Source organism: Ceratotherium simum, chromosome X (assembly GCF_057802395.1).
Source record: "Ceratotherium simum simum isolate JZ-2026a chromosome X, ASM5780239v1, whole genome shotgun sequence".
NCBI classification, from domain to species: Eukaryota; Metazoa; Chordata; class Mammalia; order Perissodactyla; family Rhinocerotidae; genus Ceratotherium; species Ceratotherium simum.
Window position 1 is genome coordinate 2,275,836 of NC_141940.1, and position 135,834 is coordinate 2,411,669.

Below are 135,834 nucleotides of genomic sequence, written 5' to 3' on the forward strand. Positions count from 1 at the left end.
GCCGTGGACGCCTCAGCGTGAACTCTCAGAAGCGCCCCTCGCCCAGGGCTTGGCAAACGCCACCAGCTCTTCCCGTCCTAAACCACACTGGGCCACCAGTCCAGAGCGACACCTTAGCGGCACCACAGGGACTTGTAGCTCAGGTGCCTGGGGGTGCCCTCGTGCCCCGGCCCCAAGCCCGTGACCGCGCTGCGCCCTCGCGGAGTAGCCCCGCCAGTTGCGCTGCCGGAGGGCAAGGCGCGCAACTCCCTAGGGTGCGGCGTGTGGCCTTCGGGGACCCGGCAGAAGACTCCCGGGGGCGGGGCTTTAGGTCCCCGAGGGCGGGGCATCCGGCGTCCCAGGTGGGGCGGGCTGTGTCCGGGGAGAATGCCGGAGGCGTCCAGGGGCGGGGCGGGCGCACGCAGACCGCCAGGCAAGTACGGCCTCTGCGCCTGCGCCTGTGCGCTGGGCTAGGCCCGCCTAGTGGGCGCAGCCGCGCGATCACCCGGGGGAGGGGAGGCGGAGGGGAGGGGGAGGGAAGGGAGGGGGAGGGGCGGGGTCAGCCGGGGCCTGGGGGCCTGGGGGCGGGGCCAGCGGGGCGGGGCAGGGCGGCCGCGCCCGCCGCGAGGACCCCCGGAGCCAGCAGCCGTGCTCTGGGGGCGCTTCTCTTTCGGGCGCAGGGCGCCCGGGCCGGGGAGCCGTCCTCATGGAGGCCTTTGGCTCGGGGAGCTGCGGAGGAGGGGACGCGGCTCCGGGCGCCGAGGGGCGGCCGGCCCCCGAGGCGAGGGTGCACTTCCGAGTGACGAGGTTCATCATGGAGGCAGGTAACTGCGGTCGGGGAGAGTCGGGCCCTGCGCGGACGGGACTGGGTGGACGGGGCCGCCAAGCTGCCCTTTCCCCGAGCCCGCCCTGGGAGGGCCGAGCCGGCGGGCCGGGGCCGGCGTGGAAGGGACCCGCTTCCCGGAGGAGGGGACCCGCCGGACGCGGCGCGGGCGCGGCTGGGCGGAGGGAAGACGCCGGCTGGCCCAAGCGGAGGCCTGGAGGGAGGCCCGGCTTGGGGTCCGGGCCTCGGCCTCGCCGCCGCGCCCTGCGTCCTGGGCTGTGAGCTACGGGCCGACGCGGTCGTTACCATGGGCCGGGCGGGTGCGCAGGCCCCGAGAGAAGGCTGTAAAAGGACCGGCCCCAGCTGCAAGGCGGCCGGCTCCGGGAGCCCGGCGCCTTCCACCACATCTGTCTCCCAGACTGCGGGGACACTGTGTGGCGCTCGGGCTCACGGAACCTTTCAGTGCCCGCTGTTGGTGCGGCTCGTGACCAGTCTTGCTGAAGACCGAGGACTCGGGGTACGGCTCGCGTTTTGAACCCCCGGCTATCGTGTCCACAGTGGTGTCGGGCGCTCCCCTCCTCGGGCGAGGCGATGACGCCAAGCGGATTCCTGTAGAAACACTTTTTCTCTGTCAATAGTATCTTGCTCGGCAGGCAGCCGGTTATTTCCGATCTTTGTTACTTTGTTGCTCTGAGGCAGAGGGATTGGGTGAGTCTGCTTTCAAGTCAAGGTGGGCAGAGTCTGGGGAAATGGTGCAGCACCATTAATTCCAGCGATTTGTACATTTAATTTTCGACAAGAGTTGTAAAGTGTATAAGGAAGGATTGCAGAGTCCTCTCATATGCTGCCACCCATCTGCTTGGAGTGTCCATGTAAACCAGAGAAGCATGCTGTCCTTTGAGGGTTTGCTACGTAAAACAAGACTTGGAGGATCACGTGCAGCTATACCACCTTATCTTACATCTCTGAACGTGAGGGCCCCCGTGTAGGAACTGTCTATGTAACTGAAGTTTAAACCTTGAAACGCTAAAAGCTCTTTAGCTTTCACTTTCGAAAGACTTCTTTACACAAGGTGTTGCAGGGCCGGCCCCGTGGCCTAGCGGTTAAGTTCAGCACGCTCCGCTTTGGCAGCCCGGGTTCGCCGGTTTGGTTCCAGAGGCGGACCTACGCCGCTTGTTGGCGGCCATGCTGTGGCAGTGACCCACATGCAAAAAAGAGGAAGATTGGCACAGATGTTAGCTCAGGGTGAATCTTCCTCAAGCAAAAAGAGGAAGGTTGGCAACAGATGTTAGCTCAGGGTGAACATTCCTCAGCTAAAAACCCCACAAAAAACCCCAAAACATATTACATATACCCTCGCTCTCTATCTGAAGCTAATACTGGTCCTCCAAAGATGTCCCCATCATAATCCCTGGGACCTGTGACTGTTACCTCATATAGCATAGGAGATTTTGCATAAGGGATTAAGCAACTTGACATGGGGGAACTATCCTTGTGGGCCCAATATAATTACACCATCCTTAAGAGAGAGGCAGGAAGAGTGACAGGCAGAGGAGAAGGCTGTGTGATGACAGAAGCAGAGTTAGAACATGCTGCGCTGCTGGCTTTAAGATGAAGGGAGGAGCTATGAGCCAAAGACTGCAGGCACCTCTAGAAGCGGGAAAAGGCAAGGGAACAGATTCTCCCTTGGAGCCTCCAGAAGAACCAGCCCTGCCAACACCTTGAGCTTAGCCCCCTAAGACTCATTTTGGACTTTTTTTTTCTTTTTTTGGTGAGAAAGACTAGCCCTGAGATAACATCCGTTGCCAGTCTTCGTCTCTTTGCTCAGGAAGATGAACCCTGAGCTAACATCTGTGCCAATCTTCCTCTATTTGGTACGTGGGTTGCTGCCACAGGATGGCTTGATGAGTGGTGCATAGGTCTGCACCCAGGATCCGAACCTGCGAATCCCGGGCTGCTGAAGTGGAGCTTGCAGACTTAACCTTAACCACTACGCCACCGGGCTGGCCCCTCATTTTGGACTTGTGACCACCAGGATTATAAGTGAAAAAAAATGTTGTTTTAAGCCACTGAGTTTGTGGCAATTTGTTCCTGAAGCCCTAGGGAAGTAATATACCTTCTTAAGTCAAGGATGTTGAATGTAATCTTAATGATTGATCGGTGGTTGTTCTCCGCCGTCTTCTTTCAGCCTATTGGATGTCATTTAACTTCTCTTGCTAACCTGGTCATTGTGAATTTGTTTTGGTTCTGTGACCCAATGCAATGATTTCCTTAGGAGCTGTTTGGGGGTGGGATGGGTGATGGGCTTCAACCCCTAAATCAGGCCACCGTGCTCTGGTTTTCTGAGTTCTAGTACTTTTTCAGTGTGTTGGGCTTTCTCCCTGGTGCCTGGCTGTGGCCATAGATATTGCTTTTCTCCTGCTCTGCCCAGGGTTGCCTTTGGAGGTCACCCTGCTTGCTTTTCTTGCCTTTTCCAATCTGCAGACTAGGAAACTATTGCTGAGTATAATCTTTAACTGTAACATCGGGACTTGGGGCATCTGTTTGATGCTCGGAGGCCTTTGTTCCCTCCTGTTCACTTGGTAGGATTTTGGTAGGTGAGCTGCGGGGCCAGGGGCAACCTCTAGTTAAATGCTTGCTAAGGTGGAAACAGACATACAGCAGTGTGTGGTCCTTTCCAAGATGTTGTGCACAAGCTGATAGGCCAGGTGCTAACTGAGTAGTAGTCTGAGCTTTGCTTCTCCTAGTGTGGTCTGCACATCCGTAGCTTGAGCATGACCTGGGGGCTTGGTAGAACTGCAGGATCTGCAGAACTACTGAAGGGGGCGCTGCACTTGAGCACCACCCCCAGGGGCTTGTTAGCCCCTACAGTCTGAGAAGCCTGCCTCCAAACCCCTCAGTAGGGGACTTGGTGAAAGACCCAGCAGCCACTGCCAACTAGGCTCCAAACTCTTGGTCCTGTCTGAGCAGGGATGTGCACCCTTAGGGCCCGACCCAGTGGCTCCCCTCACCCTTTTGCAGGGGCTGAGCACTGGATTGAAGTACTCTCCTGCCTGCTCCCTCTCGGTAGGTGTCAAGCTGGGGATGCAGTCCATTCCCATCGCCACTGCTTGTACCATTTACCATAAGTTCTTCTGCGAGATCAACCTGGACGCCTATGACCCCTACTTGGTTGCCATGTCTTCCCTTTACTTGGCTGGCAAAGTGGAGGAGCAGCACCTGCGTACTCGTGACATCATCAACGTGTCCAACAGGTAACGGCTTCTGGGAATCTACCCGAATGGGAGGGCAGAGAAGGGTCCCGCTGTGCCTGCCCTCCAGACTGGCAGCAGGCAAGCTCAGAAGGAAGCACTAGCAGCAAAGGCGAGAATGAGCCTGGTGTCAGAAGCCCAGGGGGTCGGTGGGAGAGAAGCTTGGGCCAGATGGAGTGTGGAGGGGGGTGGGTAAGAGAGAGTCTCTGGCATCATTGGCAGGGGTGGCATAGCTGCAGCAGAGGGGGCTTGGACAGGTGTATCAAAGATTCCTTTGGAATCTTGGACAAGATGTATTGAATCAGTCGGGTTTGTGGGCCCCACAGGTCGGCCTGCCATGCAGGGGAGGGCATGGACCCAGCTGGGCAATCATTTTATTTAAATGGTGTGAGGAACCGAATCAGAGTTGGTGAGGAGTGTCTCTTGCCCTGGTGTGGGCACAGTTCTCCGTGTGCGACACCCCTAGGCCTGAGCAGCCACATTCCTGTTGGGGAAGGACATGGGGGTTCAGCCAGCTGGGCAGGCTGTGCTGAGGCCTGGGGCCCCAGGAGAAAGTGATTTATGGAAAGTTACTGACTCAAGGTGTGTCGTAGACTTTCTAGGAGCTCTAATCATTGGGAAAGAAAACTATTTTGTGCTGCTTCTCTTTTAATAAACAGGTAACAGAAAAAGCACTCGCCACCCCCTAAGCATATCAGGGTCACGGTGTACCGTGAAAGACTAAGAGAAAAACAGGAGAGAGACCTAAGGGAGGGCGGCTGGAGTTCTCCGTAACTGCCAGGGCTCCAACAGGCAAGGCGGAAGAAGGGGAGATTGTGTGAATTGCTAATGAGACGTGGGCACCTGGCTGGGGTTCTGGGGGAAATTGGAAAACGAGTGAGGAGCTAGGAAAGCTGAGTCATTGCAGGGAATTTTGATCACTTGAGTATAAATCTTGTTCTCGTACATCTTAGTGATCTTGTGTAGGTGGGAGGGTTGTGGACATATACAGTGTAAATAAGGACAGAAGGATCTGGAACGAAGGAAAGACAATCTGGGAAACATAAAACTGAAATACGTTTGCGCTTTTGAATACATCATCCCCATGATATGTTTAAATTTTTTTTCTTTATTTTTTCCCCCAAAGCCCCAGTAGATAGTTGTATGTCATAGCTGCACATCCTTCTAGTTGCTGTATGTGGGACGCAGCCTCAGCATGGCCGGAGAAGCGGTGCGTCGGTGCGCGCCCGGGATCCGAACCCCGGGCCGCCAGCAGCGGAGCGCGCACACTTAACTGCTAAGCCACAAGGCCAGTCCCCCATGATATGTTTAAATACCTTCCTTGAGCCCAGAGTGAGAGCCCTGGGCGTTGCCACCCTGGGTGCTGAAGACTGTCCTTTTTTTTTTTTTTTGTGAGGAAGACCAGCCCTGAGCTAACATCCATGCCAATCCTCCTCTTTTTGCTGAGGAAGAGTGGCCCTGAGCTAACATCTGTGCCCACCTTCCTCTACTTTATATGGGACGCCGCCTCAGCATGGCTTGACAAGCGGTGTGTTGGTGCATGCCCAGGATCCAAACCTGCGAACCCAGGGCCGCCCCAGTGGAGTGCGCGCACTTAACCGCTTGCGCCTCTGGGCCAGCTCCTGAAGACTGTCCTTGATGCCAGGCTGCATGTAATAGGAAGCACAACCAACTCAGTGTGCTAGAGCTTCTGGTTCCTCTGGAGTCATTGCAAAGAGCCCATCTTTACACTTGCCATCTTGCTGAGTAATACGGGACAGCCTATCAGGGCTGGAACTAGAAACTGGCTTCTTTCTTCTGTTGGTTATTGCTTTTATCCTGTATGCTAGACATGTAGATGAAGAGTGATTTATACAGCCATAGGGAGAAGAGCCCCATGTTAGGCTATGGCAGAGGGACACTGGGGTTTGTCTGTGGGTGTCATGTGACTTACGGGCTCCTCCACAGGGCACCTCCCTGGCCGCTGTAAGCATGGCCATTTCTCCGCAGGTACTTCCACCCAGGCAGTGAGCCCTTGGAGCTGGACTCTCGTTTCTGGGCGCTTCGGGACAGCATCGTACAGTGTGAGCTCCTCGTGCTGCGAGTTCTTCGTTTCCAAGTCTCCTTCCAGCACCCACATAAGGTACATGCTGGGCAATTGGCAACTGTGTCTTCAGGCATGAGCCTCTGTTCTTTATCCTGAAAGTGCACCCCTCTAACCATCGGGAGCACGTGGGGCTCCTGACTGCACCCTGTGCTGGGCTCAGGCGCCCTCTCCTGTCCTGCTCTGGGGTTCCCTCTGGCAGTTCTAATGTCAGCGTCTGTCTTTCCGTCCGGCGGGCTGTGGCCACAAGCTGGGGTCCGGGCGACCCTCTGAAGCAGATCCCGTGACTGGTATACATTGTGTGCTCGGTGAGCCACAGGGAAACAGGGCTGGTTTCGTGACCTGCCAGAGTCCCTGTCACCAAGAGTTGCTGCTCTACCTCGGAGCTCGCATGCAGCTCAACTGTGCTTAGAAACCCTGTGAAAGCCATCACTCGAGTCCGGTAGCACACTTGAACTGTGGGGACACAAGGTCCGGCAGAAGAACTGTTTTCAGCAGCAGCCAAGGGACATGTGAAACCCTTAGAGCACTTGGATGTCATCCTTTGGGGGCCGCGGGCCCATGTGCAGGCAGCCTGGAAGGGTGGCCTGCAGAGAGCAGGGTGTGTGTTTGTGTGTGTGTGTGTGACATCGGGCTCTGTGCCAGGATTTTGTTTCTTTTTAGTTGAATTTTTTATTGAGGTAATTGTAGATTTACAAGCAGTCGGAGGAAATAACACAGAGATCCCATTTGCGATGGAGACTTTGCCCAGTCTCCCTAAAAGGAAACGCTTTGCAAAACTCGAATACAATGTAACCGGCAGGGTGTGGGCATGGATGCGGTTTCCCTGGTCTGGGTGGTTACTTGGTTGTGTGCTGTACTCCGGCAGTGCTATGCAGTTGTATCACGTGTGTATCCTTATGTATCCACCACCACAGTGAAGATACAGAATGACTCCGTCGCCGCAGCTGTGCTTCATGTTGCCCGTTTTACAGTCTCACTCCCCTTCTTCTAACGCCTCCCTAATCCCGGAACCCCCTGGTGGAGAGTTGTGTTTTCGGTCAGCAGGATGATTGACAAAACACCCAAGGGGAAAGGCAGAGGTCACCCTGGCTCTGCTGGGGGCAGTCACAGCACCAAGTCTGGGGAGGAACAGCTCCCAGCTGGCCTCGGGGACTGTCAGGTTGGAGAGCGGGGCTCGGCGTGGCTGTGAGCCTGACGGCCTTCCCTGTGTACTAGGTTAGGATGGTCTGGAAAGCAGCCAAGAGCCACCACCTCTGTGGCGGGCTAGAGTCCCCTGCACGTGTGGTTGGGTCTGTTGAGTGGGCTCAGCAGTGTGTTCAGTAGAGCGTGAGGTTCAGGCCAAGCAGCTGTCTCCGCAGAGCGGGAGCTGGCAGGCTGCTGAGCGGGAAGGTCCTTCCGAGTGTACAGCCGAGGACGGCACTACTGGGAAACACGGTCACCAGTCTCTAGTCCTGAAAGCAGGCGTCCTGTCAGGCCGGGCACACGGGCTCAGTGTTCTGTTCTGCAAATAAGGCTGCTGTTTCTGGTGCTTTTGTTTGAGTCAGGCAAGGGGATGAGCAGAATGATTTCCGACGACGGCTAGAGCAGGGCCATGTGATGGAGAGGGATTGAGGTGGGGGTGGCCATCAGGAGTGACCCAGGCGGGTTTTAGGAGCTGGGCCTGGAGGATGAGAGTGGGCAGGCACATGGGGACCAGGGCGGGGATGGGATGATTTCAGGTGGAGGGAGCAGCGAGTGCCAAGGCCCTGAGGTGGAGCTTGCCTGGCGCCGTCAAACAGCGAGAGGGTGAGGCGAGGGCGAGGCAGCGCCTGGAGGCCAGTGGAAGGCACTGGGGCTTTTTTCTAAGTGATGCAGGGAGCCATTGGAGGGTTTGAACAGGGAAGTGACTCGATCTGATCTGTGTTTTATACACCTCGAGACAGCTTAGGGGAGAGTGGCTGGTGGGCGGAGGGGCCACAGTGCCTCACAGTGAGGAGGCAGGCGACTAGGGGGCCCGAGCCCCGAAGGCCAACTGGCTGACTGGCATGTCTTTGCAGTACCTGCTCCACTACCTGATTTCCCTCAAGAACTGGCTGAATCGTTACAGCTGGCAGCGGACCCCCATCTCCGTCACTGCCTGGGCCCTGCTGCGGGACAGCTACCACGGGGGGCTGTGCCTCCGGTTCCGGGCTCAGCACATAGCCGTGGCAGTGCTCCACCTGGCCCTGCAGGCCTATGGGGTCGAGGTGCCCGCCGAGGCTGAGGCCGAGAAGCCATGGTGGCAGGTGAGGTGACTGCTCAGTGCACTGGCGTGTGTCCCCCTTTCCTTTGCCTAAGCACTTTCGGAAGTCCCTGTACCTGGTGTTCATGTTTCTTTGTAGTAATTATCTGTGAAGAAAGATGTGGGCTACTTGGGGATGCTGAAGCTTGAAAATGCCCTGTCATAATAGTCTAAGGCAGCAGTTCTCCCCCTCGGCACTGGGGCCATGTGGGGCTGGCTCATTCTCTGTGGTGGGGCCGTCCTGGGCACTATAGGATATTGAGCAGTGTCCCCACCAGTCATGACAACCAAAAATGCCTCCAGACATTGCCAAGTGTCCTGGAGTGGGGTTGCTCAGTTAAGAACCACTGAGCTCAGCCAAGCACTTTCATTGAATTGAGTGGGAGCTCATCATACATCAAAGGTTAATAAACCTGGCTTCATGTCAGGAGTACAGTCATGCACTACATCACAATGTGTCGGTCAATGACGGACCGCATAGACGATGGTGGTTCCATAAGATGAGTACCATAGAGCCTAGGTGTGTAGTAGGCTGTACCACCTAGGTTTGTATAAGTACACTCTATGATGTTCCCACAATGATGAAATCGGCCAATGACACCTCAGAACATGTCCCCGTCGTTAAACGATGCAGGACTATATAGGGGATGCTCTCAAAAGATGGATGGATGATAGGTAGATAGACAATAGCTGTAGATAGATGATGGATGGGTGGATGGATGGATAGATGGATAGATAGAGAGAGATGAGACTGATGATTGATAGATTCCCTGGCCTACCCCAGACCTACTGAATCCAAAGTGTAGTTTGTAGAGAGTGAGTTGAAATCTGTCCGTCAGAAGGGCTGTGCTCAAGGACTTCTGCAGTCCTGTCTGATCTTCCCTGAGTAGGCCCACAGTTTCTCAAAATGGAATTTTGAGATCATTTTATGTTTTTTCCTTTCCCATACTTAAAGTTTGCTGTTCCTTTCTCATGACACCTCCGTTGTCTGGCCTTGTCCTAGAATGAGGTTCTATGTAAGCTGAGTTTGAGATAACTGAAGGTTTCTCCTTTTGGTGCCCTAGCCCTCTCCTGCAAACCCACAGTGGCCAGAAATCTTCTAAAATGTGTCATCTGTTTCCTGAACTGTGGGTACCCCCTGGGTGCCTTCCTGGGCCCACGCCTGCCTTCTCCTCCCCTCCTACAGCTCTTGCTCCAAATGGTGCCTCACCCTTTCCTGACGCTCCCTCCCCCTGGCCTGCTTGCCCTCCCTGGGAGACCACAGCTTTTCCTGCTCTTTGCTTTGTTGTCCTTGATTGTCTGTCTGATCCCCCCTCACAGCAAACTGAGTGCCCAGAGATCGGGGATCTTGTCTGCTTTATCACCTGCCCCAGCCCAGTGCCTAGACCAGACACACAGTCGGGGCTCACGTGTCTTGGAACAAACGCATCCGCAGCCCCGGTCTCTGGCCAGATGCACCCCCAGCAGCAGCGTGGGGGTAAAAGTGCGTCTGTGTGGACAGAAAGGATTGCTCCATGCTGGGGTTTCTCGGGGATTCTGGATCACGTGACTGTGGTGTCCCTGCTCTGTTGGAGTCAGGTGGTGGCAGAAGGGGCTGCCACTTCCTGGCCCTGCACTCAGGGCATCTGGTGGGCACGGCAGCCCCTGTTCCTCAGCTGCTTGCATCTGTGATGTCGTGACTTGTTTCCCATTGTCCGTTCCGACTTTCCTCCGTGTGTCTTCCTTTCTGCTCTCCTTTCTCTTCACTGGCTCCTGATCTTCACTGGGTGTCACTGCTCCGCCTCTGCTTCCTGCTCTCGGCCTCACAAGAGCAGAGCGCCGGGAAGCAGCTCTGCCATGGGCCTGTTTTCTGGGCAACACAGACTTACCCGGTAATTGCTAAAACTGGGAAGAAGTGGCCCCTTTTGGGGTGGCACACTCATATTCACTCAGCTCTTCACCTTTTCTGGAAGGCTACGGGCTGCATGCACTGGGAGCATCCAGAATCTGGGCGCCCTTTGGGCTCGGGAGGTGCGCTGGCCAGTTGCCTTGTGGTGAGCGGCTCCCGATGGCGTCCCCTCACACCCAGCCCTGGGACGCTTATGTCTGATTTGTGAAACCTTTTTCCTCCTTGCATGCTCTCGGCCACCACTTCTTACAGAAACTGCCTCTCTGTTGTCACTTGTCTGCTGTGGGCTGGGGCTTTGCCATGCTGGTCAGCAGACTTGGCAGAGCTTGTCATGCTTCCCTGCCAGAAGCCTGTCTGCACTCGAGTGCACTAGTGGCAGGGCTGGCCTTGGCCAAGGTGGGTCAGGCCCTGGGTGGATGAGGCGCCGACTCGAAAGCAGTAGCATGTGTCAGAATTTCCGTCCTTTCTAAGACTGAATACTATTCCATGGTATGGATGAACCACATGGTGTTTGTCCATTTCTCCATAAATGGACACCTGGGTTGCTTCCACCTTTTGGCCCTGGACTACCCTTTATTTTTGATGGTCATTTATCGGCTTGAGGTCTCCAGGAGCACACAGGTAGTGGACCCTAATGAGCAAACCCTTATTTCTGAAGTATTTGTTTTCCACCCAGAGTCCAGGGTGAGACAGCCAATCTTCCTGAGCCAGGGCTCAGGGGGTTTCCAGGTCACTGTCTCACACCTGAGGTGGTAGCCAGTGGAGGGTCCTAGCTTTCTTTGGGGGATGTGGCCATGGAGGGGATGGACTCAAGTCCACTTTTTGCCCTGGCTTGGCCCAAGGCCTTGACCTTTGTGACACCTTGGTTCCCCAGGGGAGCCACAGCATCCAACCAAGAGCTCCCTTGTTTTGCTTTTTACTTCCCATGTGGTCACAGGTCCCCAAGAGCACCCTCAGGCTCGATGCTTCACTAGGAGGACTCCCAGAACTCAGAAAAGCTGTTATCCTTGTGGTTCTGGTGGTTCTGGTTAATTACAGTGACAGGATACAGGTTGAAATCAGCAAAGATAAAAGGAGCGTCCGTAGGGCGGGTCCGGGAGAGACAAGGCAGGAGCTTCCAGGTCCCCTGCCAGTGGAGTCGTGCGGCAGCACAATTTCTCCCAGCAGCAATGTGTGACAGCACACATGGAGTACTGCCACCAGGGGAGCTCCCCTGGAGCCGCGGTGTCCAGGGTCTTTACTGGGGGTGGGTCCTGCGGGCCTGGAGTGCCCGCATGCCTGACCTTAGTTACTCAGTCTCAGCCCCCCGGAGCTCAGGCTGATGTGTGCGGCCCAAGGCCCCACTACAAATCACGCTGTCAGCATGCCTGGCAGGGCCCTCGTCCCCAGGCAAACCAAGACCTTCTTATCAGGCAGGACGTGCCAGGGGCGTAGAGGTCCCCTCCCAGGAGCCCAGGGGTCAAAGCCAGGCCTTCCTTGAGAATGTGCAGGGTTAGCCCTGTGCCCCTTGGGACTTGCCTTACAATTTTAAAGCTCTCTGATATGGTCAAGAGATCTAGTCCAGGCTGTAGAGCAGGTCCAGGTGTTCCCAAGGGGCCAGCCTATGCTAGGGTGGGGTCCAGGTGATCTAGCCTGCCTATTTCTGGAAATGGACCCCCACTCTCTCCTCTCCCAAGATCCCCAGAGATCCTGGACCTGAGAGAGTCCTTGGGGAGGCAGGAGCCTGTGCTCTAGGCCCAGCTCTGTCACCAGTTCCCTGTGTAACCTAGGACAAGTCCTCTTGTATCTGGATTGGATGATCACCAAGCCCTCTTCCATCTGGAAGGTTCCCTGCTTTGTGATCAGCCTTGGAAGGCTGGAACTGAACGGGCTTTGCAGGGAGCCACCATCGTTTCCGATAGCCTGGTGCCCGTGCTCCCCCTACAATGTGGTTCTGTGCTTAGTGGGAGGGTCCTTGCTTAATGCAGAGGGAGTCTAATCAGAGCCTGTTTTCCTTCTCCTTTCTAGGTGTTTAGTGACGACCTTACCAAGCCAATCATTGATAACATTGTGTCTGATCTCATTCAGATTTATAGCATGGACACAGAGATCCCCTAAGGCCCTGGTCCAGGCCTGCCCAAAGAGAAGCCCGGACGCCTGGCTGCCTGGGGACGGCGCCACCACATCACCGTGACGCCCAGTCCCCAGAAGACCAGCTGGGAGGACGGGTTTTGTGCTGCTGGAGACGGGCTGGTGAAGGCGATGACATGCTGCCGCTTTGATTCTCATGCTTTGACTGTCCCTGGCAGCAGTGGTCCAGACGGTGCCGGGGGCTGCGACTCCAGCGGGCAGGCCAGGAGTGCGCCATGGGGGGTGGCCCCCAGGCATCCACGTCCGCTTTTGTCCTTTGAGAGGATACCGACTACAGTTGAGGTGTGATGTCGTTGGAAGAAAAATCAAAGAACAGATGGACTGCACTCCTGGGGAGTTTTTAAAAGCCAGATTTATAGAAAGTATGAATGTGCAACATAGACAGAATTTTATTTTGTGTAATAAAAGATGATACCAATCAACGGAGACACCCGGTTTTTTCTCTGTGGCCTTTGCTGCCCTGGGGTGTTTATAAGTGCCGCCCAGACTCCATCTCCCCTGAAATGCTCTCCAGGAGCATCAGCCCTTGCGCTCTTGAGGTGCTCCTGAAGGTGTGCTGGCACAGTGTGTACCCACGTCATGGCAGTATCCCCTAAAGGAGCCCATGTGTCCTCACTCCTCCTCTGCTGGGACATTTGCAGGGCTTGGCAATTGTCCTGCTTGATGAGTGAGCATAAACTTTGGAAAGAGGAGTTAGGGAGTATCATTTGGGTTCAAAAAACCCAGATCTGACCAACATATAACTAGGAAGTAATAGACGGGATTGTTTTAATGTCAAGACAGTGAGTCTAGATGGGGCGTCTAGAGAATCTTAGAGCCATGGTACCCCACTGCCTCCCACTCAAAAGGCACTTCTTCAGGAGCGACTGCTCTTGGGTGTGTTAGAGAAACAGACCAGCTGGGTTGTTCTCCCTGGGAACCCCCATTGGGCTTGATGCATGCTGGTGGGACTGTTCTTCAACACACGATGGTGTGGGAGCTGGAGGGCTGTCCAGGTGCATCCCCGCATTTGGGAGGTTGTTCCCAGGGGATCGTGGGCTCAGGACACTGCTGCCATGCCCTCCAGCACCCACAGGTGTGGAGGCTGGCTGGAATGCCTGGGGGTCAACCAGGGTGCTTCGGAGTGCTCATCCCTGGTTGGGGGCAGAGGGAGGCGTCACACACTGGTGACAAGTCAGTCACCAGTGTGTGAATTGCTTGAGTTTATGAAGTGATTGTGTTATTTGTCTTCAGGGTGAGGGATCTGAGTAAATGTTCCCTTTTCCACTGTGTCCTTTCCACATCTGTCCACGCAGCTCAACTGGGAGCCCTTTGAGGACAGGGTTGGCACCCAGGCTCAGGGCCGGCGCTGGGGCTCTGAGCATGAAGGGTGGAGGGTGAGGGGCCCAGCTGGCAGGCCTCTGAGGGCAGCTTCAGCTCTCTTGCTGGGCCTTTCTGCCTTCTGTTTAAAAAGCACCTTGCTGCTGTCGTGCCCTTCCTCCCCGCAGGCCGGGCCCAGGTGCCCCTGCTGGCCCCCGGCCTTGCCTGCCCTGCATTGACTGGGCACTGCCTTTGGCCAGCACTTATTGTGGATTTGAATGGAACTAAGAGACGGTTGTTTTGCTTTTGGATTCTCTGTCTTCTCTGCCCCAACAAGATTATAGCTCTTATAGAAGCTTCCATTTCTTTGGATCCCCTCAGGTTCAGCCTCCAGTGAGGCAGCTGGCCTCACACACTTGATGTGAGGTGGTTTTCTCAGCTCTCAGAAAGCAGAACCCCTGCTCTGGATGGGAGGGCTGGGTAGAGCGTGTGGTAGAACTCTCCAGAGAGCTCTCTCCCACGCGCCTGTTCCCTCCCCCACCCCAGGACTTAGCTGAAAGAAGCAGGGATAGTTGGACAAAGCTCCCTAGGGATTCTGTGAGCATCCCATCCTCAGCTAGAGCCACTGTGCAGAACCAGGGCAGTCTCTCGGGAGAGCTTGTGGGTCAACATTTCCTTTCATGATGACCGAATATTAGGCAAGTTCCTTTCTCTCTGTGGGTCTCAGTTTCCCACTTTGTAAACTGAGCAGGTTAGAACAAATAATCTCGGACTGTGATTATTGATTGTGTGCCTGTCACCCTGCCCTGAGGGCTCACTGGGCCTGTCATCTGAGCACTTGCCACTCAGGGCTCACTGTGTGTCTTCCTAATGTGGCCCAGGCTGAAGCTCCATCTTCGGTGTGTGTTGTCATTGGAACAGAGATGAAGAAAATGTATTGGGACATACGTGACACTGTTGGGGCATATGTGACACGGTCAGCCCTGCTTTGTAAGGACACTTCAGCCATGGAATATAAATTAGTCAGTGGTACTAATGGTTTTGTTTGTTTCTCTGTTTTGGCTTCCTGTTACTGAGGCTCTTGTAGAAAATAATGGAGATTAAAGATATATAACCTTCTATCTCCTTTATTTCATGTTCAAAGAGGTCAGCAATGAAAGATTGAGATAAGGTTTTCTAGAACCTGAAGCTTCCAGGAGCATTTTAGTTCAGAGCACATCTTAATTACTGTAAAGTGATAAATGGCTGAGCCTTGCTTGGCCTGTCAACGAGTGGAAGGAGGAGGGCAAACCAGATCCTACGAGGGACTAGGCCCATCTCTTCCTTTCCAGCTGTGATGGAGTGAATGGTGTCCCCCAAAAGATGTGTCCATGTCCTCACCCCTGGAACCTTATTTGGAAGTAGAGTCTTTGCAGATGTCAAGGTAAGATGAGATCCTACAGGAGTAGGGTGGGCCCTAATCCAATATGACTGGTATCCTTTCAAGAAGAGGGGAAGAGACACAGAGACAGACGCAGAGGGAGAATGCCATGTGAAGACACAGATGCACAGAGAAAAGCCATGTGTTGAAGGAGGCAGAGACTGGAGTGATGCGTCTACACGCCAGGGAACATCAGGGACTGCTGGTGACACCAGAGGCTGGGACAGACAAGAAAGGATCCTCCCCTCGAGCCTTCAGAGGGACCATGACCCTGCCAACACCTTGATTTTAGACTTCTGGCCTCCGGAACTGGGAGAGAAGAAATGTGTGTTGTTTTAAGACTGCCTGCATGCACCCTTGCTCCAGGGTTCTGCTGGGTGGTGAAGATGGCAGCCAGCTCTGTGGAGGGATGGCTGTTGTAGTCCTTCTTGGCTCCAAGCCATTTAGCTAAGTATCAGTTTTTTCCCATGGGAACCTGTGTCATATTTGATAGTGGAAGTCAGTGGAAAAGAGAATCCACAGACACAAATTAATGAGTCTTTTGGGGGAGCACAATATCTCTTTATAAGGTTCCAGCTATCTTGATATAGCGTTTGGCCTGATCTAGACTTACTTAGCCTTATGGCTCAAGATGGATTTGCACATCAACGAATAAGGGCTCTGCTATTTGTTTGTCAGCTGCTTTCTGCTACTTCTCTTTTTGCCTTTTTCAGTAGTACAGGCTCTAGTAGTTAGGAGGGAACTTAGAAGCCATTTTTCTCCTTTCTTGGCAGCTTCCCTGGAAAATGTGTCCTCTGGCACTGCCAAGTCTAAAAGGGTAATGTGTGGAGTGGAGAAATAGAAATATGAGGAAACGAGATGTGGAGTCTTTGTGCCATTTCCACAGTAGTTATTTGCAAGTCTCGGGCCAGAGCTGCCTTCATGCCTCTGCTGGCAGAGCAGAGGCGGCGGGCCACAGAGCACAGATGTCCCCATGCACAGGTGTTCAAAGACACCTGATGAGTGAAGGAATGAATTGGAGAATGATCCATGGAAGAAGTGAATGAGTGAAATAATGGATTTTCTTTCCATGACTTTGGGTTAAAGAGGAAGTTCATGACTGGAACCCTTGTGCACTGCTGGTGGGAATGTAAGATGGTGCAGCCACTGTGGGAAACAGTTTGCCAGGTCCTCAAAAAATTAAACATAGGATTACCATATGATCCAGCAATTCCACTTCTGGGTATATACCTAAAAGAAATGAAAGGGGCTCAAAGAGATATTTGTACACCCATGTTCACAGCAGCATGATTCACAGTAGCTGGAAGCAACCCAAGTGCCCATCGACAGATGAGCAGATAAACAAAATGTGGTCCATTCATACACTGGAATGTTATTCCGCCTTAAAAAGGAAGGACATTCTGACACGTGCTACAACATGGATGAACCTTGAGGACATTATGCTAAGTGAGCTAAGCCAGTCACAAAAGGACAGATGCTGTAATGATTCCACCAGTATGAGGTCCTAGAGGAGTCAACTTCACCGAGACAGAAAGTAGGATGGTGGGTGCCAGGGGCTGGGGGAGGAGCAGGGGGGGTTAGTGTTTCATGGGGTCAGAGTTTCCGTTTGGGAAGATGAAAAGTTCTGGGGGTGGATGGTGGGGATGGCTGCACAACAGTGTGAACGTACTTGATGCCCTGAACTGTAATCTTAAAAGTGGTTAAAATGGTAAATTTTATGTTGTGCATATTTTGCCACAGTTAAAAAGAGAGGGAGTCTGTGTGTGTGTCACGGTTCTGGCGTTTGCTGACATTGAATTGTCATAATCGATCGTCTTGGGTCCACCGCACCTACCCTCCTCTGAGGACACCAGCCGGGACATTCACCCCAGGCCCTTCCAGGTCAAGATAGTTAGAGGACCATCGTGCAAACCTCCGCTAGGAGCGCCTCTGACCCCTCAGGGCAGGCGAGACTTTTCCTCCTTCCATAAGGTTTAGAAAGGCGGCCACACACCCAGGGGAACTCTGCCACTGTTGGTTCAGTGAAGCGGATGAAGACACCTCTCTTTTGTTCCAGACGAAAATTCACCAAATAATAAATCACACACCACTACCCAGACCAGGATTGTAGGAGCCTTTCATTTTTTTTATACACAGAAATTTTGGTCTATTCTTTAGATTAGGAAATTCAACTACAGACTTGAAATTATTATGCATCTGTGGTCTTCCTCATTAAGATATTTTTTGTTCATCTTTATAATAGGCAGATAAAAATGTAGAACATATTTAATAACTGAACACAGTTGACCAAGCCATTCCATGTAAGATGATGCTTTATAGAGAGGGGCTTCCTGAGGAGACAGGTCCCTTGGCCTGAAGACTGCGGGGAAACCAGAACTGCACGCCCTGCAGAAAGGCAACCTAGGGACTAACAACCGACACGTACAGGAGGCCACTTTGTACAGCAGCAGTGAGGGGGTTTAATATATATTGACCATTTGTTCTATCGATGTGTCTACAACAGAGAATGAGAAGAAGCCCGTGAGTGGAGCATTATGCAGCTTATCTTCTTCAATTTAAACATTTCCAATTTTATTTCTTGTTTAAGAACACAGAGACCCTCAACAAATTAAGTTGCCCTTTTTTGTTGTTGATTAAACAAGGACATTAGGGAACAATTTACAAATGGGTGACATTCTCAATGTGCCCTTTGGAAAAAAGGGATGGCTTTAGTTATCTGTAGCTGGCATTCTAAGTGGGATTTTCTTTTCTAACTGAAATTCCTTTGCCCGAGATTTGACTACTCCTGCTCAGGGTTGACATGGCATTAACGTTAACATGGGGACCGAGTGAGTTTGGACGCCGGTCCGGATGCTCACAGATGCAGGTGGAGGTGAGACAAGCCCCCTGCTGGTGGGTGCGGGACAGGGGATGTGATGGGCGAACCAGCCTTGCTACTAGTCCAGCTGCTCAGCTGCTGAGCGTGCCCAGCCACACCCGCAGTTTCCATGCTGACCCTGCATCCCTCAGCTCCCAGCTGTCCCCCAGTGACTCAGCCCCATGCCCAAGAGACAGGCACATGTATGAGCCGTGGTCAGACCCCAACAGCCTCCCTGCAAAATGTGAGACAGATGCATTCAGAACACAAAAGAACCTCTGCTGTTTCTACATTTCCCTCTCTGGTTAGCAGGCATTTGGGGGAAACTGAGGCTTGGCACACTGGGTGCCCACACTGCAAGGAGAGGCTCCCGAGGGAACCATCTGGAGAGCCTAGGCCCAGCTCTCCCCACCTGTAGACCAGGTGCTCTGGCAACGTGGCGAAGCTGACCTCCTCAGCCTTCCGACGAGGCGCCATCACTTCCAGGGGCTTTGCTTCTGCCTCTGCTTCCCCAATGTCACTTGGGTGACTGTAGACACGAACCCATGCCTTTGTGGCTCCTAGTTGTCCTTAAGTGAGAAGACCAGGGTCGGAAGAGCGCTTAGGCAGGTGGTGACTGAGAACTTTTCACAGGCCCTTTACAGGCGCCTAAGTGACAACTTCTTGGCATTTGCCAAAACAAAGAGTGGGAATGCAGGTGGGAGGGCTGAGGGGGTTGGTGTCTGCACTGCGGCCGCATCAGCTCCTCTTGGGTTTTGGTGGTACCTCTTCGTCTGCCACTTTCTGTCTGACTCTTGAAGTTGGGGTGGGGACAAAGAAAGCCCACCAGCCAGAATTCACTACTTGGAATTGGAGTTGAAACCAAAGGAAACTGAAAACAAAACTCCCCCTTCGACCTATTGGAGGGGATTGTTCTCATCAATACTTTGGTATTTTCCTTTTAAATAAAAAATTCCATTGAAAGGTTTTTTCCTCTATAGTCTCAAAGTGCAAATGTTCGTATTGTAACGCTCCAATCTCGAGCCTCCCTCCACCGACCTTCTCCTCCGGAATCTCCCCCAACATTCTCAGGAAGTGTGCCAGGATAATGGATAGGGGAGGGGAGCAGCAGGCGGGGGGTGGGGGGTGCTGTTCCTGAGCAACCAAAAAGATATTCTTGCTGCCTAGTTCCCTGAAAAAATGTGCCACAATAAATAATGAAATTTCAGAATGAAAACACTTGATAAGAGGAATGGAAGTATCATGCCAATAAATAGTTCCTTATTCTGTAAATCTGCATCTGGTCATACATGTACGTATATGTCTATACGCATACACACATCTGCGCACACACGCACACACATACGCGCTGCACATGTGTCCTGGGGATGGTGTGCTTGGCAGGGCAGGGACGTTTGCAGGCGGCAACTACCTCGGGTGGGCTGTCTGGGTGGGGGCATCCTTCCCGGCCCTGCAAAGTGGCACTTGCCTTTTTCCTTTTTGTGTGAATCTATCAACACGATTGCTCACCAGTGGGTGCAACGAAGCTCCCAGTAAACCAAAACCAGCCCCCTGTCCCACTGCATAGCCCCAACGGTGAACATCGGGGGAATTGGAGTGTTCGTTAAAAAATAGCTTTCATAGAAAAAAAAGGGGAAACACAGCTCTTCTGGCTCTCTAGTTTCTCCTTCGTCATCCTCCTCCTCCTGCTCCTCCTCCATGTCCTCGGTCCGGGTAAGAAGCCTTGAATGGATTGGCTTCCTGCAAGTCTCTTGGCTGATCCCTCCTTGCAGGCCTGTGCTGCCCGCCCGAGTGCGTGTGTGTGTGCAGGTGTGTGCGTGCCGAGATCAGTTCTGCTTAGAGGGACGTCTCCACGCTGTGCAGCGGGCTCCCGGGTCTGGAAGAAAACACTGACGAGGTAGCTGACTTGGTGCCGTGCGTGGTCAGGTAGATGCCGCTGTCTATGGCGTTGTTGTTCTGGTTGGGGGACGGGGGTGGGGGGGCCCGCAGACGGTCCTCGTTCTCGTCCACGTCCGTGTCATCAATGAGCGGGATGTTGTGGGTGTAGTCATTGATCAGAAACTCGGGCGCTGCCATGAAGTTGTGGATGGAGGTCTTGGATTCCGGTTTCTCCAGGCCTTCATAGAGTGAGCTACGGAAGGCTTTCACCACCCGGATCTGGAGCCGGAGGTGGAGGGAGAGGGGCCAGAGGTGGGAGGAGGGAGGGAGGGAGAGGGGGGAGGAAGGAAGGGGAAGGAAGGAAGGAAGGAAGGAGACAATCAATGGCTGGCTGGTGCTGGCGAGCTCCACCCATATCAATGGCAGGGGGTGCTGCATGAAAAATGTTCATCCACTGGAACAGAACATTTGGGGTGGCTCTGCCTGGCTGTGTTAAGGGTTTTCAGGTTTGGGTTTCAGTCTTGTCAACTGATCCACAAGCAGGACAAGCGGCAGTGGCTCTCTCTAGGCTGACCTGGGCAGATATTCTGGTACTCAAGAGCAACAGACACCCCGGACTCTTGGCTGCTACTTCCCCTTTCCCTGCACTGGGGGAGGACCGGCTTAGGTGGCCCCTGGGCTCTCTGAATGCCAGATCCAAATTCCAATTTGGTAGAACACACAGCTGACTGGAAAAGGGACAATGCTGGAGAGAGAAAGTATGAAGAACTTGCTGGTAAGAGAAAGTCCCAAGCCAATGGGCAAATTGCTGGCCTTTCTCAAGTGGGTCTCCCTCCCTGGCTTCTCTAGGGATCTCTCCTCTGTCCGCCTAGGTCTTGTGGCCGCAGCCCACACCCGCCATGCCTAGACCCATCGGGCTGTCAGTCTCCCTGCTGCTAAGCCCAGCAGCCACTTCTGTGTCTCCATCTTATTTGATCCCTCAGGGACACTCTCCACAGCAGACTGCCCCTCTTTCTGGAAACTCCTCCTGGCTTCCCTGACATTGCCCCTGCCTGGGCCTCCTCCTACCTTACTGGCTGCTCTGGCCCAGTCTCCTGCACTGCTCTTTCCTCTCTCCCAGGGTGCCCCAGAGCCCTGACCTGGCCCTGTCCCTCCTCCTGTCTGTCCACACCCCCAGGCCCACATCTTAGCCCTGGCCATGGCTCTGGGGCTCATCTGGCTATAATCACGGACTGTGGCCCACGCCTCTCCTCAGAGCTCCAGGCCCGAGAGCCCACCAGTCCCCCATCTGGAGGCATCCAAGACTGAAAATGGCCCCACTTTTGATTTGCACCCACCGAGCCTGTCTTGCTCAGATGCCCTGATCCACTGTGGTGGTTCCTCATGTCTCCTTCCAGCCCCCTGGCCAATGGCTGGGTGCATCTGGTTAGGTTGTCACTGCCCTTTGCAGAGCCTTCCTGCCCCCAGAGGCCTTTTGCAATCCGGTGCTACCTGCCGCACCAACCTTTATCACCCTGCACTCTCCTTCTCCTCTTCACCCTCCAAGCCAGACAATTTCTTTCAGTCCCTGAAATATGCCAGGCTTTTCTACACCTTGTTCCCTGGTTGCCCCACTGGCACCTGCAGACCTCAGATCCGCCTAACTCCACACAGGGAAGAGCTTCCCACAATGCTCTGTTTCCCAGTTGCTGCGGCCTTCGGCCCCAGCTGAGCTCAGGCATCCTCTGGCTCCTGCACCTCCTGCAGGCACCTGCTCCCAGAATTAGCCCCTCAGTCTCTTTAAGCCCTCCCTCCGCTGGCTGCTCTCCCCTCACTTACACATGTGCCCAAGTCTCATAGGGTTTACAAGCCACAGAGCTGCTGCCTCTCTTTGCTCCCTCCTTGGTCCCCCAGCCTCGGCTCCCTCTTGCTTCTAGAAGCCAGAGTCGATTGGAAGGCCTCTGCTGGGCCCACACGAGCCAGCTGGCCTTGTGCTGAGATGGGGAAGCCAGCCCCTCCCTATGTGAGTGGGTGGACACAACACGAGTTCTAAAGTCCTTTCCAGGTCCAAGGTTCTAGGATTTGGTTTGCTTGGTTTAGACAAAGTGTTGGCAAACTGTGGCCCAAGGGCTAACTCTAGCCCCTAGCCTGGATTTGTGAATAAAGTTTGATTGGCATGCAGCCACACTTATCTGTTCACGCACTAAGGTTGTCTTCGAGATCCACGGGCAGAATTGTGTAGTTGTGATAGAGACCTGGCCTGCCAAGCCGAAAATACTTACTCTCTGGCTTAGAGGAGAAGTTCACTGCCCCCTGGTTTAGACCATGAATCGCACTGTTGACAATGAGTCCCTTTCAACGCTCCAGCACCTGGACCCTGGGGCCCGCTTTGCTCCGCCAAGCATAGTGCTCCTAGATCAGTTTGAGCCAGGTGAACGTCGCAGTCTTTCGAGTGCAAAAGAGGCAGTCAAAGAGCTCCATAAAATGGGAATTTTCGAGCTTCATATCTTAAATCTAGTTAGGATTTTCTCTGAATTTGGTGAAGCCACATCTTCCTGATTGCAGATGGCCAACTATCTGCACTCAGTTCCTTAATTCCCCCAGACTGGCTTCTGAGATAGGGGTAACACAGAAATTGAAAATCGTTTGATGTTTCTAATGTAAAGAAACAGAATTTACTTTTTGTAGCCATTGCAGATGTGGCCTCATTATTTGGGACTTTTCTGGTGCCAGAATTGTGGGGAAGCCACAGCGGTGGTGGAGTACCTATTCCAGCTGTTGGCCACACTTCTCCAGTCACAGAAACAAAAGCAAGCTGCCCGTGACCCTGGGGCCTTTGTGGTAAGTTTGCCAGCAATGATCCGGTGACCCTGGCTACAACCTTTCTGCTCACTGAGCTGGTCCCCTCACTTGGGCCTGTGCCACATGCTCAGGCCAGACCCCTGCTCAAACCCATCCTCATGTCTCCTTGCACCTGGCTAAACTCCAAGGTCTTTGCCCCAAAAAGGGCAGCCAGCCCTTCCCTCCACAGCTTCTGCTGCTCTGGCCTGGCTGTAATCAAAGACTCACTTTAATGGCAGTTTCATCACCGGCCTCAAGGGGAAGGGTTGCCTCTGCCCTGTTTGCTGCCTATCACCAGAACCTGGAACAAAGCAGTCACTCAGTCACCGATAGAGGGTGCCAGGGCCGCTGGCACAAACCTTCTGCTGTTCGGGGCTCTGAGCTTGGCCCATCATCATCTCCTCCAGCTGATGGTGAGTCAGCTTTCCCTCAGGTCCCATTTCCCTGCATTCAAATCTTGGGCTAGGAACAGATGGCTTTGTATTGGTCCTATAATGGGGTGTGTTCAGGCCACCCAATGCTGAAGGGCACAGTGAGCTCCTGGGATGCTGGTTTGGTGAGAACCAGCAAGTGTTTCTAAGAGAGGAAGGCCTGAGCCCTGGAGGCCTGAGCTCACACACGGGGGGCCCGAGGACAGGCCCACAGTGGAGTTTAGTGTGTCCCAGCGAAAGCACGATCAAGGTCGAGCGGAGCCAGCACCCTTACTGCCTCCTCAGGCTCCTCACCCAGCCTGGGACCGTCCCAGGGGCCCAGGGCGGGGTCCTCGGGCCATCTCTCCATTACTACCACTCCCAAAGGGACCTGCTGCCCTCAAGGCCATCAGTGCCGCGTGCAGCCCACAGACCACCTTGATACCATAAACACCCTCTGCACCACCTCCCCTTGTGTCTGCAGCCAGGGCCCGCCCATTCCCGGCATGCCAGACTTATGCATCTGCTGCTCCTTCACCTCCCTTCGGATCATTTAAAAGTAAAAGAAAGACCTGAAAAGCACCCACCAGTAAAGACGACTCCTAGGGTTATGGCCTAGATGGCTGGGAAGGCCAAAGAGGATCAGGTCGGGCCGGGGCTGGGGGCTCTCCTGTACCTTCCATCTCACCCAACGTGAGGCCCGACACGTCCCCCCACCTCCTGGCATCTGAGACGTGGCCCTGCTTCCTCCTTAACTACCCAGGCACCCCATCCCAGTCCCTGCACCCACTCAAGGATGTCACCCAGCCATCTCCCTCTCCCTTGTCTAGGTTACTCATCTGTCCTGTCTTAAAAGAGACCCTCTCCTGGTGCCGCAGTCCCCTCCAGCTGCTGGCCACAGTTGGTGAGGGTTGTTGATACTCACAGCCTCCACTTTATTTCACCCTGTTCTCTCCTGTCCCCACTCCCCAGGGACCTCCCCGGCTGGGCACTCAGTGCTGTGCACACCATACCCCTGCTTCCCCGCAGGACATAGTCTCCAGGTCTTCCTCCTTCCTATCCCCATCATCTCACACTCCAGGGCCCCAGAGCTCGTCTTTGGACCTTTTCTCATCTTTGTCTACATCCACGCATCTCCTATCCACCCCGGCCTTACATCCCATCTGGCTTCTCACAAGTCCCACACCTCTATCTCCAGACTCTGAGCTCTGCCTGCCTCTTCAACTTCACCCCCCTCCCCACCACGCCTCCGGCCTGGTCTCCCTGCTGTTGCCCTTGACCTCCACAGTCTATTCCCAGCATGGCAGCCAGAGCAATCCTTTCAAATGAAAGCCAGAGCATGTCACCCTCTCCACTGGTCCAAACTCTTCAGTAGCTGTGTCTTCCTCAAAGGAAAACTGGAAGTCCTGCTGGGCCTGCCATTTTCTTCCTCTTCCTCCTTTACTCTCTCCAGCATCGGCCTCCCAGCTCTTCCCCAAGCACGCCAGGCACACTCTTGCCTCAGGGCCTTTGCACTGGCTGTTCCCTCTGCCAGGAAGGCTCCTCCCCAGGGAGGGAGCCTCACCTCCTTCTCTGTTTACAGTCACAACTCTGTATCCCCCAGCACCACTGCACCGCTTCTGCTTCATTTTCTCCCCAGCACAGCTCACCTTCAAACACCCTACACATCCCATTATTCTCGGCTCTGTCTCCTTTCCGCAAAACATGAGGCCCGAGGGCAGGGGTCTGTCTGTCTGGTTCACTAATGTCCCCAGCACCCATCATGGCACCTGCACCCAGCAGGGGCTCAGTGGGTGGGTGCTGAAAGTAGAGGGCCCACGAGACCTGACATGTGTCTCCCATGATGGCTTCACCCAACGGCGGCTCTCCACCCACTTCGTTCTAACCAACTAGCTTGAGTCTCCTTCAGGGCTGTGACACCTACCCTTTCCCCTGCCTAGACTGTTTTTCCACCAGATGGGCCCATGCTGGCCTTTTCTCCTTGTTTTGAAGTCAGCTCACATATCCAGCCTCCGAGAGGCTGTCCTGGACCACTTTATGCAAAATAGCGCCCCTAACATTTCTCCTGCTCTGCTTTCTTCTCTGCCGAGGCTTGTGACCATCTGCCCTTAGCCTAAGCTTACTTCTCTGTTCCTTGATTGCTGCCTGCCCCTCCCCTTGGGGGGGGCATGGAAGCCCTGGCCTGCCTTCACCTGAACCATGAGCTCTGTTAGTGGGGACAGGGCGGGTGCATTCCAGACCCACAGAACCACCCCAGCCACACTGAGCCGAAGCAGAAGGGATGCTTGTGTCAGACTGCGAGGTGACCATGCTACTTATGGAGGCTTGGGGCGTGAGCAGAGGGGGTGAAGATCATGGCTGAAAGTGGATGTGCCCCGCTTTGGTTTTGGCTTTCAATTGCTCGAGCTTGCAAGGCAGGTGGGGGTGGGTGGAGAAGGGATATGAAAGCAGGGAGGCAAGCGAAGGGCTGCGGGACCCACCCCATTAAAGGAGTGCAAAAAGGGAACAAAAACAAAAGAAGAGAAGAGAAAACTAAAAAGAAAGTCTCCTGAATGATGACAACAGTAACAACAGAAACTGCCTGACACCTTCTGGCCCTTTCCCCCTTGGGCGGTGGGAGAAGTGGGCCCCGGGGGTCATCACGCTTTCTGCCCTCACTGCTGAGGCTCACAGAACTCAGAAGCCTTCCGTCTGACTGCCGCTTGATGGACATGCCTGGCACTGTACCAACCACTAATCCAGAACCTTCTGCGAGAGGAAGGGATCTGTCAGCTCCCCTGGCATCCAGGCTTTGGATTTAGAGCCATGGGAACTGCCTGCTGGGAACTCTGGGGTTTCCAGGTCCCAAACCCTCCCTGTAGATGTGAGGGTGAATCAGGACTTGAAAGAAACACAAAGAGGCGTGGGCCACCATGCCCACAGTGAGGGGGCAGTGAGGGGAAGGCCCCCTTTCCTCACCATGGAATCAGGAAACATTGACATTGACATGCAAATTCCAGAGTTGGCCCTTTCAGTGAGGGATTGAACCCCAAACCAAACTAAAGACATGGCTTTGTGTACATTGGCAATGTACACATACAGTGTGTACGTTGGCAAGCCAAAAATGCTAATGGCTGGTGAGTTTTGTGAAGATTACCTCCCATCCTGTGTGCATGCATGTGTCCAGGACGGGGAAAGCCTAGGGCATCACACTGAGCTGCCCCAGGTACAGTGAGTGTCCAGCTGCAGGGCCTCAAGTCTGTCCCCTGAGCTCCCTGGGACCTGGCTCCCAGCCCTGGGAGTCAGCCTGGAAGCATGTACTGGGGAGGGCTCAGAGCAGGGGTTCCGGGGTTTGCCCTAGGCTGCAAGCTGGCACATGCTTTAGGCATTGTCTGGAAGATCTTTTTCTGTGGAAGGGCCCGTGGTTGCAGGAATGCTCAGGCAGGACAGGGCTGATACTCTTCCTAGTGTGGAGACAGTGTGCACACTGTCAAATAGCAGAGAGAAAATGCCAATACACTATTCCCAGAAACCCAAGTGGGAAGACTTGGCTCAAAGTCAACGAACTTCCTGAGACAGGAGCAAACTCCAACAAACAAGACTGCCTTCACTTTACAGGGCTCCTTCCTCCATGGGGCTGCCTTAATTATGGGAGCTGCATGTCTCCCTGGGCTCCAGAAGGGCGTGTCCAAGGAAATCGTGGGGGCTCACCTGGCCTGGCTTTGCCAAGTTGGATGGAAGGTTTTCATGTTGCAAAAGCCAATTAAAATAAAGCAACTGCCATGATCTGTTTCCAGCATGGTTAATCAGAACTAACTGGCCCAGAGGCAGCCCTTCTGGCCACAATTGACCAAACTCACTGCCCACCCCCGCCTCTTTTGCCAGGCTGGGTCAGGAGCCCTCTCATGAACCACTGTGACAGTAAATGTTCGAGTATAGAGGCCCAGCATTGCTGCCGAGGGCCAGGCTCAGCTGCTGGTTGGAGTGGGAGGGCCGTCGGGGCAAGCTGCTGGGGAACAGGCTTTGGGTGTGTGGCTGGGGAGGGGCTGGGGTATGACTGTGTGTCCCCGCTCACACCTGAAGGCAGCCATCCACGCCCTAGGCTTGCTACTAGTTAGGATACCCAAGTGAAGAGAACAGCCCATCTCTTGCCACACCTTGGGGACCCTGACAGCCAGCTGTGGGAGTGATGCTGAGCTTCTGGCAGCATTAGTGTGTGAGAGAGTGTGATTGGGGCAGGAATGGGGGTGACTGACATGCCAACAGGGGATCGGCTGAAAGTGGTTATTAAATAATGCTCTTTCCTGAGCCACTCACATGGGCTGGCCTCAAGGCCATGACTGAGATCCCATGAAATGAGGTGGCGGCCTTGAAGGGGAAGGCGCTACACCCCAGGCCGAGAATGAAATGTCCGGGATGTAGGGTGGCCACCAGGCCAGGCGGAGAGGAGAAATGGCTGAGTGAATGAGGAGGAGGCAGCCAAGGCCATCCTGGAGCTGGGAGGTCACTGTGTGCAACTGAGGGAGTGGGGACTGTGTTGGGACTCAAATCCAGAAGCAGCAAAGACGCGAGCGCATGCGGGAGTGGGAAGCCTGGGGGGTCAGGGGTCGGCTAGAAAGGGTGGGCGGGTGTGAACGTTAGTGCAGTGAGCCCCAAGGATCGCTGCATCTCTAGCCTCCCAGTCACCCCTCGGGGGGAGCTCTCCTCTCCCTCTGGCTCTGAGGACATTCTCCGACCACTTCTTGCACTGGCATTACGTGCCAGGGCCCGTGTTGGTGAGCAACGTCACCGATCACTCTTGCCCTCAGGCTCCTTGTCCACAGCCTGCACTGGGCCTTCCATTTGGAGAGCCTGAGCTTCTTGGTGGAAGCGTTGGTGGACAGAGGCCCTGGTGTGCTGGAGGACTTGCCCTGGCACAGGGGATAAGGGGCAGGCTGGCTGGGCAGTGGGCAAGGACAGGAACCTTCCCATAAGAGTGGGGTTTTCTTTAGGAAACCTTGTGACCTACGACCACTGAACCTCCTACAAGGCTGCCTCTTGGCGAGGCTGGGAGCTCTGGCATGACCTGCCCCCTGCCTTCCTTCTGACAAGTTCCAAGAGAGGGAGACGGCCTGGGACTAGCCCCTACTCTGCTAGGCCTTCCCCTGATTTGTACGATGAGAGTGCTGGCTTGGTGATTTCTTGGGGTCTTCGCAGCTCAGACTGGGGGCTGGTTCAGAGTTCCAAACCAATCTGGTGAGGATGGCAGAAAGCGATTTTGGTCAGCAGCTTCCGAAAGCAGGCGTGTCCCCCGGTGTTGCCCGATCCTCCAACCAGCATCTTCCTCCACAGTGGGGCCCTTGCTGTCATACCAGTGCCCTCCTCAGACAGAAGGTCCTCAGCTCTCACCAGGCCCTGCCACCTGCTCCTTGCCCAGCAGCACATGGTGAGGAAAGGGACAGTGGCCCTTCCTCTGGCCAGGCACTAGTTTGGGAGGAGTAGCATCTCTCCCACTGCTCTTACCAGGCACTGCTGGGCTCCCAGAAGTGGGAAGAGGGTGAGGGACACATGGCTGCAGAAGGAAGGAAGGTGCTAGAAGCCAAGGAAGAGAGGACAGAGAGAGGCTGCCTCCAGGGAGGAAGCCCAACGAATCCAGAGGGAGCCAAGAGAGGGCAGGCCTCACCCAGGAGCGTGGAGGGGAGGCCCAGGTTGGCCCTGGAGTGGAACAAGGCCAGAGCTGTGGAGAAGGCCTGAGGGGCATGCAGGATGAAGGCCTTGTCGGCTGCCTTCCTCCCAAGTCAACAGACAGGCAGATGGACAGACAGACAGACAGAAAGAGCAGAGAGAGATGGTAAAGAAACATGTGAAGGAAGTCAAGAGGGAGGGAGGGACAGGAGCAAGTCAGCGCGTGCCCCTTGAGCAGACCCATGTCCCCTCTTGTCCCTTTGTTCCCAGGAAGCAAGGTGCTGCTGCCCAGCTGGGCCTTGGCCAAGGCACACCTGGGAGGCCACACACCAATTCTGTCCTTGACTGCAGGTGGCCGAGCCTCCTGCAGACCTTTCTGGGTGGAGTCGTGGCAAGGCCCCTCTGGCACGAGGTCAGAGCTTCCCAGCCCACCTGTGATGGCTGTTGGCCAAGATCCGTGGCCCGGGTGGATGGCCCAGTGAGTGTGTGAGGGAGCTGGAGGTGCTGTTTGGAGGAGGTTTGTGTGTGTGTCTGTGTGTGTGTGTGTGCGCACGCGCGTGCGTGCACACATGCTGTTTCCAAAGGGGACAAGGTGGCCTGGTGGGGACCCAGTGCAGCCTACATCCCTTCCTTAAAGGGCAGAGTGGCCTGAAGTGACAGCTTAAGCAAGAGGAGGGACGCCCCCCACGGGGGACCTCTCACCAGTTCCTAAAGAAAAAAAAAAAAAAAGAAAAGACAAAGAAGAAAAGACAAGACAAAAAAAGGAAAAGAGAAGAAATCGAGCAAAAGCCAAATCCCAGAATTGGAGGGGAAAGGTGCAGTTAGCGTCCCGTCTGCAGGGACGGCTGTGCTCCCGGAGGTGAGAGCTGCTGTCTCACTGGAAGGAAAGGAAGGAGGTGGCATCAAATCGCCCCGGCAGGGGCTCTGGGCTCACCCTCAAAAGTTTACTGTTCGGTTTTAGAAATCTCGAATCTGTGACGAGAAGCAGGTGGCCCTGGGGGGAGCAGGGGGCTCACACGGTTCGCTGCGTTCTCTCTCACTGGGGAGCTGTGGGGTGGCGGGTTCAATGGTCTAGTGGCTTTCCCTTTGTCTTTGTAAAAAGATGTGAGCAATTATGGAAGTTTCTCCTTCTTCAGGACAGGCTCTTTAAAATGTGACTGACATGGCGGGAACTTTTCATTGGAACTTAAAGAAGGGTCGATTTCTCCCAGCTTCTCGGAGGAAGGAGGAGAAAGAGTGGTGACCAGACGGGGTTAAGACCTTCCAATCCCGAGGCCTGTTTGGAAAGAGCAAAGGTGCTTTGGGAACAAATGGAAATGGAGCAGAGTGCAAGCTGGGGGCGTGAGGAGGGCTCCTGGTCGGGGGACACCTCGGACACCTCTAACAGCCGGTGGCTCAGGGCAAGGGCCTACAGGGCAGGCAGCACCTGAGCAGGAGCAGCTGGCCACCACTGAGCCCACCTGGGGACACATGACAGCAGCCTCGCGAAGCTCACATCAGGTCTACTGCCTTTGGAAACCACTTCAAGGAGAGTTCTGGAAGCTGCCACTTTAGTCCCAAGTAGTTGGGCTGGATTCTTCTGCTGCAAATGAGGCCAAAAAGGTACTTGCCTGCCGCTCCAGCCCCGGAAGGTGGCCCTGCGCCTGTGTGCCTCCCTTTCATGGCCCCACAGGACACCGACCAAGGCCCCACTTTGACACCAGACAACCCCAGAAGCGGCCTGAGTTCATGAAGAACCATCAGCAAAGGCAGACAAGTTCAAGAAAAGAAAACCAATGACAGAAGGAGCACTAAATGAAAACCAAAAACTCAAACAAAGAAAAGAACAGAAGGTCCAGCAGTGCCATGGATTCAATACATTTCATAAGAGAGTATGGCTTTGGAGAGACACCGTCTGGGCAGGAAGGACTGGACAGGGCGTAAAGAAAGAACGGAAAAGCCATGGTGAGCGGAGGATGCAAGACTGGAAAAAAGAGAAGGAAGACGTGGGGAGGCTTTTTCTCCCCCAGAGATGCCATTTATGAGAGAAAAGGGGACTCAAGACTCACTCCCAGCGGCACTGGCGGGATTGGCAGCAGAGAGAATTAGGTGAGTAGGGGTAGAAAGATTGGTTACGTCATGGAGCTGGCTGAGGACTGAAGACCGCCGGCGCACAGCACCCTGAAATGAACCGCTTCTCTTGAAGGTACTCACTACCTCCATCTGTGGGAGAGAAAATGAGATAAAGTTTGGCTTGCACTGTTGTCCCGGCTACCGCACGGGGGTGGGGCTGGGTGAGGACAGGGGCCACACTGGGCACATATCGTGACAGCAAAGCCTCATCTAGGTCACCCCGCTCCCTGGTAGCTGACGGTGCTTCTGGCGTGGCTGAGGCCAGCCTTTGCGTCATCCACCAAGAGAGGGTTTGCTGAGCAAATGATTAGCACTCAGAAGACTGGGAGGGCAGGGTCAACAATCAGGGCACACTGCAAACGTTTTAGAAAGAGTCATTTGCATTCACGATATGCTCATTGCAAGCCACTCGTCAATAAATACCTGTGTCTGGCAATACTTTGTTATCCTAGGTCAGTACTTCTCAACCTTTTTTTCCGCCCCAACACACCTGAGGGATATGACATGCTCCCATTAGAAAAGAGGCTCCCTGGGGCAGCGCTCCTTGATGGCATGGGGACAGGGGCCCTTCCCTGAGCCCATCCTTCCCTCCATTTACATTGCTCTAAGCAGGGGACATCTCTTGCTCTTCACTACGCCAGCCTGCCCTGGCCTGCTGGGAGGTGCGACCATCACTGTCCTCTGCGGCTCCGCCACTCAGTGAGCGAGGGACGCCTGAGGGAAGCCTCAGCGGAAGAATGGATCTAAAAAGAGGGGAGGGGGTTTTCCGAAAGCACTTGCTTCGTCATATCAGAACTCCTTCCCACAGAGCCACAGGCATGGCCGGAGGGAGAGCAGAGAGCCTGGAGGGTCCAGGGAGCAAAGATGGCTTTTGCTTTGTTCCCTACCCTTTTAGCTTCCTAGGAGTCAGAAAGGAAACGAGAACCACCTGGGTGAACTCACTGGACTTCCTGACCCTGCCTCTGACTGGCATGTGGGTCTGGGAGCAGATCAGACCCGGGTGTGAGGGAACTGCAGCCTAGCGGCCACAGTAAATGTCCCCCCATCTGGAGACCATGTGCCTGGATTCTGGGAGCCCAGCCCAGCGTGGTGCACTTTTGGCCGCCTCTTTGGGAATGCCCTCAGTGGGAGGGGGGAAATCTTTGGCTTTAGAAGGTGGATCTGATTTCCGGAAAGTGCCATACAGTTCACCGGATGATGCGAGCAGCAAAGCAAGGATGCATTTCTGGAGCCTGGAGCGCACTGGCTAGCTGCTCTGGGCCCAAGGCAAGGGACCCCGCCTCACCCTGAAGCCCTGCAGTGGCTATGTGGTGGCCACCAGGTTCACTGGGGTGTCTGACATGGGGCCAGGCTTCTTGATAGAAGGCAGCTTGAGTGCTCGGACTCCCCCGACCCCAACCAAAATGAAGATGTCAGTATTTCAACCCTTGGACGCACTGTGGAAAAGACATCATGTGTACTTGGCCGCCGGCCCCCCTTCTCCCAGCATATCCCGCTTGTGAGCAGGGGAAGCTCCCGGCCAGGACTGAGCACAGTGAGGAAGGCACAGCGAGCGCCCTTGGGGGCTGCCACAGTGCCGGGTGTGCCCCACCGCACTGAAGGAAGATGACACATGCCATGATGCTGCCATCTCTTTGGGGGGCGTTGCCTCCCTAGATTGCTTCCAAGGCTATGGAGACAGGTCTGTCTCAAGAGGGGACTCTTACTGTGGCAAAGGCGACGACGGAAGGGAAAGATGCCTTTCCTGCCTCTGCTTTGTTCTCTCCATGTGGTGTCCCGATGGGATGATGGCATCACTCAAAATACCACAAAACTGTCATCTCCCCCCCACCCCACGCCCCAGAAGCCCAGTTGCTGCTGAAGCTTCTTATTGGTTTATAATGGAATGAGAAATAGACCGCACCATGAATGTTTTGAAAAGCTCCATGTTCTGGGTTTCCAGGACTCACTTTTATTCTGGAATGACACCCTAACTGTCTGGTGCACTAATATGTTAGTACGGAATGATGGTGAGAGCAGGTAGCAGGTTATGAAATGCCTTCACTTAGCAACATAACAAGCTGTGCTGGCCTCTGAAATCTGGGGAGCAATTTTGTGGTTCACAAAATCCAGAAATCTAGGGCCAGCTGCCTACAGAATGTTTCTCTTGGCTTGAGGTGGACATACTACCTGGGGGGCTTTATTTCTCCTGGGCTTTATTTCTGTTTTTCAAGCAGGTATTCTGAATCAAAAAGAAAGATGCTCTTAAAAAGTGAGCTAAAGTGACTGACTGGTTCAGCTTTCTAGAGGAGTGTGGTGAATCTGACGTCATAAAGTCAAGACCCTGTGGAGGGATGACTGTCTCTACGGAGAGGACAAGGAGTGCACTAGGGGATGCGGGAGGGAGACTTGGGCCCTGGCCGGCCCACGTTCTCACTGGGTGATCTTGGGCAAGTCCCTTCCCTCTGGGCCCCTGACCCGCCAGTGTCTACATGGGCACTGACGGTCAGAACGGCCCAGAACTCCAAGACTGACTGAGGGGACTGCCGCTCTACTAGCCAGGCAGCAGTGGCAGGCCCAAGAGCCCACAGGCACACAGATGCCACACACACAGGTGGCTGAGGCAACACTGACCTCCCCCCAGATGCCGCAGATGGGGGCAGGGCTGCTGTCTCAGCTGCTAGAAAAGCCAACATGGTTAGCAGCCAATACTGCCTTAGCCTCATGGATGGAAGTGAAATGGGCTGAGCAGAGGAGCAAGTGCAGCCGCATTCCCCTGGGCTCGAGCCGGCTCCAGGCTCTGCAGTGGAGCCAGGCACGATGGACGAGAGCCCGTCACGGCCTGGACAGGGTGGGTGTGGCTCACAGTTGAGCGGCCGGGAGGCAATGGGGGCGACCTGGACATCTGCCTACAAAGGCTACTCCTGCTCTTCTACCGGGGGGCGCTCAGCGTTTGGGCCAGACAGCACATTCTTCTCTGGCCAAGCTGGCTTAGGGGCTTGGGACACCAAGAGGAATGAGCCCAACCTGGCCTACTCATTCTCTACTGGAGAAGCCCCTTGGACCCTAGGGGAGATCCTTAATCTTGGAGTTCTTTGGTGCCACTTTACCCAGCCCTACAGGATCCCGAGCTCTGGGGGCAGCCCAGGACTTGGCAGCTTTGGAAAGTTCCCCAGGGCATTCTGCTCCTCACTGGTCCCAGCACCCTGCACTGGGAGCACAGACAGCCGTGTGGAAAAATAACTGCCATAAGTGTGTGCTGTGGGCACATGAGGGCCCACAGTGATGGGAGGGAGTGGACTCTGAGGAGGCTTCACAAGGTAGTGGCCATTGAGGGGGCTGCTGCAGGATGAGGAGGGGCCCCGAGGGGACACAGCAGGAGCTGGGGAGGCCCAGAGCCCAGAGACAGTGGCCAGTATGGAGACACAGTGACGCAGGGGAGCAGAGTGCATGTCTGGAAAGGCAGCAGGGATTACAGGGGTACAGGGCATGTGGTCTCCTCAAGCCCAAGAGACCAGGACTTGAAGGTCATCGTCAGGACCCTGGACTTCACCCTTAGGACAGGGAGAGAGGCTACATGGCCATGGTGTGGAGGGTAAAGTTAGAGGGGACAAGCTGAGCAAAGGCTGGTGGGGCAGGAGGGAGGCTGGGGCCTGGGGAGGCGAGGAGGGGTGCTCTGAGTCTGGGCCCCATGAGTTCCCCAGGGGCTGTGTGGGAGCAGCTGGCAAGCCGTGCGCATCGAGAAGGAGCATCGGACCTGGGACGGGGCAGGCAGAGGCTGCTGAGGGTGCTTTGGGTGCATTGCATGGAAGATTCTTTGGGACAAGCCCATGGCTATGTGTGACAGGCTGGAGGCAAACACTGGGGAGAGATGTGGTCTCAGGGTCTGCCCCAGGCCAAGGGGCCCACAGCAGGAAGCTGCTTAAAGAGACTCCACAGAAGGGCCTGGCCAGGTCATGGTGGTGTCCCTTCCTCTGGTGGGGCCCCAGGAGGAGAAGCGATTGGAGCTGGGTCAGGGACAGTGAGGCTGCGGGTCCTGGACAGAGCATGGAGAAAGGCCAGAGGCAGGACAGTGGGAAGCCCAGGAGGGGCAGGGAGTGATAGGTGTCACCACGGGGCTATGCTGAGAGAAGGCTGCAGGGGGCCAGGGTGGCAGCAGGGAGCCTTGATCCAGGCAGAGACACTGGTAGCTGGGCCTAGAGAATGGGGGTAGGGGTGGCTGTATTGGGGACATACATTTCAGGGGGCAGAGCCAAGCCAATGGGCCATGCCCACGCACCACGTGTGGAAGAGACAAGAAGAGGGTCCGGGATGGCTCTGGGGCTCTGGCTTGGGCAGTGGAGGTGATGGAGCCATTGGTCAGGGGCTGGGGGGCTGGGAGTAGGTGGGTTTAGGGCAGCGGGGCCTGTGGTCTGGGCCAAGCCCAATGTGGGTGTTGTGGGACATCTTGATGCTGGTGTGGCACGCTGGGGTTTCTGGCGGGGAACGGATGAGGAGGCGGTGAGTGGATGAGGAGGTGGTGAGTGAGGGTCACTAGGTCGCCATCTGGAGGCTGCGAGGGGAGGGGCAGGCCGTGAGCAATAGGACAAGAAGAGACGGGTGTCTACAGGGCCTAGTGGGGGAGGTGGGCAAGGGCTGAAGGAGAAGCTCCTGGGTCTGTGGGATTTTCAGCATGTAAGAGCCACAGCAGGGCCGACCAAAGTCTCAGCGGGAGGCGGGGGTGCCAGGCAAGTGAAGACAAGGGGCAGACAGCAAGATGGAAAGGGGACAGCAAGCCACCAGGGGGAGCAGGGCCAACTAGACTTCCAGAAGGGTGCTGGGAAGGAGCCTTGAAGCAGGAAGGACAGAGGGACAGCCTGAACCCCAGAGCCGGGAGGAGGCCTCGAAGACCTTGGCAAGAACTGCCTCTGGGAGGTTGAGGGCAGAGGCCAGGCCACGATGAGATCACGAGTGAGTGCAAAGGAAGAACATGGAGAGATAGCAAGTATGGAACATTCTGGCAAGAAGGCCGGCCGGGAAGGGTTGGGGGCAGATCGGGGGTGGCTCTGGCAGGCTGGCTCTCGTGGGCGCTCATTGCAGCTGCCTGTCTTTATGGCAGACTGCAGCCGACGGCCTCGGCCTTCACCAGCCTGATATTTGGAGATTGGGGTGAACAGAGTCTGCTTCCTGAATGAAATCTTCCACAGGATTTACCAGATAACCCAGTGAGTGGTGAGCTTGCCAAAGGCTATTTGAAATGGGAATCTACCTCATCCCAAGAATATCACTTCCCGGTGCCCAGGGCCAGTTCCAGCAGCTACACGGACAGCGGGTAGTCCGTGCCCTGTGAGAGACAGCCACTGGTCACAGCACACACCTTTAGCTGACACCTGTGCCCACTAGGGACGGAGGGCCACCTGAGCTCTGAGGGAAGTGTTGGGGACAGGCCATCTCAGCACCACAACCACCAGTGGGCACTTGTGGGGATGGCATAGGGACACCAGCAACTGCCCTTGTGATCACGGCATCAAGACCCAAAGGTCTCCCTGTTAGTCTCCGGCTCTTCTCACCCCTTCTCTGCTTCTTGCTTGCTTGCACGGCAGCTTACCTGCGTCTGGATCCGGTTGAGGCCCCGGAACCAGAGGATCTGGCCTCTGCGGAGCTCCCGCTCGGCGTGGTCGATCTCTTCCTCCCCCTCGGCCAGCTCCTCGTCAGCCATCTCATCCTTCCCAGGCCCATGCCCTGCTTCCTTCAGGCACTTGAGCTGGCTGGTGGGGATGGTGGCGATGACCTGGGGGTCACAGGCGAGGGACAGCCGGCAGAGGTGGCCATCAGAGCAGGGCTGGGCCTTTCAGAGTAGGAGGTCTTCTGGGGCTGGGAAGGGACCCAGACTGCCCCCCTTCCTCTGACACAGGCTTAGGCTGGTGTCTGTGCCCCCCACCCCCCAGCGTCATGTACTGTTTCCTAAATGCCTCTTCCTTGTGGGCGGACCCGGGGAATGGACGTCCCTTTCTGGTCTCTGAGGCTGCAGGCCTGGGCCACCTTTGCTTGGTGCCAAGTCCTGCTCTCCAGAGGGAGACACCAGCCTCTTTCCTTTCGAGGGTGTTGTTTTCAGTGTTTCAGCAGAGAGCAGACCAAGAGCAGTCCATGGGGAGCTGGGGGCTGAGCCACGTTTCCCAGTGAGGGGGCAGTGATGTGCACTCTTGTGGCTCCTTCTCCAGAGACTCCCAGCCAGCCAGAGGGCCGGACAGCAGCCAATGCAACCTTCCTGCATAGGGTGTGCCGTAGGAGATTCGCCTGGCCAGGGAGGGGTCTGGCCTTGACCCCTGGCTCCTGGGAGGGCACCTCTACGCCCCTGGCACGTCCTGCCTGATGAGAAGGTCTTGGTTTGCCTGGGGACGAGGGCCCTGCCAGGCATGCTGACAGCGTGATTTGTAGTGGGGCCTTGGGCCGCACACATCAGCCTGAGCTCCGGGGGGCCGAGACTGAGTAACTAAGGTCAGGCATGCGGGCGCTCCAGGCCCGCAGGACCCACCCCCAGTAAAGACCTGGACACCGCGGCTCCAGGGGAGCTCCCCTGGTGGCAGTACTACGTGCGTGCTGTCACACATCGCTGCTGGGAGAAACTGTGCTGCCGCACGACTCCACTGGCAGGGGACCTGGAAGCTCCTGCCTCGTTTCTCCAGGACCCGCCCTACGGACGCCTGATCCTGGACTCCCAGCCTCCAGAGCTGTGTGAGAACAACACGTGCAGTCGAAGCCGCTCAGTCTGTGGTATTTCATTGTGGGGGCCTGAGCTGACTGAGACACAGGGCAAAGTGGATCCTGGATCCAGCCTCCTACACCAATGTTCTAGAATTCTGGAGAAATGCTTTCAGAGGCCTGCTGTGCACCTGTGGCTTGGGCTGCCCCTCCTGTGCCCTTACCAGCCCCAGCACCCAGGCTCTTTCTTGCTAATGTAGTCACTGGGCACTCTGCACTGCCCTCTGCACTCGGCTTTAACTGCAGCGCATAGAGCTTGGGGTGTCCAACTTTCACTTTCCATCAGCTCAGAGTAGTTCCTCATTTCCCTCGACACTTTTTCCTTGCTCCTCAGAGGACTTAGCAAGATGCTGTTTAGTTCTAAATATGTGGGAATTTTCCCAGCCACCCAGTTTTAAGAGATGACTTTCAGCTCCTATCATGGAAAGGGGAGTGGAGGGTGGCTTTGCCAGGGCAAAGCTGTGTCACATGGCTGTGACATCCCAGCCATGGCCCTTTGTGTTCTCTCTGCTGATGCTGTCACTTGTGGTCTTGCACCTGGGTTGTGCCATGTCCCAGGCCTGAGCCCTGCTATGTGGTGCTGCCCACCTGAACACGCCCACCGCATGCTTTCCTAGGCGCAGGCTCTGAGGCTCCTGATCAGGGAGCCGGGCAGGGGGCCCTGGGCCACGCACACTTCCCCGGCATCGTGCCCATCACGGGTGCTGTGGCAGAGCAGATGGGAAAGGGGGGCTGGGAAAACTGACAAGGCAGACACTCACCTGTCCCCAGACCAGCTCCCCAACGCCAACAAACAGGCACCAGAGCCACTGCTCCGTGGACAGGGGGGAGCAGCTGAAGGGCTTCCCACCAAACTGGACGATGACAATCTGCAGGAGACAGGTGTGAGGGAGGTGTGTCCAGCGGTGAGCCCAGCTCATCACAGCTACTGAGGCTTCCCTCCTCCTCTAGCCCTCGGGGGCCACCCTGCCCTCCAGGCCAGCCCAGCCCCCTGCAGGTCTGGCTTCCCGGTCAGAAAATCAGATGGTCTGTTGGTTCCCCCGGCTGTGGATTAGCCACATTTCCAGCTTCTGTAAACTCAATGCTTTAACATTTGCCCTGCATGCAAATGCTAGCCATGCCTCGTTCTGGACACCCTGATGACAGGGTCACCAAGTTACCTTGCCTAGGCCTCCTGCTCCCTCATCATCCCTCCCTCCTGGGGTTAAGCTTTTGAAATACAGACCAACCAATCCAGTGCCCACAGCACAACCACTTCCGTTCCTGGGCTCTCGCCCTCCAGGGCACTGTCCTCCACACTCATCACCCAGGGCCATGGCCCAGACAACCAGGGACAGCTCTACACCCCAGTGCCCTGAAATTGTTCCCACTAGAGAGTCCTCAGCCTGCTCACCCCACTGCACAATTTCTCCCCCAGAAGCCGCAATAAAGGCTCTTTCTTACCCACAATTCCCCACTCTCCCCTCTGCCTCCTGACCAACCCAGGTCTTCCCCAGTTGGTCCCCAATGGCGTGGCAGGTCCCCTCCTCTGAGAACCATGAGGAACAAACTATCCCGGCCTGTTGGCCTCACTATACCTCACGTTTTCTATTAGGACACCCTATTTTTGAATGCTCAGCCCCTCCTGGAGAGCTGATAGACCAGCCTGTCCACAACACTGTGGCAGGCAGAGGCCAGTGTTTCAGCACTGGGGACAGAGGGCATCTCCAAAGGAAGCTTCTGGAGTTGTAGTGGCTTCCCACCAAGGAATCAAGAAATGGGAGTGGCAGACCTGTGGGAAAGTCCGTTCTGAGGAAGGCCCACCAAACACCTCTGGAACCCGGAGGGTTAACTCAGGGCAAGGCTGGGATGTTCTAAAGATGAAGAAGTCCTGCTCTGATGTGCACAGAGGGCGTGGGGTCACAGGGAATGCCTGGAGGGGCAGGACTGTTCCTGTGAAGGGGGATGAGAAAGCTTCCTGCCTTTCCAAGAGTGAAGCCACCCCTCCTACCTGAATTGCAAAGGTGCCCAGGACGATGGCACAGAAGATGGGATTGCTGAAGATGCCGTGGAACACGTTGCGCTCGCCATGGATCTTGCGGGCGTTGATCTCATTGAAGAGCTGCATCATGACGAAGGTGTTGAAGATGATGGTGTAGTGCTCTGAGGGCGGTGAGTGCAGGGGCGCATTCCTCCCGCTGTCAATGTCGAAGAAGAGCTCCCCTGCAAGCCGAGGGGCATGTGAGGGAAGCAGAGCCCTGAGCAGGACACAGCCCCGGCCGGTGTCCCCCGAGCAGCGCTGGAGGCCGCGTGCAGCCCTGACCTCACAGGGTTGCAAACGCAAGCTCACAGCCAAGGCCAGGGGCAGGAATGAAGAAGTTAAGACGGAATGTTGTGCACGGGCTTCCTCAGACCCAGAGCACCTCTCTTATCATTTACGTGCTGGTTGAGTTGCGTGGGGTGGGCTGGGGAGGAATCGGAGGCTGCAGGGCTCAGGGCGGGCCGGCCCTCCTCTGCCCTGTCCCTAGCATGGGACAGTGGGGCTAGGCCCTCGGGTGGGAGAGGAGAGGCTTCTGCTCCCAAGAGACAAGAGAAAGGCCCCCCGCAAGAGGCCCCCAGATACTGACATTTGTGGGCCCCCACACCGTGATTCCTGCCCTTCAGCAAATGCCGTCCCTGCACACTGAGCTTTGAATCTGCTCCCAGGAACCGGGGCTGAAAGCTGAGCCTCACCAGGACCTGGAGGACAGTGACGGTGACCTGGGCCACCACGTGATCAAGGGTTGCCAGACACATGGAGAGCGCCCTGACATAAGGGAGAGAGGCCACAAACAGACAAAGCAACAATCCAGACAAACAAAGGAGCTGATGCAGGGCACAGAAGAACACGCCGAGGATAGCCGCCACTGGCGAGGCTTCCAAGAAGGAGCCCGGGCTCTGAGGGCTCGGTTCTCCGTATCTGGGCCGTGGCATGCAGCCACCACGGCTGGGGGCCCTGCGGTTTTCTCCCTGCCCTCGCTTGGCCCAGCCTCCCCCACCGTCCTTCCCTCAGCTGTCGGGTCTCTGGCCTCTGCCTTCCCTCCCCTGCCCTCACCCCTTCTTGCTTCCTGGCCATCTTAACCCCCCATCCTCCACCTTTCTCCTCTTTCCCTTCCCTCCTCCATCCCTTCCTTTCCCTCCTCCTCCTCTTCCCCCTTCTGCTCTCCCTCCTCTTTCTTGCCCTCTTCTCCCTCCTCCTCCCTCCCCTTCTCCCTCCTCCCCTCCATCCTCCCTTCTCTGCCCCACCTTCTTCTACCCCCTCTCTCTCTCCTCCTCCTCCCCCCTTCCTCCCTCTCCTCTCCCTCCTCCTCTCCCCTTTCTCTCCTGGTCTTCCTTCTCCCACAACTTCCAGCAGAGCTCTCTGGTCATTGTCTCCTGGAGAAATAGTCGTGGGGTGAATGGACGGATGAATGAGTGATCGGGGTCTGGGTGGAGGACGAGACATTCTGCCTGCTCTACGGAGCAGTGGAGTTTCTCAACTGCTCAGGGGCCTGTGACACCTCAGTGGGGCATACACAGAGAGGGACAGCAGGGAGGTGAGGACCAAGGGGTCCTCACTGAAAATCAGGTCCCTGGGTGCTCGGCTGTCCCTTCCACCAACAGACAGGGTAGGAGCCTGTGTGTCTGGCAACAGTGCACTGTGCCCCGGGGCAACCTACCCACAAAGAGCAGTGTGAAGATGATGGAGAGCTGGTAGACTGCATGGCCTAGTATGTTCTTCATCATGGTGCGGGAGATCAGGGGCTTGTCCCTGCCGTATGGCTTCCGCAGCAGCAGTGACTCGGTGGGCGGCTCTGTTGCCAGGGCCAGAGAGGCAAACGTGTCCATGATCAAGTTCACCCACAACATCTGTACGGCTTTGAGAGGAGAGTCCTGTGGAGAGAAGGCAGTCACTCCAAAGTGGGGCTGAAAACCCCATTCCCCCACTCTTGGGAAGAAACTCAGCTGGAGGTCAATGTCACTGGAATGTCATTCAACTGAAAATGCAACAAATCTGACCTCCCCATACAATCATGACCTCCCCACCTTCTTTTTTCTGAAGGTTAGGAGAGAACTTGCTCTGGTCTTTCTGATTCCTGCTCTTAAAATGTTCCCAGTCTCCCTTCTTCTCTCCCCTGGTGGCAGTGATCTAGAAGATGTGGTCCAAATGGTTAACAGGAGGCTGACAACCCCCGTCAGTTGCCCCACACCGTGAAAGAGCCTGACTGATGGGTGCCCTCCTGGTCTCCCACACCCAAGGGGCAGCGAGAGGCAGAAACTCTGCCCTGGACCTTCCTTCTCCTCATCGCCTCAGAGTTGCTGGGTAAAAATCAGCATCACAGAAGCCAGATACAAAGGACAACATAGGAATGGTATGATTCCATTCCTATGAAACTTCCAGAACTGACAGATCCACAGAGACAGACAGCCAATGAGTGGGTGCCAGGGGTTGGGGGAGTGGACAGTGGGGAGTGGCTGCTTAGTGGGTACAGGGGTGATGAAAAACTTCTGGAATTAGATAGAGGTGATGGTTGCACAACATTGTGAGTGTACTAAAAACCACTTAAGATGGTTAAAATGGCTATTATGGTGCAGTTTATGTTATGTAACTGTTATTTCAATTAAAAAAAAAAACTTTCGGGGCCGGCCCGGTGGCACAGGAGTTAAGTTCGTGTGCTCTGCTTCGGCAGCCTGGGGTTTGTGGGTTCAGATCCCGGGTACGGACCTATGCACCGCTTATCAAGCCATGCTATGGCAGGCGTCCCACATATAAAGTAGAGGAAGATGGGCACGGGTGTTACCCCAGGGCCAATCTTCGTCAGCAGAAAGAGGAGGATTGGCAACAGATGTTAGCTCAGGGCTAATCTTCCTCACCAAAAAACAAACAAACAAACAAACAAAAAAACCTTTGAAAGGGAGACAAATAAATTCTGGATGCTCACTAATGGTGAGAACTGGAGTATTGAAAAAGGGGCAGAGGCTCCTCAGAGGTGAAATCCAGAGTTCCTCTTCACCCCAGCCCTTCCACTCCCGGGTCCAAACCCACGAGCAGTGGGAGCACAGGTCCACACAGAACCTTGTCCACGTGTGCTCACAGCAGCACTGTGCCCAAGTGAGCATTGCTGGAGGAATGGAGAAACAACATGTGCTCCATCTGTGCAATGGAAACTTATTCTACCATCGAAAGGAATGAAGTACTGATACGTGCTACAACACGGAAGGACCTCGAGAACATTGTGCTAAGTGAAAGGAGCCAGACACAAACCACCACCTATTATTTGATTCCATTTATCTGAAATGTCCAGAATAGGTAAGTCCGTAGAGAGAGAAAGTAGATGGCTTGGTGTCAGGGGCTGGGGGAGAGGGGACTGGGGAGTGACTGGTAATGGCAACAGGGTTTCCTTTTGGGGTAATGGAAATGTTCTGGAATTAGATAGAGGTGATGATTGCACAACATTGTGAATGTACTAAAAAATCCCCACTGAATTGTACACTTTCAAAAGGGGAATTTTTTGGTATGTGAATTTTATCTCAATAAAACAAATCTGCAGAAAAGAAAAACCCTGGGTCTCACAACCGGGCCCTCAGGCGGGAGCTCTTCAGCCCACACCCTCCTGGGAGGGGGCCCTGGGCTTGCCCTCTGCACTGAGGTCCAGGTGTACAAGGCGGGAGGGGCCCCATGGGTTGTGGGAGGGAGAGACCAGAGTTCTCCTTGGGCACAATGGCCCCCAGCGCCCACCTGAGTAATGCAGGCGCCCGTGAAAGCCACGATCACGGCCACCACATTGACTGTCAGCTGGAACTGCAGGAACTTTGAGATGCTGTCGTACACGTTGCGGCCCCACATGACTGCCTTGACGATGCTGGTGAAGTTGTCATCAGTCAGGATGATGTCCGAGGCCTCCTTGGCCACGTCAGTCCCTGCAATGCCCTGGGGGGCACACACACAGTGTCCATGGGCCCCTTTCCCAGCCCCTCTGGACCACCCAGCCCGCCAGGGCTGGATCCCCACCTTCCCTTCCAAACGAAGCTCCCCACCAGCTGGGAACAGCTCTCGTTTCATCCAACATGTCCTAGCACTATGAATGGCAGGCTGTCTCCCAGCATGGTGAGGGGCTCTGCTCATAAACAAAGAGGGTGCCACCACCGGGACTACCAATGTGGCCTCACGCACAAGACCCAGCTGCCACCGTCTGGCCACCAACAGGTCTTCTGTCCGGTCTTAGCGAACTAGAGCAGCTTGCTACATAAGGAGCCCCTGAGAGTGCTGGACGGGGACACCTTTGGCAGAGTTAGCACAGGTCCTCCTGGCCCACACGTGGGTGTCTGGAGGAGGACCCCCATCCTTGCTGCTCGAAGCCTCAGATGCAGGGACAGCACACCCTGTCTGGCCCTGAGGCCAGGCCCCGTGCAGCTCAGCTTAGTTCTCAAAGACCCAGGGTGCTGGGGCTTGTTCTCTTGGGGTCCCGGGTTCTGGGAAGGCCTGGCCCATGCCCCACGGTGCCTGCACACAGTAGGCTGTACCGAATGTGGCAGAGTAAAGGGCAATCCTTCTTGGTAGGGTGGGGAGAGGGGCTCGCTGGGTTTCTGCCTTTGGTGGCTGAGCACAGCTCCCCGTAGAAGGCCATGGGGACAGGGCCGGCCACCTGGCCACCCTGCTCAGCGAGGTCAGAGTTGTACACAGAGAACCAGCTCCATATAAACAACAGGAGAGAAGCACAGAGGAAAAGCTTGTTTGGGGACTCTGCTCATCACACTTGGGACCAACGTCCACTTAGACTGGACTGGGAGTGGGTGAGGCAGGTGCACAATTGACAAGGCCCCTGCCTCACAGAAATGTGGCCGGGCCCCACTGTCACCTCGGGCATCATCACACTAAATACCTTTAAACAAATCACACGTGTGTCCCCTGACCAGCAGAGCCTGAGGAGGCCCAAGTGGCCAGAACGTGAGAGAAAGAAACTTCTGGCACTCTGCAACTTGCCTCAACACTAGCTCCCACCTTCCTGCAAAAAGCTAATGTCCTTGAGACACAAGGCCCAGCCTGGGGTGGGGAGCCAGGCTGGCACCAGGTGGCTTACCATGGCGAAGCCCACATCCGCCTTCTTGAGGGCTGGCCCATCGTTGGTGCCGTCCCCTGTCACAGCCACCACCTGTCGCTGCTCGCCAGTGGTGCTGTCGATAATCCCTGAAACACAGAGTAGCGCCATTTGTGGCCCTGTGTGACAGCCCCGGGGGCTGTGGGGGCTGGTTGGCTCTGGAAACCCTTTGGGATTGTGACTGTGTCTACCGCCCCCAATCCTCCATGCTCCCTGTCACCTTTGGGATCAAGTCCCTATACCTTGACTGGCAGCCACATCCCCCTTGTCCCGCCCTGGCCCATCACCCAGTGAGGTGATACAGGGCCATGTGATTTGGTAGAAGGCAGGGGCCCAGCAGTGTGTGACTTGGAGAAATGTCTCCCTCTCCTGGGCCTCAGTTTCCCCAGCTGTTATGACAAGAGGCCAGCCTCTATCGGTGTCTTTCATTCATGTTGTTAGCTCAGAGAAGCGGAGGGGTGAGCTCTGGCGTGTCAGCCCTTTGACGGGGTCTCTGTTATTATCCCCATTTTCCTGATGAGGAAACTGAGGCTATGGAGAGCCAGGGACTTGCTCTGAGACACAAAGCAAGTCTCCAGTGGCAACAGGTCTAGAGCTGAGAACCCTGCTTCCTAAGCAGGCCCTGGAGACCCATTTGGGAGCTTGGCTTGGGGTGTCTGGGAGCAGAGAACACGTGGAGGTGACGGCTGCACCCAACCAGTGCCATGCCACCTCGGGAAGGGACGGGGCAGGGGTGAGCAGGGGTGAGCTAGCTCCATTACCTTTGACCAGAGTGTGCTTGTCGGTGGGAGACGATCGGGCGAGGACCCTCAGCTTGGGCCACACCTTGTCCAGGCGCTCCTGTTCTATCTGGGAGGGGGAAGCAGACAGACGCTGCAGAGCAGAGGTGGGGTGGGGAGAAAGAGCCAGAACTGTGGACAGCCCCACTGCGGGAGGGCAGAGGGGCTGGACCTACCTCGCCTTTCTCATTGCGGATCCGCCGGTTGAATTCCTTCCCCTCCAGGCACAGGAAGTCCTCCCCTGGCTGGATGATGCCACACTTGGCCGCAATGGCCCGGGCCGTGTTGATGTTGTCCCCGGTCACCATGCGGACTGTAATGCCAGCACGCTGGCATTTGCGGATAGCTTCAGGGACCTGGAAGAGACAAGAGAGGTGGGTGGGGTCATCTAGGCAAGGCACATTTATGTCCAGGCCATATCCTTTCCACCATCCAGATCTGCAGACCCACAGCCTTCCCTGTGGTCTCGGGGAAGGGCCTCTGCGGAGGGGCACCCAGAGAAGGCAAGGAGAATGGCCTGTCTGCTCTGCCGCCACTGCCAGCCTAGCCCGAAGAGGGTAGGGAGCCTCCCTCAGTCCCTCAGCATCCCTCCCTCCCCAAGGTGCCTCCTTCACTGTGCCAGGCTCCGGGGACCAGCAATGACTCAGACCCAGTCCCTGACACCATAAGCAAGGCTGGGAGAAGCCACTGGAAGCTTTTACACTGTCGACGAGCACCATCGGAGTAGTGTCTGGAAAGGTGACCATACAATGCCCCAGCTCTGTCAACCTCCTTTTCTACTGCAGGATGGAGACCCAGAGCTGCTGAGCCAGGATGGGCCCGGCTCCCACGCTGGCTGGCAGGGTTGCTGTGTTAGTTGGCTCTGGAAGAATGAGAAAGGCACCTCTGGCCCCAGCCAATGTGCCAGATGGCAGGGCCACTGCCGGCTCGTCCCTCTGGGGCCCTGACTCAGGGCAGGCTCCCGCCGTCAGCTGGCTTGTGGCCAAGGTCTGGGCACCACGCTCACTTGTCTCCCCATTTTTCACAGCAACATAAACCCGAAAACCTCTGCAGCCGTAGGTTTTACGTGCAGACGGTGGTGCCTGAGGGGCCAGGGAAGGGAGAGGAGGAGGAGGAGAAATGGGCTCAGAGCTCAGGGAACTGGATAAGGTCAGGCCCAGGCCTGTGAGATGCTTGGAAGCAGCCCCTGCAAGGGGTGCAGCCTGGGGAGACCGGCTCCCTGCTCTGTCTGATGGGCCCAGTGCGCCAGCCTGCAGGCTCCCAGTGAGCACCGTGGGGCTGAGACAGAAGCCCCGGGGACAGTCTGAGCTTGAGGAGAGAGAGGGAGAGAGCACTCGGTGTCCCGGGTGTACCCCAGCGGCCAGGCCTAGGAGCCCGAGGACAGGGGGTGAGCTGGGCCGCACAGACGTGGTGGCCTGAGGAGCAGGAGCCAGGCAGTGGGGGTGGGGCGGGGCAGCTGGGAGATCCCAGGGGAGGTGGGCGGCAGGTGGGGCCGGGTGGGCGTGTAGGGAGTTCTGACCTGGGAGTTCCCGGCATGCTGATGGTACCCAAGGCCCCCAAGGCGGGGCCGGGGGAGGGGGGTGTAGAGTGGCTGTGATCTCAGCCAAGGAGAGAGTGGGTGTGAGAAGAGGGGAGGCACAAGGCCCATCCAGAGGGGCCTCCACTTCAGGGTTGTGACCCTATGATCCCCGTGACCAATACTGCCAAGTGGTCCAGAAGGCCGAGACCCAGGAGGGGCCTTGCATCCCGTACCTCCAATAACGTGTCTCCTTGCTCTCAGCCTCAGGGATACTTTTTGCTCTTTGGGGATCTTGGGGTGCTGGATGATGAGCTACAGGGAGACACTGCCCTTCGAGCGAGCTCCCTTCTGTCCTTTAAGTGTCTGGAAGCCACCCCTCTGCTGCCACCAAGTGGCCGTGAGGAGCCTGAGACCCTCCTTTGAGTGGGCGCAGCCCAGGCCTGGCTCACTGTCTGCGGAAAGGCCCTGGGCCTCCCAGCCAGGTGGCGGGAAGCCTTCCTCCCTTGGCGGGTGCTCTCTCCCTCATGGGGTGACTGTCCTTCCTCACCTGCCTCCCTGTAGTTCCAGTCTAGCCCCAGCCCAGCCGTGATGCCAGCCTGCTCACAAAGGCCTCACAGCATGGCAGCCAGCCTCATGTCTGGAGGAGCCCCTGCCCCCTCCAGCATTAATACAGCCCACTTCCAGGGTCCGTGCGGCCCCCCAGGGCACAGATCCCCCGGCCCCACACCTCCAAGCACCTTGGCAGGTTTCACGGAGCCCCGTCCACCCTCCTGCTGTTGGCACCCGGGACTCCACTGGGCTACCACCTGGCAGGCCAGTCTCTGTGGCGGTCTGCCTGGCATCCCCAGCCTGGCCCTGTCGGTGCCATCTGCTGCCCAGACTCTCACTCTGCCACTCTCAAGCCAGAGAGGAGCTGTCCTGTTCCCTGGACCCTTCTGCCAAGGCTGTTTCTTGATCTTAACCAAGCAGCCCATTGCTCGGCCTCGGGGCCTCTCCGCAGCGGCAGCCACCGTGGGGGCTCCTCACTGTATCTGTCTCAGGACTTTGCCTGTGTTCCACATTTTCTACGATGAAAACTTACAACAATAATATCCTACTCTGAGAAGAGTACTGACCAGGAGAAGGCTGGGCCTTGCCCCACCCATGTGCAGCCGTTCCAGACAGTTCCATCTGACCATCCCCCCTGCCCCAGTCTAGCCTCATTGATGCCTCTGTAAAGGAGCCGACTTGGACCAGAAGATGGCCGCTGCAGTTCTGTTTATATCTATGACTCAAGCTTCGATTCGTTCAACAAATATTTATGCCAGAGATTAGGAGAAGCTTGCAGGGCTCCTTGGCCTGGGGAATCAGGCAAGAAGGGCTCCCTGCACTATACGGCTGTGAGCTGCTTCACACTTTACACCCCTCCATCCAGGCACGTGGCTGAGGTGGAAGGGGAGGGCAGGCTGGTTATGATGGTGCGGAAATGGCCTTGGCCAGGCCCTGGGAGGCCGAGAACACCACCATCCTGTGTCTGTGAGACACTCCAACAGGAGCTCTGGCCTTCCGGCAGCTTCACACAGCCCCAGCAAGCTGGGCAGAAGAGGTTAGAGCTGCTACTGTTGACACCTCCCAGGAAGTAAGGAGGGGACACCCATCACCCTGGGAGCAGCATAGAACACTAGCCAGGGGTGTGCAGCCATGTAGGGGTGTTGGGGGTGGTGGTGAATGGCTCCATTCCGAAGGGGAAGGCCATCAGGTCTATACAAGGACAACATGGCTTTGTGATTTGGTTTTGCTGTGTGGACACAGCCCTCCTCCACTCTGTGCCTCAGTTTTCCCCTGGTCTGATGAAGGGGAAGGCCCGGGCCCTGTGTCCCTGATGGTGGTCCTGCCACCCTCAGCAGTGCTCTCTCCCCCTGCTCTCCCAGACTGCTCCACCCACCGCCCACCTTTGCTGGGCCTGTTTCCCTGGCAGGAAGTCTCTCCTCTCCCCTCTGCCGCCATCCATTTCCTCCCAGGCCAGCCTCCATGTGTCCCCTCTCTGCACATGGTGGTCCCTATCTCCTTGGAACGCGAGGATGTGCCGTCGCTGACAACGCATGGCTGGTGTTCAGATATGGAAAGCATTGACTTGTGAATCAAGGGTTTGGTACTTGGTCTAGTGTATGAGTGCCTGTCTCCTGAAAGAGAGCCTGGAAGCTTCTCCTCCCTTGTCTCAGCACCTCCCAGGGCAGCTTGTACACATACATGTGTTCAGGCTAATTGGCAGGATTAAAGTGGCCCTGATCCTGACGCAAGGGGGCGGGGTGCCACTGGAGAGGCCCTGGGAGCAGAGAGAGAGGGGCCCTCCAGGCCCCTGGCAACCTGCACCTCCTGTACCTTGCACACTCCCTCTGGGACCTGGTGTCCTACATCCCTGACAAGCTTGCCCTCCCTCGAGGGTCTCTCACCTTTAAGGAGCAACAACTCTCTCCATTGCTCCTTCACTCTACACTCTGTCCAGCTTCTGCCATTTCTCTGTTCCCTCTTTAGAAAAGCTCTCAGTAAAGTTGTCCACATGTGCTGGCTCCCTGCCTCACCAGCCCACGGAACCTGTTCAGGTCAAGGTCTCCAGTGACCTCCCAATGTCAAGGGCCCACCTTGGCCATGATCGGGCTAAACTACCTTCTTGCTTCAGCCACATGGCCCTCTCAGTTGCCCCTCCCTGCCTAGTCCATTCCTTCAAGTTTCCTTCGCAGGCTCCTCCTGCCTCTGCTCAGGCTGCATGCCCACTCCAAGACATTACTCATGTAAAGATGCTTCTGGAATCTCTCTCCTGCCAGGACCTTTGCTCTGAGCTCTCCACACTTACAGCTACCTGCCCACTTGACATCTCCATGGGGATGTCCTGAACCTCACTCAGCCCAAGCAAACCTCGACCAAGAACTTCCCAGCCCAGTGACAGCACTGCCATCTGCCACTTCGCCAAACCAGAGCCTGGGAGTCGTGCCCAGCTCCTCCCTCTCCCTCACCACCTGCTCCAGTCTATCAGTCCTGTGGGTGTCAAGGTTTTAACTGCCACTGCCTCCCACCTGGTGGAGGCAGAGCCTGAGCCAGGGCTGGAGGCTAAGCAGCAGGGGGCCTTCCAGCGGGCAGGACAGAGACTCCATGTGGGTGCAAGAGCGAGAGGATGAGGGGGGTCAGGCGCACGGGGGAGGGTCTGGTCTGGGGTGCTGTGGCCACGCTCACCTTTCCAGACTCCAGCAGGTGGCAGTTCACTCCACCTCTAACTCTGGCAGGAAGTGGTGTGACAGGCAGGGAGGCGGGAGAAAGGGGTGGTTCTCCCCTTGCATTGACAGCCCCTCCAACGATCCCCACAACCCAGGCTGCTCACAGAGAAGCAGGTGGCTACCTCAGGTCGCACAGGGTCCTCGATGCCCACGACGGCTATGCAGGTGAGGTCGCCCACGACCTCGTTCTCATTGTCCCAGTCAGGCTCCTGGGCAGCAGAGAAGTCCCGGTAGGCGATGCAGATGGTGCGGAGACCATCGCAAGCCATGGGCTCGATGATCTTCTTTACCATGTCGTCCCGGTCCCGAGGGCGAAAGCTGCACAGTTCTCCATTGCTGTTTAAGATGTTGGTGCACCTGGGGTGGGGACACAGAAGAGGAGCCGGGCATCAGCCTGAGCCCTCCATTTGACAAGGCAGAGATGCTTCTCCAAGGAGGAGGCACTCTGCTTGCGTGGGGCCTAATAATGTACCCCCCAAATTCATGTTCCTCCCAGAACCTCAGAATGTGACCTTATTTGGAAATACGGTTGTTGCAAAGATAAGACGAGGTCATACTGGATGAGCATGGGTCCTCAATCCAATAACTGGTGTCCTTGTAAAAAGAGAAGAGTTCACACAGAGACACACAGATGCACGAGGACAAAGCCATGGGACGATGGAGGCAGAGATGGAGTGAGGCAGCTACACGCCAAGGAAAGCCATTGCTGGAAGCTGGGAGAGACAAGGAAGGACCCTCCCCTGGAGGCTTTGGAGGGAGCGTGGCCCTGCTCACACCTTGATCTGAGACTTCTGGCCTCCAGAACTGGGAGAGAACAGCTTTCTGTTGTTTTAAGCCATCAGGTTTACAGTACTTTGTTCTGGCAGCTCCAGGAGCTGGAAACTCCTAGACTGGCGTAGGAGAGCCGGGCAGGAGGCTGGAGCGAAGCTCCACGGGGACTTGATGAGACTCGATGGGATTTGGGGCAAATCACTCTTGCCCCACTGGGCTTCAGGGCAACAGTGTGGAACATCAGCATAAACTGAGTGCCATGGAGTGGGTCCGTGACAAGGCAGCAACTGCAGCACGGGCCCTGATGATCCTGGAAGCTTCTCAGAAGGGCCAGGGTGGGAGGGCTGCAGGATTCAGGTGTGAAGAGGAAAGAGCAAAGGAACCAAGGACCCCAGAGGCAGGCGAAGTGGAAGGGCGAGTGGAGGTCCCGAACAGACTAGTGAAGAAGGAGAGAAGGAGCTGGCTATGGAGGCCAGGGTGGGAAGTCATGAGCACAGCAAAAGCTGGCACGGACCCTGGTCTTTCTGTGGATTCACTTGTGTAATTCTCACAACACTCCCAGGAGGTAAGTATTCCTGCTACCGCCATGATACAGGGGGAAACTGAGGCCCGGGGCGAGGGAGTAACTTGATCATGTTCCCACAGTCAGCAAAGAGCAGAGGTGGGGTTGGAGCCCAGTGCCCGACTCCAGAGGAGAAGCACAGGAAGAGGGTGGGGCCTCCAAGTCCAGCGCTGCACTGCTGGGACCCAGCAGGACGGCCTCAGGGAGGAGGTGGTTTTTGCACCGGGCTGGGGAGGCTGTGCTTGCCTGGACAGAGTTTCAGAGGAGAGCATTTTGGGTGGGGCAGCGGTCGGTAGAGACCAGGACACAGCCAGGTGGGGGCGTACTTGGTCGTCCTGGGAGCCAGGGAGCCTGGGATGTCCCGCAGAGGACTCTGTCGTGAATGCCCTGGAAGGCCGGCTATGAGCTCAGAGGCACAATCAGGTTGCGTCTTAGAAGGTGGCTCTGGAGTACGTGAGGAGCCAGGTGGGCGGGGGAGGGTGGGGGAGAGCTGCTACAAAACTGAGGAAGAGAGAGGCCAAGGCCAAGGGGAGGTGCAGAAGCTGAGTGGGCTTGGGGGGCGGGGCACTTGGAGGCGGGGCTGCATGCTCCCCCTCAGTTTTTCTCACAGCTTTATTGAAATATAATTCACACACCACACAATTCACTCATTTAAAATGTACAATTCAATGGCTTTTAGTATATTCACAGAGCTGTGCGACCATTCCCACAGTCAGCTTTAGAACATTTTCATCATCTCTAAAAGAAACCCTGCACAAACAATAAAAGAAAAAATCATTTGTGCACCCAAGGACGAATCAAGAGAGTGAAAAGACAGCTCACAGGATGGGAGAAAATCCTTACAAATCAGGTACGTGTTAAAGATCTAGTCTCCAGAATATACAGAGAACTCTCATGGCCCAACAATAAACAGACGCCTGAAATCAAAGAACTCGAATAGACCTCTCTCCAAAGAAGACACACAAATGGCCAAGGATCACAGGAAAGGCGCCAACATCACTAGTCATCAGGAAACGCACATCAAACCACCACAAGATCCCACTTCACATCCACTAGGATGGCTGGAATAATAATAACAAGAAGAAAAACCAGAAAATAACACGTTGGTGAGGATGAGGAGAAGCTGGGCCCCTCATGCACTGCTGGTGGGAATGTCAAATGGTGCAGCCCCACGGAAAACAGTTTGGCGGTTCCCCTAAAAGTTAAACATGGAGTTCCCATTTGACCCAGCAATTCCACTCCTAGGAATAGACCCAAGAGAATTGAAAACAGTGTTCAAACAAAAACCTGTACATGAATGATCAACAGCAGCATGCTTCACAGTAGCTCAAAGGTGGAAACCACCCAAGTGTCCATCCGCAGGAGACTGGATAAACAAAGTGTGATGTATCCATCCAATGGAATGTTATTCAGCCATCAAAAGGGATGATGTTCTGACACATGCTACAACGTGGATGGACCTTGAAAACATGCTGAGAGAAAGGAGCCCAACAAAAAAGGCCATAGATTGCAGGATTCCATTTCTGTGAAAGGCCAGAAGAGGCAAATCCATAGAGACAGAAAGGAGATGAGTGGGTGCCAGGGGCTGAGAGGAAGGGGATCTGTGGGAGTGACTGCTTAATGGGAGTGGGGTTTCCTCTGGGTGATAAAGTGTTCTGCAACTGGATAGTGGTGATGGTGCACAACATTGTGAATGCACTTAACGCCACTGACATGTACACTTTAAGGTGATTAAAATGGCTAATTTTATATTATGTCTATTTTACCACAAAAATATGACCAGAAACCCCGTCCCCTTCAGGTAGCCACCAGCGCCTGGCCCCTACTCACTTTTTCAGTAGGATCTCCGAGGCGCCCTTGCTGAAGAGGCGGAAGCCGCCGTTGGGTAGGCGGATGACCGTGCTCATGGACTTGCGGACCGAGTTGAAGGTGTACACTTTGTAAAGCTTGTCTTCCGGAATCTGCTCCCGTACAGGCTGGAAGTCCCGCTTCAGGTCCAGGACGAAGCCCAGCAGGGCACACTCTGTCTTGTTGCCCACTTGACGTGGGAGAGCGCCTTCCTTCTCTGGAGGCTGTGAGGCGAGGGGAATCAGCATGGAGTGGGAGCCAAGTCCACCCTCCTTGCTGCTCCCCTGGGGATCCAGCCTGGCTGCAGCCACCACATCTTTAGGGTATGGTGGCAGGGAGCTGAGGAGGGCCTCCACTATAGACTAGACAGGCAGGTTTTCCACCATTCATTGGGCTTGGAAGGGGCTTCCAGAACCCGTGGGCCCTGACCAGCAGCCAGGGCAGGAGTACTGGGTTCAGGGATGAGGCAGAGGGTGATCAGCACCCCAGAGACCATTGTAGTTCTGGTCAAATGTTCTTCAGAGAGCCTAGTGAGTCCCTGGTGACAGCTCACACTGTACCCCCGGCGGGGCCCCCTGCCCTTGGCCCACCCCCACTTGGCCGAGCCTGCTGCCCCTTCTCAGCTCACTAGTATTTTGGTGGTGTAGGCACTGTTGATGGAGATGGCGTGGACCAGGAGGTCAAGGATCTTGGGGGTCAGGGCGCTGGGGGCCGGAATCTCCTTGTAGTGGCTGTCCCCGAGGTAGGACTGGACCACGGTCATACGGTTGGTGGTGAGCGTGCCCGTCTTGTCCGAGCAGATGGCCGTGGCATTGCCCATGGTCTCGCAGGCATCCAGGTGGCGGACCAGGTTGTTGTCCCTCATCATTTTCTGTAAAGGGCACAGGCAGGGGCTTGGGTAGCCAGTTGTCCTTGGGGAGGTTGGCCCATGGGGTAAGGGAGCAAGAGGTGGTCAACACAACGTCATGTGTGACTCTGCTTTGCCCGACCAGCTTTCCATGTGGCACTAACAGCCCGGGGGGCATCAGTCAGCAGGCACACCTTCACCACCGGGCTGACAGCAGTGCCCAAAGGCACAGCTCAGTGTGGCTGCAGAGTGGCTGTGAAGCCTAGGCAGTGGGCCTGTAAGATGTAAGGACTCTCATCAGACACGCCGAGTGGTCGACTCTGGGTGGCCGCTCTCCCCAGAGCTCACCCAGGGCCTCCCTGCTGCCCAGACAACTCCCCTGCTCATAGCCCCCTCTCAGGTCACCCGCTGGCCCTGCTGCTCCCCCACTCCCCCTCTTCCCCCCATCTCTGCCATGCTCTACCCACTGTCTCCAGTGTCCTCGGTCCTCTCCTGAATGCCCTTCCTCCCTGCCCCTGCCTCTGCAAACAGCACCAGCACCCTGAACTCCCTGGCCCCTCTGTGTTCCCTGCCTTCATCCTGCAGATGCCAGGTCCATCCCACCACCTGCCTGGTTTCCAGCTCATCTCACTGTGGCCAGAAAGCCGGGTGGGGAAGGATGTCCGAGTTCAGCTCTGGGTCCCTGCTCTTCCCCTGAGTGATCTCAAACTCTCTCCAGTCCCCACTGCATCCAAGTTGCTTAACGGCTTCACACCCCAGTTTCTGGGTCTGTGTCCTGGTATCAAGGGATTCTTATTCTTCTTGTATTTATTATTATTACCTTGACAGAGTAAGCTAAGGAGATGGTGACAGCAAGAGGGAGGCCCTCCGGGACAGCCACAACCAGCACCGTGACACCGATGATGAAGAACTTCACGAAGTACTGCACGTAGACTGGTGTGCACTCTGCCAGCCATACCCGGCCATCAACAACGAAGGTCTCGATCACAAAGTAGAGGACCAGGATGATGACAGTGATGGCGGACATCACCAGCCCTGCCCAACCACAACAGAGGCCACAGAGGGTGGGGGCGGGAAGTGAGGTCAGCAGGGGCGAGGGAGGGAGAGAGCAGGAGGGAAGAGGAGGTAAGGGATGCTGCAGCCCGCACCAACTAAAGCCTGTGTTGGGGGAGGCCTCCCGGAGGGCTGGGAATCTATGCTCGCCAGAGGGGGGCTGGAACAGGCCCTGATGGCCATGGTCTGCCCTTGGCCTGTCCCCTTGCTGCCTGGCACATCCCTTTCCCACTTGCTCTTCACAGCCTGGTCTTCTGTCCAGGACCCCAGTGTCCTCCACGCCCATCGGTGGCCCCTGGGCTGCCCCATTCTCGGCTCCCACCTGCTTTCCCGATCTGCACAGCCAGTTTGGTGAGCTTGCCCTGAAGGACAGACTTCTCTTTCTTGGGCACGTTGGCTTTCTTCTTCTCCCGCTCCTCCATCTCCCCGCCCTCTGCGCTCTTCAGGGGCTGCATTTCCATGGCAACCGCCCCATCCTGCTTCTTAGCTGCACACAGAAGAACCCCATGGCCAAGGTTAGGGCCCAGTGGCTGGGGTGACAGCTACAAGGGGCTTTCACAGGGAAAGACATGTCACACCATACAAGAGGACACGGGGTTTGGGAGTTTCTCTGATTTCCGAGTGTCACATGGCACGGGGGCTAGCTTGTCTCCCTCCTCTCTCCTTGTCAGCCCAGGCCCTCCTGAGGTGGGCGGGCGGCTCCAGCGCTGTCCTGGGAGGGACAGAGATGGTTCTCTTGGGGCCTCACAGGGGAAGGAAGGACAGACACAAGCACGAGTAACTCTGGCACACAGACAGGGCGGCCAGCCCCAAATCTCAATACCTGAGAGCAGAGGCCTAGGGCCCAAGGAACGTTCCAGACCCTGAGCTGACTCATCGGCCCACTGGTGTCCAAGGCACCTCTCTGCTCCCCTCAGGGAGGCCCAAGAGCCCCCGCACTCTCCTCCCCTGTTCCCTACTCAGGCTGTGTCTTCTCCCACCAGCCCCTTGGGGGACCCCTTGACTTCCATCGGGGCCCTAGGTCCCCTCAGTCTGCTCCCTGGCTGCCAGTGACTGTTGCTGGAAAGGGCTGCTGTGGGCAAGCTTCGCATGTCTCTCCTTGTGGAGACTTCCTGCCTCCTCTCTGGAACAGGTGGCCTCCCGCTCTCCTCATGCTGCTCCTGACAGGGTGGTGGTGGGTCCCCCATCCTGCCCTTGTCACCTCCGTCACCTCACACACTCTGCGGCCTGCAGTGCCTTCCCCTGCACTGCCCCGTGTAATCCGGTCCATTCTCCACCCTGCCACTCAGCCTCCTCCCTCACCACTCTCAGCTCCACCCAATGGGGTTCTTGGTGCTCCTGACACCACCTCTGCACACCTGCCACCTCGCTGTGTCATCTGCTTCCTCTTGCTTCCAGTCTTCCCACCTGTCCCTTGTCCCTTTGACTGCCTGAGACCACTCACTGATGGCTTCTTCTTTCCAGGGGCCTCAGGCAAGAGCCCTTGGCCTCAGTGACACTTAAGGCCCCACCTGGCTGGGCCACTCTAGCTTCATGCCCCACCAACTGCCACTCCCTGCCCCAGCCCAGGGCCCTAGCCACTGGGCTGTCCCCTGCCCCAAATGCCCCCCCCCCGACTGCAGCTGTCCTTGACCTCTGGTTTGCTCGTCTGATCCTGTCTTGGTGCTTGGGTCCCTGGGATCCATGTTGCACTTGAGCTTTGCCCCTAGGTCCGCATCTCTGGACCATGACCTCCCTGAGGGCCGGGACCCTGCTTTATCTGCCTTCGGATTCTCAGCGCCGACGACTGCCTGCGGATAGCACTTCATCCCGGCCACAGGCATTCGGGCTGAGAGGAGAGTGGGCCTCGGCCCCTCGGATGGCCGCCCAGCCACCTTGCCTCAAAGGCCCAGCAGAAAGGCAGCTGAATTGGGAAACCCACAGGCCTGATAGGTCTCGGGCGAGTCACCCTCTCTGAGCCTGTTTCTTCACCAGGATGCTTGCTTCCAGGTGATCTTGGCACATTTCCGGCGGGATCTGCAGATGGGCCGCCCCACCCCACTCACCTGGTCTCTAGGTGCTGCTCCTGCAATTGAGGTGGGCGGCCCCCCACCCCGTGTCACGCCCTCCACCACCCCACCCTGAGTGCAGGGCTCTCATTACCTTTGGTCTGGCTACTCTCCATCGCCCCATCCTGCTGCTTGCCTACAATGGAAGAGGAACGACAGACACGGAGACTTGAGAACATCCACGTGGCCCTGGCACACGCACATGCACACAGGACAGCGGGGCACAGACAGTGCGGCCAGCGAGCAGAGGAAAGGGGGAGGAGGGCCCTGTACTCTCCAGGCCCACACTGACGCCCACTCACCACGCCCCAACACGTGCACACCTTGACCTCAGCCCTCCAATGAAGCCCCAAAGCCGGCCCTGAATGGACCCTGGGTCACGTGTGGGCGGCAGTGGGGGTTTCCAGAAGGGATGCCACCATGGGGAGTTAGAGCTGCCAGGTGTGTGGTCCCAGCTGGGTCACCTTGAGAAGGGTCCCCCAGTCAGGATGTGTGTCCGCCCCCCAGAACCAGCGTGGGAGGTTTACCTAGATGGTTCCTAACCTCCGGTGGCCTAGAGATTCGCTTTCTCTGCAGTGCAGCCAGCAGTGAGCCCTGTGTGTGCTCTAGAGGAATCTGCTGGGCACCTCGCAGCACTAGAGGAACAGGCAGGGGCATGGGACTGGCCTGGCCCCATGTGGCCCTGTGCAGGGGCTCATTCATGAACGTGCTCTGCAGCCACAAGGCCCACAGCTGCCTGGCTTCCTAAGGCCATGGGAAACAGTGCTGTTCCCAAGGTAAGGAAGGCCTACCACTGTGGGAGGGCCTAGGAGACCTGCCAGGCGAGGGGCCTGCAGCAGCGCGCCTGGCACTGTGCTCAGGCTCTGGCTCTGCACCCGAGCCCCTCCTGCCTCACCTGTTCCAGGGTGTCATTGCTGGGGCATCAGTGTGAGGAGCTTTCCTGGGGGCCACACATGTGCTGGCCCCGAACCCAGAGACCTGGGGCAGGTTGGGCTTGTGGGCTGACCTGTCAGCCACCACCCAATAGCTCATGCACTGGGGATCCAAGAACACAAACGGGGTGCCAGATGGCTACCAGGCAGTGGGGTCTGGTCTGGGAGTCCCAGGGTGGAGGGAGAGGCCCCCTGCAGGGCGAAGTGGGGTGTGGGTCAGGCCCTCTCTGCCCAGGGCCCCTGTGGAGATGCAGCGGGATGTTCAGAGGTGAAGGGGACTTCTGGGGGGAGGGGAGACACCCATAGACACAGGGTGACAATACAGCACGATGAGGGGGTGTCGCTGGAAGCCCTGTGGCCATGGAAGCCCAGGGGACCCAGGCTGCAGACAGGACCGGGGAGGCCTCTGGAGGATGGAGGGAGGTTTGGGATGAGCACTACAGGAAGAGGAGGGACAGGAGCCGAGGGAGGGAGGAGGAGGGGAAGGAGGACATTCCAAGGAGAAAGGTGACTAGGAGTCAAGGCCAAAAGGCAAGAAACAGGTGGGGGGCAGCAGGTGGACAGGGAGTGTTGGGCCCACAGACGAGGTCGGGAGGCAGCAAGGGTGAGGGCCAGGGGGAGGCCCCAGGTGTGGCCACCTTCCCGTCTCCACAGTGGCCAGGGCCTTGGGCTGAAACCTCGGTGAGGGGTCGTGGGTCCTGCTGTCCCCTCCCTGGAGCCTGGCCAGCTCTGCTCCCCCTCCAGAGCCCCCTCAGGGTTCCCCTCCTCCAGGAAGCTGGCTGGTGGAGGTGACCCCGCTGACTCCTAAGTAGCACAGCCTGGGGGTGCTGAAGAAGATGAGAGGGAAGAGGAGCTGGGGCAGGGGAGGGACCTGTGGGGGCTGGCGGGGCTCTGTCAAGGTTGAAGAGGAGGGGTCTAGGACCAAGTCCTGAAGGATACGGACACTTAAGGGATGAAGAGAGAGGGGAGGAGCCTGGGAAGGAGTGTGGAAGGGGCATCCTGCCAACCAGCCATCAGGGAGTCGATGGAAGGCCACCAGGCAATGTCAGCTGGGCTTCCCAGGAGAGAGGCACGGGGACTCCAACCCAGACGAGGCCCAGGGCCCACCCACCTGCTTGCCCACCTGTGGACCCCGGGGCACTTACTGTGGAGGGACCTGAGCCGAGCGCTGCAGGGAAAGGGGGCTGGGTGTGGCAAAGGTGGCTGTGAGGGGTGAGCCTGGCCATCCAGGAGCAGGGAGGTGTCCATGCAGAGAGGCCGGGCTCAGGCTGCCAGGAGACAGGGCCCACAGAAGCTTCTAGGCAATAGCGGCTCATCCACCTCCTCCCTCACGGCCTCCAGGAGCAGGGTGGCCCAGGGCTGGGACACTAGCACATCCTTCCTTAATGCTGACCTGTCCCCGTGTTGCCTGCTCTCTGGGCCCAGTGGACTTGACTGACTGAGGTGGGGCAGGTGACTGGCCCTCCTCTGTCCCCTGCCCAGCTCACCAGCCCCAGCGTCTCATTGCCCCCAAGGGCCCCGGCTGCAGGCTTCCAGCCCACGTTCTCCCCACACATGTGCAGTTTCTTTGTACTTCTTTCTAGTGGGCCCAGGTGGATTCTCTCAGAGGTGAGGCGTACATCTAGAAAACTCTGCTCCCCACCTGGTTTGACTGCAGAAGTGGCCTGAAGGGAGACCCAGGTCAGAGCAAGGTGAGTCGTGAGCAGGTGCAGGCCTGAGTCACAGAAGGGAATGGGCTCCTGACCCTCGGGACTGAGACAGTGTGAGGGGACGCTGAGGGCAGCTCCATAGCCTTGTAAACCCTGTTCTGAGGACTGGAGGGGACACTGGCCATGCCTGGGGCTCAGAACAGTGGCAAGAAGAGGCAGCAGAGGGGCCATGTGCCAGGGTGGCTATAGAGCTGGGCTCGCAGAAGACATCTGTCCCTCGGCATTGCTTTCCCTTGGGTGAGGGCCCCCGCTCCATCCCAGCTTACTCTGGCCCCTGGCTCCATGTTGGCATGGTACCCTCAGCACCTCACCATGGGGGTTGAGCACTCCTGAGGGTGGGCATGAGGCCCCTTGTACACACAGCCCAAACCCTTCAGGGACTAGCCATCCGAGGGAAGCTGCCCTTAAACAGAACTGGAGGGCCCAACCTGCTGGCTTTGGGGCAAAGACCCCAGAATAGGGGTCCCCAAAGGGACTCAGACGAGAGACTCAGAAGAGAGGGTATGGCCTTCCATCCCCAGAGCTGGAGCTGGATCTGCATGGAAGGAGGAGCAGTCCTCCATCGGCACTGGGACTGGAGGTCAGGTCACCTTACCTTTCTTATCCTTCTTCTCCTCCTCCTCTCCGCCAGCTCCAAGCAAGGTAAAGATGATGCCTGTCTGGGAGTTCACACCAACAGCCGTCACCACCATTCTTCCAGAACCTTCCATGACATGAGTGCCTGGCATAGCAACACAGAGAGACCAAGAGAGAGATTCGCACCGCCAGGTGGGAGGCAGGCTCAGCACCTGCAGCTTCTCTCCCAGGAATCCCAGAAGCAGGGACTCAGTGTCTGGAGGCCCCTGGAGGCTGTGTTGACCCTAAGCCTCATGCCCCGCCTGGAGGGGACCCGGAAGCCTGCACAGGAGCAGCTACATGCCCAGAGGCAGCGGGTGAGCTGTTCACAGGGTCCACCCGGGGCCTCCAGTCTCTATATTGTGTCACACTACGTTTGCCACTGGGATAAACATTGGGCTAAACCAGAACCTTCTAGAAAGGGAACACGCCCCCAATGGGTCTTCTTCAGGGTCTGGATTGGGGAGGAGCACAGCACTATGCTGACCCAGAGCCAGCCCCCACTGCAAGGGGTTTCCCTCAGGACACCAGTGGCCCTCTGGGGCTGAGAGGACCCATTTCCTTCCCCAGCAGCTGGAGCTGCCCCCAGCATGCCTCCCACGGCTGCTCTGGCCTTGTGGAGGGCAAAGTCTGCAGATTCTCTAACTGGAAGGGCTACTCAGGGGGGCCTTGGTTGACGGGGTTGCCAGGTCAAATGGCTTCCAAGGCTCCTCAGTGCTGGGCTGGTCTAGAGGGTGGCTGCCGGCGGCCGCATCCCAGCATCCCCTTGGGCACGGCCAGGGTCCTCGAAGCCTCACCTGAGAGCAGCATGGGGTCTTTGTCGGCTGACTTTCGCACGTGGTCTGACTCGCCAGTCAGGGAGCTCTCGTCGATCTTGAGGTCGTTGCCCTGGATGAGCACGCCGTCGGCAGGCAGCAGGTCTCCTGAGGGCGGCCAGGCAGCCAGAACCAGAGGCCATGGGTCCAGGCAGCCTTTCTTTCCGCCGCCTCCCGCCTCCCCCAGGGGAGGGCCCACTGGAGGTGGGGCCCTCTTCCTTCGGTCTCCTCCTTCCTGGGGGGATCCACCCACCCCTCGCCCTGTCATCCAGCTCCCAGGGAAGGGGGACAATGGAAGCATGCTGCAGTGCTGGGGAAGCCCTCAACAGGCCAGCCGTGGGGACAGCCTACTTCCTGGGGCTCTAAAGCCTCTGAAACTCTCCCTCTTCACTCTGCCTCCTGCCCACGCTGCCCCCTTCCAGCCTCCCACAGGTGAGGGCACACGAGCTGCTGGCGAGAAGGCCCACTCTCTCCCTGAAACGGGAGCCGAGCTTCCTTCGTGGGGTGGGTGATGATGGGCGCACTCACCATACTTGACCTGGGCGATGTCCCCCACCACCAGCGCAGCCACAGGGACCTGGAGGAGCTGCCCATTGCGGATGACTGTGAACTTCTGCTCCTGCTCGATGCGGCTCTGCAGGCCCCGGAACTGCTTCTCCTTGCTCCAGTCATTGAAGGCCGTGACGAGCACCACGCAGACTACAGACAGCAAAATGGCGGCCCCCTCGATCCAGCCGGCCTCAGCCTCCCCTTCGTCTTCTGTCCCGGCCGACACATTCCCGCACGCTGAGCCGGGGACAGAAGGGAAGGACAGAGGTGGCAGAGGAGTCACTCTAGCTGGCTCCTTCCTGCCGCCGGGTTGGGACATCCTGTGACCTTCCCTTGTCTCAGGTTCCATCCCTCCCCTCCTGCCAGCTCCTCCCTCACCTTCGCTCTCCTCTCCTGGTGGCGCATAGAACGAGAGGCCCAGGGAGATGATGGCAGCCACCTCCAGGATGATGAGGGTCACGTCCTGCAGGGCCTCCCACACCAGCTGCAGGAAGGTCTTGGGCTGCTTGGGAGGAATGAAGTTCTGCCCGTAGATCTGCCTGCGCTTCTCCAAGTCATTGGCGTTGTCGGCCAGGCCTGCATGGTGCAGGGATGGAGCGCAGAGGCACAGAAGGAGAGGATGGGAAAGGCTGGCCCCTCGCCCCGGCCCCACATGACCCTGCTCCATCCTCCCCTTCCTGCCCTGCGTGCCTGTCTCTCCCTCTAGACTGAAAGCTCCTGGAAGGTGGGAACTGCCCTGGCCTGGTGCCCAGAGCCTTTACGCAAACCCTGGGGGCATGTATGCAGGAGTGCGTGTGTGGCCCCGCCAGCTGCCCGGACAGTGCGGGCATGTGGCCATGTGCCAGCACGGAGCCCCTAGCATGAGGAAGGGCTAGACCATCCTCCTGATATGCCTGGGGAAGTCTAGGGACTATGGTGGGTCCCTCTGCAGGGGGGACGTAAAGGAAAGTGGTAACAGTCAACATGGAGGGAGGGCAGAGGGAATCCAGCTGGGCCAGGGATGGCCAAGTGTCATCCGTCCGGAGATAGAAGCAGAAGAGACCAGCCAAGGCTTTCCCAGGGAGTGCAGGGCCTGGTATGAGACCGGGATGGAGGGCACGGGGAAGCATCCCTCTCTCAGCTGAGCCCCAGGTAGTTGACGCCCCATGGGCCATGAAGGGGCAGGAGGTGTTTGTCAGATCCCACCAGGATCCAGATGAGGAAACTGAGGCCAGGAGGGAAAGGACCCTGTCCTTGAGTTGGGGCTCTTGACTGCAGCCCAGGACCCCTCTGCTGCCCCGTCCACCTGACCCCAGGTCAGGCTGGTGGGAACCTCACAGATGCTGAGCCACAAAGACGCGGCCATAGTCAAACTGGGTACGCAGGACACAGAGTCTTGACTGTCCCACAGGACCTGGGAGAGGGTTGGCCCCCACAGCCCAGAGGCCTTGTCCGTCTTGCTCACCCTGTTGAGCATGGGCCTGGCACCCATGGTGTCTGGGAGATGCACAGGGACTACCCCCAGCCCTGTATTCTCATGGCCTGTCCTTCGGAGACAGCTGCCTCCTTCCTAATGTCTTGCGAGCCCCCGCTGCAGTGCCAACCTAGAGCCCTGAGCTGGGGTCGTGGTGAAGGACAGGCACGGGCCGTGGGCTCCTCTCCCCATCCACAGGCCCCCCACTGCCCCCTCATACTTGGCAGTTGCTGAATGTCTATAAGGCTAATGGGATTGTCAATGTTTCATGCTGTTGCCATGGTGTCCCCAGGCTGCGGGGCAGAGGACAAGGAGGGTAAAGGGTGGGGAACCCAGTCCCAGTGGGGGACCCCCTGTGGCCTGAGCAGATGAGGCACTGTGACGCAGGGCTGAGGGGCTGAGAAGGGCCTGACCAATGGTTCTGGGGTCCTGGGAGGCCCCCTCCATCTCCCAGACAAGCTGCTGGGTGGGGGATTAGAGAGGGTGGGCCTGGTCGACGCAGGGGCTCAGAATCAATACCCACAAAGTGGCCAGCCATGGCATCTGGAAGCTGGGCTATTACTTCTCATTCTTGGGATAACCCGCTTCCTACCTAGGCCTGCACCGAGGCCTCTGGGTCTCTGCCTCTAGAGCATGAATCTCCTCAGGCCCATGCCTGGCGGTACCAGAAGCTTCCATGCGGGACTGGCACCCAGGCCACGGCCTCCCAAGGCCAGACACTGACTTGGTCACCTTCCCCAGAGGCAGGCAGATGGGACGACACAATTCCCTAGCCCTTCCCCCAGCCCTCAGGATTCTGTTTCCTTCCAGGCCCATCCACGGTGCTCCCCTGCCACCCCTCCCCCACGCTGCCACACCCCCCCAGCCTTTCCCGCTTCTCTGCCCCCAGTGTCCAGCCCCACACTGACACCTAGTGGATGGATGGCAGCTTGCAGTTCCCAGCCCTGAGTAGCTGTGACTCTTGCCGCCTCATGTGGGGGCAGGGGCAACCAGAAGAGCCGGGGTCCCAGCCCATGGGCTGCTCCCAGCCAGCTTGGGAAGGCACACAAGACTGGGCCCAGACGACTCAAGAACAAGACAGTGCTAAGTGTGGTGCAGGAGTCCAGAGGCAGGAGATTGGGTGTGCACTGGGGCAGGGAAAGATGGCTTCTGGGGAGGGGCAGGGTGGACCCGTCCGAGGTAGAAGGAATGACGAGCAAAAGCCCACAGTCGGCACAGCCTTGACAGGTCCCCCGAGCTAGGCGATGACCACACGCTGTCCTCCCTATCCAGCAGAGCCGCAGCTGTCCCTGCCCCTCTCCCCCTGGCCTCATCATGCCCGGCCCGGTGGCAGCTCAAGTTTCTGGAGCCGCAGCTTCCCAGTTGGGCGTCTGGGAGAAGCTCAGGACCTCAGCTCCTAGAGGCGGGGGCCCAGCTAGGGTGCGTGCCCTGCTCCTGACTGGGGCCTGTGCCCTTGAGCTACAGGAGCTATGGAAGGCGGGGTCAGTACCAGGGAGGCACTCAAACCCTGGGTCTCCCAGACACCCAGGGTCTCCACTACCCCTGCCCTGGGAAAGGGCACTGATCTGCAGCCCCGAGAGGGACAAAGGCCCACCTCACCCTCTAGAGAGCCCACAGTCCCCATGGCACCCTGCCTGCCCATCCCATATACCCGGCTTGTATCCAAGGGTAGCTGGGCCCTCAGGGTCCCTTCTCCAGGAACTCACTCGCTCCCTCCCTCCCTCCCTCTGTCAGCCTGTCCTTTGGCCTTGGTTTGCCCTTGATGCTACAGCAATGCTTCTCTCTCCCTTGCCCTAGACCAGCCCGAGGCCTTGGCCTTCCTTGGGGCTCAGGGTCCCGATGGCTGCCGCCACTAAAGCCCTCACTGGGGGAGTGAAAGGCAGCTGCAGCCCCTCTGGTTCAGGGCACGCACTGGCCCAGCAAGCCCCTGAGGGCAGCCCAGGTCCAGGGTGCGGGGGCAGGGGCCGGCTGGTTGGCATGGACACAGATGGGCACCCTGCCCAGAGCAGAGGCCAGATGCCATCGGAATTGGATTAGGACCACATCGTGCGGCTCCCGGCTAATCTGCCCCCTCCTTTCCATGACTGCCAGTGGATGCCAGACAGGGGAAGGGCCAGGGCCCTGCCAGTGGGCCTACCACTGAGCTTGGCCTACGACCCAGGTTCCCTGGCTTCTGGAATCCTCTTGGATCACTACAAAGGCTGAGCCCGTTGATGTACTTATTGCCAGGAGAACACAAAGTCCCCTCCCCCAATACACCATGCACCTTCTTGGCCTCACTACACTCCACAAAGCACCACTCTGCTGGCACCCCCGAGTCTGCCCACCTGGCCAGGGGGTTGGTATGAGGCCTAGGGTGCAGCTAAGCTGGCCCCTCCCACAAGCTCAGGCAACTGTGTCTGAGAAGGAGTGGGAGGGTCTGATGAGAACTCCAGGGCCAAGTCAGCAGACATGCAAAGACCCCACACTTGCTGGGGGGCCAGGGAGGGGAGGGAGGTCCTCGCAGAGCTCACTCTTAGGCACGCAGACCAGGCCTAGCTGGTTCCCTCTGTTGGGGCCGGGCCACCCGCCTGGGCACCTGCCCTTCTCCATGCCTGCCCCTCCACAGGCACCGGGTGAGCTCCCGAGCTGCTGTGGCAGAATCGGGCAGGTTCCCAGGGGCCTTGACATTTTAAATATTTAACAAGGCCTGACAGGCAGGGGAAAGACTGCTGCCAGCTGAAGTCCATCTGCTTCCTTTTATCTGGGAGAGGCCAGAGCCCTTGTGGCTAAATGGCCCTCCACACCAGCCTCCTCATGACCCCCAATCCTGGGGTGGCATGGGCAAGGAGGAGGGAAGGAGAGAGATCCTCTGGCCAAGCCATCTGTCCCAAGGACATGCCGTACCAGGCTGGGTCCCTTTAGAGCACAAAGCAAGAGAGACCCAGACGGCGCCGGAGTTCCTGACCTGGCCGGGTGGGTACCCCTCACCTGGCCCTCAGGCCCACTGCCTCCTGGGTGGGCCGTCTCCATTGCCCGCTCCAGCCCATGCACCACCCGCAGACAGACGGGGCCAGGGAACAGGAGACAAGCTTGACAGCCAGGGCCCTGGGTGGATTTAGGTGTGACGGCCGAGACAGGAGCTGATGAGGTCAATCAGCGCTGGCTGGGAACAGGCCTGGCACCGAGCTGGGACAGCCCCAGCCCCTGCCAGGGAGGGGTCAGCTGGGCCAGAAAATGCTCCAGCTCCTGGAATCTGGAGCCAAGCCTGGCTCCTGGTGGTCCCGGGCTCCCAGCAGACCCAGCAGGCAGGACTGAGGAAGTCTGGTGCAGGGCAGGGCAGAGTTTTGCAGCCAGGGCAGGGGAAAAGGGCTACAGGGCAGAGGCGGAGACCCAAGATGGCAGCTAGGCCTCCACCCCTAGAACCTTCTAAGAGGACACGCCCCAGGCTCCCTAGAGGCTCCCTGCAGCAGATCGCATATCTACACCGCCACAGGCTTATGCCTCTTTGTGACAGCCTGTGGGCAGTGCCACCTTCACTCGGCACTCTGGGCGCCCCTCAGGCCCCCCCATCCCCGGGTTACTCCCTCCCTTCCAGGGAGAGGCCCCTGCAACACAAGACCTCAGAGGTCTCGCACCCTGCACCCCTTCTTCCTCTTCCCATCCCCCTTAACTGGACACAGGGCTGAGCACACAGGGACCCTGGAATGTGCAGACAGGGGCTGTGCCTTCCTCTTCCTCTGTCCACGGGGTGGGGTTGGGGGGCGCCCCACACCATTTGTCAGAAGAGCCTATGGGGTATCAGTTTGGGGCCCATCCCATCTGCATGCGCTGATGCGGGGCTGTCTCCTCCCTTCCCCTTCTCTGTCGCTCGATTTCTATTTAATCCAAAGAAGAGACAAGAGCGGGGAGCTGCTGATTATGGAAGTGTGGGTGTGGGGGTCAGGCCACAGCTCCTTGAGGACTCCAGGTTGCCCAGAGGGTGACCTCCTCACCCCACGTAGAGCATCTCCCACTCAAGGGGAAATGGCTGCCCAGGGAGGGCAATGTCAGGGTCAAGAGTGCCTCCAGGAAGCTGCTGCAGCAGCGCCACCCGGCCCTTGACTGGGCCTGCCCTGGGGGTAGGGGATGTCTTCAGGAGTCCCTGGAAGGCCAGGTGGCACATGGCCCTGAGTCCCTGGTGCACACGTGGCCCAAGCTGATGCTCTGCTGGCAGACTTACCCTCTGTGGGTGAGGTCTTCAGCCTCTTGCAGAGCCCGCTGACATCCCCATAGGCTTCCTGGACCTTCTGCAGCGCCTCGGCCCCTCGGAGCTCCATGAGGGAGCGCAGCTCAGCCAGCGTGCACCCAAAGCCACCTGCTTGGGGGGCCTCCCGTTGCTGTTGGGGCTTGGGATGGAACTCAATGGAACTGTTGGCCATGTCGCCCATTCTGCTTGTCGCACTGGGAGGAGAGGGTGCTGGGCCTTCTCGCAGCTGCAGCCTCAGCTAGGGGCAGGTGGCTACCTGAGGTCCCAGTGCCTGGGTGAGGCGCAGCAGAGGTGATGGGGAAGTGGCTAAGCAGAGATACCTGGGGAAAAGGAGGGAAGAAGAAGCCAGGGAAGCAGTTGAGACAAAACTGAAGTCTGCTCTTCTAGAACATCCTCTGCAAATCTGCACTTAGTCTGAGCCATGACTCACCGAGTACAAAATTCACCTCCCAGGCTAGGCCAGTGGCCCTCACGCCCTGCCAGGCCCACCTGCCAGGCAACCCCCTAGTCCTGCCCACCGTGAGCACCCAAGCCAGGAGGGCTCGCCTAGGTGGGGAAGGAGGAAGCGTTCATGCCTCTTGGCGGGGACCTGCTGCCACCAGCACAGCCCAGCTGGGATATGGAGGCTCCAACTGACCCCCCAAATCCATCTGGGAACCCACACTGAAGCAGGGGCAACGTGTTGGGATTGATTAGTGGCCGGTCTGGCCCTGGCACGGGTGAGCGATCTGTGCCGCTCTTCTCCCAGGTGGGCCCACCTCAAGCTTCTCGCTCATCTGCTCCATCACGCTCCCCGCTCTTGCCTGATTAAGACTTGCCCTGTGCAGCGGGCATGCTATCAATCCCCAGCAGCGGTGGCAGCAGCGGTCTTCTGGCGCCACCTCTGCAGCTCACGGTTTCAGGCCCGGGGCTGCGTAGGGGTCCAGGGAGCAGGCCCAGCCATGGACAGGGCCAGCTGGGTGCCAGGTCAAGGCTTAGTGCACAGGGTGTCTCTGCTGCCCTGAGGGTACCTGGGGGGCAGGGGCAAGGAAGGGAGGAGGCCCAGAGGGAGGGGGAAAGGAGGGAAACAGGAGGGGGAGGGGAGGCAAGGAAGGAGTGGGAGGCGAGAGGGAAGGAGGGGAGAAAGGGAGTGGAAGAGGAGGGGTGGAGGAGAAAGTGGAAAGCAGCCACAGGTCACTGGTGACCTCTCCATCTCCCTGCCCCACAGCATGGTGCCACCCACTCCCCCGCACACCCTTCTGCCCTTCGGACGACAAAGTAAGGAGCCAGGGTCCCCCCACAATGAGAGCAGCCAGCCAACTCCCGGGCCACACCACCTTACCCCCTCTGCAGAAAATCATGAAGCTGTTAGCCCTCTCACTGTCCCCACATCCTGCTGCCACTGCCCCCACCTGCCCAAGTAATCTTCACATGGTCTGGTGGTGCAGACCACGGGGCCTGCTGGGCCTCCCTGTCCTGGGCCCCTAGCTTCCCCTGCGCATGAGTGGAAATATCCCCCAAGGCCATGTGCTTAATTCCAGGACTGAACTAGCCTCAGTGCACTGTGGCCTTGGCCCTCACACCAGCAAAGGGGCACCCCGGCAACACGGCTCAGTTGGGCCTAATCCTTCACCTTTGGGGAGGCTCCTGGCTCGGAAGGATCCTCTTGGAAGCATAACTTGGCCACTAATCCAGGTTTCTGATCTAGAAACACCCACAGAAACACAATAGTCCAGAGCCTTGTGGCCTCTGCAATCAGGAGAGCCCCCACCTCCCACTCAGAGCCCAGCGCCACAGCCCTCAGGAGATGATACCAGGGTTTCTGGGAAACAAGGGCCATTCCCCAGGCCCACAGCTCTGAGGGGGATGGAACACGGTGGAGGCCTCAGTTCCTCCAGATGCTGGCCCTGTGCTTCCAAGAAAAAGCACGTGTACTTAGAGCCTCAGAAGATGGCCATCCAAAGTGATCCACATTTTACAAGTTTGGGCACCTAAGTGTTAACCCTCTAGACACTTTCCACAAGGAGCAGCCTTCGCTGCAGGAAGACGTGGGAACAGGATGGCGGACCCGCGAACACGCTGTCCTCTCCCACTCCCACGCATCTCCCCATCGCCCTTCTTTCCAGTTGCCATCTGAGAAATTTACTGAGCATTTACTACATCCGTGCTGGGGACAGAGGGGGGACAGGATGGAACGGATTCCTGTGATCTCAGGCCTTGCTGGTGAGAGAGTGCTGGGGGCACGGTTTCAGTTGGGGGTGGGGGTCAGGAAAGGTCTCTCAGAAGAACACATTTGAGAAAAGGCCAGAACAAGGTGGAGGAGTGAGCCATTCTTCTGGAGGGAAGAGTGTTCTGACACCAGGCAGAAGGCAGGTAATAGGTGACGGGACAGGTGGGTGGGGCGGAAGCCAGGAAACGAGGGAGGGGCTGCACTCGGTGTTCTGTCTGATGGGGTGAGCCCTGAGCTCAGGGAGTGAGGGGCAGCAGAATGCCTGGGACTGGAGGGAAGCCAAGCTTTCCCAGTGCCTGAGGCAGGGCGGGCTCCTTCTGGCATGCTATGTGAACGTACCCCATCCACCCAGGTGAGTGCGGCAAGAATCACTCTCCCATTTGCCAGCACAGGAAATCAAGGCTTGGCCAGGCGAAGTGGCAGAGCCATGACGACACGCAAGTCTCCCAACTCTGACGGCAGACCTTGGTGAGCCATTTCAGGAACCGCTGGAGGCAGTGATGGCAGCTTCCGACTGGCACTGGCACTCCTTGGTCTTCTCCACCCCATGCCTTTGTCCCTCCCAGGTTCCTTCCCCGATCTGGACCCTGGCTTAGGATGGTGCCCCTGCCAGGCGCACCTTCTCCGCTCCTTTCTCTGACCCTGAGCTCTGTGCTCTGTGCCTCTTCATTCCCAGGAACTTGGTGGTACTGGTAGGAGTGGGCTCCATCTCCCCAGCCCCCTAGCCTATTGGCTGCTGGAGGAGAAGGACAGGATTTGTCTGTGTAGACATCGGCTTCGGCCAGCCTCAGGCCCACCGAAAGGCACAACCCTCCCTGTGAGTGGGCTTCCTGGGCTCAGGCCGTCTTCCAGGCCCCAGGCGGGCAGGGCTGCTGACAGAGGACCAACCAATGGGCCGTGTGTGTGTGTGTTGGGGGGGGGACATCCAGCAGAAACATGACTCGATTGTCTCTGAGCACAGTTCCCAGTCCACACCAGCCCTGGCAGGAGGCCCCTTCTCAGGCTGAGGGGAGTGGCCTGTGCTTACCCCAGGCTCTGATGCCCTTGTTGGGCTGGCCACGGGCCTACATGCTGAGACTTTCCACATGCGGTCCTGGGGCCCAGGGGCCAGCTACGTGCTTGCATGGCCCCCACTGAGCCGCCCAGGGACTCCGCAGGGTTTCTTTCTAAAGGGGAAGCCAGATGAACAACTTTGTTCCTTTGGAACCCTTTTGTGATTTCAGCCTCTACGCACACTTGGAGAAGATTCGGTTGGAAGGTGCTCAGCCCCGCCCACATGGCACGGGGGGCTCCAGGGAGTAACAGAGCGAATGGCCCATAGTTGGGTGGGCTCATCCTGGCTGAGGTCATACCCTCACACAGCAGCACGCTCTGCATGGCCCGACAGAAATGCCCATTCCTCGGGGAAAGGGCACCCTGCAGGCCAGTGGCACAGCCCCTCCTACTCAGCCAGGGCTCACTCAGGATCAGCTCTGTTCTCCCTGGCCCACTCCCTTCCCCTGTCCCCAGTGTGGCCCTGCCCTTGCAATAATGGCGGCCCAGACAGAGCCATGCTGGGTCCTTGAGCTGCTCCTAACTGGTGCTTGGTCATCACTGTGGCCAACTGGGCCCTCAGTGACTCACAGTAAGGGACTGGGCAGGGAGGTGAGGCCTGGCTTTCTGCTGGGCCACAAAGCACTCCTGCCCCTCACCACGGCCCCTCGGCTGGCCCTGCTGGCCCTCTCTGCCTCAATATCCCTTGGCACCCTGCCTGCAGCTGTAGCTTGCTCCTTCTTCTCCTCCCCCACCAAGCAGGCCCCACGTTCTGTCTGCCACCTCATAGGTCTCCATCCCGTCAGACAGTTTGTCTCCCACCCTGCTCTGGGTCACCACCTTCCCTGGGTCAAGTGCTGTCCCTCTCTGCCTCCAAGCCGCACTGGCCTCCAGAAAGCCACGCCCCCTGTTTCAATCCCTACCCCTTCATCAAGCCAAAGGCCACATTCCTTCAAAGGACCTTCCAGCTCCTCTCCTGCCCTGGCCCTTTCAGCCGGGCCCCACACTGGTCTACCCATGGCATGACGGGCCCTGCCCTGCACACCTTTCTGTCCCCTCTCTTCCTGATGACCTCTGATGAATTCGAGCGGCAATTCAAGTGGAACATTTTCCAGAAAGTCTCTGCCAAAATTGATTGCTGCTGAGTGTAGAATCCCACGTCTGTTCCTATCCCACCCTCCTTGCCATTGCAATGACCTGGGAGCACGTCCTTCCCACTCTTGGGGTCGGAAGCTCTCTGAGACACATGATTATTGAGTTGGTGGGAAGTCCACTGTGGGGTCAGCCCTGGGTGGGGACGGGGGCCTGGAGGAGTGAGTGAGTGGGGGCCTAGCGGGCCAAGGAGGAGTGGGGGGCTTTGAGAGGGGGGAATCCTCGTCCCGGAGAGCACCAGCTCGGGCACAGGGATGACAGGCAGGATTGTCCACAACTCCCAGCAGGCCACTCTCAGCATCCCAGGGGCTCTGCCCAAGCTCCAGGGGCCCCTTAAGTCAAAGACTGTGCTTGTGCTAACCTTCCTCGTCTTCATGAACTTCACAGGCCATAGGGCAGACAGGAGCTATCAGTAAAACCAAGGTCTATCTTGAGTGACTGCTGGCCACTGTAGAGACCAAACGGCATACACTCTTGTTTGCCTGGGTTCTCGGTAAGCCTGGGCAATGGCCTCCTTCAGTATGAATAAGGACAGCAGCCATCACTGAAATGGCCAAGAAGAGAAGAGAGCGGGCCTATCAGTTCTGCAGGCCTGACCGAGACTTTCCGGCCGGGCTGGCTGCTGAGAATGGTTTGTAGGCACCCAAAGGGCAGGGAATGTACCATTTCTGTACTCTTTCATCTGTCAGACCTTAATTGGCTTAACTGAATTGAAAACCTCCACAGAGGGGGACTCGGACCTTCTGGCATTTGCTCCATCCTGGCACAAATTGGCCAGCATGATGGGGTGGCCAGAGCAGAGACCTGCGATGGGTTCCCTGGCCACCTCACCATTGCTCTGTGACTTTCAATGGGCTGCTATCTCAGGGGGTTGCTGGAGCACTGCAGGAGATCGCCTAAGTTCAGGCCTGTCACCCAACTGCCCTTTGGACCCTTCCCTCTGGCAGGGCCTGGACACTCTGATGCCTCCTGCCCCCAGGCCCAGGGACTCATGTCCATCTAACGAGAAACCCAGGAATCCTCTTCCCCCTGTGCTGGCCCTCCTTCGCCACCTCTAATTGGACTTTGGGGGCTCTCTCAGCACTTCTGACTTAATCCGCCTGGATCCCCCACTCTACCTCCTTGACCCCCTCCCCCCAGGCCCTGGGCAGCCCACTGCCCCTCAGGACGCTAGGAACTTTCTGAATGAGGTGGGGGCACCTCTGTTCCCAGGCTCCCTTCTCTCAGGACCCCACTCCAGACGCTTCCCTCATTGTACCCTCACAAACACCCTGTGAAGGCAAGGAGACGTCCTCTCTCCATTTCACAGATAGGGAAACTGAGGCTCAGGGAGGGTCAATGATCCCAGACTTCCCTGCCTCGCCTTCCACGTTCCTGAGGAGAGTCATGACACCCCAAGCACCTCAGCCCCTTCCCAGGAGAGACAACCTTTCTGCTTCCCCGGCGGGCCACATCCCACGCTCCGCCCCACCACCTGCTCAGTGTGGGGCCGCCAAGCCTCGCCTTTACAGAAGGGACAAGAGATGGAGGCCGAAATCCCACAGCGGCCCCCCAAACCAGAGGTCACAATGCATTAGAATTCACCCTGTTCTCAACTGTGGAAACACAGTCCCACTGCAGCCACTAGCCGCCACCACGCTGATGAGGGGGCATCTGCTGCCTGGCACCGCTGCCTCCCCGGGGCGGATGGAGCCCGGCCGGCAGCACCAGCTAGAAGCCAGGAAGGCCCAGCTCCTGGTCTCACTCCCAAGTCACTGGGCCCTCAGCCCTCCTGTCAGTAAACTGGTGACAAGAACATTACCCTGGGTGAGTCCAATGGGCCGATGCCCAAGGGAAAGGGCTGGGTCCTGCCACCCTGGGGGCTTCCACAGCCCCAGGATGCCACGCTATGTGGCAAGAAGGGAGCAGCACCCGGTACAGCCGAGTCCCGAGTCCCGTCGGAGGCAGGATCAGAGGGCAAGAGATGCAGGCCTGAGGGCCCACTGTGCACATGCCCTCCACCACTGCCCTCCTTGAGGCACACTGCCCATCGGCATCTCCCAACAGACCCACCAATCAGGGGCTCGTCTTCCAGAAGGGCCCAGGGCTCAGCAACCTGACTCACTGTGGGGATTCCTTGAAACAACAGCCCCTCTTTGCTCCACCTCCAGGCACCTGGAGCCTGGACCAGGCCCCACAGAAGTGAGAGAGGAAAAGCAGGAGGCCCCATAGGCTTCTGAGCACCTGCAGACGCCAGGTGGGGCTCAGACAGCAGGGTGGCCAGCTCAGCTGGGAGCAGGTGGGAGCGGGCAGGAGAGCGGGTGCAGGGGCCCTCTGGGAGGCCGGCACGCTGCCCCCTCCTGGGCCTGGTTTGATCCGGGCCAGTGAAGACGGTGGCCCTGGCACCCCATTAACCCTTGACTTCCCACGCTGCCCCCTCCCCCACCAGGCCCTCTCCCTTCTGCCCAGCCCCTGCCCCCTCCCCTCTGTTTGACGCACCTTGGCGACCACGACCACCCGGTAGGGTAAAGGAGGGCTCCAAGGATGAGGCCTGCATTCAGCCAGGGAGGGAGAGAGGGAGCCCGGGAGGGGGAAGGAGCTGAGGCGGAGAACAGCCTCATTAATATTTCAGAGGCACCGTCACTGCAGCTCCTGGGCCCTCACAGCTCCGCCACTTGTGCTAGTGGAGGGAGGAGGATGGGAAAAAAGAAGGAAATAAAACAGAGAAAACAGATTTAAAGGGACAGGCCCCCCCTTGCTCGGTTCCTTCCTCCCCGTTGTTCCTGGTACAATCTGTGCACATGCCAAGTGGCTCTCGCAGGGAACAGCTTTGGGCAAAAACAATAACAGCAGAAAAGGGTCAGCCACCGCCATGGCACCCTCTCCCAAACACACGCACACATCCACCCGCTCGCACCTCCGCCCCTGCAGGGCTGCCCCTAGGGAGGGCCTGTCGGGCTGCGACCAGGGCACCAGAGCCACCTCAGGGAACCACTGCGGATTGCCAACAAGGCCAAAGGATGCTTCCCATCCAGCGCCCGGTCCATACTCCAAGGATCATCTGAGGCCAACAGAAAGACAGATGCACAGACTCTAGGCATTGGAAGTCCCCACTAATTAGAGCCCAGCCAAGGAGGATTCTGGAACCCAGAGAAACACAACAAGTCTAGATTCCTGGAGGTGGCAGGGACCTGGGTTTTACCCAATTCAGCCACTGCCTTCGGATGGATGAACTTCTACTGTATTCCTCACTAAGATGGCCCAGTGCTTTAGTCTAATCCAGAGTGGCAGACGCCAGACCTGGAGGGGCCCCCTCTCCACCAGAGGGACTTTAAAAATGCACGATCCAGAGCTTTGCAGTAAGAAGGGAGCTGGCACCGGCACTCTGTAAAGGCCCTCCAGGGGAGCCGGAGGCCTAGCAGGTTTGATACCACACATTTGCCTGCCTTCAGAGGCTCCAGAGGGGGCCCAGAATGCTCCAGTTAAAACAGGACCCAACACAGAATGGAAGATGGTGCAGTGGCTGCTCAAAAAGGTAAACATACAATTACCATAGGACCCAGCAATCCCACACCTGGGGGTCTACCCAAAAGGATTGGAAGTAAGGTCTCCAAGATTTGCACACCCATGTTCACAGAAGCATGATTCACAGTAGCCAAAAGCTGGAAGCAACCCAAGTACCCATCAATGGATGAGTAGATAAACAAAACGTGGTCCATCCACACACTGGAATGTTATTTTGCCTTAAAAAGGAAGGACATTCTGACACGTGCTACAACATGGATGAACCTCGAAGACATGCTAAGTGGAAGAAGCCAGTCACAAAAGGACAGATGCTGTAATGATTCCACCAGTATGAGGTCCTAGAGGAGTCAACTTCACAGAGACAAAAAGTAGGATGGTAGGTGTCAGGGGCTGAGGGGTGGGGGCGGTTAGTGTTTCATGGGGACAGAGTTTCCGTTTGGGAAGATGAAAAGTTCTGGGGGTGGATAGTGGGGATGGCTGCACAACAATGTGAAAGTACTTGATGCCCCTGAACTGTAATCTTAAAAATAGTTAAGACGGTAAATTTGACGTTATGTTATCTTACTACAATTAAAAAACCAAAGAGGTCCCACCAGCCCTTTTGCTCTGTGTCCAGAGTAGCCTCCCATGATGCCCCAGGGCACACATTGATCACAGGAGTCCCACCCCCTTGACCAGTGACAGCCGACGATTCTGCCCACGTGGATTTGAACTTTCAGAAGCATCCCCTACTTTAAATGGAAACCTAAGCAGACCCTTCCACACGTGCCCTACCCCCACCCTTCAGCCTTGGCTGGCTGGTTGCCCTATTAAGTGGCAGAGAAGTGGATGAGCTGCGAGGCCAGGCTTGTGGCAGCCACAGCCATTGCTTTTGCCCTCCTACTTGGCAGAAGTGTGGGCGCCGAGTGCCCCCTCTGTTGTTGCTGCTGGTATGCATTTCCTCAGAGGCGCTGACCCCATCCCCTCCTCAGTAGGGACCAGAAGGGATGACCAGAGCACTTGGAGAAGGCCTGGCAGGTTCTGTTTATACAATATGGCTTTAGGAGGCGCTAATGGACCCCCAGGAGGTTGTGGCAGAGACTTGCTAGACAGTCTCTCATTTCTAGTCCCCTCTTCCCGCGTCACAGTCGAATTTTTAGCTAGGTGTCTTGTCATCCAGCTAATGACTATGTTCCCCCAACTCCAGCGCGGCTACGTATGACCTTGTGACTATATTCTGGGACTCCAGCAAAAGGGACAGGGAGATGCCTTAGGCTTGGACAGCACTGGGGGAACGAAGGGATAGGGCCAGCTTCAGCGTTGTGTCCTTAAAGGGAAAGAATGTGTTCTCTCCTGCCTCCCTCCTCTTTCCTGCCAGCTGGGATGCTGATGTGAAGACAAGAGTGGGAGCAGCTATCTTGCTCCATCTTGCACGTGGAATCTGCATCTTGATGATGGCAACACCATCAAAGAAGCTTGGATCCCTGATGGCCAAGTAGCTGTCATACCAGCCCTTGGTTGCCTACCTAGACTTTTATGTGTGAAAGAAATCAACTTCTCTCTTGTCTATGCCTCCGTTAAGCTGGGTCTCTGTTAAAGGGGTCAAGTCCATCTTCTAGGTAATTCAGGTGTGCAGGGAGGAACCCAGCCTCAGTCCCCGGGTACGATGGCTGCCTTCCCTCGGCACCCAAAGCCAGCCCTGGTTTTGGAGAGCCAGGAGACCTCCTCCAAGTCTCTGGGACCTACCGACCCCCACTTCCATGGGCTCCCTGGGACATGCGATGACCCGGAGCTGGGCTCCCTCTCACCTGTGTCATTTGACATTGTCCTAGAAGTTCTCGCCAAAGCAGAAGAACACAGAACCATGAAACTATTAATGAGAGAGACAGAACGACCACCTGGTCACAGGCTCCATGGAGCTTTGGTGGAATTACACATTCCCTCTGTGCTATAAGCCTCTAAGGCCAGGATAGTGATTGTCCCCACTTTACAGCTGAAGCCACTGAGGCAAAGAGAGGTTAAAGAGCTCACTCAAAGTCACACAGTGAACTCAGGTGGTCTGGCTCTGGAGAATTCTGCATTGTTCCTCTGCCACGTGATTGCCCAGAAAACCCCAGAAAAGCAATGAACACATGATTAAAACCAATTTAAAAAGTTCAACAAAGTGACCAGACAGGAAATCTGTCCCCGTAAACCTCAGGGCTTGAGAGTGCAGGCGCTGGAGCCAGGCCTGGCTGTGTGAGCTGGTACAAGTCACTCAGCCTCTCTGGGTCTCCACTTTTCAATCTGGGAAATGGGTCCTTGTTCCTTCAATAGCTGGGTTGGTGTGAGCTCCAAGGACAGGGCACTACCACGCACACATACCTAGGAAGGTCCCCAGGGGCTCATTTCCCTGGACGGTTTCTCCGCATCTATCAGACCTTCTCCAGGAAGATGAGCGATGAGAATGCTCCTCATTGAGCCAGTCCGTCAGCCATGCCTGCCCTCCCTCCACCTGTCCTGAAGCCCTGAGCTCTCTCTGAGCCCGTGCAGACCCCAGAATTCACAGGTCAGGACCAGGCTCCACCACTGAGGCCAGAATATTCCGCTGGCCAAGGGCTGACCCCACGCACCTCTCGGACGTTATCCCATTTCTGGGGCCATCCTCAAGCCAGCTCAGGCTCCGCATTCTTCCTGGAGAGGGCTAGGCACTGCAGGAACAGCCAGCTCCACAGGATGCTTCTGGAGGGAAGTCCACACTCCTACACGGGTGGCCCTCACAGTGCCAGGTGCCCCTGCATCCCAGAAGGAAGTCAGAAGCCCCTTTGTGGCTGGGGCCTTGAAGTGTCCTTATGGGGGTCACGACTCTACCCTGGGGGAGCAGTCATTCGTTTCCTGCCAGAGAAGGCAAGACTAGAGAAGGAGAGCGCGAGAGAGCAGGAGAGAGAGAAGCCGATGGGCAGGAAGCATAATGACACTAATTATCCAATTACAGTGAGCGGTGCACCGAGAGCTGCATTGCAGCATGGAGCCAGAGCCAGCGCCCCTCCCCCGCACTCGCAGGCTGGCTGGCTCTGGCCCACGCCCCTTCTGCTGCATCCACGGAGCAGGCGGTGGGCAGCGAGGGCCGGGCCTGCCCCGCAGAGCGTAGCCTGGCCTGAGGGCCCAGGAGTGGCAGGGGGAACCCAGAAACAGCATGGCAAAGGGGCACAGAACACACATCTGGGGTCCGGGAGGTAGCAGGGCCCTGTCCTTCAGGCCTTCATAGGCAGAGAACATATGGACAACCCTCCCCCAAGTCTCCCCAGCTCTGTCCGCAGTACCACTCTGCCCGCCCCTGCCAGCTTCCAATCCCTAGAGCCAGCTCCAAGCCACCGGAAGCAGCCAAGGCCTAAACAGGTAATTAAGGAAATTACAGACAGCTGCAGGCTATGGGACACTGCAGGCCCAGGGGTGACTAGATAAGAAGACTGCCAGGACACACATGTATCCTCCTGGGGACAGGCTCCGTGGGGGCCTCATTGTCGGTCCTAGTGGGAAGAGGATCTGGTTTCTGAAAACAGGCTGAAACAGGCTTGGGGGGGACTCATCAGGTTAAGGTCAGGGGCCAGGGGGACTTCCAGGGAGGGAGAGGCAGGAAAAGAGGCCAGAAGGCTGGGCCCATGGAGACGTGGGGCTAACTTGGGCTCCACCAGGGGGCCTCTGATTGCTGGCAAAGTCAGCCTCCTTGTGTCCCTCGTAGGCCCCAGCTTGGCTGGAGGTTAGAGCCAGGTCCAGTGACCTGGCTGACTCCCCTACAGGGCCAACTCAACGTGGAGAAAGAGCTGACAAGGAGCGTCACGATACAAGGACCTCATACACTGGCCACTCTCAGCACTTAGAAAAGCCCTTGGCCTTGGGCATCCCTTTGGGAGGGAGAATAGCAAGGGTGCTGGGTGGAGTTAAGTCCAGCTAGCCTTCTGTGACCCAGACACAAACAACTAGCATACCAAAGTGTTCGTGCCACCTTTCCAGGCTGACCATGGAGGGACAGCCACTGCCAATGCCCTGATGGTGCTACCCCAGAGGATGCTTCGGAAGTTGCAGCCCAGGGAGGGACATTTACAAGGCTTCCAGGCTCTTCTCCAGCATCCTTACTAACTCCAACTGGCAGCGACAACAGGACCTGAAGGTCACCAAGAGCCTGGCCGCCATCAGAATCACACAGACCAAGCCCTGATGGCCCTGAAAGGCTATTTTTGATGGAGGACCCCAGGACATAAATTCAGAAGTATTTCCAGTAAGGCCCCGAGAGGACACCGCAAAGCTCCTGCAGGTCCAGGGGTTACTGGGAGGCCATGAGGAGTCGTGCAGAGGCAGGAGGGCCCCTCTTATGTGTGGACACTACGACGATGACAACATGGGGTCTGAGTCTCCCCCTCAGAATGCCCCACACCACGGCCCAGTGGCGGAGGAGCGAGGGGCCACAGAAGGAAGGGACCAGATAGGGTTGGGGGTGCCCAGGACAGGCCTGTGCCTGCACCCACGCCCCTGCCTCCTGTCCTGTTCCAGGTACATCCCTCCCAGGCCCATGGCTCCAAACCAAGACAGGACATTCGGCTCCAAGTTCTTCCAGGAGGAATGGAGCAGAGGCCCGTGGGAGCGGGGTGTCAGGGAAGGTCCCCTGGCCCTGGCATGGCAGGTGGAGGCCCAAATGTGGCCCAGGAAGCAGGTGCCCAGGCTGTTCCCCACGCTGTGCACTGAGGGTGCCAGGCGCTTTTGGCCAGACTGGTCCACTGAGGAGAAGGGCCCTCCCTGTGTGGTCATGCCCCATACCACCATCATGGCCTGTGCCAGCAATCGTGATGATGGACAGTGGTTCTGCAGAGAGCCCGCTGCTCCACGGGCCTCAACCCCAGTTCAGGCTTTGCGTCCCAACGCTGGTGTACAAGGACTCCCAGTGTCAGGACAGCCTGGGGCCTGACCACATTCCCAGGCCAGTTGGGAAAAAGTGACTGCGGTGGCTCTTTAGAATCTGCCTTCATTCGGGGCAGGCTGGAGATGTGACTCCCAAGGGAAAACAAAAAAGACCAAAGCCCCGTCGAGTCCACGGCAGCCGGAATGGAGATGGCCAGCAGTGTCTCCCCATTTCCCTGTCCCTTCCTCAGTTGCCAGCTTTGTTTTTCTGTTTCTTAATCAGGAGGGTCTGGTGTTCCTGGGCCGCCTGGCCATCCTCAGCTGTGGGCCTTTGCTTCTGATCACGCTCTCCTGCCCACACCCGCCTCCCCCTGTGTATCACCGTGAGGAAACCCCATAGCATCTGCGGAGAGCAAGACGCCCCCCAAGTCCGTGGGGAAGCACCCGATGCTCCGAAGTCTAAAGAGGTCCAGAGAATGCGTGGCTGAATGCTTCATTTGGGGGAAGGGGACGGGGGACTGACAAATGGTTCTAATGTTCAGCGGACAAAGAGGCGAGGAAGAAGAGCAAAGGAGTTCTGTTTCACTTTAAGATTACTGATGTGGGACCTGCAGGTCAGGTATTAAAAGATACAAGGTGCAAGAAGTAAGCGGACGTTGCTGGCATAGGAGCCCACTGATGGGTCCTGGAACTGGACAGACAGCCCAGAAACAGGCCTACTACACATCAGGCTCAGTCTGTGCTAAAGGAGGCATCACACATCAGACAGGGGACAAATGATTCCATAAAAGAAATGGGGATGCTGGGTAGACGATGTACCTTAGGTCCTCACCTCATACTATTCCCCAAGACAGATTTCCTTTGGATTAAACAGGGTTCGGCAAACTACGCCCAAGGGCCAAATCTGGCAGCCAAGTGTTTGTGTAAATCAAGTTTGATTGGCACACAGCCACGCCCGTTCATCTCTGTCAGGTCTGCATTCACGCTATGACGCAGAGTTCAGCAGTTGGGACAGAGACCACGTGGCTCGAAAAGTGGACAAAATTTACTATCTGACCCTTTGCAGAAAAAGTTTGCCCAGCCCTGGAGTAGAGTTAAATATCTTAAAAATGCAACTACACACACTCACACACATACACCCAGAAATGGATAGTTCTCAGATTTCTGCAAGGGATTTTGTAAGCCTAAAGGCAATGGAAGAAATCACAAAAAACTGTGAGATAGAAAGTGTTTACCTTTGGCATGAAAAAATTAAAAGGCAAAAAACAAATGTTTTAAAATTATTTGCAACAAGTATACTAAATTGTCAGTATGCTTTGTGCATAAAGTTAACTCAAACCCACAAGAGAAGCACCGGAACCTCAGTAAATACAGGCGAGGAACAGAAAAATCCCTAAGAGATACGATTTGTTGACATGTGGACCAACGCGCACCCTCACCAACAAGTAGAGAAATGGCAACTGAAGTAGCTCTTTACGCCAGGTTGCTTGATTACGATACCTAACGCTGGCCAGGCTGCAGGGAGCCAGCCCTTCTGACGCACTGAAAAGCCCTTTCGGGGAAGAATTTGGCAGAATGTGCTTCTGTCTGGGCACTCTCCCCTCAGGACGGGACGAGTGTCACCCACCAAGATGCTCAGCAGAGCTTCACATATGACAGCAAGACAAATCCGACCACCAGGATCACCGCAAACAGTCAAACAATTAAGTGAATTACAATCCCTTGAGAGAATATTATGCAGCCATTAAAAATTGTAATTACAGCCCTGAGGACAGCCCTGATACATCCTGGGTGCTTGATAAATAGCTGTCAAACAAGCGAATGATCCTTTGTAGTTCCTTCTTTGCGCCATTCAAGTTCTTTCTTTATTTTTGCAATGAGCACCGCCCGCTTTCATAATCTTAAAAAAATTAAACTATATCCATTCTGAAAAAAAATTCATTCGGGAAGGGATTATATTAATAAATAAAATGCTTATGTGAAGTGAAAAATAGATTACACAACTGTGCCCATGGTATAATTACATGTGAAAATGTGAAAATAAATAGCCTATGAAAGACAGAGCTGAAACAAGTCCAATCAAATGGAAACACTGGCTTGTACTTGGTGACAGAATGGAGGGGTCCTAGGTCTTCTCCTGCTCTGTGTTTTATGAATTTTCTAGAAACAGCAGGCATGTTAAGAGCATTATTTTTCAGTGGAAAGAAACAAACACTTTTTAAAAAAGCCAAGAGCCTCGCCCATCTGTGCAGAGTTGCCTGGGCCCCTCCAGCAGGACCAGGTGAGCAAGCCTGAGTACATGACAGGGGCCTCACCATCAGGGAGCAGGGCCAGATCTGGGTTTGCCCCAAGCTGGCATGCCAGGGCCGCTGGAGTCAGCATGTGGCCAGGCCAGGCCAGGCCGGGCGTCCCCACTGTGTGGTAGGCTGCTCCTGGAGACAAGCACTCTTTTGCCTCCCTCACTCACGTTTGTGTGAGCACCTGGGCCAGCGCTTGGCGAGTGTGGCAAAGGACCCCAGACTCTCAGGGTAGTCGACAGGCTTCCCTGAGACACCCATACCCACTTGACCCATTCCCTTTCAAGGAGCCATGGAGGAGTAGGCATGGGAGTGGCCTCAGCATCTGTGTGAGCATTTGGCTCTGCATTGGCACTAAAGCAGTGCTTTGTGACAGAACCTTCTGGAGTGATGGAAATGTTCTCTATCTGTGCTGTCCGATACAGTAGCCACCAGCCACGTGTGGCTACTGAGCACTTGAAATGTGGCTAGTGCGACCGAGAGACTGAATTTTAAATTTTACTTGATTTTAATGAAATTGCCACTTGTGGCTAGTGGTTACTGCATTGGACTGTGCAGCTCTAGAAAGCGCCTTGAGATTGTGGCTGTGGGCAAGAACTTCTCATTTGAATAAAAGGGTTCTCTTTTACTGAGGGACCCACCTACAGAATATTGAAGCAGGCTCAGGACCTCTTTAAATAATGTGATCCCCAAGAACACTGACCATAGCACCCCGTTCGCACAGCTCTGATTTGGACCCAAATCTCTGGAAACCTCTTGTGCTCCGAGTCCCCTGCCAGTCCTCAGAGGTAGGAATCAGGAGGAACTTCCAGGCCTTCTCGCTCCCCTGGGCCTTTCCACCTTGCTCCGTGGCTCTGATTGGGGTTCTGTCACCTACTCAGCCATATGACCTTGGCCTCGCCACCTTCCCAGCCTTGTGCAGTCCAGGACGCCAGGCCTTTGCTCCTCCATCCGAGAGCCTCTGTCCCTAGTCCTGGGGCTGTCTGGGCTCAGATCCCGCTCTCCAGGCGGCACTCCCAGGCCAGCTTCCAGCACCTCCCACCCAACAGACGGTGCACAGACAGGGGAGGGCTTTCTAGCTGGGCACTACTTGGCCTGGCTTCTGCCGGTGTAGCCAGGGCAGGGAAGATAGGAACAGTGAGGAGCCGGGGCCCCAGCTAAAGAAATGGCCTTCTGGGAAAGGACTGGGGGTGTGGAGGAGACATCTGCACAATCCAGGTCTCTGCCTGCCATGCCCAGCAAAGTCACAGCCAGCACCCGGCGCTGGGCCCATCTCAGAGATGGCGCTGGTGAGGCCCCTGGGCAGCACGCCCTCAGTTAGATTTAAGTGTCTGCCTTCAGTGCCACAGCCCAGGGCCCCATCTACCAGCTGCCATTTGCACACATTCAGATTGCTCCTGTGTAGGGGTGCCCTGGAGGGGCCACGCAGAAGACTTGCTGAAGAGCAAATCATTCCCCAACTTGCTTCAGCTTGATAGAAATCCACGGTCTGTTCGTTTCTCTCAGTGGGTAGATGGGGGCACAGGTGGCTCAGCTTCTGAGCTGCAGGGTCTTCCCAGGGTTGGAAGTGCCCTTGACAAGCGGCTCATGTGCACAATGCCCCATTCTGCTGAGTTTAGCACAAACTTCTCAAGACTATGGAACTAGTGGCTACATGCGCAGACCATACTCAGGAGCCTGATGGCCTGCCTTCCAATCCTGGTTTTACCACCTACTGGCTGTGTGACCTTGGGCAAGTTGCCCAACCTCTCTGGGCCTCAGTCTCCTCAACTGCAAAATGGGGATAGTAACAGCCCTTGCTTCATTTGGTTATTGTTTCAATGAATGTGGGAATGTCCGTGAAGCACTGAGAACAGTGTCTGGCCCAAGACGAGTGCCACTGTAATTATCACTGTCATTACTGACATTATTGATGTGCTAATAACCTCTGACAGACACAGCAGCCATCAGTTGGATATACACGCCCTCAGTTTAAAATCAGAAGGGAGTGCAATGGGCATAGCCCATGTGTGTGCTGACAACTTGCTCTGCAAGGTGGGAGGAGGAAGCTGGGCCTTGCTTTGCTGGCTTCCCGAGTCCCAGCTGAAGCTCAGCTCTTGAAGCACCCAGGGGCCCAGGGCACACCCATCTTGTCCACCAGGAAGGCAAGGGATCCCTCTGCATAAGCCTCGCTGGGAGAGGTGGGGAGGGGCTGCAGCTGAGCCCAGCTGCCTCCACTGCCTCCCTGGGCTGCGAGAAGACGATCCAGGAGGGAGAGGGCTCAGTGACTCATGGCCAGGCCTCTCCCTGCTCGCTCGAAAATGATTCAACCTCCGAAACTCCAGCTCAGAGTCCTGAAGTGTCAGCGGTGTCTGCTGAGGCCTGGAGCAGGGAAGGGACTTGGCCAAGGACACAAAGACCATCAGGCCCAGGGCTGGCACCAAACCCAAGAGCTCCTGACCTCGGCCAGGACACCTCCCACAAGCCTTCTTTGCCCCTCAAGGGCCTGCTGCAGCGTCTCTGCCGCCTGGCGTTGCAGTGTTCTCTGCAGTGCACTCTTAGCCTCGGGGACTTCCTTCCCCATAGGACTGGCTCTCCTTCTGGCTCTGTGCAAAGCCCCCTCCCACGCCACCCCAGTTCCATCTGCCTGCGTTAGTCCCCCCCAACTCCTGTGCCAGAGCCGTCTGCCCCTTCACTCAAACCACCTGGCAGTCCTGGGCACAGACCAGGTTGATCTGAGCAAGACTAGCTGTGTCCTTGGCTCTCCCTCTCCTCGAGGCCAGCAGCAGGGACAATCAATGTCCTGGAGTCCCTTCCGGCTGGCCAGCCCCTTCCAACTGGCTCACTCTCCAGGGGCCAGCTCTACCCTTGGACCCTTGGCCAAGCCTTGGCCAAGGCCCATAGGGGCTCCGGCAGCCCCCCAGCCCTCCCCTCTGTGGGTCAGTTCAGATGGTTCCTACTGCCCGGGTCTGCATCCCAGCTCCCCTCTCACGAGCCATGTGGCCTTGGTTTCATCGACTGTGAAAGGGGGCGATGACAGCAGTGGCTCACACATGGCATTGATGGTGAGACTCAGCTGGAGGGTCCAGGAACCTGCTTAGAACCTCGTCTGGACATGGGAGGTGCTTCCCCTGCCAGGCCCATGGCAGTGTCCCTAGCCATCGGCCCATCCAGTCAATGCAGGTTCAAGTCCCTTCCCTTCTTGGGACCTCAATTATCCCATCTGAAAAATGGGGACCAAAATCCAGGCCTTGCCTCCCTCATTGGGTGATTCTGCAGATTCAGTGAGGTCAAGGTCATAAATGTGCCACACAGAAACCTGTGCCCACTCTGAGCAGCCAGTGCAGATTAATAACCAGCCCCTGCCTTAAGATGCTCACAGACTAGTAAGGGGTGATGGCAGGGGGAAGGGCACAGTGGGCGAATGAGGGAGATGCCAACCAAGTTGGCCAGGGTCAGGCCGGACTTGACCCTGCAACCAGCAGGGCCCCACTTTAAGTGGGAGGCCAGGAGGCCTCATCTCTGAAATACTGAGTGGCCGTACTGCCCGGCCCAGGCGCAGGGAGTGTCTAGCACCTAGCTGAGGGATGCTGGCCCTGCCCTGCCCCTTGAGGGAGCATTTCCCCACTCTCCCAACCTCTCACCTGGCCTTATCCCAGGCTCCCTCCAGTTTTGCCCTGCCTGGATGCCATGCCCCCTCCCCCACCTGCGACCCCTCCTCAGCTGGCCCAGCCACTAAGCCCTGCAAGGGCCAGCAGAAGGAAGGAGACCAGGTCCTAGAGAGACAATTCGACTGTCCAAGGGGGAGACCCAGGGCTCCTTCCTCTGGGAGATGCCACACCAGCCGCTCAAAATTCCAGAATCCTAAACCTGAGAAAACTGAGGCCCCAACAGGAGAAGCCATCTGGCCAAGGTCACACAAGTGAGGAGGGGGAAGACAGCTGTGCATGGAAGGATGGAGAAGGAGTTACCCAAGTGTGGCCAGGGCGGCTTGCCATTGGCACTGCCTATGCCAGTGGCTGGTGAGGCTGGGCAGCTGTGTGGGTGTGCGGGGGACAGTGTGGGAACGTGTGAGGGTTTCTCAGATAGTGTGTTGGGGGAGCATGACACAGTGTGAGGGCGCGGGGGGAAGGGGGTGCTGTGACGCTCTGGGCAGGTGCGTGTGCACAGCCCAGTTCCGCCCAGGCCAGGCGCCCCCCGCTGCGCCCACCTGGGACCCCGCCCGCAGCACCCCCGCTCCCCGGCGGCCTTTTTCCCCAGATGCAGAGGCGCGTGCGCGCGGGATGCGGGGCGCAGGGTGCGGGGTGCAGGGTGCGGGGCTCTGCCCGCCGGCCCAGGGCCCTGGGGTGACGCGGGGCCGTGGTGCCACAAGGACACGCAGGCCCGGCGTGGGGCGCAGGTGCTGCGGGGACCCGCGTCCCCCTACCTGCCGGCCGCGCCACCTGCCGGGCCGCCCGCCCCGCCCGCCCCCGCCCGCGCCCGCGCGTCCGGGGCACCACTCACCCGGTCATGGGCACGGCCGCCGCCGCGGCCTCAGCTCCGGAGGACGCTGTCGCTGCGGGCGGGCGCCCAGCGGGCAACGATCCGCTCCAAGGACGGAAAGACCCGGGCACAGGGCGGCCTGGCCGGCGGCGCCGGGCGCGACCCTCCCCGGCAGGCGAGGGCTGCGGCCGAGTGCTCCCCACGCTCTGCACTGGCGGCGGGCGACGCGGCGCGCTCGGCTCCAGCCGCAGCTCTGAGCGCGGAGAGAGGGAGGGGGGAGGGAGGGAGCGAGGCGGGGGGGGGGGGAGGAGAATGCAGGGAGGAGGGAACGGGCCCGGGGGGCGGCGCGAGGCACGGGGGGCCTCGGGGCTCCAGAGCCACGCGCCCGGTGTGCGCCTTTCTGTTCCCCAGGACGCACCGGGGTCTGCCCTTCTTGGCCTGGTAGTTCCCCCGGAGGGAGCTGGCTGAGTAGGGGCGTGGGCCCTGGAAACTGGGGGCCCTGGCACCTGAGAGGACAGGGAAAGTGCGACAAGGCAAGCATGCGACTGGGGCACCAGGCTGCTGCTTCCTCTCAAGACCCCTGCCCTTTGAGTCTGTCTCCCTGACAGTCCAATGGGATGTGAAGCTGGTTGCTGATTTGTAGCGTTTGGCCCATAGGCCCTGTGGCCTCCAAGGGGTTGGTGACCATCCTGAAACTGTCCCCTGACTGTTGGGAGTACAACATCTAAACACGTTTTTCGAGAGGGAAGTTGGAGCTTACAACACGTTCTCAAAGTCAGTGACCTCAAAAGGTTATGACACAAATGCAGTTATATAGGACACAGAGAGATACTGCACACAGGTGGACATCCAGTGACAGACACACAGGGACACATACATTCCCTGACACAGGTGGAGACAGACACACAGACAAACCCCAATGCAGAGAAGACCCATACTCATGAACATGTAGGCACCTCAGTGGACAGAAACCCAAGTGTGTGCCCATGGACACCCAGTGGCCAGGTGGGAGCTGGCTGGCGAATGCCACCCATCTTTGGAGCCCCAAGTTTCTCAGCTCCAGGAACAGTGGATGCCTCTGAACCCAGATCAAGCCTTTTCCACCATCTGTGAGCAGCAAGCAGAAGTTCAAGAGGTGGGTTGACACAGGAAGAGGGCTGAGTGTGTAGGAAAGAGAAGTGGCAGGCCCACAGTGAACATCACCATCCTGAGCAGGCAGGGCTCAGAGCCCAAGAGTGTGGCAGGTAGAAGAGGCCTGGACAGAGCCACAAATTCTTTCTTGCTTTGGACGAACAGGGCCCAGGGCATCCTGTGTGCCAGGCCCCGGCTGGGTGCTAGGGATGCAGCAGACACCACAGAACGGGGAGCTGGCAGGCAGAGAGTGAACACGTGGCCACACAGTTGGGGTAAGGGCCCCTGGAGACTGTTGATCAGGGGAGATGAAAGATGGTTCTGGGAGCTCAGGGAAGGCTTCTTCGAGGAGGTGCCGCTGTGATAGAGACATAAAGGACACGAAGGCACTGCAGGGGGTCTTCCTCAGGCCGGGGGAATGTCACACTTCCCCATAGTATGTCCCTCCTGCAGGAAGCAGCTGGTTCCATGGACAGCTCCTGACGTCTGGCACCTCTCAGTGTAGGCAGATGTCACATGCACACTCACACACACTCACACACACTCACACACACTCATGCATGCTCACACACACTCACACATGCTGACACATACTCGTGCATGCTGACACACACATGCTGACACACTCACATGCTGACACACTCACGCATGCTCATACACACTCATGCATGCTAACACACACTCATACATGCTCATACACACTCACACATGCTGGCACACACTCACATGCTGACACACACTCGTGCATGCTCACACACATGCTGACACACTGACACATGCTCACACTCACACATACTGACACACACTCACACATGCTGACACATTCATGCATGTTCACACACAGTCACACATGCTCACACACGCTCACACATGCTCACACACACTCACACATGCATGCTCACACACACGCTCACACATGCTCACACACACTCATGCATGCTCACACATGGTCACACACACTCACACTGGCTCATGCATGCTCACACACACTCACACAAATTCACACATGCTGACACATGCTCATACTCACACACTCACTTTTGCTCACTCGCATACACTCACACAGGGTCACACTCACATAGTTCACACACACTACACACATCACTCACATATACTCAGTTACATGCTGACACACGCTCATGCACTCACACTCATTCACAACACATGTTCACTTATGCACACTGACAAAAGCTCACGCTTGCTCACATACTCATGGACAGTTACAAATACTCAATCACACTCACAAACACAGCTCACTCATGCACACACAATGCTCACTCAGGCACACTCATACACGCTCATTTATTCATACACCATCACACATTCACACCCAGTTAGTCACGCCTAGTCACACACCTTCACACTTACTCACAGGCAGTTATTTACTTATATTTGCACTCACACCCCCTCTCACCCACTCGGTTATGCACACACAGTCACACTCTGTTACACACACTCACACATAACACTCACACAGTTGTTCATACACACTCTCTCTCTCACCCACACTCACACATTCATTCACACATGCTCACCCACCTTGGCGAGCTTCACCTTGGCTCCACAGAAGCCTGGAGCCTGGCCTGCCTGGTCCACCGTGCCTAGATAGGAAAGATGAGAGCCCCTGATTCCATGACCACCTGTCGTGAGCTCAGTCAGTGCTGCCCGTGGGGCCTCATGTCATGGTGGGAGAGCCGACTGCCTAGGAGTTTCTCTTCTTGCCACCCCATCCTCGGAGGGGCACCAGACCCCCCCCCTGGAGCCAGGAGATGGGGTGCCAGCAGGGCCCTGGGCACTCACAAGGGAAAAGGAGCTCTAAGCAGTGGGAGCACCTCCAGCGAGCCTGCGGCCTCCACTCCCCCTCCTGTAATGGGGCAGGCTCCAGAGGCAGAGGAGGTAGGAGCAGGCTGCTGACCCAGTGTCCTCCAGTGGCCCCAGCAGGAGTGCACCTTGGCTGATGACAAATGCCTCAGTTATCGGCCAGCCTCTTAGCAGACATGTGTCAGCAGCTGTGGGAGGACAGGAGTGGGGAAGAAATGGGTGCTGAGAGGGGAGAAGAGAGACCTACATGTGCAGGCCTGGGAGTGGCTGAAAGAGAAAAGAGAAGACTCCCTTGGGACTGTGTCACTGTCTTCCCACAGAGACTGGGGGGTCATATGGATGGCCCCTGGGGGCATGTCCATGTTCATTTTACTGATGGTTGCTGTCCACATGGGGGCATTGACACCAGTGTGTGAAGTCCATCCTGCTCCCAGGGCTTGGAGCCAGCTGCCTTGGTTGGGTAGTTACATGGGCCCCCTCTTCCTGAGCTCAGCACAGGCCCCCTCTTGCTGGGAGTACCCTCAGACACGAAGGAGGAAGAAGCAAATTGAGGGCAGAAAGACCGAGGCAGCGACTGCCCACCAATGCCACTTTGCCTTTCCCCCTGGGCCAGGGGCACTGCCCAGGGCTAGCCTTGGCAACAGTTGGCCATTCCACAGGCCTTCGTGATGAGGCCCACTGAGGCCAAGGTCAGCGGGCAAGGAAACAAAGTGTGTGGCCTTCAGGAGGGCTGAAGGGACAGAGTCATGGCCCTTCAGGGTGTCATGAAAGTCCGCAGTCCCTAGCAAATGGCCATCCTCAAACAGCTAATGGACCGGGAAAGGGAATGGCCTCCTTTTTGTGGTTGGAATCACAAGAGGGAGAGTCCAGACCTGGGAGTGTGGGACCCTGGGTGCCAGGCAAACTCTGCCAGTGTCACCAGCGGCCCTTGCTTATTGGCCAGCCCCTTTTGGTTTCTCTATCTGTATAGAGGTGGGTAGAGAGAGCTTCTCTAGAAAGTTCTTCCTTACATCAAGCCCTGTCTTCTGCACTGGAAATGCTTAGGGAGCAGCCCCAGGGAGGCCCATGTCCCCCTTGCTTCCCTCCTCGGTCCCTTTCCTCCTGTCCCATTCCTGGTCCCCACTGTGCCCTTGCCCCCTCCTGCCTCCTCAGGGGCCCCAGGCCTTGGTCATTGCCCCTTGCTCCTCCCTTGTCAGTGGCTCCTGTCAGCTCTGTCCTCCTGGGACCACCTCAAAGGTGCTCTCAGCCTAAGAAACGAAGCCAAGAGCAAGAGGCCTGCCCTCAGTGCCGTCCCCACTAGCCTTCACCCACACTCTCCCTTTCCCTAATGACTCAGCCCTCTCATCTCCTGCCTCCAGCCCTCTTCAGTCCTCACTCTCCTCCCCCACTCCCAGAATGCCTTCTTTCCCAGGTCCTTGGTCACTGCCTGTGCCCAGGCCCCTCCTCTCCATGGGCCCCACAGCTGCCGACCCTCCTCCCTCGCCCCATTTTCCTCCTGTCACTTTTGTTGTGGCTGTCACAGCCTCCTCTGGGGACAGCAATCTTCAGCCCAGCCTTGATGTGGGGGTCCCTCTGGCTGGGACCTGGGCCCCCTCTCTTCTCATACCCACTCTTTCACTGGCTGAGATTGCAGCCACCCCTTTGGCCGTGGGGGCCACCAGTGTGCCGAGGACTCCCAGGTCAGTGTTCACCTGCAGCCCTGTGACAGACTGAAATGCACCCAGAGAGATGTGCATGTCCTCAGCCCTGGAACTGGACTGCGACCTTATTTGGAAATAGGGACTTGACAGATGTGATTAAGTTAAGGACCTTGAGATGGGGAGATTATCCTGGATTATCCGAGCAGGCCTTAAATGCAGTGACAATTGTCCTTATAAGAGGGAGGCAGGAGATTTGACACACACACAGACACAGAGCAGGAGGTCACATGAAGAGGGAGGCAGACACTGGAGTGACACGGCCACAAGCCAAGGAACGCCTGGAGCCCCCAGAAGCTGAGATAGGCAGCAGTGATCCTCCCCCAAAGTTTCTGGAGGGAGCACAGCCCTGCTGACATCTTGATTTTGGACTTGTGGCCTCCAGAACCACGAGAGAATCAACCTCTGAAGTCACCCGCGTATGGTCCTTTGTTACGGCAGGCCCAGGAAACTCATACCAGCCCCAAGCTGGCCCCTGAGAACAACTCCTCCTGCCAGCCCAGCTCCAGCCTCCTGGGCCAGCTCAGCCCCCATGTGCAGCAGGCGCTGGGCCCTTCAGTGCCTGGGCTCTCCAGGGTTGCAGTGGCTCTGTGCCACCCTGGCAATGGTGCCCTGCCCCGTGTATCCAGACTGGAGGCAGGTTTGCCCTCCCAAGACTGGAGTCGGGAGCCCATGGGGGCAGGGCTGGGATACCATAAGGGGACTAGCGATGGATGAACACTGTCCCCCCAAGTTCTCCGAGCAGCCCCTCCACCCGCCCCCTCAGGCCCTTCAAGGAGGGGTTGTCCCTCCGAGATGCCCTGCCCCCATCCCCAGCCATGGCCTGTGGACACCTGGCTGGTTGCCTCTCCAACAAGCCCTGACTCGTCTAAATCCGAGCAGTAGATTCGGCTTAGGCTCCAGCTGGGCCCCGCTGCGTCCAGAAGGCACCTGACCTGCAATAAGCACTAGGAAAGGTCCCTCACCCCAGCCCCGAGTCACACAGAGTCTGTCCTTGGAGGCCTCTCTGTTCACGGGACAGCCCTCTCCAAGAGAGCTGCTCCCATGACTCTCACCGCCCCGTGTGTGCGTGTGCCAGTGTGTGTGTGTGTGCGCACATGTGTGTGCCTGCCTCAGGTCACCCTCTGGCTCAGACCCCTCCTCTGAGCTGCACCTGCAGGCCCACAGCTCCTGGGGTGCTCCTGGCCCTCAGATGGCATTCCTCATGGCCCTTTCCCCTTCCTCCAGGGGCCTCAGGCCAAGGGAGTGCCACCCCCCACCATGCCCATGCCCTTCCTCTCACCCCATGTCCAATCTGTCCCCAAGTCCAGGGGCTCCTACTCACCCCAAGATCAGGCTGGAACTTGGCCCCTCCCCCATCTTTCCCACCCACCCCCTGACCCCATCTGTCTGCCCACAGCTCAGGGTGGGCCATCACAGCCCTCTGCAGTTTGGCCGCCTGGGGGCTTCCTGAGCTCTGAGAGGAGGCCGCCCTGCATGGCATAAAGTGTACATGACAGCATACATGAGGGGCTGTTGGCTGGCCGGAATAACCCTGATGTTGCCATGAGGTTTTCTTTTAAGCCCAATCAGCCTCAACTTTTGTGTTATTATTATTACTACTGTCATCTAATAGTTTGCAACACACTTCGTAGCAGAGTGAGGCTAAGTAATTAGCCTTTGATCAGCTGCTATGGGTATGGAGCCCTCCCTTCTAACCACGACCCACAAACCCTTTCGGGGTGTGGCTCTGTTCACCTCCTTGGTCTGGGCAGAGTGTGGGTCCCAGCCGCAGGGCACTGTCCCCTACTGTGTGGGGTGACCCACCAGGCCCACAGGTTGCCTTCCCTGGGGCCCAGACATGGGAGTCTCCTCTGTGCCTACAAGCATTATTACACTTGTCTCACTAGCTTGTCATGGCATCTGCGTCCCCAAGTGAGAGGACGCAGACAGGAATGGAAGGGCAGGAGTGCTGGAAGGGAGGCAGGGTGAGAAGATGGAGATCCATGGGGGGCTATGTTGGCCCCACACAACACAGTCTGGTGCCCCAGACCCGCCTACAGAGAAACAGCCTGAGGGCTCCGTGTTTCTCTCTCTGCCAGGCCCCAGTGCTGGCTGCCCCTCCTCCTGGCCAGTGAGGTGACTTGGCGGAGGCCCTGACTCCTGGCCCCTGGCCAGTGCCCTTGCCCTGAGCCTGCCCAGCTCAGCAGAGATTGCCGGGCCATGGAGCACATGGCCCAGAATAGTGCTATGATGCTGATGGTTGACATTCTATCACTAGGCCACCATGCTGAGCAGCACCTCCCATCCCCAAAAGGAGGAACCCGGGGACACCGGGCATCCCGGTGCCAGGCCAGGCAGAAGGGCATGCGGCTGTGTGTGTGGAACCAGTGTGCGGCACCTCCGGGTTCCTGCTCTCCTGGGCTGGCACTTCTGGAGGGTCCTGCCTGCTCTATTTTCGTTGGTGGCCTGTGCCTGCCCAGGGAAGCCTTGGCTTCCACCACCCGAGGTGGAGGTCCCTAGTGTGGGATGAAGGAAGAGCAGCCAGGCTCTAGCCTGCCACCACCTCAGCCCGCTGGGCTTGCCATCCGAGGGGCATTGCTGTGGGAACCATTCTCCCCATGCTGCCCTTTCCAGGGCAGACCTGTGTCTCCAGTGAGCAGGCTTCCCAGGCCGTGCCCTGGATCTTCTCTTGGGATCTGGTGCCAGCACGCCGCAACGTGGGCTTGGCTCTGCCGGCACACAGGGTGGACGCTATGCCAGGATCCCGGGCCCGGCCGGCACAGGTGGGCGCACACAGCACACTGCCCCATCCCCAGGAAGCCCAGCCCACCCAGGAATGCGGCCCCTGGTGCTGACAAGGGTGCGGCACACAGCTTTGACCACAGCTGGAATCCATCATTGTTCTGAGCTTCCAGAACCCATCAAAGCAGGCAGGCAGGGCCCTGGAGGATTTCTCGGCTCCTCTCTGGAGGGGGCGTCTAGCCTTGTGCTCTGTAGCCGGCAGATGCTCGGCAAATGCTCGTCTCTGGGAGGGCAGGTGCTACCTCACCTGGGCCTGTTTAAGCCCAGTCTAAGGACAGCTGGGGCAACACAAGTGCCTAGAAGGGAGGGGAAGGGGCCAGCCTGGAGCCTTCCGCCTGGTAGCCTAGGGCCTCCTTGTCCAGCCCCGGACCCTTGCCTGAGGGCAGGGAAAGCAGCAAAGAGGAAGCGCAAGGCTCATAGTGGCTCCCCTTTCTGCTTGGTCTCCAGTGCCACCCTGAGAGCAGCGGCACACAGAGCCATATTGCACAGTGTTTCTTTAATTGAAAGACAGCAACCAACCTCAGAAGCAGCCCTTTCTCAAGCTGGGTGTGATTGCTCAAAACTCCCACCAGGGGCTGGAAGGGGAGGGGAGGGGAGACCTAGCCACCTAGCCATGGGGGGGAAGGGGACAATGAAAAGTGTGCTGGGGACTCTGGCTGAATGCTGGGCCCCTCCCGGGAGGCAGACTCTCAGGGTCTGACCAAGCTCAGTGCCCCCCTCTTGCCTGTGGAGCGTGTGTGGGGTGCAGTGCCTTTATTTGCCAGCCTCTGCCAGGACTGTCCAGGCTCGGGGGCGAGGCCTGGGCAGGGCAGGCTGCTCTCCGCTCCCCCGCCCCCAGCTTGCCTGTGTAGGGGCTAGGCAGAGGCCCAGCGAGAGAGAGACCAAACCCAGCCCAAGGATAGGAAAGAGGAGAGGGAGAACAATAGAGAGAGAGAGACAGAGAGAGAGAGAGAGGTAAAGCACTGGTCCAGGGGCCAGTAGATCAAGGAGGCTCAGATAGATGGGCCATGAACTTGCAGCAGGGTGGTGGGGGGACATGGGAGGCCAGGGGTAGCAGGCAGGGCCAAGGAGGGTTGGAAGCTGGAAGTACACGAGAAGGAGGAATGTGTTCCGGGCAGGTGGGTGGGCTTGGTGGGGTCTGTTGTCTCCATCCCTGCTAGCCGCCCCCATCCCCCAGACCCAGGGACCATCTTCCTTGGACTGGAACCTCGGACAATTTGGTTTCAGGGTGAATGGGAAGGAAGCTTAGTCGGGGCACCTCTGAGTGGCTACGATGGGGGGCAGGGGCAGCTTGTGATGGGGGCCGGGCCTTGCTCCCCACCTGCACGCTTGGGAGCCCAGGTGAAAGCATCAGGGAGCAGCTAGTGGGGGCCAGGGAAGAAGGATGGGGCTGGGTTGCGTGCAAGTGGGCGCTGGCTTCGCTCCCTTGCTCTGCCTGCCCCTTCAGGACATCCGCCGTGCTCCCCAGAGACCCTGCCCAGGCCACCATGGTGGCTGCTGCTGCCTCTACTTTTTGTAGTTGCCAAACTGGATGGCCAGGCGGTCGGTGACGCAGCGAAAGGTGGCTGGCTGCACCTCCCAGTAGGGCACGGGGTTGTTGAAGAGGCTGATGCCGTTGTAGTAGGCCCTCTTGACCCCGAAGCCCATGGGGCAGAAGTCGTTGACGCCTACCTTGGTGATGTTGTTGGTGTGCAGATAGACCACCTGAGGGTAGAAGAATGTGGCCCAGGCTCAGTGCCAGAGGCCCAGTTGCCTCCAGCCACCCTCCTCGAGTCTGTTCCAGCCTGGATGGGCCAAGTGGAGGGCAGAACCCAGAGGGCTCAGGCCCTCCCTCCTGGCCGAGTGCTGTCCGCCGCCTCATGGGCATCATTTCTTTGCCTTGCATCCGCACAGCCCTTCAAGGGCCCGGAAGTGATTCTCCCATTGTTGGGAGGAGCAAACCGAGACATGGGTATGGTCGTCGGGCAGGTGTTGGCCAGGATTAAGGCACTGGTTTGTGACCAGGAGCCAGGATGAGGGGCTCAGGTGGGGTGTGTGTTGGGGGGGAGGTGAGGAGTGCATGGGGGATGGGGCATGGGGTGGTGGTGTCCATGTGGGTGAGATGGACCTCCCTCTCTGTTCCCCAGGCTCTGGGGCTGCCCCAGGGGAGCAGCCTTTCACTCCAGAGACCAGGGGCACAAGAGGAGAAAGAGCCTGCAGGGTGACCTCCTCTTCCTTCTAGTCCTCAGTGCCACTTGCCCTCTAGCCTCCCAAATTCCCTGAAACCTTTCTCCAGGGGAGGGGCAGACAAGACAGGAGGGTGGGTGGGTAAGGAACCCAATGATGGGGAGGAGGCACTCAGATTGCAGCAGCGCCCTCTCGGGGTGAGAGGACACTGGCTGCTAGAGGGCGCGCTCGGCTGGCATGGACGGCGCTACCCCTGTAGCTGGGCTCCCCCACCCCGCCCCCTGCAGGACTCGGCTGGACTCAGCTCCGACTCAGCCCACGGGACTAGCAGGTCTCCTAGCATGTTTGAATAGGGCTGAGGAAGAGACTGAGGCCCAGAGAAGGGCTGGGCAAGGCCAAGTTCACCTATGTGACTGGAAACCAAGCCAGGGACAGGGGCCCCTGAGACAACCCCGGGCAAAGCCCTGCATCCCCTCATCAGCCCACTTCCTGATGCCCTGGGCTGTCCCTGTCTTGCCACAAATCTGTGCACCCCCATGCCCAGACTGTTCCCCAAACTCCCAGGCCCTGCCACGCCTTTCTGGTGTCCCACCCACCAGGGAGAACTTCAGCCCCAATACCTACCAGGCCAACTCCTGCTCATCCCTCACCACCTCTCTCCACCCGTGCCCCACCCTCCTCGCTGTCCATGGTGGAGTCCCCGCTCTCCTCCTCCTCTTCCTCAGCACAGAGGGAGGGGTCCTTGTGATTGCTCCTTTTCAGATGAGAAAGTGGAGGCAGAGAGAGCAGGAGTAACTGGCCAGATCATGCAGCTGGCCGGCTGCACAGAGGTCCCACTCCACTCTGTACCTGGGCCCTGCCCGTGCTGGGCCCGTGCAAGGAAGGGGAGGGGGCTGAGGAAGTGCTGGGGACATGGGCTGCTCCCCTCCCCTAGTCTTAGAGAACCTCTCACCTGGAGGAGCTTGAGGTCAGGAAGGCCGGCGGGCACCCTGGACAGCTTGTTATTGTCCAAGTGCAGCTCCCGCAGCGTGGGCAGAAAACTCAGGCTGCCGTTCTCGATCATGCGGATCTGGTTGTGGCCCAGGCCCAGCCTGCGAAGGGGCGCAGGAGAGGTACTGAGAGGCTAGAGGAGAGAAGAATGGTGGCACGGCCCCCCTGGACCCCCAGCCCACCTGTACAGCTTGGAGTAGCGAAGCAGATCCTCCAGCTCAATAGCCTGGATTTTGTTGTGGTCCAGATGGAGTTCATTCAGGGACTCGGGGAGGTCTGCAGGGAAGAGAGGGTGCCCTGAGCTGAGTGCAGGAGGGGAAGCCATGTGTGGGGCCTGGTGCTGCGTGTGTTGTGGGTGGGTGTTGGGGGGTACGGATGTGGGCAGGAGCAGAGGCCCTAGTTCTGCCCCAGGTTGGAGGATGGGGCTGCCGAAGCCCTCCCTGAATAGATTGGGTGGTTCCCAATGGCTCCACACCCCCAGCTCTGCCCACCTGGGCCCTGGAGGCTGGGCAGCATGGGAAGCAAGGGCTGCTTTCCTACCTTTGGGGATGCCAGTGAGCTTGGCCTCAGAGATGCGCAGGTAGTTGAGCTTCAGGCCATCGAAGGCTCCAGGTTCAAAGCCACTGTTCTCCAGGGGATTCCCACCCATCTCTAGGAGAGAGGCCCCCTCAGCCCCAGAGCCGGAGCTGGGTGGCTGCCCGCACCCCTGCCCCGGGGCCTTTCGGCTTCCTGGCTTGGGCTGGCCTGATGTGCCAGCTAATCACCCACTCCCACATCTCCCCCTGAAGGCAGTTCCACTAATTTACTGGGTTAGTTACAAACTCCTATCTGTTCAAGACCACTAGTCCCCGAGGGCCCTGGCCCTGGCATTGGCCTCAGGGGGCAGGGGGAGCAGGAGGAAATGGAGGGGAGCCAGAGATCAAGGCTGGGTGACCCCCAGCCTGCCCAACCCCCATGGCTGGGCCCCTGGTGGTCCCCAGCCAGCGGTCTGGCTGCACTGGCCCTTTCCCTTCCCTCTCTTTACAGTCCCCTGCTTTCTCTTCACCTTGCCTTTGTGGCTCTGGGGCATGCCCTAGACCAGCCTCCAGAATGTTCCATGAGGACCCCAGGGCAAGGCCATGGTGGTGCTGCTCTGGGTGGAAGAGGCCCCTCTCCCAGACCCCCTCCTGCCAGCCACACTCACCGATGCAGTTCATGCTGCGCAGTCCGCTGAACACACCCTTGGGCACCTTGCGGATGCGGTTGTCATGGATGCGGAGCTCCACCAGAGAGCTGGGCAGGTTGGGAGGGATCTCCACCAGGTGGTTCTTGGAGATGTAGAGCTTCTGCAGCTTCCGCAGGGGGCTGAAGGCCTTCTCGTGGATCTTGGAGATCTTGTTGTTCACCAGGACGAGGGCCTGAGGCAGCATGGGCACCAGAGTTAAAGGCACAGCTCCCTACCCCGCCCGCCCTCTTCTCTCCCTCCCTCCCCGCCACCTGAGCTAGATGTCTGAGCTCCAGCTCCGCCTGTGCTTGCAGCGGGGAGCCAGCACTCAGGCCCGGCAATGCCACTATTGCCGACCCAGCACAGCCCGCCGCTTTCCCAAGCCTCAATTTTCCCACGTGCACCCTGGCTACAATGAAATCTGTTCTTCCTGTGTTGCTGGGAGGAGCCAATAAGATTAAAAGTTTTTAGCTGAAAAGGGCATTGGGCTGAGTGATCCTGTCCTGCGCTTCTGGTAGCTGATGGACACACGTAACCCAGGAGCCGAGGCACTCCCAGCACAGCTGCCTCCAGGCTTCTCTCAGGATGCCGTGGGCCCCAGGCCGCTCTCACACTCCCCATCTGGACCCAGCCCCCCAGCTGCAGACGGCCCACCTCCTCGCCGTGCCTCCGAAGGGCAGGGTGGGCTTACGTAGAGCTGCTGCAGGCCTTTGAAGTCATCCTTTCGGAGCTCCGAGATGTCATTGTTCTGCAGGTCCAGCAGCGTGGTGTCAGGTGAGATCTCCTTGGGCACGGCCTTCAGACCTGGGGGCCGGTGCCACCGTCACCAGTGCGAGCCAGTGCCATGGCCCCAGAGCACAGTGACACGCATGCACACAGACACATGCATTGGGACTCTGCGCAGACAGGTGGAAGCTCCAGAGCTGGCAGATGGAGGCTCTTCTCGCTCCCCACTTACTTGCAACCAGACAACTGGATACCCTCCCACACGGAAATCAGGGTCCCCAATCCTGCTTGGGGTCACCCCATCCCCACCCCCACCTTTCCATGTGCATCCCATGGGACAGACGTGTGTCCCCTTGGTAGGGGCACTCAGGCTGGGCCTGCGCCTCCATGAAACCCTGTCCCCCACCCAGGCCGTGGGACTGACCCAGGTCAGAGCACTGAACGACCCGCAGGTGGCAGTGGCAGCCGAAAGGACACATGGCGCTGAAGGTGGGCGTGAGAGAGTCCAGGTCCGGGACGCCTGAGGTCGTGTCGGCACCCGAAGCCTCCTCATCGTTCAGCATGGGCAGTCCGTCATCCATGGTGAAGTCCCAGAAGCCCTTCTGCTCAAAGGGCAGGGCCTGGCTCAGGGCCAGCAGGGATGCGAGGAGCCACAGGGGCCACATGGTGGGTGTGCCTGGGAGGCCAGGGGGAGGAGGGGCCGTCAGAAGGCTTTGCCAGCACCAGCACCCGTCCTCTGGGCCCTTTCCCAGCCACCCTCCCAAAACCAGGGGCTGCAGTTCTGTGTGTATTGGCCTGTGTCCCCCATCCCTCAGGGGGGACAGCCAGACCCCAGGGCAAGAGGCAGCAGAGGGAGGGGTTGAGGGTGGCAGGAGGCACTAGGCAAGATGGGGGTGCTGCTGGCCAGGAGGCACCTCCTTCTGCTCCCTTCAGCTCCCAGGCAGGACTTGGCTTCAGCGGGCAATGCAGCAGTTAGCGAGTCTGCAGCGCCCCCTCCCCCCACCCCGTCCCCACCACACACACACACACACACACACACACACACACACACACATACACACTCTCCACTGAGTCGGCTGGCAATCTGCCTGGGGGGTCAGTGAGGCGAGTGGAGGAGATGGAGAGGGAAACCCAACCATTTTCCCCCACGGGCTTTGAAGAATTCGGATTTGAAGATACCACTGTGGCCCAGACGAGCCCCCCCTCCATGCTCAGGAAATGTGGGTGTAGTCAGGGTTTAGTTAGGAGACCATGAATCGCTTCCTGTCCTGCCCAAGCCCCCAGTTTCAGGGCACCCACATTTTTCTAAGAAAGTCGAGAGGCCAAGGCACCGGAGTTGGAACACTGGGCAGAGAACCGGGTCAGCCCCGGGGCAAGGTGGAGGGGGCATGGCCCCCGCCTACCCTCCCCACTGCTCCCTGGGGCCTTGGCTTCCTCCTCTGGCCCACGAGACTTCTCCTGGCTCTGCTCACAGAGCCCCGGGGCGCCCACATCTGCTCCTGCCCTTCCTTCTGCCCATGACTCGGCCCCCACGAGAGGCCACCCGAGGGGAGAAGGCGGCTGCCAAGGTGGCGGGCAGAGTCAGGCTTGTCTGGAGGCCCCCCAGGCTGGGCAGTGGGGTGGGGGTGGAGGGAAAGCTGCCCTGCCTGAGCCTGCCCCCAGTGCCCACATCTGCCTGCCTCCTTCCTCCTCCAGCAGAGGCCGCCCCCTGTCCAGAGGCGCCTCTGCCGGAAGGCACTGTACAGGAAAAGGCACCCCTGCCTCTCCCACCACCCCTACTTGCAGGGATTTCCTGGGAAAGTCTCAGCCTCATTTTCCCCATCTGTTAAACAGGAATAGATGTGCCTGCTCTGCTTGCCTCTCAGGCTCAGGTATCTGTGGTTGCCCTGGGTGCATCCATGGGCAGGGAGCCCAGCTGGGTGCCAGGGGCCTCCTGCAGACCCGAACTCGCCCCACTCCAGGGAGGTCCTCACCTGGGGCTCGTCTTGGCCGGGGGAGCCCCCTGAACCTGACTGCTGGCTGCAAAGGTGGAAGGAGGCCCTGGCGGGGCGGGGGAGGGCTCTGTGCACTTTAGGCCAGCATCTTCTGAGCAACTTGGCCCTGCCTGCTGCTTTTCTGGACAGGCGCAGTTGATGTGGGGGCTGGGCTGGCTGCCGGGGGCTGCTGCTCTGATGTCTTCCCACCAGCAGGCTGTGGGGCTGGGCACAACCCCATCTCAGGTTCCCATCCATCCCCATCTTGCCCCCCCACACTCCTCAGGCACCCCCTGGGCAGGTCATGTGGCGTGCCCTGGCTCCCACCATCCCGAGGACAGATCTGCAGCTGCTGGCTGGAGGGAACAGAGCAGCCTTTCTGGCAGCCAGGGCTTCGGTGTGTTTGGCAAGCGGAGGCTGAGGGCCCAGGACAGTGATCAGTCGGTTCAGCTGCAGAGCCAGCCCCAGAGAGCCCCCAGCAGGCCCCGACACCCCTCCCGAGTGCATAGTCCCCAGTGACAGGCTCAGAGAAGCTGCCTGCCTGCCCTAGGTCTCATAGCAAAGTGAGGGTCGGAGCCTAAGGCTCAGCTGTTTCCCTAAGCATAGAGAGTCAGACTTAGTGCTGGCCTCCAGGTCACCAGAAGTCCCTATGCTAGGGGAGCACCCAGCCTCTCTGGCTTCTTCAAGCCTCGAGACCCCATGATCACACCCCGGGTCCCGCCAGCCCCAGGCTGGCTGAGCAGGACCCAGGGGAGCCCCCCAGAAGGCCCTGGAGCGGAGTAGGGAGAACGCTCCCACTCACCTACCTGGGCAGCGTGTCCCTCCTTCCTCCTCTGAGTTTGCAACCCCCAGGGCAGAGCAGGGCAGGCCTAGGCCTCCCGAGCCTGCTGCTGCCGTGCAGGACCCTTGCCCGGGTGCCACTGGACACCCAGGGCCGGGAGGAGGGGGAACAGCGGGAGAGAAAAGGAAGGGGAGGGTGAAGGTAGGGGAGCGAGAGGGAACGGAGAGGGAGGGGCGATGAGTCAGGGATGGAACGCCCAGTGGGAGCTTTGGAAGGCTCTGGGATCCACAGCCCACCTGGATAGGTGGGGGTGGGGTGTGGTGGTGTGATCTGGTCAGGCCCAGGGGACGCTGCGGGGAGGACTGGGTTCTCTACAGGAGTCCTCAGGCCTCTCCACCAGGGGAGAGGATGACAGGCGCTGGGAAGGCCAGCCTAGGGTGGGACTGGCTACTGGGGCCCCAAGTGGGCTGATGGGACCTGCCCTGAGGGGATGTGGGCTCTAGAGGAGGTGAGCCCGCTCAGAGCAGCCGTGCCTGATGTCACAGTGTCTGGGGGCCGCAAAGAGGCCGAGGGGGGGCACGGGAAAGAAGCCAGCCCTCCGGCCATTGGCTCCAGCACAGGTTCACTCTGAGGGGGAGAGAGGCTGAGGGCTGGGAGGCCCTACACCAGGGCTCCGTGACAGAGGGAGAGGACAAGGTTTGGCTGGTTCTCCCCTGCTCCTGGCTGGGCCCAGGCAGTGGGCAGGCTGGCAGGGCGGGGGCCGGGCGGGCTTCCCGGCACAGCCTTCACTTCCCCTTGGGGAACTGGCATGAGACTCAGCGGCCAGAACTATGCAGAGGGGAGGGGGCCAGCAGACACCGAGCCCATGGGAGGAGGCAAGAGACCTTCTCAGAGCCAGAGGAGCCAGGAAAGGCCTCAAGGGGGCGCCCAAGAGGAAGGCTCCCCTGTGTCCAGCACAATTAGTATCCTCGTTTGATAGAAGAGAAAACTGAGGCCTACGGAGAGGAACCGACTTTCCCCAAGGCACTCAGCCTGAGACTTGGAGCCCAGCTCAGGCGACTCCAGGCCCTGAATTTTCAGGCCTCAGCCAGGGCGCTCCCTGCACGTGCAGCATGGGAGTGATGGAGGCCTTTGGCCAGCTGGCTGGCTCAGCGTGGGCAATGCAGGGAGCCTGGGGGAGGAATCCGAGGCTGGTGGTGGTCGAGGTGGGGGGCTGAACGGCTGTAGATAGGCCCAGCCGCACCCCTCTCCAAGCCTGGCCCTGCCTTCTCCCCACCACCTCACACTGGAGCCCCACCCGTGTTTGCACACAGGCACGCACACACATAGGAGGTAGGCAGGGCTGAGGCGCAGGAAGCAGGAGCCCACCATGGACAGATACTGTGAGACCCACGGCAAGTCCCTGTTCCCCCACCTCCCCACACTACCCAGGCCTCTGGGCCTCAGTTTCCCTTCATTGGCCTCCCTGGGCTTGTCCCCAATGACTTCAAGGAGGACCTTGAGCCCCATCAAAGTGTGCTCTGAGCTCGCTGGACCCCACCTCCTCAGAGCAAAGGAAAGAGATGGAAATGGTGGTGAGGCCTTAGGCCCGGCGCCTACAGGTGTGAGCGAGGGAAGAGGCTGGGCTTCCTTGAGCCTGTGCTGCTGACCCAATAGGGCCGTCCTTGTCTGGCCCTCTGAAAGCCAGCGCAGTCATCCGAGTGAGATTGCTCCAGGTCACAGCCAAACAAGACACACTGGCAGTCTCTGAGAACATGGAGGAACCGCGCCAGGCATTCAGGCCAGGCCAAGGGTGGTGAGAGGAGGACTTGAGGGCTGGCATGCCCTGGGAACTTGCCTGCAGATGTGGGGCCCACAGCTGCCAAATCACACATGCTGGGTGCTGTCCGGCAGCCTCACCCAGGCTGTCTGGCCCCACGGAGCAACCTGGCCTGAACTCTGACACTGGTGCCACCTTCCGCCCAGCCCTACCAGGTCCCTAGGGCTGTGTGGGTGGGGAGGGGTGAGGAAGATGGGCAACGCATGACACCCTTCCTCCTTCCCCTCGGTCCACCAAAGCCCTCCAGGCCCAGCTTCAGCCAGCAGGCCAGAGGCAGGGCCTGCCCTGAGCTCTGCCCCACAAGTGGGCGCTGTGCCCAGGCTGACACCCAGCTGCTCCCTGCTGCCCTCTTGGGCCCCAGCCCATTGGCCCCCTGATGGCTCTAGTCTACACTTGGGTGTCAAACAGAGAGAGGGAGCACGTGCCACCCATGTGTCTGCTGAAGCCCATGTGTGTGTATGTGTGTGGGGGTGACTGTGTGAGGCGCTGGTGGCTGGAGTGAGGAGTGGGTGGACCCTGAGCCCTACTCCATCTGCGTCTACACCTTGGCAGCCCTGAACCCACCACCATTGCCTCAGCATGCTGTCCAGGTTACAAGGTGAACAGATGCCTAAGAGTGGCTGGCCAGGGCAGCTCCTGCCTGCTATGACCCTGGCGCAGCTGGGGTGACTGTACAGAGATGAGTCCTGTGCTTGGGCAGCCTTCAGGGACAGACTTGACCTGGCTGGGGGCATCGGAGGCTGCGGGGAACCAGCAGGGAGCCAGCCCATCGGCTGCAAAGGGCTGGCACCGGGGAGGTGGCGACGTGGCTGGTGGTGGCAGGGCCAGACCTCTCTCCCCATAGCATTGAGGAGAGCCATCTACCCCCTTTCCCATCAGAAAACCTCTGGAAAGCAGGAGGGTTGAACTACTGGACTTCTGCCATGCCAGGAGTCAGGCAGCAGATGACCCAGGTCAGCTGGGAGTCCTGGGTTTCCTGGTCCTTCCACACCTGAGCTGTGTGCCCGTCCTCCTCCCCCCACTCACTGAAGAAATTTTGAGCTCCTCCTTGCCACGATCTAGAACCTTCGAGGAAGAGGGAGGATGCTATCACCTCCAAGGGGTGGGGCAGGGGACTCAAGTGATTTCTTAACATAGCCCTCCAGTAAGAAGGGAATGCCGTTTTTACCACTTGATGAATGGATAAACTGAGGCTCAGAGTTTACCCAAAACTCTTGCCCAAGGCCACACATTGAGGAAATGGTAGAGCTGGGACTCCACCGTCTGTCTACCTGCCCATGTGTCTGGCTGTACTCTCTGTCATTGTAGACTTTGCTGCAGGCCCCAAAGCTGCAAGATCCCACCCTCTCTGGACTGTGCAGGGGGCCAGACCAGCCCCAGGGGCCTGGAGAAGACTCTTTGGCAGCTCCCTCACCCAAGCTGGGAGGTGATGCTGTTGGAAAGCAGGGCCCTTTGGGGTCCTGTGCCCTCTTGCTTGGATCATGAATCCTCTGGAAACATGGCATCTCTCTCTGGCTGCCACCATCAGCAGCTCCCCACTGCCCACAGAGCCAGACGCCTCTCCTTGGCCTCAGTGCACCCATCAGGCCAGCCCCAACCCTGCTGCCTCTGCCTCCATCTGCAGGGAAGTCTCCTGGAAAAGCCATCATCTCAGCTGGGCCAGGGAAGTTCCCCCCGGCATTTTAGGTCCCAGCAGGCGCCAGACCCCATAGGGAGATATTCTCAGCCTGGCTCCAGAGCCTGGGGCCCCACCTACCTCACTCCCTCACCGAGCCAGGCCAAGGCAAGGGGGGTTGGCCCTGTTCCCTGGGCAGGAGAGCACCAGGGCCCCCTGGAGGGAGGCCCCATTGCCCCTCCCCTTCCTGGGCCCAGGGTTTCTCGCAGCCCCTTCCCTGCACTGGGTCCCCTGCTCTCTGCCAGGGGCTCTGGCTGGGGTGGGACTCAGCTCTCTGCAGCCAGCCCAGAGGCCCCGGGACCTGTTCCCCTTCAGTCCCTCTCAGGGTTCCCGTGGTGCCCACCTCCCTGCAGCTGGGCAGCTTCTCAGGCCAGTGGGACCATAGTCAAGGCTGAGCTGGGACTCAGACTGCGAGAGGATCAAAGTCGCACTGGTCTCCTGGACTTCCCTTGTCTCCCGGGACAGGGCTGCCAGAGCCAGCCTGTCTCTGCCCTCTGCAAGTCCGACTTCTGTTCCCCAAATCCCCAAGCCTGCAGCCACTTGGGCTTCTGACTACTATGCTCCCCTTGGCCATCCGCCTCACCCCACTCCCCACAAGGCAGCTGCTGTGGGAGAAGCAGGGGTGAGTTGAGAGTCACACGGAGTCTAGGACCTCTCCCAGCCCACCGCCCCTCATCCGGCCGCTCAGCCTCAGGCTGGTGTTTCTGCTAAATTTAGCTTTCAGATTCCGTGGACTGGGAGAGCTGGGTGCAAGGAGGCTGAGGATTCCCCCTTAAACCTGAGGGATGTGTCACCACAGGGAGGGGGCAGGCACGGCTCATCTGAGTCCCCAGGCACCTTCACTGGGCTCGGGAATATCAGGGACGCTGGTCTGCCAGCGAGTGAGGGCTGGTGCTGCTCTGCAGGCTGCACTGGGAGCTGAGGCTTGTGGGCTCTGGGCGAGACGGCGCCCTCCACAGCCACCCCTGGAGCTTCCCTGACCTGGAGCAGAGAGGGAATGAAGGGGTCCCTGGGGGACCCTTAGGCTGTGGGCTCAGGGGGGCGGAGGAAGATCCTTCATCCCAAGACTTCCCATCTGGAATGGGGGGAAATGAACCACAGTCCCAGGGAGCACTGGGAAGCTGGTTCTGGAAGGCTGGAGAAGGGCCTTGCCATGAGGCAGGTCAGTTAGCCTCAGTGGGCCTCAGGCCCAGGGCAGGACTGAGCAGACACTCTCCCCATCCCCCCAGCGCAGTACCCTCAGCCTGTCCCCCACTGGCTCCCTCTAAGATGAAATTTACAGACAGGGTTCTGTGGGTGATCAAGGTGTGGGTCCTAGTGTCCGAGCAGAAGAGGACAGAAGGGAGAGGAGGGGCAATGACTGCCCCAACAGGAAGGGGCAGAGCTGGCAGGACCCGGCTCTGTCTGCCTTCCGAGGGAGCCCATGCTCACCCCTCCCCACAGCTCACGGCAGGGTACCCTGGGAGAGCCACCATCACCTCCCAGTCCCTCGATTTGAGCCAAGCCCTTGGGCAGGTGTGTCTTCTCCCACCAGTGGGGCCAACAGGTGTGGCGGGTGGGGGTCAAGCAGCTCAGGGCAGGGACCAAGCTCTCCTACTCTGGGGTAACCGATGAGGAGGATCAGGAGGGAGTCATGGCAGGTGTGGGAAGATCTTTATAACTATCTGTGGTGTTGGGGATGAGCAAGAAAGGTGAGGGGCCCCAGTTGTGCCACCCGTAGGACAAACGGCCCAGTGGCCTAGCAGGTGGGGCTTCAGAGGCCCCAGGGCTGGGCTGGGGCTATGCCCAGGGTGGAGCAGACAGTGCCTGGCCGGGCTGGGAGTCTGGGTGCCTGGGTTGCTGCCCATTGCTTGTGTGCTCCAAGGGAGGCCCTGGGTATGGCAGCTCTTCCATGCCATGTCCCCAGGCGGCCAAGGACAAGTGACTGCTGGGACAGGCCTGTGTTGCGCTGTCTCCATGGGGCTTCTCCAGGGAGTGGAGGAGGGATGGCAGTGGGTGGGCCCAGGAAGCAGGGGAGCAGGGAGGAATGGGAAGCCTTCTTGGAAATGGTCACATGCGGGCTCGTTACAAATCCCTCCTCTGGGGACTTGACGCTGGCACTGGAAGGGACACTCTGTGGTCTTGTTTGAGTGACTACAGAACGTCGCTAAAGAAAGGAAACTCATGTCTTACAAACATCCCCTTTCCTCCTATCCTTTCCAATTCACATTCTTTCAGTGAGCCAGGGCCACTGGTGGGATTGGGGAGGAATTCAGGCTGATGCTCCTAAATCATCCTGGACAATGGTCAGAGGGCTGGCACCTCAAATTTCTGGGCCCCTAAAATGAGCCAGCACAAAACTGCCACCAGACCCATTGGCGAAGGGGCTGGACCTTAGACTCCCCATCTACACAACGGAGACCCTGGTCCCTGCTCCGGGGCAGGGCACAAAAGCAGTGCAATGGTTAATGCCCACTGTGACCTGGGTCCTTGGGGCTCAAAGGTGGGCCAGCGGGTGGGCAGGCCAGGGTGGCCAGGACAGCCATTCAGCAGCTGGCTGGCTCGCTACAGGAGTCCTCTCTGCTCCCTGGCTCCCAGCCTGTTCCTGCTGCACAGCCTTGGAGGCAGCCCTGTACCTTCCTTTCAACGTACCCACACAGTCCTGCCCTCAGAGACTCACTGTGCTGCCCCATGGTAGCCAGACATGGGCAAGTTCCACACAAAGGCACCTCTGCTGGAGCACCAGCTCTCCCCGGGTGGGGAATGGCACAGGCAGCTGCATGTCACCAGGAGGTGCTCATCTGCATGTACGCGGTTGCGCACACACATTCTCACTTCGCAGGAACCCGCACCCCTGGATGCAGATCCAGGGGAACCTTCCTTCCTGGCACCGAGGGAAGCCCGGGCATTTCCAGCTTGTCCCAATCCCAATCTGTCTCCACGAGGCAGAGAACTGGCAGCCCCGGGAGGGGCGAGGGCACAGAGGCAGGAGCCCCCTCAGGACAGGCCTGGCCACATCTGTAACCTGAGTGGCCCTGAAGAAGACTTGAGAACAATCTCCCTGGCCTGAGCGAGGTCTGCCCCGCCCGCCCCCACCCACTGTCCTGCCCTGGAGGACCCTGGGCCTCCTGCTCCACTCAGCAGAACCAATTCAGGCAGCCCTAACTAACCAGTACCCAGGCCCCAGTCCCGCCCATGGAGCTGTGAGGGGGGTGTTCCCATCCCCCAACCTTCCAAGGCACTCAGTGGCACACCCAGGGAGCTCCATTCCCTCTTGCTCCTCTCCTGGGTCTCTGGCAGGCCCCTCAGCGTGCCAGCCATTTTGGGAGCTTGCAGGACTGGGGCCAATGGCCCTGCCACTTCCCACTCTGATCCCCACAGGCTATCATCGTCAATGCTCAAGTGACTTTGAGGGTTTCCTGGGTGGTTTGGGGTCAATAGCCAGGATTTGCCAGTTAGGAGCCCTGGTTCCTGGCTTCAGCTCTGTCCCTGACTGGCTGTGCGAGGGTAGAGAGCTTCCTATCCCTTTCTGGGCTTCGGTTTCTCCCTTTGTACAGTGGATGGGGCTGGGTGGGACCGGCAGGGGCCACTCTTCCTCTCTCAAATGGCCCTGGGGGGCAAGCTTGCAGCTCCATTTTGCTTCAGACCTGGGACTCTCTCTCCATTCCAGACATGCCCCATGCCCTAGTTTGGGGGCTGCCTTTGGAGGACAGGGCATCTAGTCAGGGAGCTCTTGAACCTCACCCATCCCTCACTTCAGCTTGGAAGTGAGCCTGTGTCCTCACATTTACTGAGGCTCCCCAGAAGGCCTCCGGGGCCCCAAGCCAAGCCTGTCCGGGGTAACATGGCACAGTTGCCTGAGTTTCTCTCTGCCCACCCCCCCATTCTGAGTCCCAATCCAAGGAGGTTCAGGGGACAGACAGGACTGAGCCACCCAGGGGGCCCCACCCAGAGCCCCAGAGGCCAGGGCTCCGTGGACCAACAACTCTCTCAGGAGGAGGTGGAGGCATGGCATTAGCCTGTGGATAAGCGAGGAGTATCCGGGCAGGGTGCCTTGGGCGTGCCTGGGAAACCAAGTCTCTCAGCCCACGCCAAGGACTTGCCCCAAGAAAGTGGGGACCTCTCCCCAGCGCTGAGCTCTGGTGTGCGCCTAGAGGTCCTTCTGACCTGGGCCAGGCGCAAACCCCACCCCCACCCCAGCAAGGAAGAGCCCGGTGGGAGTACAGGGTGCGCCTGGGACTTGCAGTGAAGGGAGAGAACTGTTGGCAGAGCTGGGGTGCCAGCCATCCAGCCATGCCTCTGTGATGCTCTGGGGCGGCAGCCAAGGGCAAGAACCCCAAGGGTGAGGCAGAGAGGGCAGACACAGAGCGGAGCTGAGCGAGGTCAGAGGGGAGAGGGAAGGGGGGTGGAGAAGGCGCCTGGAAGAAGAGGGAGGGGAGAAGAGGCAGAAACGAGACAAGGACCAAGGGGACCGCAGGGTGGCGATGAAGGGGCGCAGACCAGGAGTCTGCAGCAGTGCCGTGGGAATCTGCAGGCAGCCTGGGGGAAGGAGAGGGCGGTAAGCGGGCAGTGGGGCAGGGGTAGGGACATGGAGGGGTAGCGTGGGCAGCAGGGTAGGGGGCATCTCGGTGAGGGGTCATCGGACTCAGGGATGAAATAGCGAAGGCAGCTCAAGGCGAGCGTGGGGACAGCGTGGGGCTGGCTTAGGGGCCCTACCTGGGGAGGGGAAGCTGCAGGGCACAGGTTGGCTAGTTGGCAGGTTTGGGTGTCAGGCAGTCCGTGCGTCTGTTCGTCGGGCCGTCCAGGTCGTCCGGGCCGTCAGAGAGCAGCTGCTCACTCCTGGGCAGTTCGTGGAGAGAGGGAGACAGAGGCGGCGGGAGGGAGGCTAAAGGCTGGGCGGGCGGGCCGACGGGAGGGGGCAGGGAGGGAGGAAAGGAGGGAGGGGGCTGATGGGGCGGAGAGGGAGGGAGAGAGGGAGGGAGAAAAGGAGGGAGGGAGGGGGTAGGCTTCCCGGCCCCCGTGGCAGCTTCAAAGGGAGCAATTTTCTTGTAGACAGCTGGGCTAGCTGCACCCCCTCCCCCTCACGCCCCCCAGGACCCCCACCCCCGCCCAGGGCACGTAGGGAAGGGACACACACTCTCACTCACACAAGAACCCTTGGCGTCTCTGGGCAGGCTCAGCCTCAGAGAGTCAAACTTTCCACTGCCCAGATGGGGACACTGAGGCCCAGAGAGGGGTGGGAACTGGCTTGCTGGAACTTGGCTGGGCAGAGGAAGGCGAGAGGGCAGAAATGGAAAGGAGACGAGGGGGAGGCACCTCTGGTTGCTAGACCAGTGAGTGGCCCCTGAACCTGCGGCCAGCCTGGGCCTGAACAGGGAGCTGATTCTCTGGGACCAGGGAGGCGGCTGTTGTGGATTTTTGGAAAGGCTTGATCTAGGCTCGTGGGCACTCTGATTGCCCCACCCCCTACCCCACTCCAGCCTTTTTTCTCTAAGAAAGGGGAACTGGTCCTGTCTCTGTGATCTCAGGATGGGACTCAGTGGTGGGGGTGGCGGGGGCTGGCCGGAGGGCGGCACACATTCTGGGGGTCCTCCCTAGCTTGCCTGCCCTGAGGCTCGGAGAAGCTGAGAGCGGGAAAGCTGATTCAGAGAGTCATTTAGCGAGTCAGCCTTCTTGCTCAATCTGTGCAGGTCCCCCAGGATGCGATAGCCGCGTTGTGGGTGGGCACTTCCTCAGGGCTGGGTCCTGTACTGGCCACTTACAGGGGCTGGCTGGGCCAGCCCGCCACGCATCCCCGGAAGAGGCCGTCATCAGCCACGACACCCACTCAATCGCTGGAAGCTCAGCCACTTCCTGAGGGCCCAGGCAAGCCCACCTCCACCTGCATCTAGAGCCCAGGGCCTTAGCACAGCACCTCCTCCCTGTCCAGTGGGGTCCCAGTGTGCAGCAGGGCCAGGCCAGAGCCAGCCTCGGTCATGGGCTGACACTGCATTGAAGGTTGAGACGGACGAGAAACTGAGGTAGGGAGCAGCACTGAGGTCTGCAAAGGAGGACAGGAGACTGAGAGGGGAAGAAACGAAGACAGGCAACGCAAGACAGGACAGAACTTCACTAAGACCGAAAGAGACAACTACGGAGAGAGAAGGGAAGCTCAAGCGGGGGTGGGGGTGGGGGTCCGGGGAGGACCAGGGAGAGGTGGGTCCAATGGGAGGAGATGAGAGGTGAGGTCTGAGACTCCCGCGCACCTGGCCAGCTGTCATTCAGTCATTCAGTGCCCAGCCCAGGGCCAGCATGCAGGTGGGGTCTAGAAGGTTCTGCCTGTGGGAGTGACTGCACCCAGATCCCCTTCTTGTGCACCAGCACCATTCAGGGCCCCTGGGCCTGGACCTGGGACACATGGTAGCTTGACCAAGCTGTGGTGCCTGCCTGCAAGAAGCTTCCAGGCTGGACCAGGGTAAAGGGAGACGAGGGAAAGCAGAGTCCAGGTCAGGTGCTCTGTCTCTGTCGTTTTTGAGGAGAAGGTGGTGGCAGACAGCAGGGACCAGGAGATTGGAGAGAACACATACCCTTCCGGATGAGAGGAGTCAGTGTGTCGCTTGTTTGTTTGGTTTTTTTACTGTTTATTGGATACAGCAGTAGAAAGGCTAATATGGTGAAGCCCATGCAGCCTCGCCGAACTTCAGCATCCCCAGGCAGGGCTGGGTAGAAGGAGAAAGAGGGTACAAACAAGTATAAAACATTGTGCTCTGTGAAAGAAGCCGGTTGCAAAAGACCACGTATTGTATGATTCCACATGAAACGTCCACAACAGGCAAATCTATAGAGACAGAAAGTAGATGAGTGGTTTCTTACGGCCAGGGGAATGGGAGATAGAGAGGTGACAGCTGAAGGTATGAGTTTTCTTTTTGAGGTGATGAAAATGTTCTAAGTTTGACTGTGGTGATGTTGCATATTCTGGGAATATACTAAATAAAAACCATTCAAGTGTCCATTTTAAATAGGTGAATTGTATGGTATGTTAATTATATCTCAATAAAGGTGTTTAAAAAATGAAAAAAAAACCACTCCATGTAAGGCAAGCCCATTGCCCAAGGATCTAACTCTAGGTCCTTCTCCACACATAGGCCTGCAGGATGGCAACAGGCTTAGACTGCCCTGCCTGGGGTGGCCCCCCACGGCTGCTGCCCAGCCCTGCCTCCCCTCCTCTCTGCTCCCTTCTCTCCTACCCTGTCGCCTACTGAGTAAGGCCCCACCTGGCCTCGTGCCCCCAGCCAGCCCTCTGCTGTGCCCTGCACTGCTCTGGGGGCTGGGACCCCAGGAGTCCTCACTCAGGGCCTCAGCCTTCAGGAGTCCTAGTGGGGATGAAAAGAGCCCTGAACATAGCAGTCAGGGCTTTGCTGGGGAAAGCCCACTCTGGGGGCTCTGGGGCTAGACTCTGAGCTCTGGGGGGGAGGAGACTGCGGAATTCTTGTTTCTTGCCTCCCCAGGGCCACACACAGTGCCAGAGGCTCAGGAAGGCTTCCTGGAGGAGGTGACTTGGAGCAGACAAGTAAGGAAGAGGGACATTGGCAGTGGAAAGAAAAGCACAGGCAAGGTGCAGAGGATGTGGGAGCAGGTGGGTCAGCCTCGTTCCCTAGCACAGTGCGCACCCTTGGGGATAATGAAGAGGCGACACTGCACGGGGCGCATTGTGCACGTTGGAGCTCTTCCCCAAAGCTGAGGGATGCATTTGGGGCAATATTCCCATAAATATGGTTCTTGCATCTGGAAGGCTCTTGTGTCTGTGGTTTGCAGTCTGCAATAAGCCATAACTGCATGCCGGGCCCAAGGCCCACTGAGTCACTTGGCCTGGCCCTCTAATTTGGGGGCCACTCCCAGACCAGCCAGGCAGCACCTCAGTCATGGGCCTCCCCCTCCCTCTGCCCAGGCCTCGGCTCTCTCTGCAGCCCTGAGGACAGCACGTCCTTGCTAGCTGGTGGGAGCCAGCAGCCTCCTGCCCTCTGGCCTCCTAGGGCTGGGAAGAGGCAGCAGGAGGCAGGGGAGGGCAGGCGTGAGGGACAAGGCAGGAAGGAAGAGCAGGCATTTCCTGAGGCCCCGGGGGTCCGGAGGAGGCCGAGGCACAGCTGTCTTAGCTCCGCAAGACTGATGGCAGACAGGGCTGGCCAAGTCACAGGGGCTGGGGTGGGGAGGAGAACCCTCGCCCGGCATGCCCTGCGCCTCTGGGACACCACCTGACAAGCTGAATGCCCTGCAGGCCCCCCCACCGCCTCCCGCAGAGGACCCTTCTTCTGCCAGAAGGAGCCAAAAACTCAGCCCTCTTGACCTGAGGAGGAGCCCGTTGGCTGGCTCAGGCTTCCCAGGAAAGCTTCCTGCCCTGGGCCCCCCTGCCTGGGTCCCCAGGCCACACTCTGGCCCCCTGCTGGGAGCAGCCAGCCCTCACCTAGCCCTTGCCAGGTCGCTGCTGCCACAGCCCGCTCCCCAGTGCCCAGCCTGGAGCCCCAGAGTGCAGGGCAATGCTCAAAGGTAGCGGGGTGGGGTGGAGGGAGGCAGTCCGGAGACAGGAGGATGGGGCAAGGGCTTCTGAAGGAGAAGGCCTGTGTGGAGGAGGGAAGGGAGCAGAGAGGAGGGGAGGTAGGGCTGGCGAGCAGCCGTGGGCCGCCCCGGGAAGGGCAATCTAAGCCTGTTGCCATCCTGTAGGCCTATGTGTGGAGAAGGACCTGGAGTCAGCTGCAGCAGTTCCCCCACAGCTGGCTTGCAGCTGTTCATGCCTTGTCTTCAAAGCTAGAGGGGGAGGCCCTGGAGAGAAGTGGGGCACCCAGAGGGCAGGCTTCAAGCCACCGGTTTCTTTTGTACACGAAACCCTGTCTTTGGTGTGGGTCCCTGGAGAGCAGAGCCTGAGAGCCTGTGGGGTGGCCCAGTGGGTGGGGCTCCCAGGGACTCTGAGGGGGCCCCTACAGAGGTGGAAGCAGCTGAGAGAGCCCCCCTTGAGCTCCAGCCCACCCAGTTGCTGGCCCCATGAGCGTCTGGGGCCTGGAAAGAACAGCCGGGCCCTGGGGTTCAGGGGTCCTCTGCCAGTCCCCTTCCATGGCCTTCCTGGTGTCCCTGCCCTGCTGTTTCTGGCTGGCCCCCTGATTACTCCCTACAGCCTCTGCATATCGCTCCCCCTGTCTGTTATTCCCGGATCCCCGCTCCTTTCTCGGGTCTCCCCTCTGCCTCTCTGATCCTCCTCTGGGCACTGAGTCAGTCAGCCCTGACTTCCACTGTTTCCCGCCCCCCAGGGCGCACATGCTGCTGGACCAGAAGCAAGGACATGCGTGAAGAATCACGATGGTGACTGAGTGTGATGAGCACATCGAAAGAAACAGATCAGGCCTAGGTGCTGGCACGGGATGGGGGTGCAGGGAGGGCTTCTGGGAGGAGGCGGCTCTCCAGTGGCACCCTGGGGCCGCCTTTCAGCCCCTCCCTGGAGCGCTCTTGCAAAGCCAGCCCAGAGCAAATGGTCTCACCCACGGGAGCCCCTTATGCCCCAGCCTCCGGGATGAACTCCCAGGCAGGGACACATCAAACACACACACATCAAAGTCACTTCTTGAGCAAGCAACCCTGCCCAGAACTCAGCTGATATTTGAGATTTTGGAGAGGGCCCTCGAGGCTCCTTGGCACTAAAACCCTTGAACCCAAGCCAGTGTCCCCAAGTTCATGGCCTTACTCGGTCGTCACTCACAGCCTGCTGGCTTTGTCTACCCCCAATCTCCACACCCTCAGGGGCTGGGCAAGGGCAGATGAGGGTCAGACCCACAGTCACCAGGGGGAGGCCCCGCCCACCTTGTGGGTCCCTGGAAGCCAGATTCATGACATCCTGTAGCCCCAAGGCAGCACGTCTAACTTGTGCTCAGGGGGACCTTCTGGGTGCATGGGGCCCGGGACCATTCCGGACGAGGCTCACGCTAACAGGCCCAAGAGGGAGCTGAGCTGCTATGGAGTGGGCTGAGCCTCTGTTCTCTGGAAGCTTCTCTGTGCCGATGGCCGAGGTGTGGTTGGTGAAAGCTGGCACTCTCTATGCCAGAGCTTTTTTTGACCTTCCTCTGAGAACATAATCACACAGCAGCTCTCTGCCCCGGGCCACCAGGGCTGTAATTTCAGAGCCCAGAGGGGGCTCTAACTATCTTTAGACAGGCACAGTCTGGGGTGTGGCCAGACGAGGGCAGGTGGATGGGGCTGCACCACAGGGAGGCATCTGTGGGCCGCCTGTGAAGCCAGCAAGATACAGGGAGGCCACGAGGCACTCCAGGGCCCCCATGGTCTTCCCTGAGGGAGGCTAGCCTCCAGGAGCAGTGCCCAGATCTGTCTCCCGCCTGCAGTGGGTGAGGGCAGGTGCAGGACAGGAGGCCGGGCAGCCAGTGTCTCCCTGATAGGCCCTGCATAGCTGCCATGGTGGCAGCTGCTACAGGGGCTGTGGGAGGCCCAGGCATGGGGCACACCATGCTAGACACAACCTTTGCCTTCCTCGGCTCTCTGTGCTCCTTCCTGGGCCTGTTCCTCCTGGTTGTGGGGGCTTGAACCAAGCTTGCCTCTATGTGGTGCATGAGGCGGGAGGAAGGCTTGGAACCGGATGTGTAGAAGGCTAGGCAGGGAGCCTGGCGAAGGAGCGGGTCTCTGGCCCTCGGGTGGGGGTGCTGGTGATGGAGAGGAGCAGGCGGCCTGGAGGAGATTTTGGAGGCTGAGGGGTAGGACTATGGCTGGGAGCGGGCACCACTGCTACCTGTCCCCACTCTCCACCTCTCACCCGTCACACTTGTTAGCCCGTGTATCCCCCTCCTGGTCCCTGCTGTTCCCACTGTCCTTACCTTCAGTCCCACCCCCACTACCTCAGTACCCCTGTCTCAATCTGGGGACTGATGAGTGCCTGCGTTCTTGCCACCTGACCCCAGTCACTCCTACCCTGTTGTCACCACCATTACAATTATCATTACAGTGTCCCCCCAGATGTCCAGCTCTTCAGGGTTACAGACTAGGCCGCACCCACTGCTGTACCCTCTGATGGAGCCAGCATCTGCTCCTAAGAGCACACCCCAGCGTGCAGGCTCGGGTGAGCAGGGGCTGGGGGGTGGGGGCATGTGTGAGGAAGAGGCGGGTTCACGGTAGGCTCAGTCCCGCCACCAGGTGTCCGCTGCACAGCACTTGCTCCCTTGGCTGGGGCTCTGTCTGAGGACATCCCTGGCTGGGCTGCTGAGAGCCCCTCCCAGGGGGGCATGCCATGCTGCCATGGCCACCTTCCCACTCGTCCTGAAGCCAGCCCCGGGCCTCTAGCTGCTGGCACCCCCAGCCCTGAGCTCCTGGCCCTTTTGAGGAATTGCCTGGGCTGAAGAGAGCGCCCTCTGCTGGGGAGCCCCACCTAATGGTGACGGGGGGGGGGGGGGGGGGTGGAAAAGGCCCACTCCTGCTCTTGTCCTCCCCTCCCTGAGGTGGCAGCCCCAGGATCCTCACAGTAAACTTCCTTCAAGCTAATCCTGGCCTCTGAGTCAGCTTCCGGAAGCCCAATGGCAGACAACCACTAGAGGCTCGGCTGTGTCTATGCTGCCTCAGGCCTAGCTCTGCTCGGGAAGGTCACCAAGGGATTGGCCCCTGGGCCTGGGTTCAGCCTACCTGACAGCAGCCCCAAGGGCCAGGCGGCTTCCTGTCTGAGAGGTGGAATTAATCTGGGTGACCACCTGTGGGCTGCCTGCCTCCTCCTTCCCCCTGCCCTCCTCCACTCCCTCCTCCACCCCATGGCCAGTTCGCCCTGACAAGCAGTGGGCCCTTGAGTGCAGCCCTTCTCCTCCCAGGCCCTCTGGCCTCACCTGCTCAGGAGAGGTAAGAGTGTGGAGGCAAGGGAGTTGAGGGAAGAGGCTGGGTGGGGAGTCACCCAGCCCGAACTTTCTGTGCTTCCAGGGCCTGACCTCTGTCACTGGGGGAAGGGATGGAGCCAGGGGCTGACCAGAGCATGAGGGGCTGGGCCAGGGTGGCCAGGCTGTGGAGGAGGGGTCGTGAGAGCTGGGGAAGCAGTGGGCCTTCTCCAAAGGGCCAGTGCCTCAAGGGCTGCTGACCTTTGACCCAGCCCAAACAGGAAGTGCCATATCTGTGGGCCCAGGCCGGGGAGGAGAAGGAATGCAGGGATGAGTCCAAAGCAAACACTCCGCCAGCTTCCCAGGCCTCTCCCCGCCCCCTGCCAGAGTCTGGCCCTTTCTCTGTTCAGAACTTGGGGGTGGGGGTGAGAGGAAGGCTACAGAATGGGACAGATGCAAGACTGGCAGTTCCCAGGCCCAGACCCCAGCCAGAGGCGGTGGCAGGGCAAGGTCTCCGCAGGCGGCATTTGCTACCCTTTCTCCTTCACTCCACCCACATCCAGCAGCACTGAAGGCTGGGGCCAGACCCACTCCCCCTGCAGCCTCGATGCCTGTCACTTGGCTGTCTCCCCAGCCCCCACACCACCATAAACCCTCCACTCCCCTGGGGCAGGGGCTGGGCCCACTGTGCTCCCTGCTGGTTGTGGCCTCCCTGTCCCTTGCCCTCCCCAGTATTAAGCAGGGTGGCATCTTGAGCTGTCGAGGCTAACTCAGTGATCCCACCCTGTTCCTGGTGGCTCCATCATACAGGCAGAGCAACTGCTTCAGTGGCCTCAGGGGGCTCCTTAGACCCCACGTCCCCACCCAGCACAGCTGGCTGGTCCCATCCTCAGGGCTCAGCCCTGAGCCCTCACAGCTCACTCATGTCTGCATCTGCCTCCCCCACCAGGCAGACAGTCAGCAACTCCTGCCAGAGGTGGTTGCCGCTGGGCCCCCAGGGCAGGGTTGGCCTGGCCTCCCACGGACCAAGCACTTGCTCCCCAAGAGCTGTGGAGAGGATGGTGCTCCCCAACCTCCCCTGGCACCAGGTTGCACGAGGGCACATCCGGGTCTCACATCCTTGGTCGCCTGTGCCTGCCTCCACAGGCTGTGGGTGGGGCCCTTGGGGCCCACAGTCTGGCCTAGGGATGAGTGTGCACTGGGGATGGGGGGGAACCAGGATGAGGGCCCTGGGCCTGGAACTGGGGGAGAGGGAGAGAAAAGGTGCTTCTGGCCTGGGCACAGGCATGGACGTAGGTGGCTCCAGGACAAAGGGCAGGCACCTCCATGTCAGCCTGCTCTGCCAGCAGAGCCCACCTCTGTGCATCCATGCCAGGGACAAGGATCCTTCCTGGATGAGAGGTACTGATGCTGCTCTTAGTAAAGGAGGCAAGCCTGACCCCCAGACGGCTTGGGGCCAAGCTGCAGGGGACTTCAGGACCCTGGCCAGGGTGGGTGGGGGTGGGGAGGCTCTCAGAGAAGCTTCCGGAACCAGGCCCCCTTAACCCCCTGCTGATGAAGCAGCGTCCAGGATACGGGCCCCGGGGCTCCATGCTCAATGGGGAACCGGTGTGTGCATGTGGGTTAGATCCAGGAGGGAGGGAGGGAGGGAGGCTGGTGGAGCTGCATGGGCTTGAACGAGATACATTTATTATGTTCAAGTCCAAACCAGCACGGCACCCCACTGGGCCGTTTACTAAGTGAAGGGGCCTCAGCAGTCAATGGGAAGTGGGCACATCTGAAGCATCAGGGTCTTCTAGATCTTTCTCCCAGTGGTGCCAAGTTCAAGTGGAGCTGGGCCTGGGCCCCCACCACCACCAGTCCCAAAGGAGCAGGGGTGAAGAAGGCTGGCAGGGTGGGGCTAGGAGCCCTCCCCCTCCCCCTGCTGGGGCTGGAGGACCACGCTGTGGTAGGCCCGGATGCAGGAGAAGGCGGTGGGTGGAATGTGGCACCGGTCGATGAGGTTGTTCTCCAGGTGCGTGGAGATGAGGTTGGAGTCCTGGGCCACACGTGTGTCACAGATGGAATTCAGGGGCACGTGTCTGTGGGGTGGGGGTGGCAGGGCCAAGCAGAAAATAGAATACACCAGAAATGGGAGGCAGCCATCACGTGAGAGGAGAGAGAGGGCCCCACAGTGAGGGGGTGGTGAGACTGAGGCACAGAGACCAGACCCAGGGCGGAGGGTCAGGCAGGTCGCTGCCACCACCTGCCCCCTCCCCACTCGGGGCTCAGCCCTTGTTGCCTCGATTCTGCTGTCTGCAGCCCTCCCCCTTGGCTGCAGCCACTGGGCACAGCCTCCCATCATGGCAACCAAGATGGATGGACGGGAGCAGCTTCCACCCCCCTCCTCAATCCCGCCCTCAGCCTCTGAGGCCCCCGAGTGAGGAGCCCACAGGCCAGCCCTCCTTGGCCCACCTAGCAGGCAGGGCCTCCCGGCCTCAGCCGCCCCTTCCTCCACTGGCTGGCAGTGGGGAGGGGTGGGAAAGCAGGATAGGCGCAGGCAGGTGGCCCTACCTGATCTTGTTGTGACTCAGGCGCGGCACACGCAGCCCCCTGAGGCCCAGAAGGCCCCGCGGGATGGCTTGCAGCTGGTTGTGGTCCAGCAGCAGCTCAGCCAGGGAGGTGCGCAGGCCCAGGAAGGACATGCTGTGGATGCCATCGGCGTGCAGGCTGTTGTGGGACAGGTGCAGGAACTCCAGGCCTGGCTTCATGTGCGTGAACATGTAGCCGGGGATGTGCTCGATGTGGTTGTGGTGCAGCGCCAGGCGCCGGAGGCCCTGCAGCAGGAAGGAAGGCACGTGCACCAGCCAGTTGTGGGACAGGTCAAGGGTCTCCAGCTTCCTGCGGGTGGGTTTGAGGTGAGCGGGTGGCACCTGGCCAGAACCACAGCAACAGCTGGAGCCCAAATCAGGGTCCCTGGTCCACACCCAAGAGAATGGTGGGGATTTGCCCCCAGACAGAAGCTGAAATCAGAGCTCCCAACAGCTGGGAGCTGTTTCAGGCGAGGCCCTGTCTGGCTTCTGTGTTCTCCTCTGTCCCTGAGGCAAGGAAGAGGTGGTCTGGGTGGGGCCATTCCTTGCTCACTGCATGGCTAGCAATGCTGACCCATTTCTTTCCAACCCTCCGGGGCTCCTAAGATTTCCATCTGACAAAGGAAATACAAATGGAGGTACCTGCAATTTGGGGAAAGAGCTAGGGGCAGTGAGCTGTCACCCCATCTTCCTCACTTAGGCCTGCCCCTGCTCTGCCCTTCCTTGGCCTCACAGTCCTCTGCTTTTGTCCTCTTCCTGCCTCATCCAAGCTAATAAGCAGAAAACAGATGGGGAGGGAAAGAAAAATAAGGCTCCCAGAGGGTCAAGGCCAGGCGACCCTGAGGGATCTGGGAGGCAGGCAGTTAAGCTCAGGCCACCATGAGCTCAGGTCACTCCACGGTGGGTGGGGACAAGGACTGGCTAGGGAAAGGCAGCAGCAGAGGGTGGTGATGCTTCTAGAATGGGTCAGAGCAGGGAAAGTGGCCTCTCTTAGTGACATCCTCCAGCCTCTGTGGGTGGGGTCAGCCCTTTGGCCTTGGGGCCCATGCAGCCCTCAGCCCACTGGGTGGGGGCTCTGGTGCCTCCTGAGCCTGCCGAGCCGGCCGCCCCCTCCCATTCCACCAGCCAGAGAAAAGCTGGGCGGCGCCGCCCTGGCTTGACTGGCTGCCAGCCCCCTGCCCAGGCCCCGCAGCAGGAGTGGAACAGCGGCTGGGCGGCCCCTCCCTAGGCTGCTGTCTGCTTTCCTTTGCCCCCTTGGCAAGAGGGAGAGAGGAAAAAGGAATAATTAAACCCAAACGTCCTGGTAACTTTTTCCTGGAACATGAGGACACAGGGCGGGAGGCTCCCGTGCTGGGGATGGTGGTAGGACTGCCTGTCGACCACCGCCCCCCCACCCCCCGCTCCCCATGTCAGACCCCATGGATTGCACCTCCCCGGCCCTCCCACTGCTCCGGGAACCACATCCTGTGTCCTTAGTCAGTGCCTGTAAGGGCCAGGTCTCCTCCTGGACCCCTCTGGCCAGTGGCCCCACTCAGCTGTCCAAAGCAGATCACGGGGACTCATCCTGGACCCTTCCTGTAGTGGGGTGAATAGTGGCCCTCAAAAGATATGTCTACCCAGAACCTGTGAACATGATCGTATTTGGCAAAAGGGTCTTTGCACATGTAATAAAGTGAAGGATCTTGGGATGAGATCATCCTGGAGTAGGGTGGGCCCTAAATGAAACAAGTGTCCTTATAAGAGATGGAAGAGGAGATCCAGACATGGAGGAGAAGGTCATGTGAAGACAGAGGCAGAGACTGGAGGGATGCAGCCACAAGCTGAGGAACACCTGGGGCCCCCAGAAGCTGGAAGAGGCAGGAAGGGTCCTCCCCTAGAGCCTGCAGAGGGAGCACAGCCCTGATGACACCCGGATTTCACACTTCTAGCTTCCAGAACTGTGAGAGAAGAAATCCTTGTTGTTTTAAGCTGCCCAGCTTATGGTCCTTTGTCAAGGCCACCCCTGGACACTCATACACCTCTCTTTCCCGTGCCTTGCCATCTCTTCCACGCCCCTGTCGCCTCCCAGCTAAACCCAGCACCAGGCCAGCTCTCACCACCTGCGCTGCCCCTCTGCCCAGGCCCACAGCACCTCCCGGGTGAGCCCAGGCATGGCCAGGGGAGGTGGTTTCTGTGACCTTTGGAATTCTGCCAGGTGGGAGGGACAGAGGGAACTCTTGGAGGAGCACAGGTGACCCAGGCGACCCACCTGAGACCAGGCCCAAGCAACAGGGCCACCCTCGGCCCTCTGCCTTCCTGCCTCACTCTGGCTTCCACGCGCCCGTCAGGGTGGTGCTGGGGCAGGTGGCGGCACTCATGGGAGATGGATCCAGGCGCGTGGCGCCAGCCGGTCCTCCTGGAGCCGGTTGTTGCTGAGCACCAGCACGCTGAGGCCGCGGCCACGGCTCAGGGCACCCTCCAAAACCTCCTCGATGGCGTTGGTGCTCAGGTGCAGCTCCTACGGCCAGGGCTCCGGGTGAGGGGCCCACCTGCCACTCCCTTCCACCCGGCCCTGTCCACAGGACTCAGGTGCCACCTTCTCTGTTCCTCTTGGGGTCTGGTCATCTGTGCAAATGATCCTGGCAACACCTGCCAGCAGTGCCATGGCTCCTCAGAGCCCCACAAGACACAGCCCCAGAGAGTACTGCCAAGCACAAGTGGACTGCGTGGCACAGAGAGGGCATAGGCCTCGCTCAGGGACACCCAGTGGGTCCAGGAGGGTCTTCAAGGCCCAACTCTGGGCTTCCAGAAGGTTAGGTCAGGTGGAGCGGAGGCCCTTTGATGCTGAGGCCTTATGGGTTTATCATCAAAACTCCCCCCGTGGGCAGCTCTACTCGCCAGCGGCAGATGCTCTGGTCTTTTGACCACAACATTGCCTCCCCCAGCCTCGGGGCTCCCCACTCACCTGCAGGGAGGCTGGCAGGCCAGGCAGAATGGTCCAAAGCCGGTTCCGGTCCAGCCTCAGGTAGAGCAGGCTGCGTAGGGGCTGGAAGGCCAGGGGAGAGATGTTCCCATCATGCAGCTGGTTCCCTTCCACCTCCAGTGTCAGCAGCTGGCTGAGCCCTGCAGGGCGGACAGAGGGGCAGGTCAGCAGACTGCAGCGCTCTGAAGGCCCACCAGAAGCGACTGCTGTAGCTCCAGAGACCCCCCGCCCTTAGAGGCCAGGGCCACTTGCCCAGGCTGCTGCTCCCACCTCTGCCCTCCAGCCAGGCTGCTCTAGGCAGACCCTCTCCTTGCCTGCACCTTTCCACAGCCTCCCTGGCTGCCCAGACCCAGCCTCTGGGCCCTGCCCCTGGAGCGTACCCAGCTCCAGTTGAGTTTGAGCTCCTGCAAGGAGGTGGGCAAGGCTGGCACTGTGGACAGTGAGTTCCCATCCAGGTTCATCCACTTCAGCTGAGTCAGATTCTGGCGGAGTGGGGAGAGGAGGGGGCTGAGGTGCTGCTAGCCGGTAATAGGCCGTCTGGGCGTGGCTTTGGGCTCATCCTGCTCAGGGAGCACCCCTATTTGGTTGCATCATGGCTTCCTAGTTCCCACTTGGACCAAGCCTGTCTAGGGATTTCTGGACGCCCCCTCAGTCTCTCCCAGGAGTGCCGCTCCCTCGCGGGGCCCAAGGATATGTGCCACTCTCCACACTCCCAGCTGTGGACCGTGTCACCCCAAATCATTGAAGCCCACCATGCTGGGTACTCTGCGCAGTGCCTCCTCCAGGCCTTATCCCCCAGGCAGGGTGGGGCAAGGACAATGGACATGTGGGGCCATCGCAGACCTGCCAGTTGTCCTCCCCAGCCCAGGCCCCCTGGGAGAGCAGGTGGAGGGGCTGCTGCACAACTTGAAGCCATGTGGGTGCAGGCCTTGGGCGTCCAGCTTATTCTTGCTCAGGTCCAGCCACTCCAGGTTGGGCAGCCCCAGGAATGTGTCGGCTGGGATCTTGGCAATTTCTTTCTCTGTGCACACACGGGGCAGCCATAGTCCATGTCCCCTTGTCCCCCGCCCTCTGCCACACTGTACCTCCCCCATGAGGTGGGAGGCAGCAGTGACACACTCCTCGAAGGAGCTGGCTCTTGTGGCTATCCCAGGTTGGGGCATCTTCTCATTGCCAACCAGGAGCCACGGAGAGGTGGGCCATCCCCAGGGCACAGCAGGGCGGTAGCCACAGTGGCCAAACACCCATTCGAGGGGGAGCCGGGGCATATGGCCTGCTCACTCCTGCGACGGGGCGGGGAGGGAGACATGGGCCACCCACCTGCCAGGTAGAGCGTGGTCAGGCCAGAGTCAGTCAGGGCAGGGACATGCTTCATTTTGACATTGCCACAGGCAATGGCCGCCTGGGCCAGGAGGCAGGAGGCCAGCAGGGAGGACATGGCCTGCTTGGCGGTGCCCAGGTCTGCATGCCCATGCCTGGGCCCTCGCCTGCTTCCAGGCCCTTTCCGCCTGTGGCCTGTGGTCCTCAAGATGCTGCTGCCACCACGGCCTCGGCCGTGGTCTTTCTTTTGATGCCAGCCCCCCGGGCCACGCTGGCCAGAGGCCCCTGGAGGATGGGAGACATAGCCCCAGCCTAGCCACATAGCAACAGGGGCCCCCAGAGGGGCAGGGGCTTGCCTGGGGACCCCTGGACCTGCCAGTGACTCAGCTAGCCGGGCTGGAACAACAGGCCACTGGGCCCTCTTTCCTTGGCACCAAGGGCAAAGGCCCACATGGGGGCCCTGAGGCTGGGGACGGGGACCTGCCTTGGAGAGTTTCTCTTCTGCCCCACACACAAGGGTGCTTAGCTTGGGCACACTGAGAGCAGGGTGGGGTTTGAGTGGCTGGTGACACTGGTGAGACTGGTGGAGGTTGGACCAAGCCTTGGCCACTTCAGACTCATACACGTCCCCGTCACCCCCCACAGGCCCCGTCCAGGGCCTGCCTGTCCCGCTGGTCCTCACCTTTGGGGGGCCTCCTGGTCTTCAGGCCCCTGCTCCTGGCTTCCTGGCCTCCTGCCTTCCTGCCCTGGCCCTCTTTGGCAGCCACTGACCCCTCTTGGGCTTGGGGGGCCCTGCTGGCCTGCAAGGGCCTGAGCTTGGTGGCCTGGGGCTTTGCTGCCTCAGCCCCCGCTGCCTCCGTGGCCTGGGGCTGGGCCCGCTCAGTGCTGGGCCCCTTGTTGTGACTCTGCTCCTGCTCCAAGGCTACTGGGGGCAAGTCCTTCCTCTGTGCCAGCCCTGGTCTGGCAGGGGCCTTCCATCTGGGGGCCAGGGGCTGGGTGGGGGCTCCGTGGGCTCCCTCCTTGGAGGTGGGATGCGCTTGTGGCCAGTCCAGCTGCCCGTCTTCAGGCCTGCCACTGTTCCCAGGAATGGGTTGCACCTGACCTACAGAAGGAGCGGGTGTGGGCTGGGGTGGCCGGGACTCCTGCACGGCTGAGAGGTGGCATCTCCTTCCCCCAGAGCTGGAGGTTGCCGCAGGCTGGCTCACCTCCCTCCTTCCCTTTCTGCCCAGGCCTCACTTCTGCCTTTCTCTTCTCTCCTCAGGAGCTCTCAGCCTTCTGTCACAGACCCTCAAGGCTATCAAGTGTGAGAGATTCCCTGGTTTCCTCCTCCTTTTCATGGCCCCAGAGTGGGGGGCCCCAAGCAGCAGAGAGAGAGCAGAGTGCTGCTCCATGTCGCACACAGGCTGGCAGCCCCTGCGCCCAATTGCCCTGCCTGCTTTTCAGAACCGAAGTGGCTCTTTACTGCTGCAGACCCTCCAGGCCTGTGGGGACAAGGCACAGGCAGGCCCCTGGCCCACAGCGCTGGGCCCAGAAGAGATTCATTGGCCTAGGCAGAGAGGCTGCGCCTGCCCCTGTGCCTCTCCATCCCCTGTGGGTACTTCTTGGGCAGGGAGGGGTGGGGACAGCTTCTGGGGAGATTCACCTGGGGAGGGGTTGCTGCCACCTGGCACAGTTTGCTTTTGGAGGTGGAAGCCCCAGTGCCTGCTGGGTGGGTAGGTTGTTGGGGGTGAGGCAAGCCTGGAGGCCATCTGAGGGGCTGTCAGCCATGGCAAAGGATCAGCAATAGCCCCCAGGCCTCCCCTCCACCGTGTGGCAGGCCCCCCTTAACCAGCGCCGACCACGGGCCTCCCTGCAGGTCTTGCTATCTGCAGGGGCAGTGGGTTCCTAGTGCAGTGGGTGCCTGGCACCCAAGCATGGTGCCAACCACTGGCATATGAGACCAGGGCCACACCATAGCCGGTCTCCTGGGGCCTCTTGTGCCACCCCATCCCAGCCCTGGGCCCCCACTTCCAGCCTCTCACACTTCTCCAGTCTCCCCAGTAGGCCTGTGCAGCCAAGTCAACTCCCGAACCAGCAAACCCAGATCCATTCTTCTGGCCACAGCTGCAGCAGCCCCTCCTAGGGGGCCTCTCCCCTCCCCTCTCCCCACCCTGGGCGATGGGCATGAGGCCTCTCAGAGTCTGCAATCCCCCCTCGCCCTCCAGGGAGGGTTCCCTGAGGCCCACTGGGCCCCTCTCAGCCCCTGCCCAAGTACCCAAGGTAGGCGTAGCCTTGGGGTGACTGGCTTTCTCTCCCTCTGCCCCAGCCCCAGGGGAGTTCCTGTAGCAGGGCAGGGTGCTCCCTTCCTGCCAGCCTCTTCCTGATGGTGCCACCTACTCACCGTCGGGGGGCCCAGGTGGGCTGGGTGGTGGCGGCTGCAGGATGGGCAAGCCCATGGGGGTTGGCATAGCTGTGGGCTCTCTCAGGCTCAGCCCTTGCTTGGACAGGGCCCCTCCAGGGTAGCACCCCACCCAAAGAGCCAGGATGGGGAGCAGCACGGCCTTCATGGCCACCTCGCGTGGGCCGTGCAGGCCGCCTGGGGTGGTGTAGGGGATGAATAGCTGGGAGAGGTGGGAGTGGCGGCCACAGCAGGAAGGGACACACATAAGATGGCACGCAACAGTCCTGCTGCCTCAGCTCCTAGCCCTGGCTGCAGCGCTCAGAGCCTCCCCCCACTCACCCTGGCCCAGGAAGCACTCACCCAAACACACGCCTTCCTAGGCCTTGCCCTCAACTTCCCCCAACATCGCCTGCTCCCACCTGAGGAGAAAGAGAGATTGATTTTTTTCTTGGACCCAAGTGCTGCTGCTCTTTTTCTGTAAGGCCTGCATTTATTCTCCACTGGCCCAGGCCCAGTGGCCCCCATGAATGGGGCTTCTGTCTTCACACACAGTGGGCCTGTGAGGCCCACCACAGAGCAGGCCACCCACCCCAGGCTGCCAGGTCCTACCTCCACGGCTGGGAAAGGAGAGGGGCTGGGCCTTGCAAGCACAGGCCCCAGGGCCTCCTGGGTCCTCAGGAGAGGGGGCAGGTGCCAGGGCAACCTGGGCAATGGCAGCTCTGGCCCCTCTGGAACCTGCCAAGCCTGTGGGCTTCTGCCATGGGCACCAGTGCTGAGGCCTCCCAATTCTGGAGGAAACAGAATACGTGGGCAGAGCTAGGGTGGTAAGCATGGACCTGGCCCTTAGGGCCCCAGCACCACCTGGGCATGGGCCTACCTCAGGATGGGGCTGGAGCACGAAGCTCAGCTCCTTGTCCCTCTACCAGCTCCTTGCCTACCTCTGGGCATCTCCCTTCCCTCTAGGCCTCCAATTCCTCCTGCATAAAATGGGGGGGGGGGCAACAGGTCCTGTGGGCCCCTAAGCTGTGCCCCACTCCCACATTGGAATGTGTGTGACAAGGGGCTGCTGGGCCCCCTGGCCTGGGGTGGCCTGGCAGTGGCCTGGGTGGGGCCATCTCACAGGGTCCCCAAACTTCTTGGCCAAGAGTCCCAGGTCCCAGTGTGACCACTGTCATCTGGCACTCCTGAGATGCCCCCATGCCTCACACATGCCCTCTCGGTCAGAAGGGCACTTGCCGGGCAGAATGGGGCCAGATGGAAAGGAGGCCAGGCCTGAGGGCAGGGGCTGTGGGGTGAAGCAAGAGGCAAAGAAGGGGGTGTCTGATCACAGGCCCCCAGGGCGAGCCCTCAGAGGGTCCCAGCCTCAAGCCTGGCTGTGGGAGCCAAGGGTGGGCGGGGGCTGGCAAAGAGGCCTGGTCTCACCACACGCTCTTCAGGGCCAGCCTTGAGGAAGCTTTTCCTACAGCTCTGTCCAGAGTTGACTTATGTTTGGAAGCGATCTTAAAAAATGAGTTAATTGTGGGCAAGGCTTGGGTGGAGGGGAGAGGGGAAGTGAGGGTGGTGGGGCAGGGCCCAGAAGGGCTGTTACAAAGGAGCTTTCCATTGCCATCTGGAGTTCAAGGTCTCTGTCCAGGGCCACTGGGGAGAGCATGAGACCCAGGAGGGGGTGGGGGCGGGGCATGGCAGGGAGTCCCCAGCAAGTGGATCTTCACTGGCTTCCTCAGCATTGGCCCACTTGGGTCTGGGGAGCAGGCTGAGTTCTGAGTGCCAGATGTACCGCACGTGGGGTATGGAGGGGACGTGGGAGTCGCTCCTTCTCGGAGCCCCCATGCCAGCTAATAGTCCTGTATGAGCCACATGGGGTCTGCTGGCACTCCCCTCCCCCATCCCATCCAGGGCTCTGGTTTATGGCCTGAATTTGAGACCATGCCACACACAGACCAGAGACAGGGACTGTCTGGGGAATGAGCGTGAGCAAGCACCTTAGAAGCCAAAGATGAAGCCACCGTCTGCCTGTGTGCCTGTGGGTGACACAGGATGTCCTGGGCCAGCATTCTGCTGAAGCTGAGGGGGGGAGCACTTTGGCACAGGAGGCCCGAGGTGAGGTTACCCGGGGATCCTGGAACTGAGCACAACACCCCCATACACACACTACAGAGAAGGAACCGAGAGGGGGTAGGGCTTGCCCAAGTCAGACGCCAGAGGCCAGGCCTCCTGCCTCCTGCCTCCTGGTCCAGGCATCGCCTGAGGAGGGGGTAGGACCCCGCCTGAGGTGGGCCCCTGGAGACAGACTGTGGAGGGAGTCCTGGCTCTGCCCCTCCCCCTGCCTGGGGATGGATTCTGGAATCCTGGCCCCCAACCCATTTCCCCTGTTCGCGCAGCTCCCCAGGCGCTGACTAAACATCCTGCCATCTGCTTCCCATTAGCTGGGCTGGGGGCGGGGGGAAGCTTGCTCCCAGGTTTCTCTGGCACAGCGGCCTGGAGGAGGGAGGGACCCCGCTCCTACCCACCTAGGCAGGAAGGGGCGAGGCCTGGGGCACTCTCAGTTCCCCTGTTCCCTCCCGCGGAGTCCTGTCCTTGCTGCCCTTCCCCCACCGGGGGCCCAGCAGCAACCTACTCTGTCCAGTCTCAGGGTGCCCAGCCATCATGGGGACCTTGAAGGAACCCCCATGGAGCAGAGCCAGACTGCAGGGGGCTTGGCAGAACCAGCGGTGCCCTCCGGAGCCTGCGCCTCCTGCACACAGAGCTCACTCGTGGACTCGGGCTGAGACAGGCAGGGCCCCTGGCCAACACTAACCCTGCGCCCGGTGTCTGGAGCGCAGGGTGGGAGGGGTGTTGGGATTTTCCAGGAACCATGGATGAAGCCTGGGGGTTGCTGGAAAGAGTTTTGGGCTCCCAGCTCTGCCCTGGACTGACCAGTCATGTGATGTTGGGAGCAAGCCTCCCTGCTCAGAACCTCAGTCTCCCCATCTCAATGTGGTGGATGCGGACTCCTTAGAAAGTTCTAGAATCTGAGAGCTGGAAGGGGCCTACATAAGCTATATTAGATGATCAAGGTCGCTTCGAGCTGCACAACCCCAGGATTCTAAGGGCAAGGAAGGGACTCTTGCCTCTTCTTCTCCTGCCCTTCCCCTCCAAGTGGCCCACTGTCCACACATGCGTGCACACCCAAGCACACACATACCGTCACAAGTCAGGACTCAAATTGGCAGCCTGGAGGATGCCAAAGCAGTGCTCTTCGTCCCTCCAGGCTCCTTAGGACTGTGCAGCTGAGAGCTCTCTTCCCATCAAGGGAGGATTGGAGAATAGAGTCTTCACTTACCTCTCACCAAACATTCCTGAGCCCCTGCTGTGGGCCAGGCACTGCTGTGCTGGGCACTGTGTGTGGTGCAGCAGTGAATCACACAGCCAGCTTTCCTGCACTCACAGGGACCCCATCAGAAGGAAAGGGGCTGGCCATGATGACTGAAGGGAGGGACACTTTTGACAGGGGATCAGATGAGGCCTGTGAGAAAGTGACATTTGGGTGGAGACATGAGTGAAAAGGCGATAGCTACAAAAAAAGAGCTCTAGCAAAGAGCTCTCCAAAAAGGAGGGATGGCCAGTGCAAAGGCCCTGAGGCAGGAAAGAGTTTGGCCCAATTTGAGAACCAACAAGGAGAAAAACGTGGTAGAGCAGGCTGAGTGAGGGGCGACCTTGAAGGAAACAGGGAGCCACTATGGACTTCTGAGCAGAGGAGTCACATGATCTGACTTACATTATAAAAGGATCCCTTGGGCTGTGGGGTGGAACACGGGCTTGGGGGCACAAGACTGGGGCCAGTGTGGAGGCAGCTGCACCCTCCAGGGGAAAGGTGATCGTGGCTGGCCCAGGGTGGAGGTTGCAAGTGGGGGAAGTGGGTGGAGTCAGAATGCTGTGGGCTGATAGATCCTGAGGCAGAAGCTGGGGAGTCCAGCTCCTCACCTGTCAGGTGTGAGATTGGTGATCAGATAGCCAAGTGGCGACATTTAGAAAGCAGTTCCATGTATGAATCTGGAGCTCAGGGCCAAGGTCTGGGCTGCTAGTCCTGCCCTCCCACTATCTGTCATTTGATAAGTACCTGGAGCCCCTACTACCCACGGGGCTTTCTGCCAGGTCACGTGGGGCAGAACAGTGGCTCTGCAGCCAAAGACACACCTTTGGGGCCACCCCCCAGAGCAAAGGAATAGGTCCATTCTTGTGACCGAGTAACATCAAAACCAGTGTGTGTGTGTGTGTGTGTGTGTGTGTGTGTGTGTGTGTTCACGGGTGTGCACATGCACATCTGCACACAGATGCTGGGTCTACCCATGGGGTCATGTGGGAGGGTCCCTCTGGCACATGCTCACACATCTCTCCTATATAAATAAAGGTAGGGGCCTTTGCCCTCTTCAAGCTTTGAGAAGAAAACAGCCAAACTTTCCATGCCCTCTTCCTGTTGCCAGCCGTTTCTTCCCTAGAGAAAACCCATCTTGTTTTAATGCCATCGAAACCTCAGAGGATCTGGTCCCAATTAAACACTTTTCTTGCAGATGCTTTTGTGAGCACTAAAGACATCAGCCCATTCAGACTGAGCCCTTGTGCTTCTGTGCCCCAGACCTGGTGTGCCCGAGAAAGCAAGCGAGTGAGGGGAGGGGAGAAAGAAAGAGAGAGAGAGAGAGAGAGAGAGCCAGACAGACATGGACAGAGACAGAGACAGAGAAAGGAGAAGGAGGGAAGGGGAACCAGAACAGGGACCATGACGGCTGGGGATGAGGTGGTGGGTAGGAACCGGCACTGGTGGTCAGGGGAGAGGAGCCCAGGCCTTCAGCTGCTGGAGTGTGGGCGTCCTTGGGGAGGGTGCCAGTGGAAGGTGGGCTGGAGGGGGTGGAGTGCAGCAAGGGTGGCTTTGGGGCACAAAGGTCCCAGGTGGCCGATGTGGCTGGGATGTGTGGCTGGGATGCGGCTGGGTGGAGGCAACAGGACTGGGATCGGAGCATGTGGGGGCCACTTTCCCATCCCCTTTCCCCATCTGAAATTCCAGTTGGTTCCTGCCAGTAACGTGGGCCCCGCCTGACTCCCTGTTGAAGCTGTTCCTGCCCCTCCAGGTCGGCATCGAGGGGCCTCAGGCAGAGGACAGAGGCTGGGCAGAAACTGAGGCTTGTGCTCGGCTGGGGGCCAAGGAATGGGAAGGCGAGGTTGAGCGCCCCCTCCCCCACCCGACCCTCCCGAGTGGGCACGTTCATGTTCCAGTCCTGGCGCCCGCGTCTCCAGCTCCAGACGCATGTGACTCAGCCTTGCCGGCCTTGCCAAGCCGTCTAGACCCGAGTGTCTCCCCGCGGAGGGGCCCATCCCGCCCGCCATTTCCTCTCCCGCCGCCTTGGGGAGGCTGAGCCCCCGCGCACGTGCAGCCGCGCGCCCCTGCCGCGCCCGCGCCGCGTGCACGCGCAGCCTTCCGCTCGCTCCCGCTCCACTCACCCGTCACCGCGCCAGGCACGTCCGCCCCTACCGCTGCAAACCCGGAGCGCGAGTGCGCGAGCAGGAAACCCGGAGGCCCCCAGGATCTCAGCCTGCCCCCTATCTGTGGAGCATGGGGCAAGAGGACAAGTGAAGACCCAACCGTGGTCTCTCCCCCTACCCCCTGTCTTTCCCACCTCTGGCTCCACGGGGCCAGGAGCGTGGGTACACCCTTGCCGTCGCAGCCTGCCTCGGTCCACAACCCCACAAATGCTTTGGGCCTGGATTTGCCCTGGGAGAGGAGGGACCCCTAGGAGTGGGCTGGGATCTGATCCGGGTCCTGGACGTGTGAAACTTGGTCTTGCAGGAGCTTGTGGCCTGGGAGAGGATGGTGTCCCCTTGGCTCCAAGTACCCCTTGGCAGCAGCAGGAGGTGAGAGTGTGGCCCTAGAGCAGGGGCCCCAAGCAGGGCCAGGTTTGAGGGAGTGTGAGGGCGGCACTGCCTAGGGTTCCCACGGCAGGGAGCCACCTGCCTCTCTCAAGGGCTGGCTCTCCAGCTGCCTCTGCCTTAGGTTGCTATGGGCCCTGCCCCAACACAAGGACCAGAAGAGGAGGCCAAGGTCCTAGGACAGCCCCTGCATCCTCATGCCAGTAGTCTCTCAATGTGGATGCAGAGTCCTAGAATGAGAGCATTCTAGAATTAATTAGCAGTCATCAGTCAGCTCCTAGGTTGACAGTCTCATGCACCCAGTGTTAGGACCAGAGACCACTAGATTCCCCCAAGCCCACATTTGTGGCTGACCCACATCTGTCAGGCCCACAGTGGCAGCTCTGAGGTCCTCTGGATTTATGCGACTCCAGTAGTGCGTGCTTGGCCAAGCCAGTCCCCAGGGCCTTGGGTTGGGTGAACGGCAGCCACCTGAGGGAAAGTCAGTATCATTCTTGTTCTGGGAATCCTTCTGGTCTCATTGCCCATCTTAAAGTTTGGTGTCTCTGCAGCCTTTTGGCTCTTCCTCTTCTCATTTGCAAGGGCCCCCCACTTTCATGTTCTCCACGCCTCCTCCCACCTGCATGAAGATGGTTTTTGAGTGGGCTCCTAGCTGGCACAGATGGTGTGGGCTAGCTGCAAGACCTAGGCACCTGGGTGGATGGTTGATCAATAGCCCAGCGTGGCAGCTCAGTCCGGAGCAGATGAGAGCAGTCTGGAAAGGAGGTGGAGGAGGAGAGGGAGGGAGAGGAGGGGACAACCAGCTTACTTTGCTTCACCTGAGGAGTCTTGAATTCAGACCATCTTTCGCCTTACCTCAATTAGCCTGTCTCATTTCTCCCCCAAATCCAATGTCAGGCACTGCTACTTACTTCTCCCATGGACTTGATAAGCATCTCATCCCATACCGGAATTCTTCCCCTGAAATGTCTTGTGCGCGCATGCGCGCGCATACTCCCCACTTGCCTTTTCTTCAAGAGCCTGCATTTGGTTCTCACCAGGGGACATGGTGAGGAGTCCTTTGATCTCTTTTGCTTACTGGGGAATCTCAGGGGTGGGGGACCAGGGGCTGGAGGGAGCCTCTGTCCCTCGAGGGCTCCCCCCTTTCGGTGGCAGGAGTTGATGGGGTCCTGTGGAACAAGGCCTTCAACCCCTGTCGGATGCGGCAGAAGCCAGCCTGCTTTCTCTTCCTTGCTGGAGAGGTAAACCCTTGAACTTCAGCTTCCTTTGATTGGCGATGTCTGTTGGGACAGGGGCTCTGGTTAAGATTCCTCCTGCACCCCGGGGTCTGCTGCTAAAGGCAGCTGGAACATCGGGGCTGAGATACTCTCAGGGCCCTTCCTCTTGCCCAGTGCCCTGCTCCCACCAACAGCCCCCTGCTCCAGGGCAGGGAGGCCACTGGGTGAAGCCAGCTGGTCGGTTATACATTTCTGCACCCACTGCACAAAGTGACGGGCTTCATGTGCCTGGTTGCCTTGGCCTCCACTGCCTGCCAGCCCATCCCTGGCACAGTGGAGCCAGTGCCTGTCAACTGGCCTCATTTTCCAACCTGTTTTCCAAGCCCTGACACATGTGGAGGCCCTGCTGGAACCCATGGCCAAGTTTCCCCCATGACCAGGAGGTTGGCTCTTGCTGAGTGCAGTGCCCAGGTCTGCCCAGGGCCCCAAAGTCTCCACCGACACCCCCCCCCGCCCCCTGCCACATCCGTTCCTAAGTGGATGGCTCCTTTAGCTCCATTTTCGGCCCCTGACCCACCCAGGCCTCCCTCACAGAACCCAGGGCTCGGGCAGGAATGCCCCCTAGAGAACTGTCCTCTCCTTCCTCACTAGCAATCCACCCTTCCACATCCCTACCCATCTCCCTGGGCTTGCACATCTCTCGAGACAGGGAGCTCCTTTCCTTTCCAGGCAGCCAGCTAATGTTTAGATATCGCCCCCTGGGAGAAGTGCTTCCTTGTATTGAGCTTGAGTCCACATTTCCAGAAGCTTCTACCACTCAGCCCTTTCTTCACCCTCCTCCCTGAGAGGCCCAGCAGCCTCTGTTCCCATCCCAGCTTCCAGCCTTTCTGGTGGAGGATGCCCGGGAGGAGCCACGATTCGGGGTGGTGTGTGTAGGGAGGCTGCAGCCCGCTGCTGCGTCATCAGCAGCCCTCTCCACGAGCTGAGGGCTGGCCAGCAGGTCCTCCATGTAGGAGGATGGACCCCATAACCCTTTAGGATGGTCTTCTCCCCTCAAGGCCCTGGCAATCCCTCCATGTCCCACCCCATGCCATAGACAGAGCTACTGAGTTGGGGAAGGGCTGCTTAGAGTACTGGCTCCATTGGGCTGGGTGGAGAAGGGGAATTTTCCAGAATACACAGGAGCTGGTGAGGATATGGGGAGGCTGAGGGAGGCCACCACACTGCCATGGTTTCTCCCTCCAAATTCCCCAGTCCTAGGAAAGATCCACAGAAAAACCCACAAGAATTTGAACATCTGAGCTGGGGCTGTGATTGAAATGAAATTTTTAAAAAAGAAAGAAAAACAGAAAAAGAGAAACAAAAAAGATTTAAAAAAACAACCCAAAGCCCCTACAGCCTTCAGCTGCCAGAAGGGCCCAAGGCAGCCGCCACATCGGAGGGAGAAAGGGGCCTTAAGATGCTTTGCACATCTCTGGGCCCCCCCCGCCCCTGGGCTGGGGCTGTCCCTTCAGCTCCAGTTCTGAGGGTCCGTGTCCTTAGAGTAGCTTGGAATTCCAAACCGTTCGGGAGGGAATCAGGTCCTGCCCCCACAAGGCTGAGGTGGGGTCCCTTCCTGTTAGCCCAGACTCCTACCTACTCCAGGGCAGAGCAGAGCCCTCTGCTGTCACTCAGACGACTGCAGTTGCCTCCTGCCAGGTCCCTGGGTCTCCCTGCCTCTAGACTTGTCCCCTGATCCTACCCTCCAGGAGA

General features: G+C 58.5%; 4 protein-coding genes across 7 annotated transcripts; 1 reads left to right on the forward strand and 3 right to left on the reverse strand.

Annotated features, from left to right (window-relative positions):
- Positions 1-593: 593 nt before the first annotated feature.
- On the forward strand, positions 594-12,845 carry CCNQ (cyclin Q). 2 transcript variants are annotated; one of them, XM_014797539.2, is made up of 5 exons: positions 594-803; positions 3,873-4,056; positions 6,043-6,175; positions 8,176-8,403; positions 12,295-12,845. In XM_014797539.2, exons 1-5 carry the CDS (start codon positions 686-688, stop codon positions 12,382-12,384), a joined length of 753 nt encoding a protein of 250 aa, XP_014653025.2. In that variant the 5' UTR covers positions 594-685; the 3' UTR covers positions 12,385-12,845. The 2 variants fall into 2 exon arrangements, with proteins under 2 accessions (XP_014653025.2, XP_004443351.2); XM_004443294.3 differs by having other exon boundaries at positions 12,355-12,845.
- Positions 12,846-18,912: 6,067 nt separating this feature from the next.
- Positions 18,913-67,970, reverse strand: ATP2B3 (ATPase plasma membrane Ca2+ transporting 3). 2 transcript variants are annotated; one of them, XM_087427258.1, is made up of 21 exons: positions 67,626-67,970; positions 62,350-62,547; positions 61,951-62,208; positions 61,405-61,530; positions 60,588-60,713; positions 57,446-57,487; positions 55,626-55,790; positions 55,071-55,285; positions 54,032-54,274; positions 53,386-53,627; positions 50,345-50,579; positions 45,629-45,808; positions 45,435-45,522; positions 44,656-44,762; positions 43,314-43,505; positions 41,254-41,467; positions 39,567-39,778; positions 38,338-38,445; positions 36,423-36,605; positions 30,821-30,946; positions 18,913-20,150 (listed from the first exon to the last, which is right to left on the reverse strand). In XM_087427258.1, the coding sequence occupies exons 1-21, from the start codon at positions 67,831-67,833 to the stop codon at positions 19,830-19,832; spliced, it is 3,789 nt and encodes a 1,262-aa protein (XP_087283384.1). In that variant the 5' UTR covers positions 67,834-67,970; the 3' UTR covers positions 18,913-19,829. The 2 variants fall into 2 exon arrangements, with proteins under 2 accessions (XP_087283384.1, XP_004443350.2); XM_004443293.3 differs by lacking the exon at positions 18,913-20,150 and having other exon boundaries at positions 30,582-30,946.
- A 27,103-nt stretch (positions 67,971-95,073) lies between these two features.
- BGN (biglycan) lies at positions 95,074-110,784 on the reverse strand. 2 transcript variants are annotated; one of them, XM_004443289.3, is made up of 8 exons: positions 110,624-110,784; positions 100,105-100,356; positions 99,646-99,758; positions 98,934-99,147; positions 98,291-98,401; positions 97,933-98,026; positions 97,713-97,851; positions 95,074-96,298 (listed from the first exon to the last, which is right to left on the reverse strand). In XM_004443289.3, the coding sequence occupies exons 2-8, from the start codon at positions 100,343-100,345 to the stop codon at positions 96,101-96,103; spliced, it is 1,110 nt and encodes a 369-aa protein (XP_004443346.1). In that variant the 5' UTR covers positions 100,346-100,356; positions 110,624-110,784; the 3' UTR covers positions 95,074-96,100. The 2 variants fall into 2 exon arrangements, with proteins under 2 accessions (XP_004443346.1, XP_087283531.1); XM_087427405.1 differs by lacking the exon at positions 110,624-110,784 and adding an exon at positions 102,460-102,508.
- Positions 110,785-119,413: 8,629 nt separating this feature from the next.
- Positions 119,414-127,204, reverse strand: LOC106804047 (extracellular matrix protein 2). Its single transcript, XM_087427699.1, is given in 10 exon segments — positions 119,414-119,813; positions 120,286-120,608; positions 122,656-122,799; positions 123,247-123,404; positions 123,614-123,746; position 124,029; positions 124,171-124,285; positions 124,585-124,869; positions 125,267-125,686; positions 126,965-127,204. Coding segments are annotated over 10 exon segments (1,926 nt in total). The 5' UTR covers positions 127,131-127,204; the 3' UTR covers positions 119,414-119,632.
- Positions 127,205-135,834: the final 8,630 nt, after the last annotated feature.

Excerpts from the sequence above, each read along its gene's own strand:
- CCNQ (XM_014797539.2), top strand. The coding sequence starts at position 686 with ATGGAGGCCTTTGGCTCGGGGAGCTGCGGAGGAGGGGACGCGGCTCCG. Across the intron at positions 804-3,872 it reads GAGGTTCATCATGGAGGCAG|GTGTCAAGCTGGGGATGCAG; the intron begins GTAACTGCGGTC and ends CCCTCTCGGTAG. Across the intron at positions 4,057-6,042 it reads ATCATCAACGTGTCCAACAG|GTACTTCCACCCAGGCAGTG; the intron begins GTAACGGCTTCT and ends ATTTCTCCGCAG.
- ATP2B3 (XM_087427258.1), bottom strand. The coding sequence starts at position 67,833 with ATGGGCGACATGGCCAACAGTTCCATTGAGTTCCATCCCAAGCCCCAA. Across the intron at positions 62,548-67,625 it reads GAAGACCTCACCCACAGAGG|GCCTGGCCGACAACGCCAAT; the intron begins GTAAGTCTGCCA and ends TGCACCATGCAG. Across the intron at positions 57,488-60,587 it reads GGAGAAGAAGGATAAGAAAG|GCAAGCAGCAGGATGGGGCG; the intron begins GTAAGGTGACCT and ends CTTCCATTGTAG.
- BGN (XM_004443289.3), bottom strand. The coding sequence starts at position 100,345 with ATGTGGCCCCTGTGGCTCCTCGCATCCCTGCTGGCCCTGAGCCAGGCC. Across the intron at positions 97,852-97,932 it reads CGCTACTCCAAGCTGTACAG|GCTGGGCCTGGGCCACAACC; the intron begins GTGGGCTGGGGG and ends GCCCCTTCGCAG. Across the intron at positions 96,299-97,712 it reads CTGACCTCAAGCTCCTCCAG|GTGGTCTATCTGCACACCAA; the intron begins GTGAGAGGTTCT and ends TTCTACCCTCAG.